At 41.4% G+C, this 144,179-nt stretch overlaps 1 protein-coding gene across 1 annotated transcript; it reads right to left on the bottom strand.

Annotated features, from left to right (window-relative positions):
* Positions 1-89,839: 89,839 nt before the first annotated feature.
* Positions 89,840-90,697, bottom strand: LOC104229281 (uncharacterized). The gene is made up of 2 exons (XM_009781901.2): positions 90,564-90,697; positions 89,840-90,392 (listed from the first exon to the last, which is right to left on the bottom strand). Exons 1-2 carry the CDS (start codon positions 90,695-90,697, stop codon positions 89,840-89,842), a joined length of 687 nt encoding a protein of 228 aa, XP_009780203.2.
* Positions 90,698-144,179: the final 53,482 nt, after the last annotated feature.

The raw sequence follows: 144,179 nt of genomic DNA, 5'->3' as shown, positions 1-144,179 counted from the left end.
GGCCGCGTAGGGCTATGGGTCTTCATTACTTGCATCTGGTACTGGGCGGCGCGGACCGCACAAAAGTGACGTGCGGCCGCATGAACTTCATCTACGCGGACCGCACTGATTAGGTGCGCGGTCGCATGGGCTTTTGTCTCGAGTGATTGCTTCTCTGATTCTCTTAGGCGCGGACCGCACAAAAAGGGACGCGGACCGCGTTGGAACTGGGCGCGGACCGCGCGAGAAGAGGCGCGGACCGCGCAGCTTATCTTAAAAATATCATGGCCTCTGAACTTTCCTGCGCGGCCGCGTGGCAAAACAGTGCGGTCCGTGCAGGTTGAACTTGGATATGCCCAGCTTCTGAACTCTCTTGCGCGGCCGCGTGACAGAACAGTGCGGACCGCGCAGGGCCTTTTGATCCCCCCTTTCAGTTGTCTCTTGACACTTGGCAGATTTCACTCCTTTTTGAGCCGATCTTCAGTATTTGTCATCTGGTCGCTCAAACCTGCAATCAAGTGTCATTTGTAAGCATTTTGGGACTATTATATGGAAATAAATGCACAAAGCTCAGGTAAGAATGGGTATAAAAAACATGCAGAAATCGCAGTTATCAAGCCACGTGGTGGCACTCATTCATTTGAAATGACTGTGATAGTAACACGCGTCGTGCCGCGACGTTAAATCAGGCGCTTCTTGGGAGGCAACCCATGTCTTTTTCTTTTTCTTTGTTTTTCTGTTGTAGAGTAGGATTTTTGAGCTGATAATTTGTGAAGTGTTGCAGGGATAATATTGAACCAGTGCAGGGCAAAAAATGGTCAGTCTCTAAATATGGCCTACGCGGCCGCGCAGCAAAATAGTGCGGTCCGCGTAGGTGTGAGCAGCTGAAAGGCTAAGACCCAGAAGACCTAGCGCGGCCGCATGACATTTCTGTGCGGTCCGCGCTGGAGGACCAAGAAGTACCAAGTCTCTGAAAAAGTCCCACGCGGCCGCGCACCAAAACAGTGCGGTCCGCGTGGATTGAACAGCTAAAGTGAAAGATGCAAAATCCAGCGCGGTCCGCGTCCATTTCTGTGCGGCCAAATTGGTAGGTGGGTACTGGTTCCCAGGGCTTTTCTATAAATAGAGGCCTTGGGCCTCATTTTAACCTTTTCGCCAATTTTACACCTGAGATATAATTTGCACTGTTCATCAACATTAAGTGTGCACATCGTTGAAATCTCATTAATCCCTGGTAACAACTCTCATTCATTTTAATCATAGTCTAATTTTTGTCTTGTTTAATTGCTCTCCACTAGTGTAACTTCTTACTTTCATCTTTTTCTTCTTAGTTTAACTGTTAGATTAGATTTTTGTGTGTTTTTGTTTAATCATGGGCATGAAATCTTGTTAAATAACTGAGTAGGGACACTTAGGACCCAAGAAGGTGAACAAAAATTGGATTTATTTGAACAAACACCCAGCTCAGTTAAATTAGCCCTACGCGGCCGCGCAACATTTGTGCGCGATCCGCGTGACTCTGGTAAAGAGATGATGAACCTCTCTGTGCGGACCGCGTACCATTTTTGTGCGGTCCGCGTGAGCCCAGCGCGGCCGCAGTCCAAAACAGTGCGGATCGCGTGTGAAGAGTTCAGAGAGGTCAACATTTGGGTACTTCACCTGCGCGGACCTTGTCGGTTTATTCAGAGAGGTATTTGTTGGTGTCAGTATACTGCACAGACCGCGTGCCTTTTGGTGCGGTCCGCGCCCCTCTGCCTGTGTAATTGTGTCTGCACTCTTTTCATTTAACTGAACTGTCTACTTCACCTTATATGCTTCTACTAACAATGTTAGACATGTATTCCTTGCAGACAATGGTTCAAAAACGAGTGGCTAAAAAACAAGCGGGCAAAGAAATACAACCCGGGAGAGGTGGTTCCTCCCGAGGAGGGAAAAGCAGGCGGATTATGAAACTCACTCCTCAAACCAGGGAACTGATAAAGAAAACCCGGAAGATAATCCGGGAAGCTGATAGAGCTGCATCTCATTTCACAGGGAGTGAGTATGCACCTTCACGGAGCATTACCTCGTAGTCTGCCCCCACCCAAATGTCCATTTCATTTCAGCTCCGTGATTCCCCTTCCCCGGATCATGATAATGTAGCCTCCTCCAAGAAGTCGGTTAATGTCATCTCGGACTCGTTTGATGAGTCCGAAGCAAGAGAAGAAGAGCAATACTCCACATCTCCCACAGCTTCATTATCAGGGGAGAGTGGAGGATATGCTGAGGGAGGTGAGCCACAGGTCAGGGGGATTGAGCGTACTAGAAAACCGGAGGCATGGGCAGACAGGTTTGTTAGTGAGGTTGCTTTCCATAGATTCTGGGAGTAGTGGCCAAAAAGGAAACTGATTCCGGAGAGGAAGTTCATAGATGCCGATCTTGTCCCTCTCAACCCTCATGTGCAAGCACAATTCCGCACTAGAGAGGGTTGAGGCTTCTTCAAAGAACGTGTTGAAATGGCGAATGAGCATATGGTGAAAGAGTTCTAGAGCAATGTTCACCATATAGTTCGGGACTCAAAAGTAACTAAAGTGAGGGACAAGATAGTGGTGTTTGATGGCAAATCGTTGAATGAATTCCTGAGGTTCGGAGAAGAGGATGAATCGCAATATTTAGAAAAGCTAGCAATGAAAGAGGAGGTTCGTCCTTGGTTGGCCGATCACTTGCCAGCCCCGGGTACGGTCCCAGTCTGGTTGAAAGCACAAGAAAAGATCTTTCGGAACACCCTGAACTTTGAAGCCAAAGGGTGGCTGACTTTTGTGTGTAGTCGACTTGACCCATCTACACATGATCACTCCATTCCCCTCCCTCGTGTTGTCTTGGTAGCATCTATCATGGCGGGCTTCCCTCTGAATGTGGGTAATATTATGTCGAGAGTGATTTCTACAGTGGGTAATGGGACCCAAACAAACTACCCCTTCCCGAATACACTCTCTTTGTACTTCAGAGAATTGAAGGTGAAGAAAAAGAAATATGAGGTCAAGGTACCTTCGGTGGCCCCGTACTCATGGTATAGTCAATTGGGTCCGGACAACCCGAAGAGGGGCAAGAAAAATGTGGCATCCACTTCCACCGCACCTGGCCAGTCTGAGGAGCCAGTGGTCATTGAGCAGTCCAGTGAGCCTTCCACCATTCCTGCTACGGATGAGGCATTGCCTCTAGGTCCGTCGTCAATAGCTGGTCCTTCTATTGCAGCTGACCCGGTAGTGCCTTCATCAAAGACTCACCGGTTCACCGCAAACCAGCTCACCCATTCCCTTGCCAGTTTGAACAACTAGATGTCAGTTGCGACATCCAAGTTATCTACATTGACCACTGTTGTACAGGCACAGGGAGCGCCAGCTACTGTTGAGATTCCTTCCTCCATTGAGGATGCATTGAAGAAGATCCTGGCCAACCAGGAAAAGATGATGGCGACGCAGGATGCCTTGACTAAGGCGGTTGGGGCACATGGCAAAGCATTGGAGAAATTGGCTCGGGAGCACAAGAAGCTGAGGAAGCAGAAGGCTTCCAAGGAGTCAGTGACACAGTTGAGAGTGGATGTGGACAAGCTCATGGCGGATCAGTTGCCACTTGATTTACTATTTGGGGACCCGGCTGTAGAGCCAGCAGCTGCACAGGTACAGGAGGAGGAGTAGAGGCCGAGGAAGAAGAGGAAACTCCCTAGCACTAAGGGAGTTGTGATTGAGGTAGCACCAGTTCAGGAGAGTCCCTCCACTGCCCCACTAGGTCATGAGTCAGTTCTTGAGCAGGCATCTGTCCCAGCAGCACAGCAGCAGCAGGCCGGAGACCAGTCTGAGGTCCCCGCCAGTACAGAGGACTTAGGAGCCACTGACCAGCACAGGGTGACGGATGAGGCTTGAGGGGCCTTTCTATATCCTTTCTTTCATTTTTGTGCTTATCTTGATAGTTAGTATTGGGGACAATGCTAGCTTTTATTCGTGGGGGTGTGGCCCTACTATTTAGATTACTGTATATATTCCTTTACTTTCTGCACATTCGTAGTTGTAGTTGGCCTGTATATAATTGTTCATTCCAGATGCTCTCAAACTCTATGTATATATTCATTCCCCTTGGTTGTAAATTCTACTCCCCTTTTGTACATACACATTCGATTTTCATTTTGGTTTTCTATTTTTCGTTAAAATTTTTCGTTTTAGTTGCAAAGTTAGGCTCGTAGCCTTTTTGTTTTGTTTTGGCGTTTGCAATAAGCCCTTGGTTTTCTTAATGCCACGGTTCTTTCCAAGGGTAGAGTGTTGTGCGAACCGGGTGGCTCTTCCCAATGATAGATGGCGTGACAACCTTCTTAAGGGTTTGAGTCCGTTTTTGATTTTTCTTTTTGATTTTCAAGTTTTTGTAGTTAAGGGTACCTCAGGCAAAGCTTCACTTGGGCCTAGCACATTTGCCTTTGATCCTATGGTCAAAGACATTATGTTGTGTGTAGGATGGTGAAAGTTGTGGCCTTGAGACTCTTGTGTTGACCAAACAATCATCATGTGGTCATTTTGGGCCATTGTGCGCTTGAATCATATCTAAGGTCGTTGTGGGCCCTCGACTCCGTCTTAGGCAATCCTTGAGTGTGTGTAGTGAGAATTCGAATCGTGAGCCCAAGTACCGAGCCGATGGTCTAGAACTTGCCCTGAATGTTTGTTGAGGCGAAATCATAGGTGGAACTTGCCTTGAGACGTGATTATAGGCTCTCCTTGATCCAAAAATGCAAAATTTGAACAATTTCCATGACCTACCAATGAAATAATCCCTAGTTCAACCCTTTTGAGCATTAAACCTTTTTCGTTCATGAACCAAGCTACAAGCCTATACCCATTCTTAACGAAACCCTCTCTTGGCACCCAAATCTTCCCTTGAGTAAATGGCAAATGTCTAAGTTTGGGGGTAGAGACAAGAAAGGCATCAATATGGTAAAAAGGCGCTAAAGCAAAAAGAAAAGGAAGGCAATGAAAAAAAAGAAGAGAAAAAGACAAAAAGAAAGAGAAAAATGAATAAGAACCAAAAAGGAAATCCAAGGCCAACAAAAAAGTGAAAAAGGTGTGGAAAAGTGATAAAAGGGAGAAAGGGTTTGAATTGCAAAAGAAAGAGTGACAATGTGTCTCTCTAACCCCTTGAAGGAAGTGAATTACTCAATTGAGTCAAGAAAGTGTGCCAAAATAAATCAAAAGAAGTGTTTGAGGGAAGATTGAACCCATTTGAACAAAAACACGTCCTACCTTTACCCAAAGCCTTCACAATAACTCCTCAAAAGCCCTATATGATCTTGAGTTGAGGGAAGCCTACATTAGTGGATACTTACATAAGGGGCAAGCATATGGTACTTAGAGCCGGACTTAGGGCCTTTTCTTTGTAAGAGATGAGAGAGAAGTCCATTCACCTCAATTTGTATGCAAATACTCTAAAAGGTGAGGTTCACTCAGGGAAAGTCGAGGATGTGTGAGTTTGGGTTCCACAATGACCAAAAAAATTGAGAAAGGTTCCTTGATGAAATGTGTCAACCCTTGATGCTCTTGTGTCGCACTTGATCCACAAGGTTTCAAAGTTTAAATGTGTTAATGATGCATTCGCATTAAGGGAAATTGTTAGTCCCACTTGATGCTTGTTGAGGTTACTTTAGGATAAACAAGAATTACTTGGGTGTTTTCCATTGAGGGGTAGGTCTCATTTTATTTGCTTGAGGACAAGCAAAGGTTTAAGTTTGGGGAGTTGATAACTGTGATTTCTACATGTTTTATACCCATTCTTACCTAAGCTTTGGGCATTAACTGCCATAAATTAGTCCCAAAATGCTTACAAGTTGCGCTTGATTGCAGGTTTGAGCGACAAGATGATAAATACTAAAGATCGGCTCAAAAAGGAGTGAAATCTGCCAAGTGTCAAAAGACAACAAAAGGGGGGAACAAAATGACCTGTGCGGTCTGCACTGTTTTGTCACGCGGCCGCACAGGAGAGTTCAGAGGCTGGGCATTTTCAAGGTCAACCTGCGCGGTCCGCACTGTTTTGCCACGCGGCCGCACAGGAAAGTTCAGAGGCCATGCCATTTTTAAGTCAAGCTGCGCGGTCCGCGCCCCTTTTCAAGCGGTCTCTGAACTGGGCGCGGACCGCGCGAGAAGAGGCGCGGACCGCGCAGCTTATCTTAAAAATATCATGGCCTCTGAACTTTCCTGCGCGGCCGCGTGGCAAAACAGTGCGGTCCGCGCAGGTTGAACTTGGATATGCCCAGCTTCTGAACTCTCCTGCGCGGCCGCGTGATAGAACAGTGCGGACCGCGCAGGGCCTTTTGATCCCCCCTTTCAGTTGTCTCTTGACACTTGGCAGATTTCACTCCTTTTTGAGCCGATCTTTAGTATTTGTCATCTTGTCGCTCAAACCTGCAATCAAGTGTCATTTGTAAGCATTTTGGGACTATTATATGGCAATAAATGCACAAAGCTCAGGTAAGAATGGGTATAAAAAACATGCAGAAATCGCAGTTATCAACTCTCCCAAACTTAAACCTTTGCTTGTCCTCAAGCAAATAAAATGAGACCTACCCCTCAATGGAAAACAACCAAGTAATTCCTATTTATCCTAAAGTAACCTCAGCAGGCATCAATTGGGACTAGCAATTGCCCTCAATGCAAGTGCATCCTCAACATATTTAAACTTGCAAACTTGTGGATCAAGTGCGACACAAGAGCATCAAGAGTTGACACATTTCATCACGGAACCTTTCTCAATTTCTTTGGTCATCATGGAACCCAAACTCACACATCCTTGACTTTCCCTGAGTGAATCTCACCTATTAGGGTATTTGCACACAAATCGAGATGAATGGATTTCTCTCTCGTCTCTCACAAAGAAGAGGCCTTGAGTCCGGCTCTAAGTACCATATGCTTGCCCCTTATGTAAGTATCCACCAATGTAGGCTTCCCTCAACTCAAGATCATATAGGGCTTTTGAGGAGTCATTGTGAAGGCTTTTGGTAAAGGTAGGACGTGTTTTTGTTCAAATGGGTTTAATCTTCCCTTAAGCCCTTCTTTTGATTTATTTTGGCACACTTTCTTGACTCAATTGAGTAGTTCACTTCTTTCAAGGGGTTAGAGGGACACATTGTCACTCTTTCTTTTGCAATTCAAATCCTTTCTCCTTTTTATCACTTTTCTACACCTTTTTCACTTCTTTTTGTCGTCCTTGGATTCCCTTTTTGGTTTTTATTCATTTTTGTCTTTCTTTTTGTCTTTTTCTCTTTTTCATTGCCTTCCTTTTCTTTTGCTTTTGCATCTTTTTAGCACATTGATGCCCTTCCTGTCTCCCCCCCCCCCAAACATAGACATTTGCCATTTACTCAAGGGAAGATTTGGGTGCCAAGAGGGGGTTTCGTTAGGAACGGGTATAGGTTTTTAGCTTGGTTCATGAACGAAAAAGATTTAAGGCTCAAAAGGGTTGAACTAGGGATTATTTCATTGGTAGGTCATGAAAAGTGTTCAAATTTTGCATTTTGGATCAAGGAGAGCCTATACTCACGTCTCAAGTCAAGTTCTACCTATGATTTCGCCTCAACAAACATTCAGGGCAAGTTCTAGACCATCGGCTCGGTACTTGGGCTCGCGATTCGAATTCTCACCACACACACTCAAGGGTTGCCTAAGACGGAGTCGAGGGCCCAAAACAACCTTAGATATGATTCAAGCGCCCCATGGTCCAAAATGACCACGTGATGATTATTTGGTCAACACAAGAGTCTCAAGGCCACAACTTTCACCATCCTAAACACAACATAATGTCTTCGACCATAGGATCAAAGGCAAATGTGTTAGGCCCAAGTGAGGCTTTGCCTGAGGTATCCTTAACTACAAAAACTTGAAAATCAAAAAAGAAAAGAAAAATAAAAAACGGACTCAAACCCTTAAGAAGGTTGTCACACTATCTATCATTGGGAAGAGCCACCCGGTTCGCACAATATCTACCCTTGGAAAGAACCGTGGCATTAAGAAAACCAAGGGCTTATGGCAAACGCCAAAACAAAACACAAAGGCTACGAGCCTAACTTTGCAACTAAAACGAAAAATAGAAAACCTAATGAATATGTACAAACGGGGAGTAGAATATGCAACCAGGGGGAAATGAATATATACATAAACTCTGAAGATCATCTGGAATGAACAGTTATACACAAACCATCTATCCACTACTAATGTATAGAAATTAAAAGAAGGTAAAATAATATATACAGTCATCCTGACAGTTAATCCAAATAGTAGGGCCACACCCCCATGAATAAGAGCTAGCATTGTCCCCAATGCTAACTACCAAATAAGACATCAAAAATCAAAAATAAGCAAAGGATATAGAGCGGCCCCTCAAGCCTCATCAAACCGGTCCCCAGCCTGCTGTTGTTGTGCTGCTGGGACAGGTGTCTGCTCATGATCCTGCTCATCAACTGGTGGAACTGAAGAGGGCTCAACATCTGCTGTACTAGATGGGGGAGCCACCTCGATCACTATTCCCTCTGTATTAGGGAGCTTCCTCTTCTTCCTCGGCCTATCCTCCTCTGTCTGTGGCTACTCTGCTGCTGGCTCTCCAGCTGGATCTCCAAATAATAAGTCGAATGGCATCTGATCCGCTAGCAGCTTGTCCACATCCCCTCTCAACTGTGCAACTGACTCCTTGGAAGCTTTCTGTTTCCTTAGCTTTTTGTGCTCCCGAGCCAATTTTTCCAAAGCTTTTCCATGTTCCCCAACCGCCTTGGTCAAGGTATCCTGTGTTGCCATCATCTTTTCCTGGTTGGCCAGGATCTTTTCCAAAACATCCTCAATGGCGGAGGGAATCTCTACAGTAGCTGGTGCTCCCTGTGCCTGCACAACAATGGTCAAAGAAGATAACTTGGACGTCGCAACTGGCATCCAATTGTTTAAACTAGCAAGGGAGTGTGCGAGCTGGTTGGCAGTGAACCGGTGAGTCTTTGATGAAGGAATCACCGGATTAGATGCAACTGATGGACCAGCTGTGGAGGAAGGACCTGGGGGAAGTGTCTCATCAATTGAATGAAAGAATTGCAGACACAGTTTCACAGACAGAGGAACGCGGACCGCACCAAAAGGCACGCGGTCCGCGCAGTTTACTGATTCACTCAATGGTTTCTCTGAATGAACCGACGCGGTCCGCACTGTTTTGTGTTGTGGCCGCGTAGCTTCAGCGCGGACCGCACAGAAATGGCCGCGGACTGCACAGGTGAACTACCAAAATGGTGACTTCTCTGAACTTTTCACACGTGATCCGCACTGTTTTGGACCGCGGCCGCGCTGGTGAACTGCCAAAATGGTGACTTCTCTGAACTTTTCACATGCGGTCCGCACTGTTTTGGACCGAGGTCGTGCTGGACTCACGAGGACCCCATAGAAATGTCACGCAGACCGCATGGAGGCGATTCATCATAGCACACAAAAAAAACCACGCGGACCGCGCAAAAATGTTGTGCGGCCGCATAGGGCAGATTTAACTGAGGCGGAAAACTTTTTTCTCTTTAAGTCCCATTTTGATCGGAATTTGACCCCTCAGTGTCCCTACTCAATTAATTACATGGATTTATGCCCCTAAGCCTCACTAAACAATAGAAATCCAAACTAACAGTAAGAAGTTATACTAGTAGAGAGTAATGAGAAGAAACAAAAAATTAGGCTATGCATGAAATGAACAAGATTTGTTACCAGGGATTAGTGAAAAATCGACTAAATGAGCAGGGAGTGCGGATGAACAATGAAAATTTAGAGCTCCAGATGAAAATTTGCGAAAAGGTTCAAATGAGGCCCAAGGCTTCTATTTATAGAAAAACCCTGGGGCTTTTAGCTTACCTACTAGCGCGACCGCACAAAAATGGCCGCGGTCCGGTTGGTTTTCTTTTAGTCACATTTTGACTACTCAGCCCACGCGGACCGCACTGCTTTGATGAGCGGCCGCGTGGGAGTTTATCAGAGACTTGGTAATTCCAGCTTCTCACATGCGGACCGCACAGAAAGGGACATGGACCGCACAGAAAGGGACGCGGTCCGCGTTGAATTTTTTTCTGAGGATAAACTCACTGCTGCTCAAGCCCACGCGGACCGCACTGCTTTGCTGCGCGGCCGCGTGGGGCAATTTCCATGGACTGATCATTTTTTTTTTTGTACTTCTTCCCTGCACTGGTTCAACATAATCCCTGCAACACTTCACAAATTATCAGCTCAAAAATCCTACTCTACAACAGAAAAACAAAGAAAAGGAAAAAGACATGGGTTGCCTCCCACGAAGCGCCTGATTTAACGTCGCGGCACGACGCATGTTACCATTACCATTACCACGCCGCTCCACTTGGACTTCAACTTGCCCGGAAATAACCTCAACCGGGAATTGAAAAGAAGAACCATATCACCCACTTTGAATTCCTTCCCTCTGGCATATTTGTCATGAAGGTACTTCATCTTGTCCTTATACAAGGACGAGCTGGAGTACGCATGAAACCTAAACTCATCAAGTTCATTCAATTGCTCCACCCGAAGATTTGCGGCTACATCCCATTCTAAGTTCAACTTTTTCAGCGCCCACATAGCTTTATGTTCCAATTCTACCGGAAGATGACAAGCCTTCCCAAACACCAACCGATACGGCGACATACCAATCGGCGTCTTGAAAGCTGTACGATAAGCCCAAAGAGCATCATCCAATTTCTTCGACCAGTCAGTCCTATTTGCATTGACAGTTTTGGATAAAATACTCTTAATCTCACAGTTGGACACCTCAACTTGGCCACTCGCTTGAGGATGATAAGGAGTGGTTACCTTGTGATTTACCCCATACTTGGCTAGCAGAGAGTCAAAAGCCCGGTTGCAAAAATGAGAACCCCCGTCACTAATTATGGCACGTGGAGTGCCAAACCTCGTGAAGATACTCTTTTTCAAAAATGCCACCACACTTCGAGCTTCATTATTTGGCAAAGCTATGGCCTCAACCCATTTCGACACATAGTCAACCGCTACCAAGATGTAAGTGTTGCCACAGGAACTTACAAATGGTCCCATAAAGTCTATCCCCCAAACATCAAAGATGTCAACCTCTAGAATTGTGTTAAGGGGCATCTCATCTTTTTTCGAAATCCCTCCGGCACGTTGGCATTCATCACATCTTTTCACCAAGTCACCGGCATCCTAGAACAACGAAGGCCAATAGAAACCACAGCTCAACACTTTAGACGCCGTCCTTGCCCCGCCATGATGGCCACCATAGGGCGAAGAGTGACAAGCTTCCACAATTCTCAGTTGCTCTTCTTCAGGAACAAACCGGCGAATTACACCATCAGTGCAGATTTTAAAAAGATACGGCTCATCGCAATAGTAATCCAAGCAATCCCGCTTGAGCTTCTTCCTTTGGTTAGAAGAGAGCTCATACGGAACCACACTGGTAACAAGGTAATTGGCAATGTCGGCAAACAATGGCTTGTCTAGCATTGAAACCGAGAGGAGTTGTTCATCCGAAAAAGCATCATTTATCTCAAGGCCGTCCAAAGGCCTCCCTTCCTCCTCCAATCGAGACAAGTGGTCCGCCACTTGGTTTTCACTACCTTTTCTATCAATGATCTCCAAATCAAATTCTTGAAGAAGAATCACCCATCTCATTAACCTCGCTTTAGAATCTTTCTTCATCATCAAATACCTAAGGGCGGCGTGATCGGTATGAATAATCACTTTGGCCCCCATAAGGTATGGGCGAAACTTCTCCATGGCAAAAACAATGGCAATCAATTCCTTTTCGGTGACCGTATAGTTCCATTGAGCTTCATTCATTGTCTTACTTGCGTAGGACACCGGATGGAACATCTTATTGATTCTTTGGCCCAAGACTGCCCCCACCGCAACATCACTAGCGCCGCACATGAGCTCAAAGGGCAAGCTCCAATTTGGTGCGGTAATAATGGGGGTAGTTGTCAACTTTTGCTTTAGAAGCTTGAAAGCCTCCATACATTTCTCATCAAACACATATTTGGCATCTTTCTCAAGCAATTTACACAATGGGTTAACTACCTTAGAGAAGTCTTTGATGAATCTTCGGTAGAAACCCGCGTGTCCAAGAAAACTCCTCACCCCTTTGACAGAAGTAGGGGGAGGGAGCTTCGACATAACCTCAATTTTCGCTTTATCAACCTCAATCCCTCTTTTTGAAATTTTGTGACCCAACACAATGCCTTCTTCTACCATAAAATGGCATTTCTCCCAATTGAGAACCAAGTTTGTGTCTTCGCATCGGGCCAATACACGATCCAAGTTTTGCAAGCAATCACCGAAAGAGTCCCCGACCACACTAAAATCATCCATGAAGACCTCCAAAATGTCTTCCACCATATCGGTGAAGATTGCCATCATACATCGTTGGAAAGTCGCCGGTGCATTACATAACCCAAATGGCATTCGAGAGAAGGCGAATGTGCCATAAGGACATGTGAAAGTTGTCTTTTCTTGGTCTTCCGGGGCAATGAGAATTTGGTTATAGCCTGAATACCCATCCAGAAAACAATAGAAAGCCCGGCCTGCAAGACGATCAAGCATTTGGTCCAAGAACGGCAATGGGAAATGATCCTTTCTAGTCACCTTGTTCAACTTCCGGTAGTCCATGCATACCCTCCAACCCGTCACAGTGCGAGTCGGAATAAGTTCATTATTGTCATTAGTCACCACAGTCATTCCTCCCTTCTTTGGCACACATTGTACTGGAGAATCCACGAACTATCAGAAATTGGATACACCACACCGGCGTCAAGCCACTTGATGACTTCCTTTTTAACCACCTCTTGCATGGCTTCATTGAGTCTCCTTTGATGTTCAAGAGATGGCCTAGCATCATCCTCCAATATTATCTTGTGCATGCAAAACGCGGGGCTAATACCCCGAATATCTGCCAAGGTCCATCCAATTGCCCGCTTGCGCTTTTGAAGAACCGCCAAAGTGGCTTCAACCTGCACATTAGTCAAGCAAGAAGAAAGTATAACCGGCAAAGTAAAATTAGGACCAAGAAATTCATACCTGAGGTGAGTAGGAAGTAGTTTCAACTCCAACACCGGTGGCTCCTCAATAGATGGCTTGGTGGGAGGAGTTTTTCGATTTTCAAGATCAATAGATAACTTCCTCGGTTCATAAGAATATGAGCCCATGCCATGTAATGCATTTAAACACTCCACCCTTCTAGCATCATCATCAACATCCATGTTCAATAGCACGGCCTCAAGTGGGTCCTCAACATTAGCCATAGCGCTTGTGTCATCCACTATCACTGCCGTGACAATGTCAACAAACGAGCACACCTCGTTGCTATTTGGTTGCCTCATTGATTTGCATACGTGGAACACCACCTTTTCATCACCAACACGGAAGGTCAATTCTCCCGCTTCCACATCAACCAAGGCCTTTCATGTAGCTAGGAAGGGCCTCCCAAGAATGATAGGCACCTCAAAATCCACTTCACTATCCAAGATCATGAAATCGGCTGGCAATATGAACTTATCAACACGAACAAGGACATCATCAATAATTCCCAAAGGCCGCTTCATTGATCGGTCCGCCATTTGAAGCCTCAAAGAGGTTGGACGAGGTTGTCCGATTCCCAAGGTCTTGAAGACCGAATATGGCATTAAATTGATACTTGCCCCCAAGTCGCAAAGGGCTTTTGCAAAGTCGGCACTTCCAATGGTACATGGGATAGTGAATGCGCCGGGATCCTCAAGTTTTGGAGCCATAGAATGCACAATTGCGCTCACTTGATGGGTCATCTTGATTGTCTCACACTCCATTGATCTCTTTTTTGTAACCAAATCTTTCATGAACTTTGCGTATCCCGGCATTTGCTCGAGTGCCTCCACCAAAGGCACATTGATAGTCAAACTCTTCATCATTTCAATAAATTTCTTAAATTGGTTGTCACCCTTTTGCTTGGCCAACCGTTGAGGGTAGGGCGGAGGAGGTCTAAGCAAGGGTGCCTTGGCTTTTGGCACCTCCGGTTCGGGCATATCAATGACGTGTTCCCTAGACGGGTTCACGACCTCTGGAGTCTCCTCCTCACCCTCATCATTTGCACTTGGTTCGACAACATCCTTAACTACCAACGGAATCTCATCATTTTGCAACTCATCTTCATCTACCGAAACTCGGTTATCTCTTGAGGCATGCACATCACCGCCTCTTCCACTTCGTGTTGGCACTGCCATCACATGATTGTTGTGCCCTCCCTTGGGGTTTACTACCGTGTCACTTGGTAGAGCACCCTTTGGGCGAATATTTAAAGATTGAGAGATTTGACCTAATTGCACTTCCAAGTTCTTGATAGATGTGTTATGCGAAGCTAATTGGGCCTCGGAATCTTGACTTTTTTTCATCATTTGTTCGAACATGCTCTCTATTCGACTCATGTCATTGCCCGACGAACTCGACCCTTGAGATTGGAACGGAGGTGGGTTATTGGGCTGTTGATACATTGGGGGCCTTTGATAGCCTTGCCCCCTATTACCTTGACCACCATTTTTGTTGTTCCAATTGTTGTTCCCGCTCCAATTTCCTTGATTCCCAGAATTATTGTTCCCCCAATTGCCTCCTTGATTGTTGTTGTAATTCCAATTGCCGCCTTGTTGATTGCCCCAATTACCTTGGGGTCTCCATTGCTGATTCCCTTGGTTGCCTCTATTCCCTTGGTAGTTGTTGACATATTGGACTTCCTCACTTTGGTCATCAAAACCTTCATTCGAATACCCACCACCATCATTGTTGTTGTCATATTGTTCACAATTACCTTGAGGTTGTTGTCCTCTTTGCCTCCTTTTCAACATAGAAACACCTTCCATTGCATTGACTTTGCGCGGGTTTTGGACTTGTTGCATTTGCGCCTTTGCTAATTGATTCATAGTTGTTGTAAGTTCGGCTATCGCTTGGCCATGATCGTGCAATTCCTTGTGCAAATGGATGACTGTGGGGTCACCTTGTGGCACGTTTGCTCGGCTTTGCCATGCCGAAGAGGTGTCGGCCATTTCATCAAGTACATCACATGCCTCTTGGTAAGAAAGTTTCATAAAATTCCCTCCGGCCAATTGGTTCACAATGCATTGATTTGTGGTGTTGATGCCCCAATAAAATGTTTGTTGAATCATAGCCTCGGTCATGTCATTATTAGGGCACTCTTTCACCATTGTTCTATATCTTTCCCATATTTCATGCAAAGGTTCTGTTGGCTCCTACTTGAAAGCTAGAATTTCATCCCGAAGAGCCGCTATATGACTTGGAGAGAAGAACTTAGCAATAAATTTGTCCGCCAATTTATCCCATGTTGTGATAGAATGATTGGGGAGCCTTTCTAACCAATCTAATGCTTTACCCCGAAGAGAGAACGGGAAAAGCCTCAATCTCAACGCGTCCTCGGACACGTTTGTCTGCTTGCTACCCCAACAAGTTTCCACGAACCCGTTCAAGTGCTTGTAGGCATTTTGATCGGAGGCACCCGTGAAATAACCTCGTTGCTCGAGCAAGGTCAGCATAACATTTGTGATTTGAAAGTTCCCCGCCCGGATTCGGGGAGGAACAATAGCACTGGCGTATCCTTGATTTGGTAGAACTCTGGGAGCCACTCTCGGTGGTTGCGGAGGAGGGTCTGGAATGTTGTTGTTCTCATTTGCATTTATATTGACATTCCGGCCTCTCCGTGGAAGTTGAGGTAAGACCTCATCTTGTTCTAGATCTTCTACCTCCTCCCCCGCTATCACATTGCCGAGAGGGTCATTTGCATTAAGAGCCATGGTACCTGATTGATCAACACACAAAATTAGTAAATATAAAGAGAAGCAAAACACAATACTAGCTACACAGATAGTCAACACCGTAAAGCTCCCCGGCAACAGCGCCAAAAAGTGATCGCAGCAGACTCAACCTAAGGATGAGTGGGCGCTAATACTTTTACCCAATAGCGATATCGGGGTCGATTTTCCACAGGGAACTTCAAATTGGAGTCGAGTATTTGTATGGTCTAGGATAGTGTTTTAGCTCATAATTGATCTTCTAACATTTTTGGTTTTCTTTTGTTTAAGAGCTACAATTTATCAACTACAGTTGTAAAACTAGGTTATGCTAAAATTATGATTCTAAATTGTATGCAAGATAGATAAAAGCACTAGGGATGCAGCATTTACCTAGGTGGTCCACTAACGGGTAGAAATTCCTAATGCAAGAATGACGAATATGGGGCTTATGCTATAACCGTTGCACCTTTTACACCCACTCTCACACCTCTCGGTAGAGAGAGTGATTTTGCCCAATTGACTCTCTCGAGACCAATTGGGTAGGCTAATTTGCCCAAGCAACTTATGGTTCAAGTTGGGTAATTACTCTCTCGAGGTTTAACCCGTTAATTGGGACTACCATTCTCATGGGTCCATCCCGATTCCTTGTTGGAGTTAATCTTGAGGTCATAGACTCTCTTTCTCAAGAAGAGTCAAGACCCACTAAGCTAGACTTAGTGTTTGCAACCACCAAATCTTAGTGAAAACTTAAGATTAATCCAAATAGCAAACACCCAACATCATTCATGCACTAAACAATCACACCCATCAATTTCCCACACTAGGGTTGAGCCACAACCCTAGCTAATGGGTTTAGCTAGACATAGTAGTAACAAAAATCAAAGAAATAATAGATGAAATTGACATAATAGTTAACTACAATGTTAATCTACTTGATTCCACTTTAAAACTAGAAGAAATGGCCCAAAATAGGCTGATAATAGGGTAACACGAGTTCAGCTGCTCTCTGCTCTCGAACCGCCTTCCAAAAAACTCCTGCTAAAAAGTAAAATGTTCTATTTATACTTCACAGGAAAAACCGGACAAAAATACCCCTGAGGGTCTAGCGCGGACCGCGCACAAATGACGCGCGGCCGCGTAGGGCTCTGGGTCTTCATTTCTTGCATCTGGTACTGGGGGCGCGGACCGCACAAAAGTGACGTGCGGCCGCTTGAACTTCATCCATGCGGACCGCACTGATTAGGTGCGCGGTCGCATGGGCTTTTGTCTCGAGTGATTGCTTCTCTGATTCTCTTAGGCGCGGACCGCACAAAAAGGGACGCGGACCGCGTTGGAACTGGGCGCGGACCGCGCGAGAAGAGGCGCAGACCGCGCAGCTTATCTTAAAAATATCATGGCCTCTGAACTTTTCCTGCGCGGCCGCGTGGCAAAATAGTGCGATCCGCGCAGGTTGAACTTGGATATGCCCAGTTTCTGAACTCTCCTGTACGGCTGCGTGACAGAACAGTGCGGACCGCGCAGGGCCTTTTGATCCCTTCTTTCAGTTGTCTCTTGACACTTGGCAGATTTCACTCCTTTTTGAGCCGATCTTTAGTATTTGTCATCTTGTCGCTCAAACCTGCAATCAAGTGTCATTTGTAAGCATTTTGGGACTATTATATGGCAATAAATGCACAAAGCTCAGGTAAGAATGGGTATAAAAAACATGCAGAAATCGCAGTTATCAACTCTCCCAAACTTAAACCTTTGCTTGTCCTCAAGCAAATAAAATGAGACCTACCCCTCAATGGACGCGCGTCATTTGTGCGCGGTCCGCGCCAGACCCTCAGGGGTATTTTTGTCTGGTTTTTCCTGTGTAGTATAAATAGAACATTTTACTTTTTAGGAGCAGTTTTTCTTTAGTTCTGTTTTTGGGCGGATAGCAGCTGAGCTCGTGAGACTCATATTTTGGCCTATCTTGGGCATTTTTAGCTTAGTTTTCATCATAGATTATTGTAGTTTAACATTAGCAATTAATTAATATGGTTGTTTCATCTTCTATTTCTTCAATTTCTGTTTCTATTATGGCTAGCTAAACCCATTAGCTAGGGTTGTGGCTCAACCCTAGTGTGGGTAATTAATGGGTGTGATTGTTTAGTGCATGAATGATGTTGGGTATTTGTTATTTGGATTAATCTTATGTTTTCATTAAGATTTGGTGGTTGCAAACACTAAGTCTAGCTTAGTGAGTCTTGACTCCTCTTGAGAAAGAGAGTCTATGACCCCAAGATTAATTCCAACAAGGAATTGGGATGGACCCATGAGAATGGTAGTCCCAATTAACGGGTTAAACCTCGAGAGAGTAATTACCCAATTTGAACCATAAGTTGCTTGGGCAAATTGGCCTACCCAATTGGTCGAGAGAGAGTCAATTGGGCAAAATCAGTCTCTCTACCGAGAGGTGTGAGAGTGGGTGCAAAAGTGCAACGGTTATAGCATAAGTCCCATATTCATCATTCTTGCATTAGGAATCTCTACCCGTTAGTTGACCACCTAGGTACATGCCACGACCCTAGTGCCTTTCTCTATATTGCATACAACTTAGAATCTATATCTTAGCCTAACTTAGCTTTAAACTTGTAGTTGATAAATTGTAGTTGATAATCAAAAGAAAACCAAAAATGTTAGAAGATCAATTAGGAGCTAAAACATAGTCCTAGACCATACAAACACTCAACTCCAAATTGAAGCTCCCTGTGGAAAATTGACCCCGATACCGCTATTGGGTAAAAGTATTAGCGCCCACTCTTCCTTAGGTTGAGTCTGTTGTGATCAGTATGCATTTTTGTTATAGACATTATGGGTATGTCAGGGCCCTGTTCCGGCTATGTTGCAGAACTTATGTTCATTTAGAGGCTCATAGACAAGTGTCGACTCATGTATAGTTTGGTATGCCTTGTCGGTTGGTTTTTGTTGTATAGTCTTTCATGGTAGCATGGTAGCTAGTACCTTATATGTAGTTTCTTGACGGTCATCCCCTGCTACATATGTTCATGCCATCATATTTTATTATTGGTTGTCCATGATCCAGGTCTACCATTTATATTGATCTCCTCAACCCTAAAAGATAATAAAAAAAAGGTTAGATAAAATGTATGTTGGTGCTCGGCAAGTAACTCGTATTTAGATAAACGAATCAAGGATGTTGTAACTCATATTTTCAGGTAAACCTAGAGGTTCTTAATACACTCAAGGTCATGTATTAAAGTGTTTGAATCATATAATATCCGTATCATAAGTCTTGAAGTCAAACGAGTTATGAAACAAAAGTCGACAAACGTTGTCGCAACTTAGGTTCATAATTTTACTTAAACATTAGGTTAAATGTTTCTAAGATTTTCTCCTAATTTACAAGGAATTACGGGGTGATCTACCCACCAAATTAAAGATCTACGAGTCTAGTTTCCAACGCATTAAACCATTTGTCAATACGATCTCGGAGTATAGAGATATTCATATTTTCGCAAGACTGCGCAGATTGGTAGATGACAAGTAGGTGCATCACCTACTTGCCAAAATGATAGGACAAAATTAAAAGACCTAAATCGGCCAAGAGAGGACTTTTAAGGGGTTATGAACTCAGTTATTTCATCCATATTTCAGACCATCAAAACCAAAGTTAACCCCTGCAACTCCTCCCCAAAATCCCACACAAACCCTAATCGATTTTCCCTCTCTTTCAAGTTCTATTTGAAGGTAACACCTAGAGTTTGAAGAATCAAGGGAAGGGCTGAGTTATCCAACAAGCAAGGTAAGTTAATACAATCTTTCATACATTTTTCTCTGCTGTGAATTCATGGTAATTCGTTCTATACATGTAAGAACTCACGGGATGGTGATCGGAAGCCGTGAGTTCGAGTTATTCACTTTTAGCGGACTGTTTTATGGACTGTTTAGTGTTGCTATTGGGCTGCGTGTTTTACTACTATTTTGTGGAGTTTTGGAGGTGGAAGGGTGTGGAGGAACACCATATATATGTAGGGTTGTGGGCTGATAGTGATTCGTAACATTTATGGGTCGTTTGACACGACTACGGTGGTCGTCGTATGTATGATGTAATTAGGTTGTGCGTGGACTGTTTTGGGAGGCTCAATATGTTTATTATTGATGTTGTTTGGGCTGTTTGGTGATTGTTTGGAATGGTGTGAAGTCATATATATAGGGGAGGTGCTGTCCGTTTCAACGTAAAATAGGTTGTGGTCGATACATAATAGTTATGACGCTTAAATGATAACGATAGTATCGTTTCTCTTATTGTAGACTAAGGAGTTGTGACAATTGCATAGCTTGTGATTGGGGCAGTATATACAAGGTATGTGAGGCTATCCCTTTTCTTCTTTTGCACGACTCCGATTGTACATAATGTAATGAACGAGCTTCCAAAGATACTCTACTCTTAGAAGCTAGCAGTACTTACATTGCTTTCCCTCTTATGGAACGATTGATGTTAATGTTGCTTCTCTTATTCTTATGTTATCAATGTTGTTGGTACTTCCTGATTCTTATAAGGTTCGTAATGAAGAGTTGGTCCTAATAACGTGTACAGAGGATACCGACCTTACGTCACTCCGAAAGGTTTAGAATGTGATTCCATGAGTCGAGCATGCATTATATATATGTATCTATTTTACTCTACCGAGCCGCGCTATAGTCGGCCGGGTACGGCACATATTGTGCAACCACTGATCAGTTGGGTTTTACCGAGCTCCACGTGGCCGGGTACGATTCTACCGAGCCTTATGATGGCCGGGTACATTTTTACCAAGCCTATTATGGCTGGGTACGATATGATGATGATGATGCCCATAGAGGCGTATGTTTTAAAAGTTTATGTATACATACATATGTATCATGCATTTCATGTCAGTAGCCCTCAGAGGTATTCAGATGTTCCAGGTTGTATATTCTCTATCCCTGCTTACATTACTGTTCATATTTATGGTTCCCTGCCTTACATACTCAGTACTTTATTCGTACTGACGTCCTTTTGTTTGTGGACGCTGCATGTCGTGTTGCAGGCCCTAATAGACAGGCAGGTGCAGCTCCCCCACCACAGTAGGTTGTCCAGTTCAGCAGTGATTGGCGAGATCCCTTCTCCGGACTTGCCATGGCATTTTTGTTATAGACATTATGGGTATTCCATTGCTGATTCCCTTGGTTGCCTCTATTCCCTTGGTAGTTGTTGACATATTGGACTTCCTCACTTTGGTCATCAAAACCTTCATTCGAATACCCACCACCATCATTATTGTTGTCATATTGTTCACAATTACCTTGAGGTTGTTGTGCTCTTTGCCTCCTTTTCAACATAGAAACACCTTCCATTGCATTGACTTGGCATGGGTTTTGGACTTGTTGCAATTGCGCCTTTGCTAATTGATTCATAGTTGTTGTAAGTTCGGCTATCGCTTGGCCATGATCGTGCAATTCCTTGTGCAAATGGATGATCGTGGGGTCACCTTGTGGCACGTTTGCTCGGCTTTGCCATGCCGAAGAGGTGTCGGCCATTTCATCAAGTACATCACATGCCTCTTGGTAAGAAAGTTTCATAAAATTCCCTCCGGCCAATTGGTTCACAATGCATTGATTTGTGGTGTTGATGCCCCGATAAAAAGTTTGTTGAATCATAGCCTCGGTCATGTTGTTATTTGGGCACTCTTTCACCATTGTTAGATCTTTCCCATATTTCATGCAAAGGTTCTGTTGGCTCCTACTTGAAAGCTAGAATTTCATCCCGAAGAGCCGCCATATGACTTGGAGAGAAGAACTTGGCAATAAATTTGTCCGCCAATTCATCCCATGTTGTGATAGAATGATTGGGGAGCCTTTCTAACCAATCCAATGCTTTACCCCAAGAGAGAACGGGAAAAGCCTCAATCTCAACGCGTCCTCGGACACGTTTGTCTGCTTGCTACCCCAACAAGTATCCACGAACCCCTTCAAGTGCTTGTAGGCATTTTGATCTGTGGCACCCGTGAAATAACCTCGTTGCTCGAGCAAGGTCAGCATAACATTTGTGATTTGAAAGTTCCCCGCCCGGATTCGGGGAGGAACAATAGCACTGGCGTATCCTTGATTTGGTAGAACTCTGGGAGCCACTCTCGGCGGTTGCGGAGGAGGGTCTGGAATGTTGTTGTTCTCATTTGCATTAATATTGACATTCCGGCCTCTCCGTGGAAGTTGAGGTAAGACCTCATCTTGTTCTAGATCTTCTACCTCCTCCCCCGCTATCACATTGCCGAGAGGGTCATTTGCATTAAGAGCCATGGTACCTGATTGATCAACACACAAAATTAGTAAATAAGAAGGAAAGAGAAGCAAAACACAATACTGGCTACACAGATAGTCAACACCGTAAAGGTCCCCGGCAACGGCACCAAAAAGTGATCGCAGCAGACTCAACCTAAGGATGAGTGGGAGCTAATACTTTTACCCAATAGCGATATCGGGGTCGATTTTCCACAGGGAACTTCAAATTGGAGTCGAGTATTTGTATGGTCTAGGATAGTGTTTTAGCTCATAATTGATCTTCTAACATTTTTGGTTTTCTTTTGTTTAAGAGCTACAATTTATCAACTACAGTTGTAAAACTAGGTTATGCTAAAATTATGATTCTAAATTGTATGCAAGATAGATAAAAGCACTAGGGATGCAACATTTACCTAGGTGGTCCACTAACGGGTAGAAATTCCTAATGCAAGAATGACAAATATGGGGCTTATGCTATAACCGTTTCACCTTTTACACCCACTCTCACACCTCTCGATAGAGAGAGTGATTTTGCTCAATTGACTCTCTCGAGACCAATTGGGTAGGCTAATTTGCCCAAGCAACTTATGGTTCAAGTTGGGTAATTACTCTCTCGAGGTTTAACCCGTTAATTGGGACTACCATTCTCATGGGTCCATCCCGATTCCTTGTTGGAGTTAATCTTGAGGTCATAGACTCTCTTTCTCAAGAAGAGTCAAGACCCACTAAGCTAGACTTAGTGTTTGCAACCACCAAATCTTAGTGAAAACTTAAGATTAATCCAAATAGCAAACACCCAACATCATTCATGCACTAAACAATCACACCCATCAATTTCCCACACTAGGGGTGAGCCACAACCCTAGCTAATGGGTTTAGCTAGGTAGTAACAAAAATCAAAGAAATAATAGATGAAATTGACATAATAGTTACTACAATGTTAATCTACTTGATTCCACTTTAAAACTAGAAGAAATGGCCCAAAATAGGCTGATAATAGGGTAACACGAGTTTAGCTGCTCTCTGCTCTCGAACCGCCTTCTCCAAAACTCTTGCTAAAAAGTAAAATGTTCTATTTATACTTCACAGGAAAAGTCGGACAAAAATACCCCTGGGAGTCTGGCGCGGACCGCGCACAAATGATGCGCGGCCGCGTAGGGCTCTGGGTCTTCATTACTTGCATCTGGTACTGGGCGGCGCGGACCGCACAAAAGTGACGTGCGGCCGCATGAACTTCATCTACGCGGACCGCACTGATTAGGTGCGCGGTCGCATGGGCTTTTGTCTCGAGTGATTGCTTCTCTGATTCTCTTAGGCGCGGACCGCACAAAAAGGGACGCGGACCGCGTTGGAACTGGGCGCGGACCGCGCGAGAAGAGGCGCGGACCGCGCAGCTTATCTTAAAAATATCATGGCCTCTGAACTTTCCTGCGCGGCCGCGTGGCAAAACAGTGCGGTCCGCGCAGGTTGAACTTGGATATGCCCAGCTTCTGAACTCTCTTGCGCGGCCGCGTGACAGAACAGTGTGGACCGTGCATGGCCTTTTGATCCCCCCTTTCAGTTGTCTCTTGACACTTGGCAGATTTCACTCCTTTTTGAGCCGATCTTTAGTATTTGTCATCTTGTCGCTCAAACCTGCAATCAAGTGTCATTTGTAAGCATTTTGGGACTATTATATGGCAATAAATGCACAAAGCTCAGGTAAGAATGGGTATAAAAAACATGCAGAAATCGCAGTTATCAAGCCACGTGGTGGCACTCATTCATTTGAAATGACTGTGATAGTAACACGCGTCGTGCCGCGACGTTAAATCAGGCGCTTCTTGGGAGGCAACCCATGTCTTTTTCTTTTTCTTTGTTTTTCTGTTGTAGAGTATAATTTTTGAGCTGATAATTTGTGAAGTGTTGCAGGGATAATGTTGAACCAGTGCAGGGCAAAAATGGTCAGTCTCTAAATATGGCCTATGCGGCCGCGCAGCAAAATAGTGCGGTCCGCGTAGGTGTGAGCAGCTGAAAGGCTAAGACCCAGAAGACCTAGCGCGGCCGCATGACATTTCTGTGCGGTCCGCGCTGGAGGACCAAGAAGTACCAAGTCTCTGAAAAAGTCCCACGCGGCCGCGCACCAAAACAGTGCGGTCCGCGTGGATTGAACAGCTAAAGTGAAAGATGCAAAATCCAGCGCGGTCTGCGTCCATTTCTGTGCGGCCAAATTGGTAGGTGGGTACTGGTTCCCAGGGCTTTTCTATAAATAGAGGCCTTGGGCCTCATTTTAACCTTTTCGCCAATTTTACACCTGAGATATAATTTGCACTGTTCATCAACATTAAGTGTGCACATCGTTGAAATCTCATTAATCCCTGGTAACAACTCTCATTCATTTTAATCATAGTCTAATTTTTGTCTTGTTTAATTGCTCTCCACTAGTGTAACTTCTTACTTTCATCTTTTTCTTCTTAGTTTAACTGTTAGATTAGATTTTTGTGTGTTTTTGTTTAATCATGGGCATGAAATCTTGTTAAATAACTGAGTAGGGACACTTAGGACCCAAGAAGGTGAACAAAAATTGGATTTATTTGAACAAACACCCAGCTCAGTTAAATTAGCCCTACGCGGCCGCGCAGCATTTGTGCGCGGTCCGCGTGACTCTGGTAAAGAGATGATGAACCTCTCTGTGCGGACCGCGTACCATTTTTGTGCGGTCCGCGTGAGCCCAGCGCGGCCGCAGTCCAAAACAGTGCGGATCGCGTGTGAAGAGTTCAGAGATTTCAACATTTGGGTACTTCACCTGCGCGGACCGCGTCGGTTTATTCAGAGAGGTATTTGTTGGTGTCAGTATACTGCACAGACCGCGTGCCTTTTGGTGCGGTCCGCGCCCCTCTGCCTGTGTAATTGTGTCTGCACTCTTTTCATTTAACTGAACTGTCTACTTCACCTTATATGCTTCTACTAACAATGTTAGACATGTATTCCTTGCAGACAATGGTTCAAAAACGAGTGGCTAAAAAACAAGCGGGCAAAGAAATACAACCCGGGAGAGGTGGTTCCTCCCTAGGAGGGAAAAACAGGCGGATTATGAAACTCACTCCTCAAACCAGGGAACTGATAAAGAAAACCCGGAAGATAATCCGGGAAGCTGATAGAGCTGCATCTCATTTCACAGGGAGTGAGTATGCACCTTCACGGAGCATTACCTCGTAGTCTGCCCCCACCCAAATGTCCATTTCATTTCAGCTCCGTGATTCCCCTTCCCCGGATCATGATAATGTAGCCTCCTCCAAGAAGTCGGTTAATGTCATCTCGGACTCGTTTGATGAGTCTGAAGCAAGAGAAGAAGAGTAATACTCCACATCTCCCACAGCTTCATTATCAGGGGAGAGTGGAGGATATGCTGAGGGAGATGAGCCACAGGTTAGGGGGATTGAGCGTACTAGAAAACCGGAGGCATGGGCAGACAGGTTTGTTAGTGAGGTTGCTTTCCATAGATTTCGGGAGTGGTGGCCAAAAAGGAAACTGATTCCGGAGAGGAAGTTCATAGATGCCGATCTTGTCCCTCTCAACCCTCATGTGCAAGCACAATTCCGCACTAGAGAGGGTTGGGGCTTCTTCAAAGAACGTGTTGAAATGGCGAATGAGCATATGGTGAAAGAGTTCTATAGCAATGTTCACCATATAGTTCGGGACTCAAAAGTAACTAAAGTGAGGGACAAGATAGTGGTGTTTGATGGCAAATCGTTGAATGAATTCCTGGGGTTCGGAGAAGAGGATGAATCGCAATATTTAGAAAAGCTAGCAATGAAAGAGGAGGTTCGTCCTTGGTTGGCCGAGCACTTGGCAGCCCCGGGTACAGTCCCAGTCTGGTTGAAAGCACAAGAAAAGATCTTTCGGAACACCCTGAACTTTGAAGCCAAAGGGTGGTTGACTTTTGTGTGTAGTCGACTTGACCCATCTACACATGATCACTCCATTCCCCTCCCTCGTGTTGTCTTGGTAGCATCTATCATGGCGGGCTTCCCTCTGAAGGTGGGTAATATTATGTCGAGAGTGATTTCTACAGTGGGTAATGGGACCCAAACAAACTACCCCTTCCCGAATACACTCTCTTTGTACTTCAGAGAATTGAAGGTGAAGAAAAAGAAATATGAGGTCAAGGTACCCTCGGTGGCCCCGTACTCATGGTATAGTCAATTGGGTCCGGACAACCCGAAGAGGGGCAAGAAAAATGTGGCATCCACTTCCACCGCACCTGGCCAGTCTGAGGAGCCAGTGGTCATTGAGCAGTCCAGTGAGCCTTCCACCATTCCTGCTACGGATGAGGCATTGCCTCTAGGTCCGTCGTCAATAGCTGGTCCTTCTATTGCAGCTGACCCGGTAGTGCCTTCATCAAAGACTCACCGGTTCACCGCAAACCAGCTCACCCATTCCCTTGCCAGTTTGAACATCTAGATGTCAGTTGCGACATCCAAGTTATCTACATTGACCACTGTTGTACAGGCACAGGGAGCGCCAGCTACTGTTGAGATTCCTTCCTCCATTGAGGATGCATTGAAGAAGATCCTGGCCAACCAGGAAAAGATGATGGCGACGCAGGATGCCTTGACTAAGGCGGTTGGGGCACATGGCAAAGCATTGGAGAAATTGGCTCGGGAGCACAAGAAGCTGAGGAAGCAGAAGGCTTCCAAGGAGTCAGTGACACAGTTGAGAGTGGATGTGGACAAGCTCATGGCGGATCAGTTGCCACTTGATTTACTATTTGGGGACCCGGCTGTAGAGCCAGCAGCTGCACAGGTACAGGAGGAGGAGTAGAGGCCGAGGAATAAGAGGAAACTCCCTAGCACTAAGGGAGTTGTGATTGAGGTAGCACCAGTTCAGGAGAGTCCCTCCACTGCCCCACTAGTTGATGAGTCAGTTCTTGAGCAGGCATCTGTCCCAGCAGCACAGCAGCAGCAGGCCGGAGACCAGTCTGAGGTCCCCGCCAGTACAGAGGACTTAGGAGCCACTGACCAGCACAGGGTGACGGATGAGGCTTGAGGGGCCTTTCTATATCCTTTCTTTCATTTTTGTGCTTATCTTGATAGTTAGTATTGGGGACAATGCTAGCTTTTATTCGTGGGGGTGTGGCCCTACTATTTAGATTACTGTATATATTCTTTTACTTTCTGCACATTCGTAGTTGTAGTTGGCCTGTATATAATTGTTCATTCCAGATGCTCTCAAACTCTATGTATATATTCATTCCCCCTGGTTGTATATTCTACTCCCCTTTTGTACATACTCATTCGATTTTCATTTTGGTTTTCTATTTTTCGTTAAAATTTTTCGTTTTAGTTGCAAAGTTAGGCTCGTAACCTTTTTGTTTTGTTTTGGCGTTTGCAATAAGCCCTTGGTTTTCTTAATGCCACGGTTCTTTCCAAGGGTAGAGTGTTGTGCGAACCGGGTGGCTCTTCCCAATGATAGATGGCGTGACAACCTTCTTAAGGGTTTGAGTCCGTTTTTGATTTTTCTTTTTGATTTTCAAGTTTTTGTAGTTAAGGGTACCTCAGGCAAAGCTTCACTTGGGCCTAGCACATTTGCCTTTGATCCTATGGTCAAAGACATTATGTTGTGTGTAGGATGGTGAAAGTTGTGGCCTTGAGACTCTTGTGTTGACCAAACAATCATCATGTGGTCATTTTGGGCCATTGTGCGCTTGAATCATATCTAAGGTCGTTGTGGGCCCTCGACTCCGTCTTAGGCAATCCTTGAGTGTGTGTAGTGAGAATTCGAATCGTGAGCCCAAGTACAGAGCCGATGGTCTAGAACTTGCCCCGAATGTTTGTTGAGGCGAAATCATAGGTGGAACTTGCCTTGAGACGTGATTATAGGCTCTCCTTGATCCAAAAATGCAAAATTTGAACAATTTCCATGACCTACCAATGAAATAATCCCTAGTTCAACCCTTTTGAGCATTAAACCTTTTTCGTTCATGAACCAAGCTACAAGCCTATACCCATTCTTAACGAAACCCTCTCTTGGCACCCAAATCTTCCCTTGAGTAAATGGCAAATGTCTAAGTTTGGGGGTAGAGACAAGAAAGGCATCAATATGGTAAAAAGGCGCTAAAGCAAAAAGAAAAGGAAGGCAATGAAAAAAAAGAAGAGAAAAAGACAAAAAGAAAGAGAAAAATGAATAAGAACCAAAAAGGAAATCCAAGGCCAACAAAAAAGTGAAAAAGGTGTGGAAAAGTGATAAAAGGGAGAAAGGGTTTGAATTGCAAAAGAAAGAGTGACAATGTGTCTCTCTAACCCCTTGAAGGAAGAGAATTACTCAATTGAGTCAAGAAAGTGTGCCAAAATAAATCAAAAGAAGTGTTTGAGGGAAGATTGAACCCATTTGAACAAAAACACGTCCTACATTTACCCAAAGCCTTCACAATAACTCCTCAAAAGCCCTATATGATCTTGAGTTGAGGGAAGCCTACATTAGTGGATACTTACATAAGGGGCAAGCATATGGTACTTAGAGCCGGACTTAGGGCCTTTTCTTTGTAAGAGATGAGAGAGAAGTCCATTCACCTCAATTTGTATGCAAATACTCTAAAAGGTGAGGTTCACTCAGGGAAAGTCGAGGATGTGTGAGTTTGGGTTCCACAATGACCAAAAAAATTGAGAAAGGTTCCTTGATGAAATGTGTCAACCCTTGATGCTCTTGTGTCGCACTTGATCCACAAGGTTTCAAAGTTTAAATGTGTTAATGATGCATTCGCATTGAGGGCAATTGTTAGTCCCAATTGATGCTTGTTGAGGTTACTTTAGGATAAACAGGAATTACTTGGGTGTTTTCCATTGAGGGGTAGGTCTCATTTTATTTGCTTGAGGACAAGCAAAGGTTTAAGTTTGGGGGAGTTGATAACTGTGATTTCTACATGTTTTATACCCATTCTTACCTAAGCTTTGGGCATTAACTGCCATAAATTAGTCCCAAAATGCTTACAAGTTGCGCTTGATTGCAGGTTTGAGCGACAAGATGATAAATACTAAAGATCGGCTCAAAAAGGAGTGAAATCTGCCAAGTGTCAAAAGACAACTAAAAGGGGGAACAAAATGACCTGTGCGGTCTGCACTGTTTTGTCACGCGGCCGCACAGGAGAGTTCAGAGGCTGGGCATTTTCAAGGTCAACCTGCGCGGTTCGCACTGTTTTGCCACGCGGCCGCATAGGAAAGTTCAGAGGCCATGCCATTTTTAAGTCAAGCTGCGCGGTCCGCGCCCCTTTTCAAGCGGTCTCTGAATTGGGCGCGGACCGCGCAGCTTATCTTAAAAATATCATGGCCTCTGAACTTTTCCTGCGCGGCCGCGTGGCAAAACAGTGCGGTCCGCGTAGGTTGAACTTGGATATGCCCAGCTTCTGAACTCTCCTGCGCGGCCGCGTGATAGAACAGTGCGGACCGCGCAGGACCTTTTGATCCCCCCTTTCAGTTGTCTCTTGACACTTGACAGATTTCACTTCTTTTTGAGCCGATCTTTAGTATTTGTCATCTTGTCGCTCAAACCTGCAATCAAGTGTCATTTGTAAGCATTTTGGGACTATTATATGGCAATAAATGCACAAAGCTCAGGTAAGAATGGGTATAAAAACATGCAGAAATCGCAGTTATCAACTCTCCCAAACTTAAACCTTTGCTTGTCCTCAAGCAAATAAAATGAGACCTACCCCTCAATGGAAAACAACCAAGTAATTCCTATTTATCCTAAAGTAACCTCAGCAGGCATCAATTGGGACTAGCAATTGCCCTCAATGCAAATGCATCCTCAACATATTTAAACTTGCAAACTTGTGGATCAAGTGCGACACAAGAGCATCAAGAGTTGACACATTTCATCACGGAACCTTTCTCAATTTCTTTGGTCATCATGGAACCCAAACTCACACATCCTTGACTTTCCCTGAGTGAATCTCACCTATTAGGGTATTTGCACACAAATCGAGATGAATGGATTTCTCTCTCGTCTCTCACAAAGAAGAGGCCTTGAGTCCGGCTCTAAGTACCATATGTTTGCCCCTTATGTAAGTATCCACTAATGTAAGCTTCCCTCAACTCAAGATCATATAGGGCTTTTGAGGAGTCATTGTGAAGGCTTTTTATAAAGGTAGGACGTGTTTTTGTTCAAATGGGTTTAATCTTCCCTCAAACACTTCTTTTGATTTATTTTGGCACACTTTCTTGACTCAATTGAGTAGTTCACTTTCAAGGGGTTAGAGGGACACATTGTCACTCTTTCTTTTTGCAATTCAAATCCTTTCTCCTTTTTATCACTTTTCTACACCTTTTTCACTTCTTTTTGTCGTCCTTGGATTCCCTTTTTGGTTTTTATTCATTTTTTTCTTTCTTTTTGTCTTTTTCTCTTTTTCATTGCCTTCCTTTTCTTTTTTGCTTTTGCATCTTTTTAGCACATTGATGCCCTTCCTGTCTCCCCCCCAAACTTAGACATTTGCCATTTACTCAAGGGAAGATTTGGGTGCCAAGAGGGGGTTTCGTTAGGAACGGGTATAGGTTTTTAGCTTGGTTCATGAACGAAAAAGATTTAAGGCTCAAAAGGGTTGAACTAGGGATTATTTCATTGGTAGGTCATGAAAAGTGTTCAAATTTTGCATTTTGGATCAAGGAGAGCCTATACTCACGTCTCAAGTCAAGTTCTACCTATGATTTCGCCTCAACAAACATTCAGGGCAAGTTCTAGACCATCGGCTCGGTACTTGGGCTCGCGATTCGAATTCTCACCACACACACTCAAGGGTTGCCTAAGATGGAGTTGAGGGCCCAAAACAACCTTAGATATGATTCAAGCGCCCTATGGCCCAAAATGACCACGTGATGATTATTTGGTCAACACAAGAGTCTCAAGGCCACAACTTTCACCATCCTAAACACAACATAATGTCTTCGACCATAGGATCAAAGGCAAATGTGTTAGGCCCAAGTGAGGCTTTGCCTGAGGTATCCTTAACTACAAAAACTTGAAAATCAAAAAAGAAAAGAAAAATAAAAAGCGGACTCAAACCCTTAAGAAGGTTGTCACACTATCTATCATTGGGAAGAGCCACCCGGTTCGCACAATATCTACCCTTGGAAAGAACCGTGGCATTAAGAAAACCAAGGGCTTATGGCAAACGCCAAAACAAAACACAAAGGCTACGAGCCTAACTTTGCAACTAAAACGAAAAATAGAAAACCTAATGGATATGTACAAACGGGGAGTAGAATATACAACAAGGGGGAAATGAATATATACATAAACTCTGAAGATCATCTGGAATGAACAGTTATACACAAACCATCTATCCACTACTAATGTATAGAAATTAAAAGAAGGTAAAATAATATATACAGTCATCCTGACAGTTAATCCAAATAGTAGGGCCACACCCCCATGAATAAGAGCTAGCATTGTCCCCAATGCTAACTACCAAATAAGACATCAAAAATCAAAAATAAGCAAAGGATATAGAGCGGCCCCTCAAGCCTCATCAAACCGGTCCCCAGCCTGCTGCTGTTGTGCTGCTGGGACAGGTGTCTGCTCATCAACTGGTGGAACTGAAGAGGGCTCAACATCTGCTGTACTAGACGGGGGAGCCACCTCGATCACTATTCCCTCTGTATTAGGGAGCTTCCTCTTCTTCCTCGGCCTATCCTCCTCTGCCTGTGGCTACTCTGCTGCTGGCTCTCCAGCTGGATCTCCAAATAATAAGTCGAATGGCATCTGATCCGCTAGCAGCTTGTCCACATCCCCTCTCAACTGTGCAACTGACTCCTTGGAAGCTTTCTGTTTCCTTAGCTTTTTGTGCTCCCGAGCAAATTTTTCCAAAGCTTTTCCATGTTCCCCAACCGCCTTGGTCAAGGTATCATGTGTTGCCATCATCTTTTCTTGGTTGGCCAGGATCTTTTTCAAAACTTCCTCAATGGCAGAGGGAATCTCTACAGTAGTTGGTGCTCCCTGTGCCTGCACAACAGTGGTCAAAGAAGATAACTTGGATGTCGCAACTGACATCCAGTTATTTAAACTGGCAAGGGAGTGTGCGAGCTGGTTGGCAGGGAACCGGTGAGTCTTTGATGAAGGAATCACCGGATCAGATGCAACTGATGGACCAGCTGTAGAGGAGGACCTGGGGGAAGTGTCTCATCAGGAGTAGGGTCAGAGGGCTGCTCTGTCGCAACTGGCTCTTCAGACTGGCCAGGTGCGGAGGAGGTAGAAGCTGGAGTTTTCTTTCCTCTCTTTGGGTTGTCCGGACCCAACTGATCATACCATGAGTAGGGGGCCACTGGAGGTACCGTAACATCATATCTTTTCTTCTTCACTTTCAACTCTCTGAAGTAAAGGGAGAGTGTGTTCGGAAAGGGGAAGTTTGTTTTTGTTTCGTTCCCGACTTGATAAATCACCCTCGACATTATGTTTCCCACATTCAGAGGGAAGCCCGCCATGATAGCTGCCACCAAGACAGCCCGAGGAAGGGGGACGGGAGTGATCGTGTGTAGACGGGTCAAGTCGACTACACACGAAGGTTAACCACCCTTTTGCTTCAAAGTTGAGGGTGTTCCGCAAAATCTTTTCCTGTGCCTTCAACCACACAGGGACTGTACCTGGAGCTGCTAAATGCTCGGCCAACCACGGACGAACCTCCTCTTTCAATGCTAGCTTCTCAAGATATTGAGACTCGTCCTCATCTGCAAACCCCAAAAAGTCATTCAACGACTTCCCATCAAAGACTACTATCTTGTCCCTCAATTTTGTTGCTTTGGAGTTCCAAACTGTGTGGTCAACATTGCAATAAAACTCCTTCACCATATGCTCGTTTGCAAATTCGACTCTCTCTTTGAAGAATCCCCAACCCTCTCTAGTGCGGAATTGTGCTTGCACGTGAGGGTTGAGTGGGACAAGATCGGCGTCTATGAACCGCCTTTCCGGAATCAACTTTCTCTTCGGCCACCATTCCCTAAATTTGTGGAAAGCGACCTCGCTGACAAACCTATCCTCCCATGCTTCTGGTTTCCTGGTTCTCTCTATACCTCCAACTTATGGTTCACCCCCTTCGGCATATCCTCCACTATCCCCTGATATTGAAGCTGTGGGAGACGTGGAGTAAGTGCTCCCCTTGTCTTTTTCTGCTCCGGACTCATCAGACGAGTCCGAGATAACATCGACTGGCTCCTTGGAAGAGGCTATATAATCATGATCCGGGGAAGGAGGGTCACGGAGTTGGAATGAAGTGGCCCCATGTGTTGGAGAAGACTCCGAGGTAATGCTCCGTGACGGAGCATACTCACTCCCCGTGGAGTGAGATGCAACTTTATCTGCTTCCCTGGTCTTAGGATTTAGCTTTACAATTCCTTTTCCCCTTCCCCCACGGGAGGAACCACCTCTCCCGGATTGTATTTGTTTCCCCGTTCGCTTTTTAGCCACATGTTTTTGAACCATTGTCTGCAAGGAAGACATGTCTAGCATTGTTAGTAAAAGCACATGATATGAAATGGACAGTTCAATTGAATGAAAGAATTGCAGACACAGTTTCATAGACAGAGGAACGCGGACCGCACCAAAAGGCACGCGGTCCGCGCTGTTTACTGATTCACTCAATGGTTTCTCTGAATGAACCGACGCGGTCCGCACTGTTTTATGTTGTGGCCGCGTAGCTTCAGCGCGGACCGCACAGAAATGGCCGCGGACCGCACAGGTGAACTACCAAAATGGTGACTTCTCTGAACTTTTCACACGTGGTCCGCACTGTTTTGGACCGCGGCCGCGCTGGTGAACTGCCAAAATGGTGACTTCTCTGAACTTTTCACACGCAGTCCGCACTGTTTTGGACCAAGGCCGTGCTGGACTCACGAGGACCCCATAGAAATGTCACGCGGACCGCATGGAGGCGATTCATCATAGCACACAAAAAACCACGCGGACCGCGCAAAAATGTTGTGCGGCCGCATAGGGCAGATTTAACTGAGGCGGAAAATTTTTTTCTCTTTAAGTCCCATTTTGATCGGAATTTGACCCCTCAGTGTCCCTACTCAATTAATTACATGGATTTATGCCCCTATGTCTCACTAAACAATAGAAATCCAAACTAACAGTAAGAAGTTATACTAGTAGAGAGTAATGAGAAGAAACAAAAAATTAGGCTATGCATGAAATGAACAAGATTTGTTACCAGGGATTAGTGAAAAATCGACTAAATGAGCAGGGAGTGCGGATGAACAATGAAAATTTAGAGCTCCAGATGAAAATTTGCGAAAAGGTTCAAATGAGGCCCAAGGCTTCTATTTATAGAAAAACCCTGGGGCTTTTAGCTTACCTACTAGCGCGGCCGCACAAAAATGGCCGCGGTCCGGTTGGTTTTCTTTTAGTCACATTTTGACTACTCAGTCCACGCGGACCGCACTGCTTTGATGAGCGGCCGCGTGGGAGTTTATCAGAGACTTGGTAATTCCAGCTTCTCCCACGTGGACCGCACAGAAAGGGACGCGGACCGCACAGAAAGGGACGTGGTCCGCGTTGAATTTTTTTCTGAGGATGAACTCACTGCTGCTCAAGCCCACGCGGACCGCACTGCTTTGATGCGCGGCCGCGTGGGGCAATTTCCATGGACTGATCATTTTTTTTTGTACTTCTTCCCTGCACTGGTTCAACATAATCCCTGCAACACTTCACAAATTATCAGCTCAAAAATCCTACTCTACAATAGAAAAACAAAGAAAAGGAAAAAGACATGGGTTGCCTCCCACGAAGCGCCTGATTTAACGTCGCGGCACGACGCATGTTACCATTACCATTACCACGCCGCTCCACTTGGACTTCAACTTGCCCGGAAATAACCTCAACCGGGAATTGAAAAGAAGAACCATATCACCCACTTTGAATTCCTTCCCTCTGGCATATTTGTCATGAAGGTACTTCATCTTGTCCTTATACAAGGACGAGCTGGAGTAAGCATGAAACCTAAACTCATCAGGTTCATTCAATTGCTCCACCCGAAGATTTGCGGCTACATCCCATTCTAAGTTCAACTTTTTCAGCGCCCACATAGCTTTATGTTCCAATTCTACCGGAAGATGACAAGCCTTCCCAAACACCAACCGATATGGCGACATACCAATCGGCGTCTTGAAAGCTGTACGATAAGCCCAAAGAGCATCATCCAATTTCTTTGACCAGTCAGTCCTATTTGCATTGACAATTTTGGATAAAATACTCTTAATCTCACAGTAGGACACCTCAACTTGGCCACTCGCTTGAGGATGATAAGGAGTGGTTACCTTGTGATTTACCCCATACTTGGCTAGCAGAGAGTCAAAAGCCCGGTTGCAAAAATGAGAACCCCCGTCACTAATTATGGCACGTGGAGTGCCAAACCTCGTGAAGATACTCTTTTTCAAAAATGCCACCACACTTCGAGCTTCATTATTTGGCAAAGCTATGGCCTCAACCCATTTCGACACATAGTCAACCGCTACCAAGATGTAAGTGTTGCCACAGGAACTTACAAATGGTCCCATAAAGTCTATCCCCCAAACATCAAAGATGTCAACCTCTAGAATTGTGTTAAGGGGCATCTCATCTTTCTTCGAAATCCCTCCGGCACGTTGGCATTCATCACATCTTTTCACCAAGTCACCGGCATCCTAGAACAACGAAGGCCAATAGAAACCACAGCTCAACACTTTAGACGCTGTCCTTGCCCCGCCATGATGGCCACCATAGGGCGAAGAGTGACAAGCTTCCACAATACTCAGTTGCTCTTCTTCAGGAACAAACCGGCGAATTACACCATCAGTGCAGATTTTAAAAAGATACGGCTCATCGCAATAGTAATCCAAGCAATCCCGCTTGAGCTTCTTCCTTTGGTTAGAAGAGAGCTCATACGGAACCACACTGGTAACAAGGTAATTGGCAATGTCGGCAAATAATGGCTTGTCTAGCATTGAAACCGAGAGGAGTTGTTCATCCGAAAAAGCATCATTTATCTCAAGGCCGTCCAAAGGCCTCCCTTCCTCCTCCAATCGAGACAAGTGGTCCGCCACTTGGTTTTCACTACCTTTTCTATCAATGATCTCCAAATCAAATTCTTGAAGAAGAATCACCCATCTCATTAACCTCGCTTTAGAATCTTTCTTCATCATCAAATACCTAAGGGCGGCGTGATCGGTATGAATAATCACTTTGGCCCCCATAAGGTATGGGCGAAACTTCTCCATGGCAAAAACAATGGCAATCAATTCCTTTTCGGTGACCGTATAGTTCCATTGAGCTTCATTCATTGTCTTACTTGCGTAGGACACCGGATGGAACATCTTATTGATTCTTTGGCCCAAGACCGCCCCCACCGCAACATCACTAGCGCCGCACATGAGCTCAAAGGGCAAGCTCCAATTTGGTGCGGTAATAATGGGGGTAGTTGTCAACTTTTGCTTTAGAAGCTTGAAAGCCTCCATACATTTCTCATCAAACACATATTTGGCATCTTTCTCAAGCAATTTACACAACGGGTTAACTACCTTAGAGAAGTCTTTGATGAATCTTCGGTAGAAACCCGCGTGTCCAAGAAAACTCCTCACCCCTTTGACAGAAGTAGGGGGAGGGAGCTTCGAGATAACCTCAATTTTCGCTTTATCAACCTCAATCCCTCTTTTTGAAATTTTGTGACCCAACACAATGCCTTCTTCTACCATAAAATGGCATTTCTCCCAATTGAGAACCAAGTTTGTGTCTTCGTATCGGGCAAATACACGATCCAAGTTTTGCAAGCAATCACCGAAAGAGTCCCCGACCACACTAAAATCATCCATGAAGACCTCCAAAATGTCTTCCACCATATCGGTGAAGATTGCCATCATACATCGTTGGAAAGTCGCCGGTGCATTACATAACCCAAATGGCATTCGAGAGAAGGCGAATGTGCCATAAGGACATGTGAAAGTTGTCTTTTCTTGGTCTTCCGGGGCAATGAGAATTTGGTTATAGCCTGAATACCCATCCAGAAAACAATAGAAAGCCCGGCCTGCAAGACGATCAAGCATTTGGTCCAAGAACGGCAATGGGAAATGATCCTTTCTAGTCACCTTGTTCAACTTCCGGTAGTCCATGCATACCCTCCAACCCGTCACAGTGCGAGTCGGAATAAGTTCATTATTGTCATTAGTCACCACAGTCATTCCTCCCTTCTTTGGCACACATTGTACTGGAGAATCCACGAACTATCAGAAATTGGATACACCACACCGGCGTCAAGCCACTTGATGACTTCCTTTTTAACCACCTCTTGCATGGCTTCATTGAGTCTTCTTTGATGTTCAAGAGATGGCCTAGCATCATCCTCCAATATTATCTTGTGCATGCAAAACGCGGGGCTAATACCCCGAATATCTGCCAAGGTCCATCCAATTGCCCGCTTGCGCTTTTGAAGAACCGCCAAAGTGGCTTCAACCGCACGTTAGTCAAGCAAGAAGAAAGTATAACCGGCAAAGTAAAATTAGGACCAAGAAATTCATACCTGAGGTGAGTAGGAAGTAGTTTCAACTCCAACACCGGTGGCTCCTCAATAGATGGCTTGGTGGGAGGAGTTTTTCGATTTTCAAGATCAATAGATAACTTCCTCGGTTCATAAGAATATGAGCCCATGCCATGTAATGCATTCAAGCACTCCACCCTTCTAGCATCATCATCAACATCCATGTTCAATAGCACGGCCTCAAGTGGGTCCTCAACATTAGCCATAGCGCTTGTGTCATCCACTATCACTGCCGTGACAATGTCAACAAACGAGCACACCTCGTTGTTATTTGGTTGCCTCATTGATTTGCATACGTGGAACACCACCTTTTCATCACCAACACGGAAGGTCAATTCTCCCGCTTCCACATCAACCAAGGCCTTTCCTGTAGCTAGGAAGGGCCTCCCAAGAATGATAGGCACCTCAAAATCCACTTCACTATCCAAGATCATGAAATCGGCTAGCAATATGAACTTATCAACACGAACAAGGACATCATCAATAATTCCCAAAGGCCGCTTCATTGATCGGTCCGCCATTTGAAGCCTCAAAGAGGTTGGACGAGGTTGTCCGATTCCCAAGGTCTTGAAGACCGAATATGGCATTAAATTGATACTTGCCCCCAAGTCGCAAAGGGCTTTTGCAAAGTCGGCACTTCCAATGGTACATGGGATAGTGAATGCGCCGGGATCCTCAAGTTTTGGAGCCATAGAATGCACAATTGCGCTCACTTGATGGGTCATCTTGATTGTCTCACACTCCATTGATCTCTTTTTTGTAACCAAATCTTTCATGAACTTTGCGTATCCCGGCATTTGCTCGAGTGCCTCCACCAAAGGCACATTGATAGTCAAACTCTTCATCATTTCAATAAATTTCTTAAATTGGTTGTCACCCTTTTGCTTGGCCAACCGTTGAGGGTAGGGCGGAGGAGGTCTAAGCAAGGGTGCCTTGGCTTTTGGCACCTCCGGTTCGGGCATATCAATGACGTGTTCCCTAGACGGGTTCACGGCCTCTGGAGTCTCCTCCTCACCCTCATCATTTGCACTTGGTTCGACAACATCCTTAACTACCAACGGAATCTCATCATTTTGCAACTCATCTTCATCTACCGAAACTCGGTTATCTCTTGAGGCATGCACATCACCGCCTCTTCCACTTCGTGTTGGCACTACCATCACATGATTGTTGTGCCCTCCCTTGGGGTTTACTACCATGTCACTTGGTAGAGCACCCTTTGGGCGAGTATTTAAAGATTGAGAGATTTGACCTAATTGCACTTCCAAGTTCCTGATAGATGTGTTATGCGAAGCTAATTGGGCCTCGGAATCTTGACTTTTTTTCATCATTTGTTCGAACATGCTCTCTATTCGACTCATGTCATTGCCCGACGAACTCGACCCTTGAGATTGGAACGGAGGCGGGTTATTGGGCTGTTGATACATTGGGGGCCTTTGATAGCCTTGCCCCCTATTACCTTGACCACCATTGTTGTTGTTCCAATTGTTGTTCCTGCTCCAATTTCCTTGATTCCCAGAATTATTGTTCCCCCAATTGCCTCCTTGATTGTTGTTGTAATTCCAATTGCCGCCTTGTTGATTGCCCCAATTACCTTGGGGTCTCCATTGCTGATTCCCTTGGTTGCCTCTATTCCCTTGGTAGTTGTTGACATATTGGACTTCCTCACTTTGGTCATCAAAACCTTCATTCGAATACCCACCACCATCATTGTTGTTGTCATATTGTTCACAATTACCTTGAGGTTGTTGTCCTCTTTGCCTCCTTTTCAACATAGAAACACCTTCCATTGCATTGACTTGGCGCGGGTTTTGGACTTGTTGCATTTGCGCCTTTGCTAATTGATTCATAGTTGTTGTAAGTTCGGCTATCGCTTGGCCATGATCGTGCAATTCCTTGTGCAAATGGATGACTGTGGGGTCACCTTGTGGCACGTTTGCTCGGCTTTGCCATGCCGAAGAGGTGTCGGCCATTTCATCAAGTACATCACATGCCTCTTGGTAAGAAAGTTTCATAAAATTCCCTCCGGCCAATTGGTTCACAATGCATTGATTTGTGGTGTTGATGCCCCAATAAAATGTTTGTTGAAGCCTCGGTCATGTCGTTATTAGGGCACTCTTTCACCATTGTTCTATATCTTTCCCATATTTCATGCAAAGGTTCTGTTGGCTCCTGCTTGAAAGCGAGAATTTCATCCCGAAGAGCCGCTATATGACTTGGAGAGAAGAACGTGGCAATAAATTTGTCCGCCAATTCATCCCATGTTGTGATAGAATGATTGGGGAGCCTTTCTAACCAATCCAATGCTTTACCCCGAAGAGAGAACGGGAAAAGCCTCAATCTCAATGCGTCCTCGGACACGTTTGTCTGCTTGCTACCCCAACAAGTTTCCACGAACCCCTTCAAGTGCTTGTAGGAATTTTGATCGGAGGCACCCGTAAAATAACCTCGTTGCTCGAGCAAGGTCAGCATAACATTTGTGATTTGAAAGTTCCCCGCCCGGATTCGGGGAGGAACAATAGCACTGGCGTATCCTTGATTTGGTAGAACTCTGGGAGCCACTCTCGGTGGTTGCGGAGGAGGGTCTGGAATGTTGTTGTTCTCATTTGCATTTATATTGACATTCCGACCTCTCCGTGGAAGTTGAGGTAAGACCTCATCTTGTTCTAGATCTTCTACCTCCTCCCCCGCTATCACATTGCCGAGAGGGTCATTTGCATTAAGAGCCATGGTACCTGATTGATCAACACGCAAAATTAGTAAATATAAAGAGAAGCAAAACACAATACTAGCTACATAGATAGTCAACACCGTAAAGCTCCCCGGCAACGGCGCCAAAAAGTGATCGCAGCAGACTCAACCTAAGGATGAGTGGGCGCTAATACTTTTACCCAATAGAGATATCAGGGTCGATTTTCCACAGGGAACTTCAAATTGGAGTCGAGTATTTGTATGGTCTAGGATAGTGTTTTAGCTCATAATTGATCTTCTAACATTTTTGGTTTTCTTTTGTTTAAGAGCTACAATTTATCAACTACAGTTGTAAAACTAGGTTATGCTAAAATTATGATTCTAAATTGTATGCAAGATAGATAAAAGCACTAGGGATGCAGCATTTACCTAGGTGGTCCACTAACGGGTAGAAATTCCTAATGCAAGAATGACGAATATGGGGCTTATGCTATAACCGTTGCACCTTTTACACCCACTCTCACACCTCTCGGTAGAGAGAGTGATTTTGCCCAATTGACTCTCTCGAGACCAATTGGGTAGGCTAATTTGCCCAAGCAACTTATGGTTCAAGTTGGGTAATTACTCTCTCGAGGTTTAACCCGTTAATTGGGACTACCATTCTCATGGGTCCATCCCGATTCCTTGTTGGAGTTAATCTTGAGGTCATAGACTCTCTTTCTCAAGAAGAGTCAAGACCCACTAAGCTAGACTTAGTGTTTGCAACCACCAAATCTTAGTGAAAACTTAAGATTAATCCAAATAGCAAACACCCAACATCATTCATGCACTAAACAATCACACCCATTAACTTCCCACACTAGGGTTGAGCAACAACCCTAGCTAATGGGTTTAGCTAGACATAGTAGTAACAAAAATCAAAGAAATAATAGATGAAGTTGACATAATAGTTAACTACAATGTTAATCTACTTGATTCCACTTTAAAACTAGAAGAAATGGCCCAAAATAGGCTGATAATAGGGTAACACGATTTCAACTGCTCTCTGCTCTCGAACCGCCTTCCAAAAAACTCCTCCTTAAAAGTAAAATGTTCTATTTATATTACACAGGAAAAACCGGACAAAAATACCCCTGAGGGTCTAGCGCGGACCGCGCACAAATGACGCGCGGCCGCGTAGGGCTCTGGGTCTTCATTACTTGCATCTGGTACTGGGGGGCGCGGACCGCACAAAAGTGACATGCGGCCGCATGAACTTCATCCACGCGGACCGCACTGATTAGGTGCGCGGTCGCATGGGCTTTTGTCTCGAGTGATTGCTTCTCTGATTCTCTTAGGCGCGAACCGCACAAAAAGGGACGGGGACCGCGTTGGAACTGGGCGCGGACCGCGCGAGAAGAGGCGCGGACCGCGCAGCTTATCTTAAAAATATCATGGCCTCTGAACTTTTCCTGCGCGGCCGCGTGGCAAAACAGTGCGATCCGCGCAGGTTGAACTTGGATATGCCCAGTTTCTGAACTCTCCTGTACGGCTGCGTGACAGAACAGTGCGGACCGCGCAGGGCCTTTTGATCCCTTCTTTCAGTTGTCTCTTGACACTTGGCAGATTTCACTCCTTTTTGAGCCGATCTTTAGTATTTGTCATCTTGTCGCTCAAACCTGCAATCAAGTGTCATTTGTAAGCATTTTGGGACTATTATATGGCAATAAATGCACAAAGCTTAGGTAAGAATGGGTATAAAAAACATGCAGAAATCGCAGTAATCATCGCGCGTCACTTTTGTGCGGTCCGCGTCCCCAGTGCCAGAAGCAAGATATGAAGACCCAAAACCTTCCGCATCCGCGCGTCATTTGTGCGCGGTCTGCGCCAGACTCTCAGGGGTATTTTTGTCTGGTTTTTCCTGTGTAGTATAAATAGAACATTTTACTTTTTAGGAGCAGTTTTTCTTTAGTTCTGTTTTTGGGCGGATAGCAGCTGAGCTCGTGAGACTCATATTTTGGCCTATCTTGGGCATTTTTAGCTTAGTTTTCATCATAGATTATTGTAGTTTAACATTAGCAATTAATTAATATGGCTGTTTCATCTTCTATTTCTTCAATTTCTGTTTCTATTATGGCTAGCTAAACCCATTAGCTAGGGTTGTGGCTCAACCCTAGTGTGGGTAATTAATGGGTGTGATTGTTTAGTGCATGAATGATGTTGGGTATTTGTTATTTGGATTAATCTTATGTTTTCATTAAGATTTGGTGGTTGCAAACACTAAGTCTAGCTTAGTGAGTCTTGACTCCTCTTGAGAAAGAGAGTCTATGACCCCAAGATTAATTCCAACAAGGAATTGGGATGGACCCATGAGAATGGTAGTCCCAATTAACGGGTTAAACCTCGAGAGAGTAATTACCCAATTTGAACCATATTGGGCAAATTGGCCAATATGGTAGTCCCAATTTGAACCATATTGGGCAAATTGGTAGTCCCAATTAGTCTTGGGCAAATTGGCCTACCCAATTGGTCGAGAGAGAGTCAATTGGGCAAAATCAGTCTCTCTACCGAGAGGTGTGAGAGTGGGTGCAAAAGTGCAACGGTTATAGCATAAGTCCCATATTCATCATTCTTGCATTAGGAATCTCTACCCGTTAGTTGACCACCTAGGTACATGCCACGACCCTAGTGCCTTTCTCTATATTGCATATAACTTAGAATTAATATCTTAGCATAACTTAGCTTTAAATTTGTAGTTGATATATTGAGTTGATAATCAAAAGAAAACCAAAAATGTTAGAAGATCAATTAGGAGCTAAAACATAGTCCTAGACCATACAAACACTCAACTCCAAATTGAAGCTCCCTGTGGAAAATTGACCCCGATACCGCTATTGGGTAAAAGTATTAGCGCCCACTCTTCCTTAGGTTGAGTCCGTTGCGATCAGTATGCATTTTTGTTATAGACATTATTGGTATGTCAGGGCCCTGTTCCGGCTATGTTGCAGAACTTATGTTCATTTAGAGGCTCATAGACAAGTGTCGACTCATGTATAGTTTGGTATGCCTTGTCGGCTGGTTTTTGTTGTATAGTCTCTCATGGTAGCATGGTAGCTCGTACCTTATATTAGTTAACATAAATTCAAGAAGGAATTACCTTTGAGATGATAAGAAGTTAATCCTATTGGTCTTAAGTGATACAAGGGTGTATAAGGGTGATTAACAAGTATTAGAAGTTAAACGAATCAAGGATGTTGTAACTCGTATTTTCAGGTAAACCTAGAGGTTCTTAATACACTCAAGGTCATGTATTAAAGTGTTTGAATCATATAATATCCGTATCATAAGTCTTGAAGTCAAACGAGTTATGAAACAAAAGTCGACAAACGTTGTCGCAACTTAGGTTCATAATTTTACTTAAACATTAGGTTAAATGTTTCTAAGCTTTTCTCCTAATTTACAAGGAATTACGGGGTGATCTACCCACCAAATTAAAGATCTACGAGTCTAGTTTCCAACGCATTAAACCATTTGTCAATACGATCTCGGAGTATAGAGATATTCATATTTTCGCAAGCCTGCGTAGATTGGTAGATGACAAGTAGGTGCATCACCTACTTGCCAAAATGATAGGACAAAATTAAAAGACCTAAATCGGCCAAGAGAGGACTTTTAAGGGGTTATGAACTCAGTTATTTCATCCATATTTCAGACCATCAAAACCAAAGTGTTACCTGCAACTCCTCCCCAAAAATCCCACACAAACCCTAATCGATTTTCCCTCTCTTTCAAGTTCTATTTGAAGGTAACACCTAGAGTTTGAAGAATCAAGGGAAGGGCTGAGTTATCCAACAAGCAAGGTAAGTTACTACAATCTTTCATACATTTTTCTCTGCTGTGAATTCATGGTAATTCGTTCTATACATGTAAGAACTCACGGGATGGTGATCGGAAGCCGTGAGTTCGAGTTATTCACTTTTAGCGGACTGTTTTATGGACTGTTTTGTGTTGCTATTGGGTTGCGTGTTTTACTACTATTTTGTGGAGTTTTGGAGGTGGAAGGGTGTGGAGGAACACCATATATATGTAGGGTTGTGGGCTGATAGTGATTCGTAACATTTCCGGGTCGTTTGACACGACTACGGTGGTCGTCGTATGTATGATGTAATTAGGTTGTGCGTGGACTGTTTTGGGAGGCTCAATATGTTTATTATTGATGTTGTTTGGGCTGTTTGGTGATTGTTTGGAATGGTGTGAAGTCATATATATAGGGGAGGTGCTGTCCGTTTCAACGTAAAATAGGTTGTGGTCGATACATAATAGTTATGACGCTTAAATGATAACGATAGTATCGTTTCTCTTATTGTAGACTAAGGAGTTGTGACAATTGCATAGCTTGTGATTGGGGCAGTATATACAAGGTATGTGAGGCTATCCCTTTTCTTCTTTTGCACGACTCCGATTGTACATAATGTAATGAACGAGCTTCCAAAGATACTCTACTCTTAGAAGCTAGCAGTACTTACATTGCTTTCCCTCTTATGGAACGATTGATGTTAATGTTGCTTCTCTTATTCTTATGTTATCAATGTTGTTGGTACTTCCTGATTCTTATAAGGTTCGTAATGAAGAGTTGGTCCTAATAACGTGTACAGAGGATACCGACCTTACGTCACTCCGAAAGGTTTAGAATGTGATTCCATGAGTCGAGCATGCATTATATATATGTATCTATTTTACTCTACCGAGCCGCGCTATAGTCGGCCGGGTACGGCACATATTGTGCAACCACTGATCAGTTGGGTTTTACCAAGCTCCACGTGGCCGGGTACGATTCTACCGAGCCTTATGATGGCCGGGTACATTTTACCAAGCCTATTATGGCTGGGTACGATATGATGATGATGATGCCCATAGAGGCGTATGTTTTAAAAGTTTATGTATACATACATATGTATCATGCATTTCATGTCAGTAGCCCTCAGAGGTATTCAGATGTTCCAGGTTGTATATTCTCTATCCCTGCTTACATTACTGTTCATATTTATGGTTCCCTGCCTTACATACTTAGTACTTTATTCGTACTGACGTCCTTTTATTTGTGGACGCTGCATGTCGTGCTGCAGGCCCTAATAGACAGGCAGGTGCAGCTCCCCCACCACAGTAGGCTGTCCAGTTCAGCGGTGATTGGCGAGATCCCTTCTCCGGACTTGCCTTGGTCTTGGTATGCATTTTTGTTATAGACATTATGGGTATGTCGGGGCCCTGTTCCGGCTATGTTGCAGCACTTATGTTCATTTAGAGGCTCATAGACAAGTGTCGACTCATGTATAGTTTGGTATGCCTTGTCGGCTGGTTTTTGTTGTATAGTCTTTCATGGTAGCGTGGTAGCTCGTACCTTATATGTAGTTTCTTGATTGTCTGGTCATCCCCTGCTATGTATGTTCATGCCATCATATTTTATTGCTGGTTGTCCATGATCCAGGTCTACCATTTATATTGATCTCGTCAACCCTAAAAGATAATAAAAAAAGGTTAGATAAAATATACGTTGGTGCTCGGCAAGTATGGTCGGGTGCTAGTCATGGCCCTCCAGTTTGGGTCGTGACAAAATACGACGTCAAGGAGAAAAAGTAAGGGTTCCTACCTGAGATGTTATTGATAATTAAGGAGCTAGTGCGAGACGTAAGTTAAGACAAAGGAAATAACCCAAGAAAGATTTCGCGGAATATTGACATGAGGATGGGTCAATGAGTAGTTAGTAGTTGAGCCAGAAAGAGCCTAGCTATGGCTAGTCAAGATGATACAGAACAAGACAGCAGATCTTGCAAGATAAAGATAGTAAAACCCAATATAGTGAATTTAGACCCACAATTATGACATTGTAACACTTGAAAAAAATATTCAAGTAGGATTTGGGGTAGTTAAAGGTACCGTATGAGTGTTACGGGGATAAAAGAAAGTGCCACTGGGAAGACAGTCAAAATATCAGTTCAGAAGAAACCATACAAGCAAAAGGACATGGAAGTAAGCAACTACAGATGATTATAGGCAAGTAAGGACATAAAAAAAAGGGGGTCCGTGATAAGCTCACAACTTTACGAGAGTCGAGGGTTCTCCCTAAATACTACAACGAAAGACTAGCTGAGAAGATAAGAAAGAAGGCTTCAACCTAAGCATAACAACCTAAAGAGGAAATGGTCGTGTAACAACAATCTCGTAACAACATTGTAAGTATTCCCAAGGGAAATGGCACCTACCGTGGCTAATGAACAGGAAGTAAGAATTAAAAGTAATATTTGAGATCATATGAGTTGTATGAATACTCTGGCAAGTGTGAGCTAAGTATGGACGCAACAAGTGGGCAGAAAGACCAGGAAAACTAATAGCTTACGATTGAAAGAAAGATAAGACGGAACGAAAGAAATATTTGATCAATGCTCCAGAGTTAGTACGTTATGGATACACTCAAGATTTTGGAACATTGTCCAGGTAGCATATTTGTTGACAATCATACAGCCATAGAAGACTCTGGTATAAGTTAAAAGAAAGAATTGAGCCTAGGGCATAGACAAAAGATTGAATTGTTAGAAGATTGTATCATGGATATTCCATAATGCCCATGAAAGGCTAAGGTAATAACTAATACCATGAGCCACAGATCGGAAGATAGCTTAAGCCTACATAAAGCCTGATCAGAAGAAAGAGGAAACTAAAGGATTACATCACCTAAGTAAATCAGGAGTCTAGTTATTGGACCTAGAAAAATTATAGAAGTTATGCCTGAGAACATGACAGAATCACTCTTAATATCAGATGTTCAAGAGAAATAACACAACAACCATAATCTATAATGGCTCTACAAGGAAGCCAATTAGAAGAAGTACTAGCCTCATAAGAAGTCAGTACGAAGCTCCCATCGAATTGTGTATGTACTAGAGGTGCGAGTACTATAATAGAGCTTCAAGTTATGGATGTGAATTACACCTAGGTGGAAGGGAGGTCAGAATAGAGATAGAAGATACGATACGAGATTTTAAGGTAAGTAAGGTAAAGGTGAATAACGTACGAGATACCTAAAGGCAGAAGATCGTGAATAGTCCATACTTTGGAAAGAAGGCTATAAGAACGGGGATCCAGTAACCGGGAATGATAGTGGCATCGTCAGAGGCATGTCTTCCAACCTATGTTTTCTAAGTACTGAGAGATCTAGTTAAGAGAATAGAGAAGAGTTGGAGACGGTGTGATGTATATCGCTTGACATTCCAGAATAATATAAGAAAATATATGGTGCAAGCAAGTTGAAGGAAAGTTGCGAGTATTATAAATGGATATTTATAGGTCGCAAGCTAAAGTATGGTAGAGCGACAAAGTTTTAAGAGAGCATGAGTAAGGATGAGGAAAGGCAAGTGAGAAGGTGACAAGAATGGATAAGTTATCGGGATTAAGTCCACAAAAATAAGAGAGATAATATTGTTTCTCTAAGTTATTGAAAGTTCAGTATAGCCTGAATGAACTCAAAGGAGTCTAAGATTAATAGCATTCACAAGGAATGAAATGCTGGCCTGGTAATAAAATGAGGGTACAATTATGACAGATAAAGGATGACGTTTGGGTCTTCGTTTGAATAATGACTTAAATAAAAGAAAATAGAAGAAGAGAATGAGAAAAGGTTTCGTTGGCGGCACGAAATTAGGATACCCCCAGGTGAATCACATTGAGACACTATGAAATATGATTATGGAAATCACTTCAAATATTCCTCAATGCAACGTAAGCCCTAGTAGTAATGTATTACGTAAGAAGTTTCAAGTCTTCAAGTAAAGGATTATAGATCAACATTAAGGCGAATCAACAATGGTCAGATATAAGTTACAAAGTATGATATGAGATTAGGCCATGATTCTTAAGACGAACGGTAATGAAGGGGTATTAAAGGACTGTGATTTATACCTAAAGGGTAGGCAACAAAAGTAACTGGGAACTTGGTAAGCATACCTAAGTAAAGATAGATTGAAGCAAAAAAAAAATATTGTATAGTATAACCCATGTAAATACAGTAAAGTCATGTGAATGGGTAACCAGATCTACGAAATAAGATATGGCCATATTCGCAAGTTATACAAAGTATTGAGTAAAGGACTTCAGTATACATATAGAGGCCCAGAGAGGCATCCTATTAAGCCTTGTATATACAAAGTAAGGCCTAGAGATGGACTAAAAGATAAAAGGAACAAGGAAAGATGAATCGCATAAGTGCAACTACAAAGCCAGGGTCATACAGGCTGCATGACAGGAGGTAACAGAAGTTACAAGATTAGGAAGATTTCGACCACAGGTCATGACATGAGCAAAAAGACTAAAGGGGGGAAATACACTAAACTTTGGATTTATTCACAGAGCAACTGCTTAAATGGTAAGAAGAGTATTAAGGTATTCACAAGAGCTATAAGTTACGAAAATGATAAGAGCATTAGTCAACATTCGAGGACGAATGTTCAAAAGGGGGGAATGATGTTACGCCCTGCAATATTACATTGATACTACGTTCGGCAGTATTATATAATGACAATGTTATGCTCTGCAATAATATATTACAAGGATGTTACCTTCTGCAGTAATAGATTACGATGGTGTTACGTCCTACAATAATATATTACGATTGATGTTGCAGTATTAAGTTATGACAGTGTTGTACCCAGCAGTATTACATTACAGTGATGTTACGCTTCGCAGTAATAAGTTACGACAATGTTGCACCCTGCAGTAATATACGTTGAATTTGTCGTAAGGTAATTAACATCAGTCCAAGAAAAAGATTATTTAGGGATTATAAGGATTATGCTATTTCACAAGTGATTAGTAAATTCATAAAGGTGAAAGGGTGAGCAAGTCTAAGAAAATAAAATTTGTCAAAGTTTGGCATTTTGGAATAAAATAAGGCCCGAGCTAAAATACCCGGTATTTATGGACTAGTGCCATACAAAACACTACATGGCCATGATAGTAAGGTGTATAAGGTATGTGGGAAGTGAGTAATATTTTAAGTAATTTGGGGTAATTTTTAAATTATGCGGGTAATTGATTAATTACTGATAACTGTGATTTCTACATGTTTTATACACATTCTTACCTAAGCTTTGTGCATTAACTGCCATAAATTAGTCCCAAAATGCTTACAAGTTGCGCTTGATTGCAGGTTTGAGCGACAAGATGACAAATACTAAAGATCGGCTCAAAAAGGAGTGAAATCTGCCAATTGTCAAAAGACAACAAAAGGGGGGAACAAAATGACCTATGCGGTCCGCACTGTTTTGTCACGCGGCTGCACAGGAGAGTTCAGAGGCTGGGCATTTTCAAGGTCAACCTGCGCGGTCCGCACTATTTTGCCACGCGACCGCACAGGAAAGTTCAGAAGCCATGCCATTTTTAAGTCAAGCTGCACGGTCCGCGCTCCTTTTCACGCGGTCCGCGCCCCTTTTCATGCGGGCCGCGCCTAAGAGTGTCAGAGACTCAATCATTCAAGGCAAAAGCCCACGCGGTCGCACACCTAATCAGTGCGGTCCGCGTGGATGAAGTTTACGCGGCCGCGCGTCAATTTTGTGTGGTCCGCGTCCCATTGCCAGAAGCAAGATATGAAGACCCAAAACCCTCCGCGGTCGCGCGTCATTTGTGCGCGGTCCGCGCTAGACCCTCAAGGGTATTTTTGTCCAGTTTTTCCTGTGTAGTATAAATAGAACTTTTACTTTTTAGGAGGAGTTTTTTTTTAGTTCTATTTTTGGGCGGATAGCAGCTGAGCTCGTGAGACTCATATTTTGGCCTATCTTGGGCATTTTTAGCTTAGTTTTCATCATAGATTATTGTAGTTTAACATTAGCAATTAATTAATATGGTTGTTTCATCTTCTATTTCTTCAATTTCTGTTTCTATTATGGCTAGCTAAACCCATTAGCTAGGGTTGTGGCTCAACCCTAGTGTGGGTAATTAATGGGTTTGATTGTTTAGTGCATGAATGATGTTGGGTATTTGTTATTTGGATTAATCTTATGTTTTCATTAAGTTTGGTGGTTGCAAACACTAAGTCTAGCTTAGTGAGTCTTGACTCCTCTTGAGAAAGAGAGTCTATGACCCCAAGATTAATTCCAACAAGGAATTGGGATGGACCCATGAGAATGGTAGTCCCAATTAACGGGTTAAACCTCGAGAGAGTAATTACCCAATTTGAACCATAAGTTGCTTGGGCAAATTGGCCTACCCAATTGGTCTCGAGAGAGTCAATTGGGCAAAATCACTCTCTCTACCGAGAGGTGTGAGAGTGGGTGCAAAAGTGCAACGGTTATAGCATAAGTCCCATATTCATCATTCTTGCATTAGGAATCTCTACCCGTTAGTTGACCACCTAGGTACATGCCACGACCCTAGTGCCTTTCTCTATATTGCATATAACTTAGAATTAATATCTTAGCATAACTTAGCTTTAAATTTGTAGTTGATATATTGAGTTGATAATCAAAAGAAAACCAAAAATGTTAGAAGATCAATTAGGAGCTAAAACATAGTCCTAGACCATATTAACACTCAACTCCAAATTGAAGCTCCCTGTGGAAAATTTACCCCGATACCGCTATTGGGTAAAAGTAATAGCGCCCACTCTTCCTTAGGTTGAGTCCGCTGCGATCACCTTTTGGTGCCGTTGCCGGGGAGCTTTACGGTGTTGACTATTTGTGTAGCTAGTATTGTGTTTTGCTTCTCTTTCCTTCTTATTTACTGACTTTGTTGTGTCGATCAATCAGGTACAATGGCTCATAATGCAAATGACCCTCTCGGCAATGTGATAGCGGGGGAGGAGGTAGAGGATCTAGAACAAGATAAATGAAAATGAGAACAACAACATTCCAGACCCTCCTCCGGCACCGCCGAGAGTGGTTCCCAGAGTTCTACCAAATCAAGGTACGCCAGTGCTATTGTTCCTCCCCGAATCCGGGCGGGGAACTTTCAAATCACAAATGTTATGCTGACCTTGCTCGAGCAAAGAGGTTATTTCACGGGTGCCTCCAATCAAAATGCCTACAAGCACTTGAAGGGGTTCGTGGATACATGTTGGGGTAGCAAGCAGACAAACGTGTCCGAGGATGCATTGAGATTGAGGCTTTTCCCGTTTTCTCTTCGGGGTAAAGCATTGGATTGGTTAGAAAGGCTCCCCAATCATTCTATTACAACATGGGATGAATTGGCGGACAAATTTATTGCCAAGTTCTTCTCTCCAAGTCATATGGCAGCTCTTCGGGATGAAATTCTAGCTTTCAAACAAGAGTCAACGGAACCTTTGCATGAGATATGGGAAAGATATAGAACAATGGTGAAAGAGTGCCCTAATAACGACATGACCGAGGCTATGATTCAACGAACCTTTTATCGAGGCATCAACACCACAAATCAATGCATTGTGAACCAATTGGTCGGAGGGAACTTTATGAAACTTTCTTACCAAGAGGCATGTGATGTACTTGATGAAATGGCCGACACCTCTTCGGCATGGCAAAGCCGAGCAAACGTGCCCCAAGGTGACCCCACGATCATCCATTTGCACAAGGAATTGCACGATCATGGCCAAGCTATAGCCGAGCTTACAACAACTATGAATCAATTGGCAAAGGCGCAATTGCAACAAGTCCAAAACCCGCGCCAAGTCAACGCAATGGAAGGTGTTTCTATGTTGAAAAGGAGGCAAAGAGGACAACAACCTCAAGGTAATTGTGAACAATATGACAACAACAATGATGGTAATGGATATTCGAATGAAGGTTTTGATGACCAAAGTGAGGAAGTCTAATATGTCAACAACTATCAAGGGAATAGAGGTAATCAAGGGAATCAACAATGGAGACCCCAAGGTAACTGGGGCAATCAACAAGGTGGCAATTGGAATTAAAACAACAATCAAGGAGGCAATTGGGGGAACAATAATTCGGGGAATCAAGGTAATTGGAACGAGAACTACAATTGGAACAACAACAATGGTGGTCAAGGTGGTTGGAACAACAATGGTGGACAAGGTAATAGGGGGCAAGGCTTTCGAAGGCCCCCAATGTATCAACAACCCAATAACCCACCTCCCTTTCCTTCTCAAGGTCCGAGTTCATCCGAAAGCGAGATGGGGAGAATTGAAAGCATGTTCGAGCAAATGATGAAAAAGAACCAAGATTCCGAGGCCCAATTAGCTTCGCATAACACATCTATCCGAAACTTGGAAGTGCAATTAGGCCAAATCTCTCAGTCTTTAAATACTCGCCCAAAGGGTGCTCTACTAAGTGATACGGTAGTAAACCCCAAGGGTGGGCACAATAATCATGTGATGGCAGTGACAACACGAAGTGGAAGAGGCGGTGATGTGCATGCCTCAAGAGGAAACCAAGTTGCGGTAGATGAAGATGAGTTACGAAATGATGAGATCCCGTTGGTAGTTGAGGATGTTGTTGAACAAAGTGCAAGTGATGATGTGAGAATTGAAATTGATGAGGGTGAGGAGGAGACTCAAGAGGCCGTGAACCCGTCTAGGGAACACGTCATTGATATGCCCGAACCGGTGGTGCCAAAAGCCAAGGCACCCTTGCCTAGACCTCCTCCGCCCTATCCTCAACGGTTGGCCAAGCAAAAGGGTGACAACCAATTTAAGAAATTCATTGAAATGATGAAGAGTTTGACTATCAACGTGCCTTTGGTGGAGGCACTCGAGCAAATGTCGGGATACGCAAAGTTCATGAAAGATTTAGTTACAAAAAAAAGATCAATGGAGTGTGAGACAATCAAGATGACCCATCAAGTAAGCGCAATTGTGCATTCTATGGCTCCGAAACTTGAGGATCCCGGTGCATTCACTATCCCATGTGCCATTGGAAGTGCCAACTTTGCAAAAGCCCTTTGTGACTTGGGGGCAAGTATCAATTTAATGCCATATTCGGTCTTCAAGACCTTGGGAATCGGACAACCTCATCCAACTTCTATGAGGCTTCAAATGGCGGACCGGTCAATGAAGCGCCCTTTGGGAATTATTGATGATGTCCTTGTTCGTGTTGATAAGTTCATATTGTCGGCCGATTTCGTGATCTTGGATTGCGAAGTGGATTTCGAGGTGCCTATCATTCTTGGAAGGCCCTTCTTAGCTACAGGGAAGGCCTTGGTTGATGTGGAAGCGGGAGAATTGACCTTCCATGTTGGTGATGAAAAAGTGGTGTTCCACGTATGCAAATCAATGAGGCAACCAAATAGCACCGAGGTGTGCTCATTTGTTGACATTGTCACGGCGGTGATAGTGGATGACACAAGCGCAATGGCAAATGTTGAGGATCCACTTGAGGCCGTGCTATTGAACATGGATGTTGATGATGATGCTGGAAGGGTGGAGTGTGTGAACGCATTACATGGCATGGGCTCGTATTCTTATGAACCGAGAAAGTTATCTCTTGGTCTTGAAAACCGCAAGACTCCACCCACCAAGCCATCTATTGAGGAGCCACCGGTGTTGGAGTTGAAACCACTCCCTCCTCACCTCAGGTATGAATTTCTTGGTCCTAATTTCACTTTGCCGGTTATTCTTTCTTCTTGCTTGACTAACGTGCAGGTTGACGCCACTTCGTAGTTCTTCAAAAGCGCAAGCGGGCGATTGGATGGACCTTGGCGGATATTCGGGGTATTAGCCCCGCGTTTTGCATGCACAAGATAATATTGGAGGAGGATGCTAGGCCGTCTCTTGAACATCAAAGGAGACTCAATGAGGCCATGCAAGAGGTGGTCAAAAAGGAAGTCATCAAGTGGCTTGACGCCGGTGTGGTGTATCCAATTTCTGACAGTTCGTGGACTTCTCCGGTACAATGTGTGCCAAAGAAGGGAGGAATGACGGTGGTTACCAATGACAACAATGAACTTATTCCGATTCATACTATGACGGGTTGGAGGGTATGCATGGACTACCGGAAGTTGAACAAGGTAACTAGAAAGGATCATTTCCCATTGTCGTTCTTGGACCAAATGCTTGATCGTCTTGCGGGCTGGGCTTTCTATTATTTTCTGGATGGGTATTCAGTCTATAACCAAATTCTCATTGCCCCGGAAGACCAAGAAAAGACAACCTTCACATGTCCTTATGGCACATTCGCCTTCTCTCGAATGCCATTTGGATTATGTAATGAACCAGCGACCTTCCAACGATGTATGATGGCAATCTTCACCGACATGGTGGAGGACATATTGGAGGTCTTCATGGATGATTTTAGTGTGGTTGGGGACTCATTTGGTGATTGCTTGCAAAACTTGGATCGTGTGTTGGCCCGATGCGAAAACACAAACTTTGTTCTCAATTGGGAGAAATGTCATTTTATGGTAGAAGAAGGAATTGTGTTGGGTCACAAAATTTCAAAAAGAGGGATTGAGGTTGATAAGGCGAAAATTGAGGTTATCTCAAGGCTCCCTCCCCCTACTTCCGTCAAAGGGGTGTGAGGAGTTTTCTTGGACACGCGGGTTTTTACCGAAGATTCATCAAAGACTTCTCTAAGATAGTTAACCTGTTGTGTAAATTGCTAGAGAAAGATGCAAAATATGTGTTCGATGAGAAATGTATGGAGGCTTTCGAGCTTCTAAAGCACAAGTTGACGACTACCCCCATCATTCCCGCACCAAATTGGAGCTTGCCCTTTGAGCTCATGTGCGATGCTAGTGATGTTGCGGTGGGGGCAGTCTTGGGCCAAAGAATCAACAAAATGTTCCATCCGGTGTACTACGCAAGTAAGACGATGAATGAAGCTCAAAGGAACTACACGGTCACCGAGAAGGAATTGCTTGCCAATTTTTTGCCATGGAGAAGTTTCGCCCATACCTTGTGGGGGCCAAAGTGATTATTCATACCGATCACGCCGCCCTTAGGTAGTGATGACGAAGAAAGTCTTGAAAGCGAGGTCAATGAGATGGGTGCTTCTTCTTTAGGAATTTGATTTGGAGATTGTTGATAGAAAGGGTAGTGAAAATCAAGTGGCGGATCACTTGTCTCGATTGGAGGAGGAAGGGAGGCCTTTGGACGGCCTTGAGATAAATGATGCTTTTCCGGATGAACAACTCCTCTCAGTCTCAATGCTAGACATGCCATGGTTTGCCGACATTGCCAATTATCTTGTTACCGGTGTGATTCCATATGAGCTCTCGTCTTAACCAAAGGAAGAAGCTCAAGCGGGATTGTTTGGACTACTATTGGGATGAGCCATATCTTTTCAAAATTTGCACTGATGGTGTAATTCGCCGGTGTGTTCCCGAAGAAGAGCAATTGAGTATTGTGGAAGCTTGTCACTCTTCACCCTATGGTGGCCATCATGGCGGGGTGAGGACGGCGTCTAAATTGTTGAGTTGTGTTTTCTATTCGCCTTCTTTGTTCAAGGATGCCGGTGGCTTTGTGAAAAGATGTGATGAATGCCAACGTGCCGGAGGGATTTCGAAGAAAGATGAGATGCCCCTTAACACGATTCTAGAGGTTGACATTTTTGATGTTTGGGGGATAGACTTTATGGGACCATTCGTAAGTTCTTGTGGAAATACCTATATCTTGGTAGCGGTTGATTATGTGTCGAAATGGGTTGAGGCCATAGCTTTTCCAAATAATGAAGCTCGAAATGTGGTGGCGTTCTTGAAAAAGAGTATCTTCACGAGGTTTGGCACTCTACGTGCTATCATCAGTGACGGGGGTTCTCATTTTTGCAACCGGGCTTTTGACTCTTTGCTAGCCAAGTATGGGGTAAATCACAAGGTGACCACTCCTTATCATCCTCAAGCGAGTGGTCAAGTTGAGGTGTCCAACCGTGAGATCAAGAGTATTTTGTCCAAGACTGTCAATGCAAATAGGACCTACTGGTCGAAGAAATTGGATGATGCTCTTTGGGCTTATCGTACAGCTTTCAAGACTCCGATTGGTATGTCTCCGTATCGGTTGATGTTTGGGAAGGCTTGTCATCTTCCGGTAGAATTGGAACATAAGGCTATGTGGGCCCTAAAAAAGTTGAACTTAGAATGGGATGTCGCGGCAAATCTCCGGGTTGAGCAATTGAATGAACTTGATGAATTTAGGTTTCATGCTTACTCCAGCTCGTCCTTGTATAAGGACAAGATGAAGTACCTTCACGATAAGTATGCTCGAGGGAAGGAATTCAAAGTTGGTGACATGGTTCTTCTTTTCAACTCCCGGTTGAGGTTATTTCCGGGCAAGCTGAAGTCTAAGTGGAGCGGCCCATTTGAAGTGGTTGGTGTAACTCCCTTTGGTGCCATTGATCTCAAAAATAAGAATGGTGAAGTTTTCCGAGTCAATGGGCATCGTGTCAAGCACTATTTAGGAAAGATTGATGACAGCCACGTGGTGGCACTCATTCATTTGAAATGACTGTGATGGTAACATGCGTCGTGCCGCGACGTTAAATCAGGCGCTTCTTGGGAGGAAACCCATGTCTTTTTCTTTTTCTTTGTTTTTCCGTTGTAGAGTAGGATTTTTGAGCTGATAATTTGTGAAGTGTTGCAGGGATAATGTTGAACCAGTGTAGGGCAAAAATGGTCAGTCTCTGAATATGGCCTACGCGGCCGCGCAGCAAAATAGTGTGGTCCGCGTAGGTGTGAGCAACTGAAAGGCTAAGACCCAAAAGACCCAGTACAGCCGCGTGACATTTCTATGCGGTCCGCGCTGGAGGACCAAGAAGTACCAAGTCTCTAAAAAAGTCCCACGCGGCCGCGCACCAAAACAGTGCAGTCCGCGTGGATTGAACAGCTAAAGTGAAAGATGCAAAATCCAGCGCAGTCCGCGTCCATTTCTGTGCGGCCGCATTGGTAGGTGGGTACTGGGTCCCAGGGCTTTTCTATAAATAGAGGCCTGGGGCCTCATTTTAACCTTTTCGCCAATTTTACACCTGAGCTCTATTTTTCACTGTTCATCAACATTAATTAGGCACATAGTTGAAATCTCATTAATCCCTGACATGTATTCCTTGCAGACAATGGTTCAAAAACGAGTGGCTAAAAAACAAGCGGGCAAAGAAATACAACCCGGGAGAGGTGGTTCCTCCCGAGGAGGGAAAAGCAGGTGGATTGTGAAACTCACTCCTCAAACCAGGGAACTGATAAAGAAAACCCGAAAGATAATCCGGGAAGCTGATAGAGCTGCATCTCATTCCACAGGGAGTAAGTATGCACCTTCACGGAGCATTACCTCGGAGTCTGCCCCCACCCACATGTCCACTTCATTTCAGCTCCGTGATTCTCCTTCCCCGGATCATGATAATGTAGCCTCCTCCAAGAAGCCGGTTAATGTCATCTCGGACTCGTCTGATGAGTCCGTAGCAAGAGAAGAAGAGCAATACTCCACATCTCCCACAGCTTCATTATCAGGAGAGAGTGGAGGATATGCTGAGGGAGGTGAGCCACAGGTCGGGGGATTGAGCGTACTAGAAAACCGGAGGCATGGGCAGACAGGTTTGTTAGTGAGGTTGCTTTCCACAGATTCCGGGAGTGGTGGCCAAAAAGGAAACTGATTCCGGAGAGAAAGTTCATAGATGCCGATCTTGTCCCTCTTAACCCTTATGTGCAAGCACAATTCCGCACTAGAGAGGGTTGGGGCTTCTTCAAAGAAAGTGTTGAAATGGCGAATGAGCATATGGTGAAAGAGTTCTACAGCAATGTTCACCATATAGTTCGGGACTCAAAAGTAACTAAAGTGAGGGACAAGATAGTGGTGTTTGATGGCAAATCATTGAATGAATTCCTGGGGTTCGGAGAAGAGGATGAATCGCAATATTTAGAAAAGCTAGCAATGAAAGAGGAGGTTCGTCCTTGGTTGGCCGAGCACTTGGCAGCCCTGGGTACAGTCCCAGTCTGGTTGAAAGCACAAGAAAAGATCTTTCGGAACACCCTGAACTTTGAAGCCAAAGGGTGGTTGACTTTCGTGTGTAGTCGACTTGACCCGTCTACACATGATCACTCCATTCCCCTCCCTCGTGCTATCTTGGTAGCATCTATCATGGCGGGCTTCCCTCTGAATGTGGGTAATATTATATCGAGAGTGATTTCTACGGTGGGTAATGAGACCCAAACAAACTACCCCTTCCCGAATACACTCTCTTTGTACTTCAGAGAATTGAAGGTGAAGAAAAAGAAATATGATGTCAAGGTACCTCCGGTGGCCCCGTACTCATGGTATAGTCAGTTGGGTTCGGACAACCCGAAGAGGGGCAAGAAAAATGTGTCATCCATTTCCACCGCACCTGGCCAGTCTGAGGAGCCAGCGGTCATTGAGCAGCCTAGTGAGCCTTCCACCATTCCTGCTACGGATGAGGCATTGCCTCCAGGTCCGTCGTCAGCAGCTGGTCCTTCTATTGCAGCTGACCCGGTAGTTCCTTCATCAAAGACTCACCGGTTCACCGCAAACCAGCTCACCCATTCCCTTGCCAGTTTGAACAACTGGATGTCAGTTGCGACCACTATTGTACATGCACAGGGACCGCCAGCTACTGTTGAGATTCCTTCCTCCATTGAGGATGCATTGAAGAAGATCCTGGCCAACCAGGAAAAGAAGATGGCGACGCAGGATTCCTTGACTAAGGCGGTTGGGGCACATGGCAAAGCATTGGAGAAATTGGCTCGGGAGCACAAGAAGCTGAGGAAGCAGAAGGCTTCCAAGGAGTCAGTGACACAGTTGAGAGTGGATGTGGACAAGCTCATGGCGGATCAGTTGCCACTTGATTTACTATTTGGGGACCGGGCTATAGAGCCAGTAGCTGCACAGGTACATGAGGAGGAGCAGAGGCCGAGGAAGAAGAGGAAACTCCCTAGCACTAAGGGAGTTGTGATTGAGGTAGCACCAGTTTAGGAGAGTCCCTCCACTGCCCCACTAGTTGATGAGTCAGTTCCTGAGCAGGCATCTGTCCCAGCAGCACAGCAGCAGCAGGCCGGAGACCAGTCTGAGGTCCCCGCCAGTACAGAGGACTTAGGAGCCACTGACCAGCACAGGGTGACGGATGAGGCTTGAAGGGCCTTTCTATATCCTTTCTTTCTTTTTTGTGCTTATCTTGATAGTTAGCATTGGGGACAATGCTAGCTTTTATTCATGGGGGTATGGCCCTACTATTTGGATTGACTGTTGGATTACTGTATATATTCTTTTACTTTCTGCACATTCGTAGTTGTAGTTGGCTTGTATATAACTGTTCATTCCAGATGCTCTCAAACTCTATGTATATATTCATTCCCCCTGGTTGTATATTCTACTCCCCTTTTGTTTATATTCATTTGGTTTTCATTTTGGTTTTCTATTTTTCGTTAAAATTTTTCGTTTTAGTTGCAAAGTTAGGCTCGTAGCCTTTTTGTTTTGTTTTGGCGTTTGCAATAAGCCCTTGGTTTTCTTAATGCCACGGTTCTTTCCAAGGGTAGAGTGTTGTGCGAACCGGGTGGCTCTTCCCAATGATAGATGGCGTGACAACCTTCTTAAGGGTTTGAGTCCGTTTCTGATTTTTCTTTTTTATTTTCAAGTTTTTGTAGTTAAGGGTACCTCAGGCAAAGCTTCACTTGGGCCTAGCACATTTGCCTTTGATCCTATACATTATGTTGTGTGTAGGATGGTGAAAGTTGTGGCCTTGAGACTCTTGTGTTGACTAAACAATCATCATGTGGTCATTTTGGGCCATTGTGCGCTTGAATCATATCTAAGGTCGTTGTGGGCCCTCGACTCTGTCTTAGGCAATCCTTAAGTGTGTGTAGTGAGAATTCGAATCGTGAGCCCAAGTACCGAACTGATGGTCTAGAACTTGCCCTGAATGTTTGTTGAGGTGAAATCATAGGTGGAACTTGCCTTGAGACGTGATTATAGGCTCTCCTTGATCAAAAAATGCAAAATTTGAACAATTTCCATGACCTACCAATGAAATAATCCCTAGTTCAACCCTTTTGAGCCTTAAACCTTTTTCGTTCATGAACCAAGCTACAAGCCTACACCCGTTCTTAACGAAACCCTCTCTTGGCACCCAAATCTTCCCTTGAGTAAATGGCAAAAAGACAAAAATGAATAAGAACCAAAAAGGGAATCCAAGGACAACAAAAAAGTGAAAAAGGTGTGGAAAAGTGATAAAAAGGAGAAAGGGTTTGAATTACAAAAGAGAGAGTGACAATGTGTCTCTCTAACCCCTTGAAGGAAGTGAATTACCCAATTGAGTCAAGAAAGTGTGCCAAAATAAATCAAAAGAAGTGTTTGAGGGAAGATTGAACCCATTTGAACAAAAACACGTCCTACCTTTACCCAAAGCCTTCACAATAACTCCTCAAAAGCCCTATATGATCTTGAGTTGAGGGAAGCCTACATTAGTGGATACTTACATAAGGGGCAAGCATATGGTACTTAGAGCCGGACTTAGGGCCTTTTCTTTGTGAGAGATGAGAGAGAAGTTCATTCACCTCGATTTGTGTGCAAATACTCTAAAAGGTGAGGTTCACTCAGGGAAAGTCGAGGATGTGTGAGTTTGGGTTCCACAATGACCAAAGAAATTGAGAAAGGTTCCTTGATGAAATGTGTCAACTCTTGATGCTCTTGTGTCGCACTTGATCCACAAGTTTTCAAAGTTTAAATGTGTTAATGATGCATTCGCATTGAGGGCAATTGTTAGTCCCAATTGATGCTTGTTGAGGTTACTTTAGGATAAACAGGAATTACTTGGGTGTTTTCCATTGAGGGGTAGGTCTCATTTTATTTGCTTGAGGACAAGCAAAGGTTTAAGTTTGGGGGAGTTGATAACTGTGATTTCTACATGTTTTATACCCATTCTTACCTAAGCTTTGTGCATTAACTGCCATAAATTAGTCCCAAAACGCTTACAAGTTGCGCTTGATTGCAGGTTTGAGCGACAAGATGACAAATACTAAAGATCGGCTAAAAAAGAAGTGAAATCTGCCAAGTGTCAAAAGACAACAAAGGGGGGGAACAAAATGACCTGTGCGGTCTGCACTGTTTTGTCACGCGGCCGCACAGGAGAGTTCAGAGGCTGGGCATTTTCAAGGTCAACCTGCGCGGTCCGCACTATTTTGCCATGCGGCCGCACAGGAAAGTTCAGAGGCCGTGCCATTTTTAAGTCAATCTGCGCGGTCCGCGCTCCTTTTCACGCGGTCCGCGCCCCTTTTCATGCGGGCCGCGCCTAAGAGTGTCAGAGACTCAATCATTCAAGGCAAAAGCCCACGCGACTGCACAACTAATTAGTGCGGTTCGCGTGGATGAAGTTCACGAGGCCTCGCGTCACTTTTGTGCGGTCCGCGTCCCCAGTGCCAGAAGCAAGATATGAAGACCCAAAACCCTCTGCAGCCGCGCGTCATTTGTGCGCGGTCCGCGCTAGACCCTCAGGGGTATTTTTGTCCGGTTTTTCCTGTGTAGTATAAATAGAACATTTTACTTTTTAGGAGGAGTTTTCTTTAGTTCTGTTTTTGGGCGGATAGCAGCTGAGCTCGTGAGACTCATATTTTGGCCTATCTTGGGCATTTTTAGCTTAGTTTTCATCATAGATTATTGTAGTTTAACATTAGCAATTAATTAATATGGTTGTTTCATCTTCTATTTCTTCAATTTCTGTTTCTATTATGGCTAGCTAAACCCATTAGCTAGGGTTGTGGCTCAACCCTAGTGTGGGTAATTAATGGGTGTGATTGTTTAGTGCATGAATGATGTTGGGTATTTGTTATTTGGATTAATCTTATGTTTTCATTAAGATTTGGTGGTTGCAAACACTAAGTCTAGCTTAGTGAGTCTTGACTCTTCTTGAGAAAGAGAGTCTATGACCCCAAGATTAATTCCAACAAGGAATTGGGATGGACCCATGAGAATGGTAGTCCCAATTAACGGGTTAAACCTCGAGAGAGTAATTACCCAACTTGAACCATAAGTTGCTTGGGCAAATTGGCCTACCCAATTGGTCTCGAGAGAGTCAATTGGGCAAAATCACTCTATCTACCGAGAGGTGTGAGAGTGGGTGCAAAAGTGCAACGGTTATAGCATAAGTCTCATATTCATCATTCTTGCATTAGGAATCTCTACCCGTTAGTTGACCACCTAGGTACATGCTACGACCCTAGTGCCTTTCTCTATATTGCATATAACTTAGAATTAATATCTTAGCATAACTTAGCTTTAAATTTGTAGTTGATATATTGAGTTGATAATCAAAAGAAAACCAAAAATGTTAGAAGATCAATTAGGAGCTAAAACATAGTCCTAGACCATACAAACACTCAACTCCAAATTGAAGCTCCCTGTGAAAAATTGACCCCGACACCGCTATTGGATAAAAGTATTAGCGCCCACTCTTCCTTAGGTTGAGTCCGTTGCGATCAATTACCGGGTAGCGGGATATTACCTAATTAAATTAATTGAGAAACTTGGATAAGGATGAAAGGGCAACATTGCAGCACCCATAAGCATCCTTGATGACTCTTTAAATCATTGTAGTATGTTGCAATTAAAGACTACAAAACTTGGGCATAATTTCTTTAAAAAAAAAGAATTCAAGACAACAAAATTCATTCTTGGTTTTGAGACCAAGAATGTTGGTCAACAAGTATTTCATCAAAATTCCAACTTCAATCCAAGTTTGATTGAATTATGTTAAGGAATAACAGAAACGTGAGGGGGAAGAGGCAAGCAAATCTTTCAATTTCAAAAGAAATTCAAGCCAAAAAAAAACGTTAGAAGCAGAAAAGTTTTGTTTCAATCCAAGTGTAATTTCGTCCATATTTCACAGAAGCGGATTCGTTCAAATAATTCAAGAAACAGGTATGTTAAGGCTATCCCTTCTTTCTTTTGGCATGATCCATACGATACAAACGAAACGTGCAAATGCACAAATTTCATGAATGACTCTATTCATAGAAGTATTAGAGATATCTATGTTCTTAAATTTTCGTGTGTCATAATATTTTATCATCTGTTCATGGGTCTCAGAAAAATATGAACTTTGAAAAGAGTTTACCTTATGATATTACTCAAAGGCAAAATGGTCTTATGAAGCTCCGAAAGGTTTTATTAACGTATTTTCATGCATTGCATTCATGTGCATTGACCCATGACCAGATGGCGTTATATACGCGTATATATGTATGTATATATGTATATGAGATATAGGAAAGGTTACGACGTTATATACGCACCACCACCTGATCAGTTGGTATATGATGATGATGTTGCCCACAGTGGCTGAAATATGACTCAAATGGCGTTATATACGTGTATATATGTATGTATGTATGTATGTATATGTATATAAATATGATTCAAACGGTGTTATATACGCGTATATATATGTATGTATATATATGTATATGGGATATGAGAAAGGTTATGGCGTTATATACGCACCACCACCTGATCAGCAGGTATACGATGACGATTTTGCCCACAGTGGCCGATATGATATGATGGGATGATTTCAGAGGCTGATGATGTTATGAAACATGTACCTATGTACGACATGACATTCATACGCATATGCATAATGCTAAAAGTAATTTATGATTCACAAAGTTGTTCACACTTACAGATTGAGTCATGTACTCTATATTTCGTCCATGTCTCTTATGTATTTATTTATGTGCCTTACATACTTAGTACATTATTCGTACTGGCATCCCTTTTACCTGGGGACGCTGCGTTTCATGCCCTGTCACGACCCTAACCCCAAACCCGGTCATGATGGCGCCTCTCGTGAAGACAAGACCAGCCAGTTAAATCCAATTCACTTTTTAAAGCAGTTAACCAACACATAAATAGTCTAATTATGATTTAAATATACTAAATATTAGAAAAATATCGATAAAATGCAGAAATACAACCAGACACAGTCCTAACTGGGGTGTCACAAGTCACGAGTGTCTATAGGCCATAATACAAGTCGGCTAAATCCATAAACTAATACAATTGTTTGAAGGAAAATAGAAATGATAAAAGAGTAGAGATACGTGGCTGCTTACGTCAACAACTACCTCGTAGTTTCCGAACGCTTGCCTGATACTGGAGGAATCAGCACTCGGGAGCAGAACTAGCTACGCCTGAATCTGCACACAAGGAGTAAAGTAAGTACTCCAACTCAGTGAGTAACAAATGTAAATAACGACTGAAAGTAAGAAAACACGTAAGGCACACGGCATTCTATAATGAAGCAATAAAATCATTTAAAAATAGAAAAACAGTGAAAAGTCAAGAAAAATCCTCTTTCAACAAGTAAAAAAGTAATTAACAGGTAGTTAAGGTAAAGTAAACAAATAGCAGTTCGCCCCTCGGGCACAATATCAACAAATCCGCCCCTCGGGCAACATCTCAGAACAATACCAGACCCTCAGGCTCAATCTCACATCACAATAGGTCCCCGCGCTCACTGGGGGTGTGCTGACTCCTGGAGGGGCCCCTTACGGCCCAAACGCAATAACAAGTCATCTCGTGGCATCAAATCTAGGCCCTCGGCCTCATATCAATCAAGCCACCCGTGGCATACATATCTCAGGCCCTCGGCCTCAAATCAGTATCAGTGTTTCCTCACAACTAGGCCCTCGACCTAACTCAGTCAAAAATACTCACAAGCCCCTCGGGCAATAGTAAAATAGTGTTTCTCAGCCCAAACATCATTTAAAATATCATTTAAGTCTTAAAACTGAGTAAACATGGCTGAGTATGAAAAACAATGGAAAACAAACATGACTGAGTTCAAGTATAAAGTCAAAACAATGAGGAAATATCAATAAAAAGCCCCGAAGGGTTCAAATAGTTGGCACTAGATCCAAATATGGCATTCAACCCAAGTAATGAGAATAGCAAATAGTTTTCATTCAAATACGTGGTAAAATCATCAATCGGAACGGACTAAGTCACAATCCCCAATAGTAGACGACCCCACGTTCGTCATCAAGCATGTGCCTCACCTCAATATAGCACTATGATGTGCAAATCCGGGGTTTCAAACCCTTAGAGCATCAGTTACAATCATTACTCACCTCGAACCGGCTAAACCTCTAGCTCGCGATGCCTTTGCCCCTCGAATCGGCCTCCACGCGCGTCGAATCTATCCAAAATCAGAACGAGTACGTCAACATATGCTAAGGGAACAAAGCATAAGCGAAAACAATCAACAAAGGGCACAAATCCCGAAATTACCAAAGCCTGACCCCCGGGCCCACATCTCAAAAATCAGAAATTTTTACATCAATAGATTCCTCATCTCCCCACGAGTCTATGCATATCAAGAATACCAAAATCGGAGTTCAAATGACCCCTCAAATCCTCATTTTAAGGCCTCTTAAACTCAAGCCCTAATCCTCCATTTTTAGCCCTTTAATTCCTTTAATTACAGCCGTAATCCATGAAATACTACCATAGAAATGTGTTTTAGGTCCAAAATCCTTACCTTAACGAAGTTCCCTTGAAATCCCTCTTCCAAATCGTCCCAAAGCTCTCAAGCTGAAGTCAAAAATAGTGAAATAATCCAAAAATTCGTGAAGGACTATTTTAATCCATCTACCCAGTTGTTCCGCATCTGCGGCAACTTTTGCCGCTTCTGTGATACCGCATATGTGGTCTATCCACCGTTTCTGTGGAAATTACTTAAAGGCCAATTCCGCATCTGCGACTACGCAGGTGCGGTCCAACTACCGCATCTGCGGTTCAAGACTTTCCTCCCGAATCCGCTTCTGTGGCTCTCCTTCCGCACGTGCGGCACCGCACCTGCGGTCCCCACACCGCAGGTGCGAAAACACCAGAAGCAGCAAAACTTCAGCAGCTGCAATGACATCTCAACTTCTTCGTTAACCACCCAAAATCATCCCGAGGCCCCCGGGACCTTAACCAAAAGCACAAACATAACCTAATACCTTATTCAAACTTGTTCTAATCATCAAAACACCTCAAACAACATCAAATCTACCAAATCACATCGGATTAAAGCCTAAGTTTCTAAAATCTTCCGAAATACGTTTTTGATCAAAAACCAATCAAACCATGTCTGAATGACCTAAAATTTTACACACAGATAAAAAATGACACAACAAAGCTATTGCAACTCTCGGAATTCCATTATGATCCCTATATCAAAATCTCGCCTATCAACCGGAAATCGTCAAAATATCAACTTCGCCAATTCAACCCTACTTCTACTCCGAACCTCCAAAACTCGTTCCGATCACACTCCTAAGTCATGAATTACCTCCCAAAGCTAACCGAACCATCGGAATTCATATCCAAGTCCTCTAACACATAAGTCAATATCCGGTTGACTTTTCCAACTCAAACTCCCTTAAAAGAGACTAAGTGTCTCAAACCTTACCAAAATCATTCTGGATTAAATCCGACCAACCCGATATCACATAATACGGATAAACAAAGTATAAACAAGCAGAAATGGAAAAAACGGAGCGGTAACTCATGAGACGACTGACTGGGTCGTCACATGCTCGCAGGTCCCGATAGACAGGTCGAGAGCCCTCCAAACGGAAGATGTTGGTGCACTCCATTTGCTTCGGAGTTGATCGTTTTGTTAGTATGATTTAGACGTGTATTGTTTGGTATGGCGGGACTCTGTCCCGACCTTTTTGACATTTATGTACTCTTAGAGGTTTGTAGACATATGTTATGTACGTGAAGGATTGTACGGCCTTGTCGGCCTATGTTTTGAGTTTATTAATAATCATGTTGGCCTATTAGGCCCATATGTCACATGTATATAATGATATAATAAGAAAGATACGTTACGTTGGGCAAACATAGTTCGTATACAGCCCCTCGGCAAAATAAAAATTCATAACCATTTCATAACTTAGAAAAACTTCAGTTTAAATGAGAGTTGTGTAAAGCATTTGTTCAACATTTTCAATAGAGGCTCGGTCTAAAGATGAGTGAAAGTAGTAATTAAATCAACATATTCGATAGAAACTCATTTTAAGGAGGAGTGAAACCAGGAAGTTCATAAACAGTCCCCTCAGGCAAAGCATCACTCATATACATGACTATATAGCCCCTCGGGCAAGCCTCTCAGTCACTCATGACTCAACTCTTATCAATCAGTGCTCACACTCAGCACTCATGCTTAATATGTACCATATAATAACCACTGCGGCCATATATCACTGCGGCGTGCAGTTAGATCCATACATATAGTCGACTGCGTTCACTGGGGCTGTGCAGACTCCGGAGGGGCTCCTACAGCCCAAGCGCTATATCGTTGCAGCGTGCAGCCCGATCTAACATATCGCTGCGGCATGCAACCCGATCCATATACATATATATACATATATATATACACACACACATACACACACACACACACACACACACACATATATATATATATATATATATATATATATATATATATATATATATATATATATATATATATATATATATATATATATATATATGAATATATATTGTTGCGGCGTGCAGCCCGATCCATAAATATATAATCCTCATGACCAGGCCCTCAGCCTCTCTCAGTCATCAACCTCACAATCAGACCCTCGGTCTATCTCAGTCATCAATCTCACAATCAGACCCTCGGACTATCAATAAAATAGGGCGTTCAGCTCAAATATCATTTATAGTGTAAAATTGAGTAAATAAGGCTGAGTTAGGAAAATTACTAAAATAGAGCATGACTGAGTACAATTATTAAGTCAAAATAGTGAGGAAAAAGTAGTAAAAGTCCCATAATGGTCCAAAACAGTTGGCACGAGGCCCAAATATGGTATTCCGCCCAAAACATAGCAATATTTTCAGAATACAATGCTATCAAACAGTTTTCAATCAAATACGTGACTTAACAGTCGCACTGGACGGACCAAGTTGCAATCCCCAACGGTGTACGACTCCACGCTCGTCATCTAGCGTGTGCGTCACCTCAAAGTAGCACAACGATGTGAGATCCGAGGTTTTATTGTGATGACCCAAAAATGTCATCTTTAATTTAAATATTTATTTCTGTATTTTATGAAAATGTCGAGAACTTACCTACTATGAGTTAAGTATCACCTAAATAATTGACGTAAATGGCGTTTCTTTTTCTAGCAACATATTGCTTATGAGGTCACTATTAGAATTATTTTCGTGTGGTGTGACGTTAATTGTATTATGTATGTGTTGTTAGGATTGGTTCTTGGGATTCTCTAACAGGTGGATAGGCCTAGTTACAAAGGAAACTCTGGTAAAATTTTTGGAAAATTTGGAAGTTAGTCAAAATTTGGGAGTTAGAGATGTGTGAGAAAAGAGATAAGTTATGTTAAGAGTTTGAGGGTCGACTCTACTTCTCATTCGAGGACTATTAATATGATGGATACCAATTGGATATGATAATAGGTGTACGAGGCATATTAGAAGAGATATGGGGTCTAAGGAAAGTCCTAAGTCTAAGCCAAGTTGGAAAATTTCATAATAGACTAAAGTTGCAAATGAGCACGCACAAGACCTCATTTTGGACGAGCATATCTACTTATATATAAGAAGTTGTGTGACGCACAACCTATCAAACTAAAGCTCTTTGAGTCTAGTTTCCAACGCATCAAGCCGTTTGTAATTTGGAGTGTATACTGAAAGTTATGACCATTTTACTGGACCTGTATCAGATGCGCGCCCAGGTGCGCGGCGGCCGTGCATATTCGAAAGTTTCTGCCTTGTGAGCGCGTCCTGAGCGCGACCGTGCTAGTAAAATATCCCTGGACAGTTCATAAACCGAAAAGTCTGAAATATTTTCCATTTTTAGTCACTCAAGCACGGATTTGGGCGATTCCAAAGATTTTTTTCACGATTTCGACTTGGGTAAGTGTTCTATATTTGGAGTGATTACATTTCATGAATCTATATCAATATTCATCGTTTATTTCAGATTTGGATGAAAGAAATTCTAGTTTTTGTAAAATTTTCCAAAAAATGAAAATTTAGGATTTGAAGGTCCATTTGACATCGGAATTCGATAATTTTTGTATGGTTGAACTCGTATCAGAATGGGTTGTCGGATTTCATGAGTTTCGTCGGATTCCGAGATGTGGGTCCCACGGGCAATTTTTGAGCTAAATTTCGGATTTTAATCCGGAAAATTTATAAATTCATATAGAATTAGTTCCTACAATTTGTATTGAGCATATTGAATTACTATGACTAGATTTGAAGCTTTCGGACACAAATTCACGAGGTAACAAGATATATGAAATGGGATCAGGTTGCACGCCTGCAACAAGATATATGAAATGGGGGCGGATTGCATGCCTGCAACAAGATGTATGAAATGGGAGCGGGTTGCACGCCTGCAACAAGAAAGAAATGAAAGTGAACACTGTATTTGTTATTTTTTTTCGTATTCTTGTTAGCATCTAAATTTTGGTTTCTTTACGCTCCTCTTTTGGTATTCTGTTGATATCTGATACCCCTCGCATCATGTTTCCCCCCTCCCCATCTTTAACTGTGAATATCTGTTTTTATTTTCTGTCGTATATGATTTAACTTCACAGGTTTATTTGGTAGTCATGTCCTAGCCTCGTCACTACTTCGCCGAGGTTAGGCTAGACACTTACCAACACATAGGGTCGGTTGTGCTGACACTACACTCTTCACTGTGTACAGATACAGATACCGGAGCATTTGGACTGTAGTGAGAGTGTTGTCTTCAGTTCACTCAGGCGACCCGAGGTAGTCCTGCAGACGTCTGCGGGCCTTGGCGTCTCCTTCTATCTTTCCTCTTCCTGTTTTTACTTATTCAGAGACAGACTTATGTATTTCCATTCAGACTTTATTTGTAGTATTCTTAGATAGTCCGTGACTTGTGACATCAAATTTTGGGTAGTATTGTACTTCATATTATGTAGCAATGTTTGGCTGATTATTAAGTTTTCATCTTCCGCATTTCTGATTATTTAATTTATTCTGCTGTTTAATTACCTATTATTTTGAACTGTTGAAAAGGCTTAATAAAAAGGGTAATGAATTTGTAATACTCGGCTTGCCTAGGTTCCACGAATAGCGCCATCACGACTCCCGAGGGTGGAAAATCCGGGTCGTGACATTCATACCCTTAGGACAGCATTTACAATCATTACTTACCTCGATCCGGTCCAAACTCTAGCCCGCGATGCCTTCGCTTCTCGGCTCGGCCTCCGAATGCTCCAAATCTAGCCAAAAGCAGATTCATACCATCAAAATAAGCTAAGGGAATGAAGCCCATTCAAAAATATCCAATTTATACCAAAAATCTCGAAATTGGCCAAACTCGACCACCGAGACCATGTCTCGAAATCTGGTAAAAATCACATCTATAAAATTCTTATCCTCTCACGAGTCTATACATACCAAAATCATCAAAATCCGACATCAATTGCCTATTCAAATCCCCAAAAGAATTCTCAAACTTTTCTTTCATTTTTCCCCAATTTCCACTATAATTTCTCAAATTAAATGATGAAATTCAAGACTAAATCACTAAATCATGGAATTAAACCAAATATGAGTGAAGAATACTTACCCCAATAGCTCCACTAAAAATCTCCTCAAAGTTCACCTTCTCCTGAGCTCTTTAATGAAATTTCGAAGTTATGTACCAAACCCTCGATTTTAAAAATATAAACTGACTGCCCAGGTATTCTTCATCGCGAACGCGGCATCACCCTCGCGTTTGCGAAGCTCAAAGATTCACTGACCAAATTCTCTCCTTCGCGAATGCGAGGGCCACACGCGAACGCGATGACCTCACCGCTCGACCCTACGCGAACGCGGAACACCAATCGCGAATGCGTAGCCTTAACTTACACACCTTCGCGAACACGGAAACTACATCGCGAACGCGAAGAACAACTTGACTGCCCCTCTCATTAACCCTTCGCGAACGCGAGAACCTCTCGCGAACGCGAAGAAGGATTACTCTGCAACAAAATACCAGAAAATCTGCCAAGTCCAAAGTCCAAAATTGATCCCTTAACCACCTGAAACACACCCGAGGCCCTCGGGACCTCAACCAAACATGCCAACATATCCCATAACATCATTAAAAGTTGTTCCAACCTTCGGAACACTCAAAACAACATCAAAACACCAAATTTACATTGGATTCAAGCCTAAGAATTCCAAAAACTTAAAATTCCGCTTTCAATCAAAAAGTTTATCAAACCTCGTCCAAATGACCTGAAATTTTGCACACACGTCACAAATGACACAACAAACCTACTCCAACTTCCGGAATTCCATTCCGATCCCTATAACAAAATCTCACCTATCAACCGGAAAATGCCAAAATTCCAATTTCGCCAATTCAAGCCTAAACCTTCCACGGGCCTCCAAAACACATTCCGATCACGCTCCTAAATCCCAAATCACCTAAAAGAGCTAACAAAATCATAAAAATTCCAATTCAAGATCATATACTAACAAGTCAAAACTTGGTCAAACCTTTCAAATTTTAAGCTTCAAACTGAGAATTGTTCTTCCAAATTCATTTCGATTACCCTGAAAACCAAACCCGACGATTTACATAAGTCATAATGCACCACACGGGGCTAGTCATGCCCGAGAACTGGCGAGCGAAGTGCGAAAGCTCAAAGCAACCGGTCGGGTCGTTATATAAATGTTGAATGTCTAAAATACCCTCAAAATATTGATCGACTTTTATACCCTTCAAAAACTAATTAAATTATTTGCTCAAAATATATATATCAACGTTGGATAAATTTGTAATATATAGGCTTTTCCTAATAGTTGAGTTTGACTTTAACTACAATTTTGACCACATAGAATATACAAGAATTTGGGTTCGTTCAATTATATCCCAATTAATATGAATATGTTAAGACTTCTAACACAAAAAGACATCACTTATAGTCTGTTTGGCCAAGCTGGAGAAATCAGCTTATTTTGAGAAGTGCTTTTGAAAAAAGTGCTTTTAAAAAAAGTACTTTTGGAGAGAATCCGTTTGTGTTTGGCTAATCAGTCTGAAAAGCACTTTTGAGAAATAATTTGTGTTTGGCCAAGCTTTTTAGAAAGTGCTTTTAAGTGTCAAATTACGAATAAGGACATGAATAGATTTACTTAATAATTAATATTATAAGTAAATAAATAATATCAAAATTTTGTTATTACATGCAATAATTAAAAAAATTCATTTTATTTAAGTAAAATATGAAAATAAAATTAAAAAGTACTTAATTCTTTTAATATAAGTTAAATATATTAAAATTCCTTCAACAAATATAAAAGCATTCACCTCTAAAGTCACTATATATTAGAAAGTTTCCTAAAAATAAAAAGAAAAATTTATAAATTAATATCCTAAGTATTAGGTTTAAGGGTTATTTTGGTATATACTATATTTTGTTAAGAGTATTTTAGATAAGAAGAAAAGCCAAAACTGCTTCTGCTTCTGCTTTTGAAAAGAAGTTATTTTTTTCTGTTTCTCTGAGACTGCTTCTGCTTCTTCCCAAAAGCACTTTTTTCCCAAATAAGCTTGGCCAAACACCTCAAATTAGGGAAAAAAGTGCTTTTGGAAAAAAAATATTTTTTTTTGTCTTGAGAAGCTTGGCCAAACAGGCTATTAGTCTCTTACATTAACTTTATTTCCCTGATGAACAAGGCAAATATCTATCCTTACCCACAAATTTACGGGCAACACTCAACAGGATACTCTCCGTGAAGCTATTTGTAAGTTATTATACTTTGACCTAATTATGGCCTTAATTAGATTCATGCGTCTGAATATTGCCTCTAAATCTACTCCAAATACGTTTTCTTCTTATGAACTACTCCTAATTTATTGATTCGACAAGTGTATTGATGGTTTATTTGGTTGCTAAAGGTAGTGTTTATGTTTTTGATATCTTTGTTGAAATTATAAGTTCAAAGTTTAAAGATAAACGTGGACTATAATCCTAGTCAGATATTTTGATTTCTTAATTGTAATAAAAATTGGATGGTTTAGTGTACTGGGAAAAACAAAGAACATAAAAATTAATACTATATTATCCTCTTTCGGTGAGGTTAAGTATAAAGCCAATACTTTGGACATTCAATAGTATATTCTAATTTTTGCAATTCGCATGCTATCTTATATTATTATAACCTATTTTAGTTGTGATCTTTTGGAGGGACATGCAATGGTCAATTACGTGTTAAATTCAAATATCGGTTTATTTACTATAGTAATTTATTATATACATTAATTAGTTATATTTTATTGCTCTAACACAAGTTATTGCTAGAAAAATATGAGATTAAAGTTTATTATCCTTTGTATCAATTATCTCATATTTGACTTGAAATATTCGTGCAACGCACGAGCAACAGAAACTAGTACTATATTAAAAGCACGAAGGCCCTTAGCGAAATGTCGTTCGCCTTTTTTACCCTTTAAAAATACGGTACACATTAGACAAAATTGTCATTTAATTATTTTTCTAATATTTAGGACTTCAAAATCACCAAAATTTTCTATATTATCTTTTTCCTTATTTAAACTACATAATACCTTTGTAAAAAAAAAAAAAACTAGCTAAATCAAAGTAGAAACTAGCGTGTACTTTGAACTCCTATAAGGTTTAGGAGAGTTGTCTTTGTATAGAATTATTGCCGGTTAATTCTTTAAAATTTTACTATTTTGGTAATATAAAAGAATATTAATTGAAAGAGAGTAAGTAGAAAGCAAATAAAGTCTTGTGCAATTAGAACTCCTTATTTGTTATAAAATATAACCCAAAATAGAACAAGCAAAAACAAACTAAGAAATATAGAGAGAAAGAGAGGAAGAGAGATTCTTATTTCTTCTTCAATTATGTGTATTTTTCTATCTATTACAAGGCCTTTATATAGGCAAAAAAGTGAAGAAAATATGTCATTGAACATACAAAATATGTCATTGAATATGTCATTAAGCATTTGAGATGAAGATCATGGAAGAAGGGTAGACATCCACCATAATGTGATATTTATCATAACACTCCCCCTTGGATGTCCAAAGATAATATGTCTCGTTAAAACCTTACTAGGAAAAAACCCTATGGGAAAAAAAATCCTAGTGAAGGAAAAAGAGCACACATGTTTAGAAATACACCTTTTAGTTGCCTCGTTAAAAACCTTGCAAGGAAAACCCAGTGGGACAAAACCTTGTAAGGAAAAAAGAGTACAACGCGTATTAACTCCCCCTGATGAGAGCACAACTCACATCCTTGAGCCTTCGCATCCCAATTTTGTACACCAGTTTCTTGAAGGTTGATGTTGGTAGAGATTTGGTGAACAAATCAGTCATATTATCACTTGAACGAATCTGTTGTACATTGATATCACCATTCTTTTGAAGATCATGTGTAAAAAATAACTTTCGTGAAATGTGTTTTGTCCTATCTTCTTTTATGAATCCTCCCTTCAATTGGGCTATGCATGCTGCATTGTCTTCATACAAAATTGTGGGTAGTTTTTCACACTTCAAACCACATTTGTCTCGGATAAGATGTATTATAGACCTCAACCAAATACATTCTCGACTTGCTTCATGAATAGCAATTATCTCCGCATGATTAGATGAAGTAGCCACGATCGATTGCTTAGTCGATCGCCAAGATATGGCAGTGCCGCCACACGTAAACACATAACCTGTTTGGGATCGAGCCTTATGCGGGTCAGATAAATACCCAGCATCGGCATAACCAACAAGATCGGGATTGCAATCATTGCCATAAAATAATCCCATATCGGTAGTCCCTTTTAGATATCGCAATATGTGTTTGATCCCATTCCAGTGTCTCCTTGTAGGAGCAGAGCTATATCTTGCTAAGACATTAACCGAAAAAGTTATGTCAGGCCTTGTAGTGTTAGCAAGATACATTAGTGCACCAATTGCACTAAGATATGGTACTTCAGGACCAAGAAGCTCTTCATTCTTTTCTTGAGGTCGAAACGGGTCCTTATTCACATCAAGTGATCGAACAATCATCGGAGTACTTAATGGATGTGCTCCATCCATGTAAAACCGTTTCAATACCTTTTTAATGTAGGCAGATTGATGAACAAAAATCCCATTTGTCAAATGTTCAATTTGCAAACCGAGACATAATTTTGTCTTTCCGAGATCTTTCATCTCGAATTCCTTCTTTAAATAATCAATTGCCTTTTGGAGTTCTGTAGGAGTTCCAATAAGGTTTATGTCATCGACATATACGGCAAGTACAACAAATTCCGGTGTTGTTTTCTTTATAAAAATACATGGACAAATGACATCATTTATATAACCCTCCTTTAATAAATACTTACTAAGACGGTTATACCACATTCTTCCTGATTGCTTTAGATCATACAAAGATCTTTGCAATTTGATTGAAAATATTTCCAGGGACTTTGAATTCTGTGTGTTAGGCATTTTAAATCCCTCGGGAATTTTCATGTATATCTCATTATCAAGTGAGCCGTAAAGGTAGGTTGTAACTACATCCATTAAATGCATGTCAAGCTTTTCATGGACAACAAAACTAATGAGATAACGGAATGTTATAACATCCATAACAGGAGAATATGTTTCTTCATAATCGACACCAGGCCTTTGTGAAAATCTTTGTGCAACAAGGCGTGCCTTATATCTTTGTACCTCATTTTTCTCATTCCTTTTGCGTACAAAGACCCATTTATAGCCAACAGGCTTAACACCATTAGGTGTTTGGACTACAAGCCCTAAAACTTCACGTTTTGCAAGTGAACTTAAACTCTAATTGGATTGTTTCTTGCCATTTTGGCCAATCAAGTCTTTATCGACATTCTCCAACAGATTGAGGTTCAAGATCCTCACTTTCTTGCATAATGCTAGATGCAACATTATATGCAAAGATGTAATCCACCACTATATCCATTCGATTCAAATTTGTCTCAATATCGATTGGATTTATTGATAGTTCCTTATTTTCTTGAGTCTCAGGCTCATTGATTTCCTCATGAATCTCAGGATTGGTTAAATCGTGAATTTCATTATGAGACTCTTTCGTAGTGTCATCTTGATCATTTGTTTTCCTTTTTCTAGGATTTCGATCTTTAGAACTTAATGGTCTGCCACGTTTTAGGCATGCTTTTGACTCATTAGCTATGACACTAGAAGATTGTCCAATAGGGACATCAATACGGATTGGAACATTCTCTGCAGGGATATGTGATTTTGTTATCCTTTTCAGATCCGTAATGCATCTGGCATTTGATTTGCTATTTTCTGCAAATGGATAATCTTTTGCACCTCTGTGTCACAAATAGAGGCACGTGGATCAAGATGAGACAATGATGTATTTTTCCACAAATTTCACGTTTGGTTTCACTAATTTCTCCCCCTAATTTTGAGAAAAATGCCTCATCAAATCGACAATCTGCAAAACGAGCAGTGAACAAATCTCCCGTTAATGTTTCAAGGTAGCGAATAATGGAGGGCGATTCAAACCCAACATATATTGTGACGACCCAAAGGGTCATCACCGTAGTTCTTCCTTGTTCCGCGCTTCCGAGGCCTTGAAAACCTCGCTTTTAGTTGCCTCGATTTGCATGCGCAGTTCGAGCGCGTAGCCAGAAAAGTTTTTATGTTAGAATATGTGAATTATGTGAAAAATTTGATGAATTTTAATATTAATATGCATAATATTGACTTCGGTCAATATTTTGGGTAAGCGGACCCGGACCTTTGATTCGACGGTCCCGGAGGATCCGTAGAAAAATATGGGACTTGGACGTGTGCCCGGAATTAAATTCCGAGGTCCCAAGCCCGAGAAATAAATTTTTGTGTGAAATTGTTTTCTGAAATTAATTAAGGAAAATGAAGAAGGAAATTGATCAGAAAACTGTGGTATCGGGCTCGTATTTTGGTTCCGATGCCCGGTACGAGTCTTAAATATGTTTTAAGCACTATCTGTAAAGTTTGGCTAAAAACGGACGTCATATGACGTGTTTCGGACTTAAAATGGGAAATTTGAGTTTTATGAAAGTTGAAAGAAAATCATGTGTTTTGAGGCTTGATTCTATGTATATGATGTTATTTTGGCGAATTGATCGCACAAATGAGACCGTAAGATGTTTTTAAGATCATATGTATGTTTGGTTTGGAGCCCCGAGGGCTCGGGTGAGTTTTGAGTGGGGCCCGGGAGGTCTTAAACTTAAAAAAAATGCAGGTTCAGGTGTTGCAGGCCCAGCGCGGCCGCGGCTGTTTCCGCCCGATCCGCGCTGGCAGCCACGCGGCCGCAGTGCTTTTCTGTGCGGTCCACGTGGTGGGGGTTCAGAGGGTCGGTAGCCAGGTCGACCAGCACGGTCGCGCACCAAATCAGTGCGGTCCGCGCTGGGTGGGTTTCAGAGAGCCCACTTCTTCTCTCTCTCGGTGCGGCCATGGTACATTTCCGCGCGGTCCGCGCTGGCAGCTACGCGGCCGCGGTGCATTTCTGCGTGGTCCGCGCCAGCCCCCAGCAAAAATATATAAATTCGGGATTTTCAGTCATTTTTCCACTTTTCAAAAACCCAAAACCTAAGAGGCGATTTTCCAAACAACTTTTCTTCTCCAAAACGATTGGTAAGTGATTTCTAACTTAATTTCTTTATTCCTTGACATCTTTTAACATGATTTCAAATTTAAATCAAAGATTTTCATGGGGGAAATTGGGTGTTTTGGGTAGAACCTAGGTTTTCTACAAATTGAGAAGTTGGACCTCAATTTGAGGTCCAATTTCAAAACAAATCATATATTTGTATTCGTGGGAGAATGGGTTACCGGGTTTTGGTCCGAACCTCGAGTTTCGACCACGTGGGTCCGGGGGTATTTTTGACCTTTTTGGGAAAAACCTTGAAAAATCTATTTTCATGCATTGGGGATGATTCATTTAGTAATTATTAATGTGATTAAGTAACTTATGACTAGATTCGAGCGGATTGGTGGTGGAATCAAGAGGTAAAGCTATACTAGAAGCGTGAGTTGAGTTTGGAGCATTCGAGGTAAGTGTTTGTTCTAACTTTGGCTTGAGGGAATAGGATTAGGATGTTATTTGCTACTTGCTAATGTGGAGTACGGTGTATAGGCATGGTGACGGTTATCTATGCACCAGAGTCTAGCATGACCGTGAGTCTTAATTGCTTTTAATTCGAATAACGTGACACAATCTCCTTGTTTATTTGATGAGTTTCATATAATGTGAACGGTTGAGGTAAAATTGTGATTGGTGTACTTTTGGAGCGTTAGCTCGAACATGAATGTGTTAGTTGAGGAAGAAGGGATTTAAAAAGAGAATGTGTTGTGATTACTCCCTTGCCGGGATGTGTAGACCGATATATACACTCTCCCTTGTCGGGATATTTTTGGGCTGTTAGTTGTACCCTTGCCGGGTTAGAGTGATATGTTGTTGATTTCCCCTAATGGGACTCTCCTTACAAAATCATATGTTTCGAATTATATTATGGGATCGTGTGGCACGTCGTCCACTTTTATCTGATATTATGGGATCGTATGGCATGCCGTCCACTTATATATGATATTATGGGATCGTGTGGCACGCCGTCCACTTTTATCTGATATTATGGGATCGTGTGGCATGCCGTCCACTTATATATGATATTATGGGATCGTGTGGCACACCGTCTACTTTTATATGGTATTATGGGATCGTGTGGCACACCGTCCACTTATATATGATATTATGGGATCGTGTGGCACGCCGTCCACTTTTATATGACATTATGGCATCGTGTGGCACGCCGTCCACTTATATATGATATTATGGGATCGTGTGGCACGCCGTCCACTTATATATGATATTATGGGATCGTGTGGCACGCCGTTCACTATATATATATATATATATATATCATGAAAATATATATATATAGGAGTTTCTTCTGTTTGTTTCCGATATTTCATTTTTCTCTGTTACTCCCCGATAGCATGTCCCCTCCTAGCTTTACTTTGTATTATCTAGTTATTGTTTTCTTGCACTTGTATATATATTTGTACAGGTTAATTGTGGTAGGTCCTGTCTAGCCTCGTCACTACTTCACCGGGGTTAGGCCAGGCATTCACCAGCACATGGGGTCGGTTGTGCTAATGCTACACTCTGTGCATTTTTGTGCACAGATCAGGGAGCAGCTTACGGAGCACAGCAGTAGGACTTCTGGGAGCTATCTTCAATCCAGGGATTCTCGAGGTAGCCTAGCTGGCATTCGCAGATCGAAGTCCCTTTCCATGTTTTTCGTTTGTTCATCCTGTATCAGACAAAGATGATGTATTTCCTTTCAGACATTGTTTGTAGTATTATGTAGTAGTCCGTGAGCTAATAACACCAGACCTTGGGTAGTGATGTGTACTAAACTTCCGCACTTTTGGTTTTCAGTTGCTTTAGATTTAAAGTCTTCCGCTTAAATTTTGTCTCGTTTATTATATTATTTGAAATAAAGCAGGAAAGGTGTTTTAAATATTTGGCTTGCCTAGCTCCGATAGTAGGCGCCATCACGACACCCGATGGTGAGAAATCCGGGTCGTGACAAGTTGGTATCAGAGCTCTGGGTTACTTAGGTCTCACAACTCACGGACAGCTCGGTAGAGTCTGAGGGACCGGTACGGAGACGTATGTATTTATCCCGCAAAGGCTACTTACTGAGTTAGGAAAACTTCACCTTGTTCATTCTTGTCGTGCGATTCTGTTTCTCAAGTACTGATTGTCTTTCCACTCTGTTCTTTCGCAGATGGCGAGGACACGTGCTTCCTTTTCTACTGCGCAGCAGCCCGAGCCCCCAGCAGCAGCTCCTATCAGGGGCAAGGGGCGAGGCCGAGGCCGGGGCAGAGCTCAGCCCCGAGCGGCAGTCCCAGAGGTGGAGCCTCATGTTGACTACGACGAAGGGGTTCCAGCTCCAGCAGCTCCGGTGGGCCCAGCTCATGTCCCAGAGGGTTTCATAGCCACTCCAGTGCTTCAGGATGCTTTGGTCCAACTGGTAGGCTTTATGGAGGGCATTTCTAGAGCGGGTTTGCTTCACGTAGCTCCAGCCACATCTCAGGATGGGGGAGGAGTTCAGACTCCCGATACTCGTACTCCAGAGCCGGTAGCTCCTCAGGCTCAGGTTCCAGCAGTTCAGCCAGTCGTGGCAGTTCAGCCAGCTGTGGCAACCCAACCAGGTATTGCGGCTCAGTCCAGCGATGGTGCGGCTATGTCTGCGGATGCTTTGTGGAGGCTTGATCGTTTCACCAAGCTCTTCACAACCACATATAGTGGCACCCCCTCAGAGGACGCTCAGGATTTTATATTCAGCTGTCATGAGGTTCTACGGACTATGGGCATTGTAGAGACCAATGGGGTCGACTTTGCCACTTTTCGCCTGGCAGGATCCACCAAGACTTGGTGGAGGGATTTCTGTTTAGCCAGGCCAGCAGGGTCGCCATCATTGTCCTGGGATCAGTTTTCAGAGTTATTTCTGGGGAAGTTTCTTCCAGTTACTCAGCGAGATGTTCTTCGCATGCAGTTTGAGCGTCTCCAACAGGGTCCTATGATGGTCACCCAGTATGAGACCCGGTTCATTAATCTTGCTCGTCATGCCATTCTGATACTCCCCACCAATAGAAAGAGGGTGCGGAGGTTTATTGATGGGTTGCCCCAGCCGGTCCGTGTTCAGATGGCCATGAGTGTCGGTAGTGAGATTTCATTTTAGGAGGCGGCAGATGGTGCCCGCCAGATAGAGATGGCACTTGCTTAGGGAGGTGGTCATGGGTCTGATAAGAGGCCCCGTTATTCTGGTAGATTCAGTGGTACCTCGTCTGGAGGTTGGGATTCTTATGGTAGAGGCCATACTTCGAGGCCCTTTCAATCAGCTCTCCAGGCTTCTCATGGTACACCCGGTGGTCGTGGTTCTCAGCCGCAGTATTCTGACCAGCAGCTCTTCAGTTCACCATCAGCACCTATCAGTGCACCACCACTTCGTTATTCTCAGCAGCCGAGGGCTTGTTATACTTGTGGCGATGTGAGTCACATTGCCAGATATTGCCCTCGAGTTTCCAGCATCTCGCAGCAGCAGGGTCCTCGCCCGATGATCCAGGCACCAATTTCCCCACAGCCTGCCCAGCCAGCTAGAGGCGGGGGTAGAGGACATAGGGGTGGAGGTAGAGGTCTTAGAGGTGGAGCTCAGACCGCTAGAGGTAGGGGTCAGCCAATAGCAGATCGTCCCAGGGATATGATTCAGGGAGGTGGGGCCCAGCCCCGTTGTTATGCCTCTCCAGCCAGGCCAGAGGCTGAGTCATCAGATGCTGTGATTACAGGTACTATTCTGGTCTATGATAGGGATGCTTCTGTGCTATTTGATCCCGGATCTACGTATTCATATGTGTCGTCCTATTTTGCACCCTATTTGGTTATGCCTAGTGAGGCCTTGAGTATTCCTGTATATGTGTCTAAGCCAGTGGGGAATTCTATAGTGGTGGACCGGGTTCATCGTTCATGTGTTGTGGTATTCAGGGGTCTTGAGACCTGTGTTGACTTGTTGCTCTTGGATATGGTGGATTTCGACGTCATATTAGGGATGGATTGGTTATCCCCGTATAATGCGATCTTGCATTATCATGCCAAGATCGTGACCTTAGCCTTACCGGATTTTCCCCGTTTAGAATGGAGAGGGACTCCTGGTCATTCTTCTCGCAGCATTATTTCTTATGTGAAGGCTCAACGTATGGTCGAGAAGGGGTGTCTAGCTTATCTGGCTTATATTCGCGACTCCAGCGCTGAGGTCCCGTCTATTGATTCTGTTCCTATTGTTCGGGAGTTTCCCGAGGTCTTCCCTTCAGACCTGGCGGGCATGCCGCCCGACATGGATATTGATTTTTGTATTGATCTGGCTCCGGGCACTCAGCCCATTTCCATTCCGCCGTATCGTATGGCGCCGCCAAAATTGAAAGAGTTAAAGGGTCAGCTTCAGGATTTGCTTGAGAAGGGTTTCATTAGACCCAGTGTTTCACCTTGGGGCGCACCGGTGCTATTTGTGAAGAAAAAGGATGGTTCGATGAGGATGTGCATTGATTACCGGCAATTGAACAAGGTGACGATTAAGAAGAAGTACCCACTGCCGAGGATCGACGATTTATTTGACCAGCTTCAGGGTGCGAGGGTGTTTTCAAAGATAGATTTGAGATCTGGCTGCCACCAGCTGAGGATTAAGGTGTCTGATGTCCCTAAGACGGCATTTCGCACTCGGTATGGGCACTATGAGTTTTTGGTCATGTCATCTGGATTGACTAATGCCCCAGCAGCGTTCATGGAATTGATGAACCGAGCGTTCAGACCTTATTTGGACTTGTTCGTGATAGTCTTCATTGACGATATTCTTATATACTCCCGCAGTCAGGAGGAGCATGAGCAGCACCTCAGAGCGGTTCTTCAGACCCTGAAGGGTAGTAAGTTGTATGTTAAGTTCTCGAAGTGCGAGTTTTGGCTGAGTTCGGTTGCATTCCTGGGTCATGTCGTGTTAGCAGCAGGTATTCAGGTAGACCCGAAGAAGATAGAGGCAGTCAAGAACTGGCCTCGACCAGCTTCAGCTACGGAGATTCGGAGTTTCCTGGGGTTAGCAGGTTACTACCGTCGGTTCGTGGAGGGGTTTTCATCCATTGCAGCCCCTATGACCAGATTGACCCATAAAGGTGCCCAGTTCGGATAGTCAGACGAGTGTGAGGCGAGCTTTCAGAGGCTCAAGGCAGCTCTGACCACGACACCTATGTTGGTTTTACCCACAGGTTCAGGGCCCTATACAGTCTATTGTGATGCATCTCGTATTGGACTTGGTGCAGTGTTGATGCAGGATGGCAAGGTTATTGCCTATGCTTCGAGGCAGTTGAAGGTTCATGAGAAGAACTATCCAGTGCATGATTTGGAGTTGGCAGCCATTATTCACGCATTGAAAATTTGGAGGCACTATCTGTATGGTGTGGCGTGTGAGGTGTTTACGGATCATAACAGTCTTCAGTATTTGTTCAAGCAAAAGGAGTTGAATTTGAGGCAGAGGAGGTGGTTGGAATTGTTGAAAGATTATGACATCACTATCTTATATCATCCGGGAAAGGCCAATGTGGTGGCCGATGATATCTTATATCATCGGCGTATGGGCAGTCTTGCTTATATTCCGGTCGGTGAGAGACCGCTTGATTTGGACGTTCAGGCTTTGGCCAATCAGTTTGTGAGGTTGGACATTTCTGAGCCTAGTCGAGTATTAGCTTGCACTGTCGCTCGTTCTTCGTTATTGGAGCGTATCCGTGATCGACAATTCGATGATCCCCATTTGTGTGTCTTGAGAGACACGGTACAGCGTGGAGGTGCCAAGAAAGTAACCTTAGATGATGATGGCGTATTGAGATTGCAGGGGCGAGTTTGTGTGCCTAATATTGATGGGATTCGAGAGTTGATCTTAGCGGAGGCCCACAGTTCTCGGTATTCTATCCACCCGGGCGCCGCGAAGATGTATCAGGATCTGAGGCAGCACTATTGGTGGCGCAAGATGAAGAAAGACATCGTTGCGCATGTGGCTCGGTGTTTGAATTGTCAGCAGGTTAAGTACGAGCATCAAAGACCTGGTGGTCTATTTCAGAGGATTGCACTTCCCGAGTGGAAGTGGGATAGGATTACGATGGATTTCGTTACTGGACTTCCGATGACTCGGAAGAAGTTTGATGCAGTTTGGGTCATTGTTGATAGGCTGACCAAGTCAGCGCATTTTGCTCCTGTTGCAGCCACCTATTCATCTGAAAGGCTAGCCGAGATTTATATCAGGGAGATTGTTCGCCTTCATGGGGTGCCGCTATCTATCATTTCGGATCGGGGTACGCAGTTTACCTCGCATTTCTGGAGAGCGGTTCAGCAAGAGTTGGGCACCCAGGTTGAGTTGAGTACAACATTTCATCCCCAGACGGATGGTCAGTCCGAGAGGACTATTCAGATTCTTGAGGACATGCTCCGAGCCCGTCTCATTGATTTTGGAGGCTCGTGGGACCAGTTTTTGCCTTTAGCAGAGTTCGCCTACAACAACAGCTACCAGTCCAGCATTCAGATGGCTCCGTATGAGGCATTGTATGGTAGGCGATGTCGGTCTCCAATTGGATGGTTTGAGCCGGGAGAGGCTCGATTATTGGGTACGGATCTGGTTCAGGAGGCCTTGGACAAGGTCAGGATTATTCAGGATAGACTTCGTACAGCTCAGTCCAGACAAAAGAGTTATGCAGACCGCAAGGTCAGAGATGTTGCTTTCATGGTTGGGGAGCAGGTATTGCTCCGTGTATCGCCTATGAAGGGCGTGATGAGATTTGGGAAGAAGGGCAAGCTTAGCCCTAGGTTCATCGGTCCATTTGAGATTCTTGATCGTGTGGGAGAGGTGGCTTATAGAATTGCCTTGCCACCTAGCTTGTCAGCTGTGCATCCCGTGGTTCATGTATCTATGCTCCGGAAGTATCGCAGAAATCCATCGCACGTGTTAGATTTCAGCACTGTCCAATTGGACAAGGATCTGTCATATTAGGAGGAGCCGGTGGCTATTCTAGACTGGCAGGTTCGACAGTTGAGGTCGAAGAGTTTTCCTTCGGTGCGTGTTCAGTGGAGAGGTCAGCCTCCTGAGGCATCGACCTGGGAGTCCGAGTCCGATATGCGGGGTCGTTATCCTCATTTATTTCCCGGCTCAAGTACTTCATTCTTTTGTCCGTTCGAGGACGAACGATTGTTTTAGAGGTGAAGAATATGACGACCCAAAGGGTCATCACCGTAGTTCTTCCTTGTTCCGTGCTTCCGAGGCCTTAAAAATCTCGCTTTTAGTTGCCTCGATTTGCGTGTGCAGTTCGAGCGCGTAGTCGGAAAAGTTTTTATGTTAGAATATGTAAATTATGTGAAAAATTTGATGAATTTTGATATTAATATGCATAATATTGACTTCGGTCAACATTTTGGGTAAGCGGACCCGGACCTGTGATTCGACGGTCCCGGAGGATCCGTAGAAAAATATGGGACTTGGGCGTGTGCCCGGAATTAAATTCCGAGGTCCCAAGCCCGAGAAATGAATTTTTGTGTGAAATTATTTTTTGAAATTAATTAAGGAAAATGAAGAAGGAAATTGATCAGAAAATTGTGGCATCGAGCTCGTATTTTGGTTCTGACGCCTGGTACGAGTCTTAAATATGTTTTAAGCACTATCTGTAAAGTTTGGCTAAAAACGGACGTCATATGACGTGTTTCGGACTTAAAATGGGGAATTTGTGTTTTATGAAAGTTGAAAGAAAATCATGTGTTTTGAGGCTTGATTCTATGTATATTGGCAAATTGATCGCACAAATGAGACCGTAAGATGTTTTTAAGATCATATGTATGTTTGGTTTGGAGCCCCGAGGGCCCGGGTGAGTTTTGAGTGGGGCCCGGGAGGTCTTAGACTTAAAAAAAATGCAGGTTCAGGTGTTGCAGGCCCAGCGCGGCCGCGGCCGTTTCCGCGCGGTCCGCGCTGGCAGCCATGCGGCCGCGGTGCTTTTCTGTGCGGTCCGCGTGGTGGGGTTCAGAGGGTCGGTAGCTAGGTTGACCAGCACAGCCGCGCACCAAATCAGTGCGGTCCGCGCTGGGTGGGTTTCAGAGAGCCCACTTCTTGCCTCTCTCGGCGCGACCGCGGTACATTTTCGCGCGGTCCGCGCTGGTAGCCACGCAGCCGCGGTGCATTTCTGCGCAGTCTGCGCCAGCCCCCAGCAAAAATATATAAATTCGGGATTTTCAGTCATTTTTCCACTTTTCAAAAACCCAAAACCTAAGAGGTTATTTTCCAAACAACTTTTCTTCTCCAAAACGATTGGTAAGTGATTTCTAACATAATTTCTTTATTCCTTGACATCTTTTAACATGATTTCAAATTTAAATCAAAGATTTTCATGGGGGAAATTGGGTGTTTTGGGTAGAACCTAGGTTTTCTACAAATTGAGAAGTTGGACCTCAATTTGAGGTTCGATTTCAAAACAAATCATATATTTGGATTCGTAGGAGAATGGGTAACCGGGTTTTGGTCCGAACCTCGAGTTTCGACCACGTGGGTCCGGGGGTGTTTTTGACCATTTTGGGAAAAACCTTGTAAAATTTATTTTTCATGCATGGGGAGTGATTCATTTAGTAATTATTAATGTGATTAAGTAACTTATGACTAGATTCGAGCGGATTGGTGGTGGAATCAAGAGGTAAAGCTATACTAGAAGCGTGAGTTGAGTTTGGAGCATTCGAGGTAAGTGTTTGTTCTAACTTTGGCTTGAGGGAATAGGATTAGGATGTTATTTGCTACTTGCTAATGTGGAGTACGGTGTATAGGCATGGTGACGGTTATCTATGCACCGGAGTCTAGCATGACCGTGAGTCTTAATTGTTTTTAATTCGAATAACGTGACACAATCTCCTTGTTTATTTGATGAGTTTCATATAATGTGAACGGTTGAGGTAAAATTGTGATTGGTGTACTTTTGGAGCGTTAGCTCGAACATGAATGTGTTATGATTACTTCCTTGCTGAGATGTGTAGACCGATATATATACTTTCCCTTGTCGGGATATTTTTGGGCTGTTAGTTGTACCCTTGCTGGGTTAGAGTGATATGTTGTTGATTTCCCCTAATGGGACTCTCCTTACAAAATCATATGTTTCGAATTATATTATGGGATCGTGTGGCACGTCGTACTTTTATCTGATATTATGGGATCGTGGCACGCCGTCCACTTTTATCTGATATTATGGGATCGTGTGGCACGCCGTCCACTTATATATGATATTATGGGATCGTGTGGCACGCCGTCCACTTTTATATGGTATTATGGGATCGTGTGGCACGCCGTCCACTTATATATGATATTATGGGATCGTGTGGCACGCCGTCCACTTTTATATGACATTATGGGATCGTGTGGCACGCCGTCCACTTATATATGATATTATGGGATCGTGTGGCACGCCGTCCACTTATATATGATATTATGAGATCGTGTGGCACGCCGTCCACTATATATATATATATATATATATATATATCATGGGAACCAGAGTTTCTTCTGTTTATTTCCGATATTTCATTTTTATCTGTTACTCCCCGATAGCATGTCCCCTCCTAGCTTTACTTTGTATTATCTTGTTATTGTTTTCTTGCACTTGTATATATATCTGTATAGGTTAATTGTGGTAGGTCATATCTAGCCTCGTCACTACTTCGTCGGGGTTAGGCCAAGCATTCACCAGCACATGGGGTCGGTTGTGCTGATGCTACACTCTGTGTATTTTTGTGCACAGATCAGGGAGCATCTTACGGACCACAACAGTAGGACCTCTGGGAGCTATCTTCAGTCCAGGGACTTTCGAGGTACCCTAGCTGGCGTTCGCAGGCCGAAGTCCCTTTCCATGTTTTTCGTTTGTTCATCCTGTATCAGACAAACATGATGTATTTCCTTTCAGACATTGTTTGTAGTATTCTGTAGTAGTCCGTGAGCTGGTGACACCAGACCTTGGGTAGTGATGTGTACTAAACTTCCGCACTTTTGGTTTTCAGTTGCTTTAGATTTATAGTCTTCCACTTAAATTTTATCTCGTTTATTATATTGTTTGAAAGAAAGCAGGAAAGGTGTTTTAAATATTTGGCTTGCCTAGCTCCAATAGTAGGCGCCATCACGACACCCGATGGTGGGAAATCCGGGTCGTGACATATATTCCTAACCTTCTTTGGGGACCCATCTTGGTGCGATATGGGGGTACTACAGGCACATATACAGCGCATCCAAAAATTCTTAGATGAGATATATTAGGTTCATGACCCAAAACTAATTGCAACGGGAAATATTTGTGATAATTTGTCGGTTTGAGACGAATTAGCATTGCTGCATGTAAAATGGCGTGACCCCAAACAGAAGTGGGCAACTTCGTTTTCATGAGTAACGGTCTTGCTATCAATTGTAGACGTTTAATTAAAGACTCTACAAGGCCATTTTGAGTGTGAACATGAGCTACATGATAGGGAAATTGTGCCCGTAATCGGATTATTTGTGCCATTAATTTTGCAAACGCGAGGTTGCGAGATGACAATAGGCATACATGAGATCATCTAGAAGATGCATCTATTAAGACCATAAAATATCTAAACGACCCACTAGATGGGTGAATAGGTCCACAAATGTCCCCTTGTATACGTTCTAAAAACGCAGGGGACTCAATCCCAACCTTTGTTGGTGATGGTCTTATAATTAACTTGCTTTGATAACAAGAAGTGCAAGAAAATTCATTATTTAAAAGAATTTTCAAATTCTTTAATGGATGCCCATTTGAGTTTTCTATGATTCGTCTCATCATAACTGATCCAGGATTGCCCAATCGATCATGCCAAAGTACAAAAGTATTGGAAGCAGTAACCTTTTGGTTTAAGGTAGAATGTACCTCAATTGCACTAATTTTTGTCCAATACAGGCCACAAGATAAAGATGGAAACTTCTCAATAATTCTTTTCTGGCCAGAGACATTCTTGGTAACAATGAGATATTCCATATTATTCTCATCTATTGTCTCAATATGAAATCCATTTATGCGGATATCTTTAAAACTCAACAAGTTCCTCTTGGACTTGGAGGAGAACATTGCATTCTCTATGATAATTATTGTTCCCATAGGCAGAGTTATAGTAGCTCTTCCAGAGCCTTCAATTAGATTACTACTACCAGAAATTGTAGTAATATCTGCCTTACACATACTTAAATGAGAGAAATATTTCTTCTCTTTGAATATTGTATGTGTCGTACATGAATCAATTAAGCAAATATTTTTACAATTGAACTTTGATCCAAGTTTGCTTTGAAAGATATCCATATTTGCTTCTCGTAGTTTGACATACAAAAGAAGTATATGAATAAATATTAGTATTTTTAGAGAAAAATGGAAAAGAAATAAAGTTAAACCAATAATTCAATATCAGCCTTTAATGCATTTTCAGGCAAATTCTAATTATTATACAAATAATTACGCAAAAAATAATACAAGTACACATATGACTAATACAACTACAATAAATTTATTTACATGTATAAATTATTTGCATTTTCCTACACATTGTATGAAAAATAATTGATCCGTGTAAGAAAAGAACATACTCATAAAAAAAATTGAGGGTGAAGTAACAAAAGTTGTTCCAGGGTGCTTGTAAATCTTTTCTTAAATAGAATTAAAGCAACGTAAAGGAAAGTTAAAATTGTTAAAAGATCACTGAGACTAGAATACTAATTAATAGGATATTACTCATTGTTTGTGAAATTTATAAAATTTTGGAAATAAAAATATTCTTAAGAACTACAAAAGAAGAATTATAAAGTTCAATAAAAATTACGAGATGTTTATTCATTACATATTACGAGTAGGAAAGCATAAAAATTAAATTGCTCAATCATCTCTAACCACAGATCCATCACCGATCAAGTGGTTTATTTTTTTTCATCAGGGAGCTCAAAAAAATCTGCCACATTCAAGTGGGTGATGTCAAATTCGTTTGTCATAGACAAGATTGACTTCATGGCCTTTATTCTTCAGAGATGCTTGATAAAGCTCAACCAAATGTTTTGGTATGCGACAAATTTTTGCCCAATGCCCTTTTCCACCGCAACGATAGCATTTAGTTTTTGAACCCTCTGCGTTTCGCTTCTCATCTTTCCCTTTCCATTTTTGGAAGTTATTTTTCGGTGGAGGATGATTAACACCAGGAAATTTTCTTCCTTGAATATGGCCACGACCACGACCACGACCATGAATATGACCACGACCTTTTCCACGATTAGCATAATGGGAATACACCTCATCCTCTTTAGGCAATGGTGTAGACCTAGTGGGTCGATTTTCGTGATTTCTCACAAGCAATTCATTGTTTCGTTCAGCCACAAGTAGAAGAGAAATCAACTGAGAGTACTTTGTGAAGCCTTTCTCTCGGTAGTGCTGTTGCAAAACCATATTGGAGGCATGAAACGTTGTAAACGTTTTTTCAAGCATATCATAGTCACTAATATTATCTCCACAGAGTTTCAATTTAGAAGTAATTCTAAACATAGCAGAATTATATTCAGAAACAGACTTAAAGTCTTGGAGCCTAAGATGAGCCCAATCATATCGTGCTTGTGGAAGAGTGACCAACTTTAAGTTGCCATATCTTTCCTTTAAACCATTCCACAAAACAAGTAGATCTTTCACTGTGAGATATTTAATTTTCAACCCTTCATCAAGGTGATGGCGCAAGAAAATCAAGGCCTTAGCACAGTCTTGGGTAGGTGCTTTATCTTTATCTTTAATGGCGTCTCCAAGACCCATTGCATTCAAATGAATTTCAGCATCCAATACCCATGTCATATAGTTCTTGCCCGAAATTTCAAGGCAACGAACTTTCTTTTCATAATATCAGACATAATTTTAAAAAATACAAATTTGAGAAAAATTATACCTTAATTTTCTCAAAAATTCAAGGTAGAGCCTTGTGCTGATAACGTGTTATAAAATATAACACAAAATAATAATATAGAACAAGCAAAAATAAACTAAGAAATATAGAGAGAAAGAGAGAAAGAGAGGAAGAGAGATTCTTATTTCTTCTTCAATTATGTGTATTTTCCTATCTATTACAAGGCCTTTATATAGGCATAAAAAGTGAAGAAAATATGTCATGGAATATGTTATTGAAAATACAAAATATGTCATTAAGCATTTGAGATGAAGATCATGGAAGAAGAGCAGACATCCACCATAATGTGATATTTATCATAACATTATTCTTCTTTTTCTTCAATGTAAGATGTTACTCTTGTAGTGTGAATGCTTCAAAGTTTATCACTATCCACTTTACAACAAATCTATCTATCTATCTATATCTATATCTATATCTATATTATTATAAAAGCACGAATAATTTATGTTAAATGTTGAATGATTAAAATATCCCTGAAACATTGATCTACTTTTATGCCCTTAAATATTTCTATAATTTAGGGATCTAATGGTAAATTATCTAATGATCGAATTCTTTTTCGATTAAACTATACATATGCCGGACCCTACTACATTGATCCTACTTGAATTAAAAAAGTGCGTCCATAATTTTCTTTCAAATAATTGTTGTTCTTAATTATACTTCTTTTATAACAAGGAACGAACTAAAATAAAACCACGTACTAAAAGAAAAATTTAGTACTACATTCTAAAAACATCAATAACATTTTACAAAGTTAAAAATTCTTATTATCCTCTAAAGTCTTAATTTTTGTTTAGTTCATATAAAGCTAAAACTAAATTTGAGTTATTTTTTAAAATATTAAATAATAAGAGAATAATTAAATGATAATTTTTTAAAATATAAAATCTAATTTTAAAGGATAAAAAATAGGGGCAAGTTTATATGAATATTTTCTTTTACATGATAATAAAGTGTTTCTAATAATACAAATGAGGTTGGCTAATTGATTTATTTACAAATTTTTCAAAGAAAATCGATTGATGTTAGATTAGGTTTCCTAGAACAAGTTCATCCAAGTCTCTTATGTATCGAAGTTTAACAAATTTTCCGTTAATTGGTTTATTTTTATTAGATGCTCATGTGCCATGAATTGCTTTCAATTCAAGATTTACATCAATTTATATTCAAATAAAAAGAAAAATACTTTAGAATAATATTATTTGTGTATTATTGTGATGACCCTTGGGTGACACTTGTTTTAAAATGACCTCGATTTGCGTGTACAGTCCAGGCACGTAGCCGGAAAGCTTAAATATGATAATCTATGAAAAACGATAAGTTTTGATTATAAAATGAGCTAATTTGACGCCGGTCAACATTTTGGGTAAACGGACCCGGACTCGTTATTTGACGGTCTCGGAGGATCGTAGGAAAATATGAGACTTGGGCGTATGCCCGGAATTGCATTCCGAGGTCCCAAGTCCGAGGAATAAATTTTTAAAGGAAATTATTTTCTGGAATTGTTTAAAGAAATTTGAAACGGAATTTGATTAGAACGTGATGGTATCAGGCCCGTATTTTGGTTCCGGCGCCCGGTACAGGTCTTATATATGATTTAAGATATTTCTGTGGAATTTGGTGAAAAACGGATGACATATGACGTGATTCGGACTTAAATTGCAAAATTTATGTTTAAAGAAGTTTTGGAGAAAATTTCATTGATCTCGAGACTTAATTTGATGTTCATGATGTTATTTTGATGATTTGATTACACGAGTAGGTCCATATGATGTTTTTGAGCTAGTATGACATTTTGTTTGGAGCCCCGAGGGTTAGGGTGAGTTTCATGATGTTTTTACACTTAGGAAAAAGTTGCAGATTTAGAGAAGTTGCAGGTCTCTGAAGTCAGGTCTCGCGGTCCGTGGTGGAAGCTTTGCGGCCGCAGTGGGGACTTCGCGACCGCGGTGGGATTTGTGCGGTCCGCGGTGAGCAAGGCCAAGCCTTCGCGGCCGCGCTCGATTTCTTGCGGTCCGCGATGGAGCTCCGCGGTCGCAGTCTTTTTTATGCGGTCCGCGGAGAGGGTCTGAGAGGAGTATAAATAGACGAGATTTTCAGTTATTTTGCACTTTTCAAAGACCCCAAAAACATAAGAGGCGATTTTTCAAACAACCTTTCTTCTCCAAATCAATTGTAAGTCGTTTTTAACTAGTTTTCTTCAATCATTAACATCTTTTAACATGATTTCAACTTCAAATCTATTATTTTCATGGGGGGAATTGGGTGTTTTGGGTAGAACCTAGGTTTTTTTCAAAAATTGGGGATTTGGACCTCGATTTGAGGTTCGATTTCAAAACAATTGCATATTTGAGCTCGTAGGGGAATGGGTAATCGGGGTTTGGTTTGAACCTCGGGTTTTTGACCACGTGGGCCCGGGGGCAATTTTTGACTTTTGGGTAAAACTTTAGAAAACTCATTTTCATGCATTCAAATTGATTCATTTAGCATTTATTGATGTAATTAAGTAACTTGTGACTAGATATGAACGAATTGGCAGTGGAATCGAGGGGTAAAGCTATAATTGAAACTTGAGTTGTGTTCGAGGCATCGAGGTAAGTGTTTGGTCTAACCTTAGCTTGAGGGATTAGGAGTTGTGTCCTATTTGCTATTTACTTCTTGTCGAGTACGACGTATAGGCATGGTGACGAGTATCTATACGTTGGTGTCAAGCATGACCGTGAGTCTTATATTGTGATTTTCATGATTTCGTTGTATTCATGCCTTGGTGAAGATTTCTAATTGTTGTATAAAGTTTGTGGAAAGAATTGTGACCTATGAACGTTGAGGAGCGTTGACTCAAGTTGTATAGCGAAATTGTAAAAGTATAAGTGACAATTGAACTTTTAGAGCATTGGCTCGCGTTGTGAAATGAATTGTGAAAGTAGTGATAATCGAACCTCTAGAACATTGGCTCGAGTTGTGAAGTGAATTGTGAAGTAAAATTGAGAAAGAGATGAGATCATTATGTTGTCACCCTTGTCGGGCTATTGTTGATTTATTTGTTGTTCCCTTGCCAGGATTTAATTGTTTAATTGTTGTTCCCTTACCGGGATCTCTATTACTATTTTGTTTATTCCTTTGCCCCTTTACTTGTGATTGTTGTTTGGGTGAGGAAGAGTGTTAAAGCACGAAGGGTGATGACGTGCATTGTTTGTTATTGTGAGGAAAGAGTATAAAGCACAAAGGGTGATGTCGTGCCGCATGACGTACCATTCCGTGCCGAATCTATTGATTATATAGTGAGGAAAGAGAGTAAAAGCACGAAGGGTGATGCCATGCAATTGTTGATTTCTGCTTCCTTGTTGATATTCTAGTTTGTTGTTTCTTTCCTTGCTTGATGCCTTTCTATTCGGAACTAATATCTCCCCCACAACATGTTTTCCCCTCCCACATTGACTGGTTATTTCTGTATTTCTTTTCCGTTGTATATATATATGAACTGCACAGGTTTATTTGGTAGTCTGGTCCTAGCCTCGTCACTACTTCGCCGAGGTTAGGCTAGACACTTACTAGCACATGGGGTCGGTTGTGCTGATACTACACTTTGCACTGTGTGCAGATCCAGGAGCAGCTTTCGGAAGTAGTTGGATTGCTTCCTTCAGTCCACCCGGAGACCCAAGGTAGACCTGCAGGCGTCCGCAGGCCCTGGCGTCTCCATCTATCTCTATTTCCTGTTTCATTTCTTTTTTTTCAGAAACAGTGTATTGTATTTCTTCAGACCTTGTATGTAGTAACTCTTAGACAGTCTGTGACAATGTGACACCGGGTTTTGGGATATTTGAGATTTTAAAAGTTGTAATATACGTAGCCTTAAGATATATAATTGTTGGCTTTCGCTTATTTATTTAAAATTCCGCTTTTATCATATTATCGACTTGTGTTTGTTAAAAGGAAACAAAAATGAAAGTGTAGCAATTAGTTAAGGTTTGGCTTACCTAGCTCCCATTAGTAGGCGCCATCACGACTCCCAAGGGTGGAAAATGCGGGTCGTGACAATTATGCATGATGATTGTTTAAAACAATTAATCATGGACTTGATTTATAAAAACATGTGTAGGATTAATATTTTATTGCTTTTAATATGATAAAGTAGTAATAATTTTCTCGGGTTGTATCCGACATAATTTCAATTCGACATAACTTTATAAATAATATATACAACCCTCATAAATACGTCAAAGTGCAGTAGTGAAAAAGTAATACTTTATGGAGGTGATTCAAATATGGACAACTATGTATTTTACTTTTGAGATGGAAAAGCCAAAGTTATAGAAGGAAACATACACCAAAAACGTCCTCTATAAAGAAATATTAGATATGATACTATCATACTGAATATTTATACACTATAAATAAGATATCATTTAACTTAACTAAATTGATCATCGTTGTAGGTTAAGACGATATCATTTTAAACCCAAGTATTCTATTAATGTAATAACATTAATCTTTAGCATGTATTTGATTGATGTATTTTTATCACGTTAGTTACTTTACAATGATCATATCATCTTGTAAATAAATTATTACTAAATTTAGTTAGTTGTTCTTTCACATAAAAGTTCTGACTAAAGATTTACATGCAATGCACGTACATAGTAACTAGTTACTATAAAAATATGAATATAATATCGGTTTACAAAAATAACCTGATATTTTTAAGCATAATAACTCATAATAAAAGGAAATAACTGGAATTCTAGATATGAGCCTTATAATCCTATTAGTTTTAGGACATAATAATAGTACACGTTAGGAATCCGACATGATTATCTTTAGGAATCCTATTAATATAATTAATTTCGGGTTGTCTAATTCATATAAAATTGAACAAGTAAATATCTTTAGTAATGTAATCCTATTACTTTTAGGATATACTTCTTAAAAGTTTTTATTACTAATTTAATTTAAAAACGTATTATAATGTCCTATTACTAATTTAATTTGAGAATGTATTATATTGTCCAAATCTATTTAGAAAAAAGGAGAGCCTATATCATTATAAAAGCATAAATACAATATTAATATATCAAAATAGCCCTAAAATATTAAACGGAAGAACTCATAGGGAAAGGACATAACTACAATAACCTATTTTTGGATTACAATATCTTCTATGCCAATTTTTAATATTTAAGATTTTAAAATTAATAAATTTGTCTATTAAATTCTTACTAAAAATATATAGGAAGGTTTAATAAAATCAATTTCATAAGAATCCTCTGTATTGGCAATACATTACCACTCCATAATGTCTAATAAAAAAATAAAAACAATATTTAATGGACTGCATAAAGAGTTAAAATTGAAAAAAATACTCCCACGATAATATATTTTTATATTATATTTGAACTATTTTTCTACTCAAATAATAATTTTTAATCAATTTTTTGTGTAATATTAAAAAAATACCCAATTATTAAAGTAACAACTAAGAAAATATTTAAGAATATAAATATGTGAGAAAGAGAAAAAAAATGGTTGGTAAGAGTCAATACTACTAATGATTCTACAAGCATAAATATCTAAAAGTGAAGTGCCATATCAATCTTTTACTCTTTGAAAATAAAATTTATGGTGGATAAAATTATAATTAAGATTAAATATTAAAAACAAGAGATGAACTAATATTAAGATCTGAATCAACATAGAACAAATTATTTTTTATGTTAAAACCAAATAATTAAATAATTTTAATTAATATTTAGCAAGAGAATCCAATTCAATTATTTTTTAAATTCATCATATGAGCAAAATTATTATTCAAGCTAAAAAATAAATCTTAGGGTACATAAATTTATTCCATAAAAGAGCGTTAGAACAAGAAGTAAAAAAGGTTAATATATTATTAACAATCAAAATGCTATACAAGTATTTAAGGAAGTACAATCAAAGAAAAATCCTAAACAAGAACAAGCTTTCAAGACTATATTATAAGGAGTCGATTCTGCTATAACAAGATTATTCTTTGTAGATGCTTCTGGCGGAATCAAAATAATATTTTTATGTCATGCATTACTTGCAAATATCATATCAAGAGGCATTACACTGTTAGCAATAATAGCAAGTGGTGTACCAACACCGATTTTATTGTGAGGCCACCCACTTTAGATTTGGTATACCTTTTCAAACAACTTAAATAACCACCACAAATATATGCCCGGAGTTCTAGAGATATATTAGATATTAATGAACCGTTTGTTGGAAAATTAATGGTTTGGGAGGTGATTTATATCAAGTACTACCAGTAGTTCCAAAATCAACAAAAACAGAGATTGTAAAAGCTAGCTTGCCAAAGTTATACTTTTGGCCTCAAATGAAATAAATTCAATTGACAAGAAATATAAAGCAAGAACATATCCAGTATTCAGTGTCTTCTTGCTTTATGTCGAAAACGAAGAAGAGCATCCAACAAAAGATGATTTGGTTCTTCCTGAACACTTGGTTATCAATCCCAATAGTAATAACAATGCATTTAATAAGATAAATATTTTTATCATTAGATTAAAACGTAATTTGTACAAATCGCATGATAGAATTAAAAAGATATCTTAACGAGCAGAAATGAATATGTTGATCAACTAAATAAAAAGTTGATTACAAAATTTTATAGTAAAAACAAAATGTTTTTCTATTTTTAACTCAGAAAAAAATGATACCAATAATTACTACCAAGAATAATACTTAAATACTTTAATACCAAATAGCCTTCTACCATACATGTTTGTTGTCAAGTTTACTATTTCTTACATATATTATTGTTACTATATATATAATAGATTAAGTTAAAATTGATCTTTCATTGTATATAGGTTGATTTTGAAGAAAAATATGTCCGTCATGCTACTGAAAAACTTAGATACGCTGAATAACTTCTGTAATAGTACACAGATGGTATATAGAAGTTTTGACAATAACGTCATACATGCAAAAATTATGATACTGGTCAATGTACTTCTAAGTATATTCTTATCCCTGAATTCAACTTTCGTCTTCCAAAATAAGGAATATCCTTTTAAATTTGCGTGAAAATAATTTTTATTATGTTTATGTTTTGTAATGATAAATAAAGCACAAGAACAAACATCCTAAACATTGGACTATATTTACCACAATAAGTTTCCTTGCACGAACAAGTATATGTTGCACTTTCGAAAGGGATATCAAAGACCGACAACAAGAGTTCTGGTTAAGGCAGAGCAACCAAAGCATTAGGATGAAACATGCACAAAAAAACATTGTCCACAAAGAAGTGTTCGTAAAGATACCATCACATTAAATACTTTTAAGCTATAACATACACAAAACAATAATTATTTAACTAACATGACAAAATCGATCATTCGTGTAAGTTTTGATGATGTTCCTTTGTTTTAAATTCATGTATTATGCTAATGTAATAATATTTTTTGGCATTTAGATGATTGTTGTATTATTATACATAAAATTTTCCTCATTAAGTAAATTTTATTGTTCCTTCATAAAAATAAATGTTTAAATCATTACGTGCAACGCACGTTCATAGATATAACAACAACAACCGACCTAGTAAAGTCCCATTAAGTGGGGTCTGAGGAGGGTAGTGCGTACGAAGACCTTACTCCTATCCCGATAGGGCAGAGAGGTTGTTTCACGTTCATAGATACTAGTATTATATTAAAAGTACGAAGGCCCTTAGCGAAATATTGTTCGCCTTTTTTACCCTTTTAAAATAAAGTTCACATTGGATAAAATAGTCATTTAATTATTTTTTAATATTTAAGAATGGTCATTTAATTATTTTTCTAATATATATGCCTTTAAAATAAAATAAATTTCATGTATTAAATTTTCCTTATTTGCACTATGTGATATACCATATTTGTAAAACAAAAGAACACCAAAAATATTCAAAGTAGGAAACCTACGCCTTAGAGTTCCTACTTCATGGAGTCTTTATTCTTTATTATAAAAAATTAATGAATAATAGCAATATTACTAACTCCACCATATTATCCCCGTAAAACTAATATGCAAGGGACGCTGTAACGACCCGACCAGTCAATTTGAGCTCTAGCGTGCCGTTCAGCAGTTTGGAGCCATGAGCAGCTTCACTTCAGGTATTATGACTTGTACACATGGTCGGAATTGAATTCTAGGGAATTTGGAGTTGATTTGGAAAGAGAATTCTCATTTCAGAAGTTTTAAGTTGAAAGAATTGACTAAGATTGGATTTTAGAGTGAACGACCTCGAAATCAGGATCTAAAGGTTCCAGTAGGTTCGTATGATAATTTCGTACTTGAGCGTATCCCCGGATCGGGTTTTGGATGACCAGGGAGTGTTTTGGCGCCTATTGTGGAAGTTAGCATTTTGGAAGAATTTCATAAGTTTGGGTTGAAGTGCATTTCAGTGTTATCGATGTTCGTTTGGTATTTCGAGTCAGGGAGTAGCTTCGTATGGTGATTCTAGTGTTGGGAGCGCGATCGGAAGTGAATTCGGAGGTCCGTGGGTCATTTTGGAGTCATTTGGCTAAAAGATAAATATTTGAAGGTTTTTGAGAAGTTTGACCGGAAGTGGACCTTTTGATATCGGGGTCGAATTCCAATTCCGGAAGTTGGAGTAGGTCTGTAATGTCAAATGTGACTTGTGTTCAAAATTTGAGGTCAATCGGACATGATTTGATATGTTTCGGCGTCGAATGTAGAAGTTTGAAATTTCAAAGTTCATAAAGTTTGGATTGGAGTATGATTCATGATTTCGACGTTGTTTAATGTGATTTGAGGCATCGAGCGAGTTCTTATCATGTTTTGGGACATGTTGGTATAATTGGTTAAGGTCCCAAGGTCCTCGGGTGGATTTCGGAAGGTTAACGGAATAAATTTCGGACCAAAGAGTTGCTGAAATTTTCTGGAGAAAGCTGTTTTGACAGCAACTAGTGCAATCGCGGAGCTGAATTTGGAAGCTTGTATCTCGAAATATAACAGAGGAATACATTTCAGTCTTTACATTTCAAGTTTTGAGGTTGGGAGCCCGCCCATATAACAGAGGAATACATTTCAGTCTTTAAATTTCAAGTTTTGAAGTTGGGAGCCCGCCCATATAATAGAGGAATACATTTCAGTCGTTACATCTCAAGTTTTGAAGTTGGGAGCCCGCCCATATAACAAAGGAATACATTTCAAGTCAGTAAAGCAGAGGAATACAGCCGAAATCCCCAGCAAGAAACAACAAGAATCCCCAACAGAGGAAGGAAGTCCAAGACTCGATGGAAAAATAATGCGAAACTCCCGAGAAGGACAGAAGCAGTTCGGGATAGGCAGTCAAGGGAGAATACAAGACAAATCAGCAGTAAAGAAATACCCGAGGAGTCACCGAGACATCAAAGCAACAAGAGACACAAGAGCACGACTGAAGATCTAGATAAGATTTTGTAATTCATAGACTATAGTTTAGTCTAGCTTCTTGTTTTCTTTCAGCATGGTGTAATAAGGAGGTCGACAAGCAGTAATAACAGCATGCAACAGCAGTAACATTTCAGTCCCATGGTAGTCCCAGCTACCAAAAATTTCCCGAATTACATTAACCTGATTCTCTTCTAGCCAGGGATATGTAGGAAACCTTTAAAGCAAATGTTCGGTTAAATCTTTTTTAAAAAAAAATTAAAAAAAAATGCTTCATGCGGAGTACTCGGATGGGCAAAAATCGCTCACTTTATCTTTGCACGAAAACTCTTCGTGTCTTCGGACAAAGAGGGGCAGCTGTAAGCACGTGATTTTTGCCCTATATGAGAATTACTCCCAAAAATTCAAAATAAAACAATTTTCCTTTGTGTGCAATTTTGAGAATTTTCGTGGTATTTTTGATAAATTATTTGTATTTGTCCATGCATGTTTATTTGTTAAATTAATAAAAAATACAAAAACATGTCACATTTGCATTTAGGATTTAATTCTACAATTAGAAGTAATTAAGTTTGTTTTACAAGAATAAAAATTACAAAAATAAGCATCGTTTGCATATTTAGCATTCAATGTCAAAATGTGCAATTTTGTTTTAATTGGTGTTTAATTATGTATGATAATTGTTGCTAGGAATTAATTAGTATTTTTGATAAGTTAATTTAGTTTATAACTTAATTTAGAATTTTAGTTTTGTTAATTAGAAAGTAAAAGAAAAGAGAGCAAAAAAATATAAAAAAAATCGGAATTGGGCCTCTTCTTCAATTTTAAACTTAGGCCCAAAACACCTCTTCAGTTTCCGTTTCCGTTCGAGTTCGTCGTTGGTCATTTCCGGTTAGTTGGTTTAAGTTTCATTTCTGTCCGTATTTTGTTTGATATTCTCGGATCTGAAATCAGTATATGTTTGATTCTTTTCTTGTTCGTTGTTTATCATTTCTTGATTATTTCTTCAGTTTGTTTTATGTTCTTGTTTAGTTTTAATATAGAAGTGTTTAGTTTAATCATGTTGTTAGATTTAATTTAAAGTTCAATTGATTATTGAGTTTAGTGATTTGAATCTACTTGTTTGTTATGTTCAATTTGTTACTGTTATTGAATCTGAAAGTATGTTTGTTGTTAAAAATATTGTTCAGTCAAAAATATTGAGTTTCTAGCCTAAATTTGTTGATGAAATTTGATTAGGAATTGGTTATAGCTGCTGTATTTTGGTTAGATTGATTAGGTGAATTGGTTATAGCTGATGGGGGTAGAACGGTAAATTGCAGTATTTTCAGGGGTAGAATGGTAAATTGCAGTATTTTCAAGGGCATTTTCGGGATTTTAAATGAGTCTTAAAAATAATTAATGAGTGCTCTGTCCACTAAGTATTAAATAATATTAAAATAATACATAAAATAATACGTAATGGGAGACAAGACATAATAGTGGGGAATTAATACATTGTTTAATATAGTGGGAGACAAAGCATGCGGTAGTGGGGCAATAATGGAATTAAATAAGGAAAAGATATGTGTTAGTGGGAATTAATTTAGGTGTTGCTAGTTTGGATATAAATTGGAGAGAGCTGGACACAAGTGAAAGGAAGGAGAAGAATTTCGGAAATATTGAAAGGGGGATTCGAATAAGAAAAAAGGTTTTTCTGAATATTAAGAGGAGAAGAATTTCGGAAATATTGAAAGGGGGATTCAAATAAGAAAAAAGGTTTTTCTGAATATTAAGAGGGGATGGAGAAATATTGAAAGAGATTGGAAGAGAAGATTCGGGAGAGAAGAGAGGAATTTTCTGAACATTAAGAGAGAATTGAGGATTTGTCGGAACAGAAAAAACATTCTGGAAATCTAAAGAGAGAGTAGTATACACCAGATATACACTCTGAATACACGGGATATACGGAGTCAGAATTTAAGGGTTAAACATTAATTAGTCTTTCAATCTAAAAAAGGTTCACTTTGTTTCTGCCCGTTGATTGTTGTTGGTGTTTCTGAATTTTCATTTGGTTTGTTCCTTGAGTTTGGTTGGTTATTTGCTACTACTTCATGAGTTATTGCTAGATTTTTGCTTGATTTTAAAATCTGTCACTGGTTTCTCGTTGCTGGTTGTTACTGGTTGCTGGGTGTTGCTGTTGTTGTATGCTACTGCATTTCTGCTGATCTTCCTCTTCTTTTGCTTCCAATATCAGGTACACAAATTGATACACTGGTTCTTGTAGAATGGAAACTGAAGCATAAATATGAAATGAAGAGTTGAAGTTCTGAATTTATCTTAGTTATATTCTGAATTTTAGTTGTATATGTACATTATTTAACTTCCTCTAATTAGAATCATGTAGTTGTTTGATATATATGATGGAACATCTGACAGTAGCTTAGTGGACGAATTATGCTAGTTAAAAAGACTAATGGTGTAGTAGCTCTGTTCAGTTAGTTCGCTATGGTTTGATGATTATCATATCTCAAAAAGCATGTTAGCTGATTTAGACTATTCTTAAACATTCAACAGTTAGCTCATTAAACAAATAGCCCGTTTCGGAACTTGTAGGAATATTGTTTAGCTAGATACTACTGGTTAATTTCAACATATAAATGGTTTAGGATTAAAATTAGATTGCTAAGTTCTTTAATTTGGCAAACTGTGAGCATGTGTAGTATGATGTAACTAGGTATTAACATGTAAATGAGATGGCCCGGGTCCAGTTTTGTACCGTACACGTTGGGCCTGGGCCCGCATTGGCAACGGACTGCCCTGCTTGCATCATTTTCAGATTTTACGAATCATATTCGGAACCCAACTATAACAACTTGTAAGCATGTAAATAAATTAGGACCTTTTCTCTTTCATTTTAGAGACAAATCTAATAGAAAAAATGTAGGCACTTTAGGATTATCCTTTTAAAATAAATGAGATGAGCCTCGCCCAATAAAACGCGCAAGTTGCGGGGCTCTCAATAATTTGTTTTAAAATACTTAGACTTCGAGATGAGCCGTTTAGCAAAATTTTACGGCCCTACCCAAAATAATGATACGCTAGTCGCTTTAGGCACATATTTAATAAGGTTATCTTCTTAAACTCGGGTGCACATTTATGTGACCCAAATCCAAATCTCAACAGAGTTGAAATGTGCCAACAACCACGGGTGCATTGATGTGACGTGGTTCGAGATGTATTTTCACGATGTTGCAATTCTCGATAAAAATAATAATAATAATAAAAGCGGTAAAGAGTTTAAAATTTGCACATATGTTCATAATTGTATAAAATCAAACAATCAAGCCGAATATGACATTTGAGCAACCGTGCTAGAACCACGGAACTCGGGAATGCCTAACACCTTCTCCCGGGTTAACAGAATTCCTTATCCGGATTTCTGGTGCGCAGACTGCTAAACAGGGTCATTCTTTTCTTCGATTCGGGATTCAACCGGTGACTTGGGACACCATAAATCTCCCAAGTGGCGACTCTGAAACAAATAAATAAATCCTGTTTCGATTGTCCTTTAATTGGAAAACTCCCTTCCGCGCCCCTTTCACGGCGGCGCAGGCGAAAAAGGAGGTGTGACAGCTCTGGTGACTCTGCTGGGGACGAACCCAGAATCTCTGGTTCAGGGTTTAGAATTCGAGCTTAGATGAGTTGTTATATTTGGCTTTATTTATTATTTGATCTTATTACATGTTTTGGCCTAAATGTGCAAAATGATGCTTTTTTACCGCTTTGATATTATTTGAACTGTACATATAAACTGTGCCGAAACCTTCTCTTCTCACCTCCGGGGATGTGCTTACTGGTTGAGACTCCCTATTCTGTTAGTGTCATACCCTGAAATAAAAGAGGCTCGGAAAGTTTCTAAGCCGGCTGGCCTTTTGGTTCCCGGAAAGGAGCTCCTTCCTCAACTCGAGTTGTCCGCTCGGGTACACTGTCTAGAACATATACCCAGGTTGAACCTAGAATAACTTGACTTCATGCCGGATCCCTAGTAGGAACGTTTATTTGCATCATGTTGCATTTGACTTAGGGGACTCAACACAGGGGTTGGGTCCGTCTAGGACAAGCAACCTGAAATGAAAAAGACCATCCTGCTGCATCCTATTTGTTTTGCACATTTATTTGCTTCAGATCTGCATGCTGATCGGCTTCTGAAATCGGGAATTTTTGGGAAAAAAAAAAAAGAAAAAGAAAAATAGCAGTGTAGGGAGATAACTACTTATTTTTAGAAAAATAAAACCAATGTCCAAGTAGTGTCAAAACCCTGCCGAAATTTTGAAAAAATGAAAAAAAAATTATCTTTTTTAGTTTGATTTATTTGAAAGGCAAAAGAAAAGAGTCTTGTTTACAAGTTTAGTTTATGTTGTCTGAACTACGCGGGTCTGATTCTCACTGGATGTGAGATACGTAGGCAAACCTCTTCGGTTCCGGCCCACCATATTCAAGAATCCAAAAAAAATATTTTCCATTATTCGCTTCTTTAGAAAGCCTTTCTTTTAGACCTCAATTTTTTTAAAAAATAATACAAAAATATTTCCTTTTAATCTCTCTCAAAATCCAAAATATTTGTTTAAAAATTCAAAGGAAAATTCAAGATTCAAAAATATTTTTCTTTTCTTTTGTTGTATTTCTTTCATAAATTCAGAGTAATAGTCCAAAAATATTTCCTTTCTTCCTTAGAAGTTTTTTCGAAATTTCCAAAAAAAAAAAAGAAGAAGTTAAAATTCAAAAAATATTTCTTTAGACGTCTTTCTTTTTAAAAAAAAACAAAAAACAAACAAACAAATCGAAATCCAAAAATATTTTCTCTCTTCTTTGTAAGTATTTTATTCGAAAAAAAGTTAGTTTATTTCCTTTATTCCTGATCGGCCCGAACTACGCCGATTTGATTCTCACAGGATGTGAGATACGTAGGCAGCCCTCATCGGGTCCAACTTTCCCTTTTGCAAAAATAGCCAAAAAATATCAGAAATTTTTCGTCATAGAGATAGGTGATGCTGTTTTTGTCAGAAATAGCCGAATGTTCCCAAAAAGGACGCCGGAAGGCTAATTTTGCATAAACGGCCACCTTTGGTCATGTTTTTAGGATTTTGGTCGGCTAGCTAAAGCAGCCTTAAAATCTTCGTCCCCGAGGTGCTGAAAGGTCGCGTTGGCAAAAACCCGGTCTTTTATATTAATTTGAAAAATTATAAGAAAAAGAGGCAGTAGTCAAGAATACCGTTTAGATTTTGGTCAAAATAAGCCGAGCCAGCTTCGGCGGTGTCTTAAAACCGTTTCTTGCCGAGATAGCCTGAGAGTAGCTTTCAGTTGTCAAAAGGCTATTTTCGTAAAAGAACGAACAAGTTTGTGAAGTGTCATAAAATAATCTTCCTGGCCTCAAAATTCATGTGAAATTGGGAAGGGGCCACGTTTGCAAAAACAGTCGTTTAGTCAAAATCGGCATATAGGGGAAGGAATCTGTCATTTTATTTTGCTTGAGTTTGTATTTCTTTTGATTAGAGAATGTGGGCCGTTGACTTTCGAGTCTGTTGCTCATCTTTAAGTGATTCCAAAAATGTTTTATTGTTGTTTACCTTTTATGTGTCAGAACTACGCACGGTCTGATTCATACGGGGACATGATACGTAGGCAATTCGCATAAGATTCGACCACCATTAAAAAAAGAGAAAAAAAGGGAGCGCAATTACAAGCCGGATATTTGCACATAACTGAAGCAAATGCATTGATAGAAAGGGTTAACTGCCTAGTTGCATTGCATCCTCAATATGTGTTTCCTATATGTTAAAAACCCTAACGCTAACAGGTTGCTTCCATTTTGTCCTCTTTCAATAATCCAGAAAGGTGGTTGGTTGTGATCCTAAAGTAACGCTTCCCTGCAACAAAGGCAAAAGACAATGGCAGAGAGCAACGGAACTGAGTGGGTTGGTACCGACGCCCGAAAGCGGTTGGTTGAACAGGACTACGGGTTGGTAGAAGAGGTAAGGATGTTGAGGCAGCATGTGGCAGGCATGTATCAGGCATGGATGACTGGGAAAGCACCACCCCCGCCTAGCTTCTTGAACTCTGTCCTTACCCAAGCACCTCACACAATAACGGATGATCCCCCATACTCTCCGTATCTACCCACTTATAACAGCTTTCCCAGCCACCTGAGTAGCTCCATCACTCGTCATCCAACTATATTCTCCCAACACTACTCCCCTCCCCAATGCTACTTCTCTCCACAGGACTCCCAAAGATATGCTTCACTTTCTAAGTATCCAGCTCCCCGAAAGGCCTACCCACGAGCACACCAGAAACCCCCTGGATCAGGTTTTAGGCCAAATCAGGCATTTAGGAACGAGAGGTTGCTGAAACAAGGAAAGACTCTCACCCCGATCGGAGAATCTTATGCAAGTCTGTTTGAAAGACTAAAGCATGCTGGACTGATTGAGCCGCTCCCCGGATATACTCCAGATCCACGTGCAAGAAGCTTTGATCCTACTGCACGATGCGCATACCACTCCAATGTCCCAGGGCATAGCACCGAGAGTTGTCGTTCGTTGAAAAGGGAAATAGAAAGAATGATTCACGAAGGAGTGATTACGATCGATGACAGTAATAAAGAGCATGTGAACCCTCTTGGGATATTGACTAAAGCTGAAGATGTGGAAGCAGATAGTGGTCTTGATGCGAAGCTCAGTGGCTAAGATGTCGTGCTTGGTAATTGGGAAGACGCTCCCTTTCTTGGTCAGTCGGAGCGGAGCTTTGGTGGTTCATTTTGTGGTCTTTTCTGTTGTCCGGGTTATTGGCAGGGTTGTAATCCGGACATTGTCTTGTGTCAAACCCTCTTATCCTTCCATTTTGTCATAGTGGTTTGTTTAAGTATTGTCTAGGATTGTTTTAGTTTTGTTCCAAGATTGTACCCCAGTTGTTTTGCTTGTTTGGTTATACGAACCATTTCACCACTTGTCTAATGCAAATTCCGGTCTTTTGTTACCTCCAGTCATCTTCTTTGTTTAGTTCTTCTTATCTTTTTGTTTTGTCCTTGTTCAAACGCCAATTCTAGTGACATGACATGCACGCAAAGTTTGGGCCTAATCTTAAGAGTTAATTATAAAGCCATTGGGGGATGATCGGGACACTTAAGGGAAATAAGAACAGCTGGAGATCATTCGAAGCCCGAGCCACGTGAAACTGGGGCAAGCAAAACATAAAGAAAAACCATAAAAGCAAGTGAGAGTATTGCCCAACGGTGCTTTAAAAAAGACAAATGAAAAGGCAACTGTATGGATATGGTTATCAAGTCCAGCACAATCAGAAGATGTAGCGAATATTTAATGGGTTTGTTTGTGCTTGGCATGTTTTAAAGATTGGAATGACGAAGGCATTTTATTCTGCTATCTAAACACTTTGTCCTTCGTTAACCCTTTTGAGCCTTATTGGTTTTCTTTCGTACCCCTCGTTCGGAATCAGTAGCAAAGACTAGAAAACACAAGCATGGAAGATAAAGAAAAAGAAAAAAGAAAAGAAAAAGAAAACAACAAAACAACAAAACGACAAAAGAGAAAGGAGAAATGAGAAAAAGAAAGAAAAGAAAAGAAAATAATAAGTAAATGAAAAAAATAAAGAGGAATTGGGAACTACGTTTGACCTGATTCCTCAAAGAGGATACGTAGGCGCTTCACGGCTCGGTCATAGTGTGCATAGTGATAGTGTAACATAGTGTAACAAAAAAAAATCAAAAAAATCAAAAAATTCCCAAGCAAGAAACTGGGGCAGAAGTTGTGTTTGATGCAAAGAAATCTGGTTTCGAAGGTTGTAAATTTTGAACCCAAATTGATTCGTTTTGAGCCGCTAATACCCTTTCTTTCTAGCCCTATCCAAAACCCCACGTTACGGTCCAAAGAAAGACCTTTTGATCAGTCTTCGAAAGATGCCAAGTGATAACAACTAGGTCGGGAATCCAAATTAGAGTAAGAATTTGAGAAGTAAATGCGGAAGCAATAACAACAAGGAATTGAACAACTAGAATTAAAGAGACGAAAATAAAGGATATGGGAAGAATTCAAGGAAAGAATTCCAAGAACTTCCAAGAACGCAAGTTCTATAGCCTTGACAAGATCAAAGTAACAACGTCTTGATTTATGGAAGAAATCAAACGCCTTTACTTAAAAAGCAAATCAAAACAATAGATTCGGATCTTGACCACTTTACGAGTAACTTGAGACAACAATTAATAACTAGTATTAATCGCCTTCTAAGAATACCACAAAGGAATCAAAGATATCATAAAAGAGAAGTAATCTTACTACCTTGAACTAAGAACTAGTAAAGGTTGAAAGATAAATCTCAAAGCACAAGTAACAAAGGTTCAAAAGAACTCTCAAAGTATGATATACTTAATCAATAAATGTTGTATCTTATGAATGAGAAGAACTCCCTATTTATAGGAGTACTAAGTCATAAAAGTCCTTAAAATTAGGTAGGGTGGTTGCTAAGGCATACAAAAAGTCATTAAAATTAGGTGAGGGCGGCCAAGACCCTTTGGGGCAGATTTGGGCCTTAAAACAACTAGTTTGGGCCATTGGTTTGGACTCCAATTGGGCTCCTTTTGAAACACCCCCTTTTGGACCTCTTTTAAACTTATTTTGAGCCCTTTTTGATGGACTTCAAGGGCTAATTTGGTGACCCAATCTTCCTCCTCTTGGACTTCAATTTGGACCACCATATAATTGTAAAATTTGGACAATTTATTTCCTTTGGTCTTGAGCTCTTCCTCTACAATTGAAAGCTTCTTTATTTGCCATTGAAGTCTAGCAACCTTAGTTTGCAACTCTTTAGCTTGAGATCTTGTATATGGCCTTGGAGCTTCCAAAACTCTATCCTTGTCCTTGATGCTATCACCTAGCCAATTCACATCCTTTATCCTTGAGCTCTTCCTCCCAATTAATAACTTCTTCATTTGCACTTGAAGTCTAATGATCTTGTTTTGTAATTCTTTAGCTTGAACTCTTATTAAAGGCCATCTTTGAGATTCAAAAGCTTCATCCATGTCCTTGAATAGAGTTGAGCTTCCTAGGATGCTATCACCAAGTCATACAAATGGAAGTCGAGAATAACACCCTGATCCCCGACAGAAAAGCAATAAAATGAGAGAATCTTATCGGTGAAAACCTTCACGGGCACCTTGAGGCGGCTATAAGTTGAGAGAGAAACCAAAATGAGAGAGACTTGATAGTGAAAACCCTTCGAGCACTAAAAGTCGAATAAAGATTGAGAATCATACAGGAAAGCACCAGACGAAGATTGTGAAAGACGATTAACGATGGAGGATAGGCCACGTGTGCATGTCATGGCCAATAGAGTTGGTATCCACATCTGATAGGTTTTACTTCGTAGTTTTCTTGTTAGGAGTCATCTTTTTCTTTTTACCTTTTATTCTTTTTCTTGTACCTTTGTCATTTCCTCTTCTTGAGTCTCTTTGGTCAGAACAAACGAGAAATGATTTCAAAATTTGCCATCAGCTTTCCAATTATGCAAGACGAGATCTGACTAGTACGTCAAAGTGGTATAAGTCAGAAAAGAACAAGCGCAATGAGCTGGTAATAGTCAACGTGCTTTGAGGTTCGCACAAAATACCCAAGATTGGTCCATATCAATTCAGGGACAGTGCAACAAAAAGAGGGCCAGGAGGATTGAACCGAGGGGATATTCGATGATGAGATTGACAAAAGGATGGACCAGCGTCAAGAAGGATATCCCCAGCAGAAATCGAGGGTTATAAGGCCAACGCCAGCGGAAAATCAAGAAAGAACAACACGGAAAGCAATGGACATAATTGGGAGATTCATAGGAGACTCAAAGGTTGGGGAAATGCCAGTTCACGGACAGTACCGCAAAAGAAGATATTGGGACTGCACCGAGAAAAGGTATTTTCAGTAACACAAATGATGGAAGGAGTGGTTAATCAATGAACGAACATGCAAGATCTTCAAGTGAAATCGGCTGTCATGAAAATACATGAGGTCAGATAAGGAGACTGGGAAAATGGTTAAGAGGTTCGTGAATAAGGAATCGTCAAGAAGGTCGGAAGGTATTAGCCTAGTTCAAGATGGTCAGACAACGCATAGATAGAAAATGGTTGATAGCATCCCTAGCGGAGTATCACAACCAACCACCACGTTTCAAACTAACCAAATTTTCTTTGATTTGAAGCAGGGACAGGGAATGCTACCGATGATGGAAAGATGCGCCACAAGAAAGATTGTCAAACTGGGGCAGAAAATTTGCGTTCATTTCGAAAACTTTCGTGAAGTCTAACACAAGTTTGGTGAACAACGGTATCCCCAACAGTTTTTCGGGAGAAGGCAAAACAAGCTTTAAAGAAAGCAATGTCAGGAGGAAGATAACACGAGTTTTAAGGGAGGTAGTCCGCGAAGGAAGAAGATAAAAAAAAATAAACAAAAATAAAGAAAGAAAATTTTTTTAAGAAAAAAAAAGAGAAAAAAAGAGGAAGACCAGTTTTGCAAAAGGAAACGGTTTGCAGAAGAATGAAACATCAGTCTTGAGGGAAGTAGTCTTTGAAGGAGTAAGATAACATCTTTTTGAAAAAATGTTATCCCCAGCAGTCCGCAGAGAAGACAGTACAAGTTTTGAGGTAAGTAGTTTTGAAGAAAGATAATTCAAGTTAGAAGGAAAATGGTTGTTGAGGCTAGGAGCCCCCCTGAAGAACAGAATGGCGATTTATTTTCGAAGTTGTTGTTGAGGTCAGGAGCCCCCCCTGAAGAACAGAATGACGTTTTATTTTCGAAGTTATTGTTGAGGTCAGGAGCCCCGCCTGAAGAAAGGAATGGCGATTTATTTTTCAAAGTTGTTGTTGAGGTCAGGAGCCCCCCTGAAGAACAGAATGGCGATTTATTTTTCGAAGTTGTTGAAATCTCGTCCGCCTGAAGAAAGGAATGGCGATTTATTTTCGAAGTTGTTATCGAGGTCAGGAGCCCCCCCTGAAGAACAGAATGGCGATTTATTTTCAAAGTTGTTGTTGAGGTCAGGAGCCCCCCCTGAAGAACAGAATGACATTTTATTTTCAAAGTTGTTGTCGAGGTCAGAAGCCCCCCTAAAGAACAGAATGGCGATTTATTTTTCGAAGTTGTTGTTGAGGTCAGGAGCCCCCCTGAAGAACAGAATGGCGATTTATTTTTCGAAGTTATTGAAATCTCGCCCGCCTGAAGAAAGGAATGACGATTTATTTTCGAAGTTGTTATTGAGGTCAGGAGTCCCCCCCCCGAAGAACAGAATGGCGATTTATTTTCAAAGTTGTTGTTGAGGTTAGGAGCCCCCCCCCCCATGAAGAACAGAATGGCGTTTTATTTTCAAAGTTGTTGTCGAGGTCAGGAGCCCCCCCTGAAGAACAGAATGGCGATTTATTTTCAAAGTTGTTGTTGAGGTCAGGAGCCCCCTGAAGAACAGAATGGCGTTTTATTTTTAAAGTTGTTGTCGAGGTCAGGAGCCCCCCTGAAGAATAGAATGGCGATTTATTTTTCGAAGTTGTTGTTGAGGTCAGGATCCCCCACTGAAGAACAGAATGGCGATTTATTTTTCGAAGTTGTTGAAATCTCGACCGCCTGAAGAAAGGAATGGCGATTTATTTTCGAAGTTGTTATTGAGGTCAGGAGCCCCCCCTGAAGATCAGAATGGCGATTTATTTTCAAAGTTGTTGTTGAGGTCAGGAGCCCCCCCTGAAGAACAGAATGGCATTTTATTTTCAAAGTTGTTGTCGAGGTCAGGAGCCCCCCCTGAAGAACAGAATGACGATTTATTTTTTGAAGTTGTTGTTGAGGTCAGGAGCCCCGCCTGAAGAACGGAATGACGATTTATTTTTCAAAGTTGTTGCTGAGGTGAGGAGCCCCCTCTGAAGAACAGTATGACGATTTATTTTTCAAAGTTGTTGAAATCTCGCCCGCCTGAAGAAAGGAATGGCGATTTATTTTCGAGGTTGTTATTGAGGTCAGGAGCCCCCCTGAAGAACAGAATGGCGATTTATTTTCAAAGTTGTTGTTGAGGTCAGGAGCCCCCCTGAAGAACAGAATGGCATTTTATTTTCAAAGTTGTTGTCGAGGTCAGGAGCCCCCTGAAGAACAGAATGACGATTTATTTTTCGAAGTTGTTGAAATCTCGCCCGCCTGAAGAAAGGAATAACGTTTTATTTTCAAAGTTGTTGTCGAGGTCAGGAGCCCCCCTGAAGAACAGAATAGCGATTTATTTTTCGAAGTTGTTGAAATCTCGCCCGCCTAAAGAAAGGAATGGCGTTTTATTTTCAAAGTTGTTGTCGAGGTCAGGAGCCCCCCTGAAGAATAGAATGACGTTTTATTTTAAAGTTGTTGTTAAGGTCAGGAGCCCCACTAAAGAACAGAATGGTGTTTTATTTTTAAAGTTGTTGTTAAGGTCAGGAGCCCCCCTGAAGAACAGAATGACGCTTTATTTTCAAAGTTGTTGGTTGAAGTTGGGAGCCCGCCTATATAACAGAGGAATACATTTCAGTCTTTAAATTTTAAGTTTTGAAGTTGGGAGCCCGCCCATATAACAGAAGAATACATTTCAGTCTTTAAATTTCAAGTTTTGAAGTTGGGAGCCCGCCCATATAACAGAGGAATACATTTCAGTCTTTAAATTTCAAGTTTTGAAGTTGGGAGCCCGCCCATATAACAGAGGAATACATTTCAGTCTTTAGATTTCAAGTTTTGAAGTTGGGAGCCCGCCCATATAACAGAGCAATACATTTCAGTCTTTAGATTTCAAGTTTTGAAGTTGGGAGCCCGCCCATATAACAGAGGAATACATTTCAGTCTTTACATTTTAAGTTTTGAGGTTGGGAGCCCGCCTATATAACAGAGGAATACATTTTAATCTTTACATTTCAAGTTTTGAGGTTGGGAGCCCGCCCATATAACAGAGGTCGACAAGCAGTAATAACAGCATGCAACAGCAGTAACATTTCAGTCCCATGGTAGTCCCAGCTACCAAAAACATCCCGAACTATATTAACCTGATTCCCTTCTAGCCAGGGATATGTAGGAAACCTTTGAAGCAAAGGTTCGGTTAAATCTTTTTCAAAAAAAAAATGCTTCACACGGAGTACTCGGATGGGCAAAAATCGCTCACTTTATCTTTGCACGAAAACTCTTCGTGTCTTCGGACAAAGAGGGGCAGCTGTAAGCACGTGATTTTTGCCCTATATGAGAATTACTCCCAAAAATTCAAAATAAAACAATTTTCCTTTGTGTGCAATTTTGAGAATTTTCGTAGTATTTTTGATAAATTATTTGTATTTGTCCATGCATGTTTATTTGTTAAATTAATAAAAAATATAAAAACATGTCGCATTTGAATTTAGGATTTAATTCTACAATTAGAAGTAATTAAGTTTGTTTTACAAGAATGAAAATTACAAAAATATGCATCGTTTGCATTTTTAGCATTCAATGTCAAAATGTGCAATTTTGTTTTAATTGGTGTTTAATTATGTATGATAATTGTTGCTAGGAATTAATTAGTATTTTTGATAAGTTAATTTAGTTTATAACTTAATTTAGAATTTTAGTTTTGTTAATTAGAAAGTAAAAGAAAGAGAGCAAAAAAATATAAAGAAAATCGGAATTGGGCCACTTCTTCAATTTTAAACTTAGGCCCAAAACACCTCTTCAGTTTTCCGTTTCCGTTCGAGTTCGTCGTTGGTCATTTCCGGTTAGTTGGTTTAAGTTTCATTTCTGTCCGTATTTTGTTTGATATTCTCGGATCTGAAATCAGTATATGTTTGATTCTTTTCTTGTTCGTTGTTTATCATTTCTTGATTATTTCTTCAGTTTGTTTTATGTTCTTGTTTAGTTTTAATATAGAAGTGTTTAGTTTAATCATGTTGTTAGATTTAATTTAAAGTTCAATTGATTATTGAGTTTAGTGATTTGAATCTACTTGTTTGTTATGTTCAATTTGTTACTGTTATTGAATCTGAAAGTATGTTTGTTGTTAAAAATATTGTTCAGTCAAAAATATTGAGTTTCTAGCCTAAATTTGTTGATGAAATTTGATTAGGAATTGGTTATAGCTACTGTATTTTGGTTATATTGATTAGGTGAATTGGTTATAGCTGATAGGGGTAGAATGGTAAATTGCAGTATTTTCAGGGGTAGAATGGTAAATTGCAGTATTTTCAAGGGCATTTTCGAAATTTTAAATGAGTCTTAAAAATAATTAATGAGTGCTCTGTCCACTAAGTATTAAATAATATTAAAATAATACATAAAATAATATATAGTGGGGGACAAGACATAATGGTGGGGAATTAATACATTGTTTAATATAGTGGGGGACAAAGCATGCGGTAGTGGGGCAATAATGGAATTAAATAAGGAAAAGATATGTGTTAGTGGGAATTAATTTAGGTGCTGCTAATTTAGATATAAATTGGAGAGAGCTGGACACAAGTGAAAGGAAGGAGAAGAATTTCGGAAATATTGAAAGGGGGATTCGAATAAGAAAAAAGGTTTTTCTGAATATTAAGAGGGGATGGAGAAATATTGAAAGAGATTGGAAGAGGAGATTCGGGAGAGAAGAGAGGAATTTTCTGAACATTAAGAGAGATTTGAGGATTTTTTGGAACAGAAAAAACATTCTGGAAATCTAAAGAGAGAGTAGTATACACCCGATATACACTCTGAATACATGGGATATACGGAGTCAGAATTTAAGGGTTAAACATTAATTGATCTTTCAATCTAAAAAAGGTTCACTTTTTTTCTGCCCGTTGATTGTTGTTGGTGTTTCTGGATTTTCATTTGGTTTGTTCCTTGAGTTTGGTTGGTTATTTGCTACTACTTCACGGGTTATTGCTGGATTTTTGCTTAATTTTAAAATCTGTCACTGGTTTCTCGTTGCTGGTTGTTACTGGTTGCTGGGTGTTGTTGTTGTTGTTGTATGCTATTGCATTTCTGCTGATCTTCCTCTTCTTTTGCTTCCAATATCAGGTACACAAATTGATACACTGGTTCTTGTAGAATGGAAACTGAAGCATAAATATGAAATGAAGAGTTGAAGTTCTGAATTTATCTTAGTTATATTCTGAATTTTAGTTGTATATGTACATTATTTAACTTCCTCTAATTAGAATCATGTAGTTGTTTGATATATATAATGGAACATCTGACAGTAGCTTAGTGGACGAATTATGCTAGTTAAAAAGACTAATGGTGTAGTAGCTCTGTTCAGTTAGTTCGCTATGGTTTGATGATTATCATATCTCAAAAAGCATGTTAGCTGATTTAGACTATTCTTAAACATTCAACAGTTAGCTCATTAAACAAATAGCCCGTTTCGGAACTTGTAGGAATATTGTTTAGCTAGATACTACTGGTTAATTTCAGCATATAAATGGTTTAGGATTAAAATTAGATTGCTAAGTTCTTTAATTTGGCAAACTGTGAGCATGTGTAGTATGATGTAACTAGGTAGTAACATGTAAATGAGATGGCCCGGGTCCAGTTTTGTACCGTACACGTTGGTCCTGGGCCCGCATTGGCAACGGACTGCCCTGCTTGCATTATTTTCAGATTTTACGAATCATATTCGGAATCCAACTATAACAACTCGTAAGCATGTAAATAAATTAGGACATTTTCTCTTTCATTTTTAGAGACAAATCTAATAGAAAAAATATAGGCACTTTAGGATTATCCTTTTAAAATAAATGAGATGAGCCTCGCCCAATAAAACGCGCAAGTTGCGGGGCTCTCAATAATTTGTTTTAAAATACTTAAACTTCGGGATGGGCCGTTTAGCAAAATTTCACGGCCCTACCCAAAATAATGATACGCTAGTCGCTTTAGGTGCGTATTTAATAAGGTTATCTTCTTAAACTCGGGTGCACATTTATGTGACCCAAATCCAAATCTCAACAGAGTTGAAATGTGCCAACAACCACGGATGCATTGATGTGACGTGGTTCGAGATGTATTTTCACGATGTTGCAATTCTCGATAAAAAAAATAATAATATAAAAGCGGTAAAGAGTTTAAAATTTGCACATATGTTCATAATTGTATAAAATCAGACAATCAAGCCGAATATGACATTTGAGCGACCGTGCTAGAACCAAGGAACTCGGTAATGCCTAACACCTTCTCCCGGGTTAACAGAATTCCTTATCCGGATTTTTGGTGCGCAGACTGCTAAACAGGGTCATTCTTTTCCTCGATTCGGGATTCAACCGGTGACTTGGGACACCATAAATCTCCCAAGTGGCGACTCTGAAACAAATAAATAAATCCCGTTTCGATTGTCCTTTAATTGAAAAAAACTCCTTTCCGCGCCCCTTTCACGGCGGCGCGGGCGAAAAAGGAGGTGTGACACTACAGATGTGGTGCCGGATGTTTCTCCTGGTATAGTTGGGTGAGCTATGTCGTCGCCTTGCGGAAGTATTTTTTTCTATCGTTTCAACTCGATAGTTGTGCTTCTAAGAGCTTGGAGGCTATGCACAGGTTGCTATGATGCTCGTGATTGGTTATCGCACAATATTGACTTGATGGTAGGAAACTTGTCTATGTGTTGGGGCGGTGAATGAGTTGAAAGGAAATCTACTCAGTGCACGATTCATAGATATGATATTTTACTTCCAGTGGAGGAAAAGCAATTGGCCTATGAATGTCCAGATTTGGGGTGAAGGAGTAACGAGACTTGGTAATTTCGAGCGTGGTGGAATTTTTATTTGCGATGTAGTGTCGTCGTCCTCGATTGTATGTGTTAAGTTCGCCGGTGTTATGATCTTCTGCAATTCGCCCTTGGGGTAGGATATTGTGAGATAATATTGTAGAAACGACTATTGGATATCGCAGGGTGTGGCGGTGCAGGATTGAATCGGTGTTTCTAATATCGATGGCTCGAGAAAGATGATCTCCGGAAAGGTTTAAAGTTAGTAGTGATTTGTGGGTTCAAGTGCTACGAAGATAGATTTTGTTAAGGCAACAACTGAGCAGCAAAGGATGAGGAAGGACATGTGGGGAGTGTCAGGCGGTGGTTAAAATTTATAGAAGGCCAGGTATAAGAAGCAAGGGTCGAGTAGTCGATTAAAGGGGTGAGTTCCGCCAAAGTGGGAGAGTGGCGGAGTTGTATATGAGCTTTGTGGTAGGAATTTTAGTGATTGGTGATTGGGGTCTACAGATTTAATCTGAAGTATGGGATATAATGCGGCAGGAGATTTGATATAACGGAAAGGAGCTGCTTGAAATGAAGAAAGATACAACATAACTTTGAATTGGAAAGATGTTGCCGCACAATTAATTGATGTCCACGAGGGGTGAAAGGACTTGTGCAGCTAGAGAGTGAGCTCGGACTCAGGTGGGTTATCTTCTGTGAGCGGATCAACGGTCGCGTGGTTGGCGAAGCTTCTGCGAAGAGCCCTACTGGCTACGCAGTAATAAATCGAACATGGGAATGTTGCGAGAGATTAAGGGTGTTCATAGAATGCTAACGGAAGGATTTCTAGGAATTTGGTGGTTGATTTCGCAAGGCTATGTCAATAAAAAGTAAAGAATCTTGGTGGGTTCCAGAGTTGCGTAGTAATAGCTCCAAGCTAAGTGGGAGAGTCCCACCGCCTATGATTGGGTTGCATGGTTAACTACTTGCGAGGATTCCGGTTATTAGCATATTGATGGGTTATTTCAGCTACGGTAAAGGAACATATGTGGTAGTTTGAGCAAAGGAATTGTTAAAGGTGTGCTATGGTTGGCCTTATTGGCTGATGTTCAGACTTGGGGGAAGGATTCAGGATTTATGCCTTGTATAGATGCGGGTTTCAAGGGAAGTGATTCTGCCGGGTGCTTCGCCGAGAAGGTATTCATGTACTAGAAGATTCATGAAGTTGATTATATTCGGGGCCAAGTCAGAACGGGTGGCTCTGTGACGACCCGCCAGTCGTCTCATGCGTTACCGCTCTGTTTTTCCCATTTCTGCTTCTTTATGCTTTGTTTTCCGTGTTATGTGGTATCGGGTTGGTCGGATCGAATCCGGAATGATTTTGGCAAGATTTGAGACACTTAGTCTCTTTTAAGAAAGTTTAAGTTGGAAAAGTCAACCATATGTTGACTTATGTGTTAGAGGGCTCGAATGTGAGTTTCGATTGTTCGGTTAACTTCGGGAGGTGATTTGTGACTTTGGAGCGTGATCGGAATGAATTTTGGAGGTTTGTAGTAGATTTAGGCTTGAATTGGCGAAGTCGATATTTTGGCGATTTCCGGTTGGTAGGAAAGATTTTGATATATGGGTCAGAATGGAATTCCAAGAGTTGTAGTAGTTCCATTGTGTCATTTGGGATATGGGTGCAAATTTTTAGGTCATTCGGACGTGGTTTGGTTGGATTTTTGATCAAAAGCGGAATTCGGAGGATTTTAGAAAGTTAGGCTTGAATCCGATGTGTTTTGGTTGATTTGATATTGTTTGAGGTGTTTTGAAGATTGGAACAAGATTGGATAAGGTATTGAGATATGTTTGTGCCTTTGGTTGAGGTCCTGGGAGCCTCGGGTGAGTTTCAGAGGGTTGAATAGATCATTTTAAGTTAAGAAAATTGCAGAAAATGGTTTCAACTGTTGCAGATATTTTGGTCTTTGCGTTCGCGAATGGGTCCTCGCATTCGCAAAGGGTCAGGAAGGGAGGCATCAAGTTTGGCCTTCGCGTTCACGAAGGGCCGGATTAGTAAGCATCGCGTTCGCGAGAGGCTTGGTCGCATTCGCGTAGGTTGGTGAAGCTGAGGCATCAAGTTTGCGATGGTGGGGTCGCGTTCGCGAAGAAGAATTTTGGTCAACGGAATTTTTGTGCTTCGCGAACACGAGGCTTTGACAGAGTTCGCGAAGGAGGAAATTTAGGCCTGGACAGAATGTTTAAGTACTCGTCTTCTCCGCGATTTTGGATTTTATTTCCTCCATTGTTGGTCATTTTTGGAGCTTTTTGAAGGGGATTAAAGATGGATTCAAGGGGAATCACTTGGAGCTAAGATTCTTGGACTCAAAATTTGATTCTAATGTGAATTCCACCTAGAAAATCATGGAAATTAAGCCAAAAAATTGAAGAACTACGGCTTGGAAATTTAAACCTTTGATTGAGGATTTGAACGGCCATTTGAGGTTGGATTTCAAAACTTTTGATATGTATGAACTCGTGGGGAGATAAGGAATCTATTTATGTAAAAATTATTGAATTCCAAGATGTGGGCCCGGGGGTCGGGTTTGGCCAATTTCGAGATTTTTGGTATTATTTGATTGTTTTTGTTTGGGCTTCGTTTCCTTAGCATATTTTGACGTCCTCGTTCTGATTTTGGATAGATTCGACGCGAGTTGAGGTCGATTCGAGGGGCAAAGGCATTGCGAGCTAGAGATTTGACCGGTTCGAGATGAGTAATGATTGTAAATGATGTTGTGAGGGTTTGAAACCCCGGATTGCACACCATAGTGCTATATTGAGGTGATACACACGCTTGATGACGAGCGTGGGGTCGTGCACTATTGGGGATTGTGACTTGTTCCGTCTCGACTAATGATTTTACCGCGTATTTAACTGAAATCTATTTGTTATCATCATTATTTCGGCTGAATGTCATATTTGGGCCCTGTGCCAACTATTTGAACCCTTCGGGGGCTTTTTACTGGTATTTCCTCACTGTTTTGACTTTATAGTTGAACTCGGTCATGTTATATTTCACTGTTTTCGTACTCAGCCATGTTTACTCTGTTTTAAATACTTACATGATCTTTTAATCAATATTTTTGTGCTGAGAAACATGTTTTACTACTGCCCGAGTAGCTTGTGAGGATTTTGATTGAGTAAGGCCAATGGCCTATGTTGTGAGGAAATATTTGATATTGATTATAAGGCTGAGGGCCTAGTGATGATGCCACGAGGTGGCTTGATATTACGCTTGGGTTGTAAGGGGCCTCTCTAGGAGTCTGTACACCCCCAGTGAGCGCGGGTACCCATTGTGATGTGAGATTGAGCCTGGGGGGCTGGTATTGTTCTATGTGATTGCCCGAGGTGCTGGTACTGTTCTGAGATGTTACCCGAGGGGCAGATTTGTTGATACTGTGCCCGAGAGGCGAGCCTTTATGTGTTTATTTTCATATTTGCCTGTCAATTACTTGCTTTATTATTGAAAAAGGCTTTTCATGAAACTACATTTGAGTTAAAGGATTTTACCTACCTTTCACTAATTTACTGATTCTAAATGGTTTTACTGCTTCTTTATAGAATGCTTTGTGCCTTACGTGATTTCTTGCTTTTAGTCTTTATTTACATTTGTTACTCACTGAGTTGGAGTACTCACTTTACTCCCTGCACCCCTATGTACAGACTCAAGCTTTAAGGATCCTGCTAGTGCGAGTTGAGAGCTCCCGACAGATATCGGAGTCCACGAGGTAGCTGCTTGACGTCCGCAGTCCCGTGTTTCTCCTCCTTTATCATTTCTATCTCATTTTAGACATTTGTACTAGCTTATGGACTTAGCAGACTTGTATTATGACTTATAGATGCTCATGACTAGTGACACCCCGGTATCGGGCTGTGTTGGGTTGTTCTTCCGTGTATTTATGACATTTTTTGCTACTTTGCATTATTTTATCATGTTTCGGTTATTTCTTAATGCTTAACTGTTAATAATTGGAAAAAGGGGAAGTGTCGGCTGGCCTTGTCTTCACGAGAGGTGCCATCATGACCGAGTTCGGGTTTGGGTCGTGACAAGTTGGTATCAGAGCCTAGGTTACATAGGTCTCACGAGTCATGAGCAGGTTTAGTAGAGTCTCACGGATCGGTACGGAGACGTCTGTATTTATCCTCGAGAGGCTGTAGAACCTTTAGGAAAAACTTCATATTCTTGGAATTCTTGTCGTGCCAATTTGTTGATCCGAGTACTAAACCTCTGTTGTTCTATTCTCTCACAGATGATGAGGACACGCGCTACCAGTCAGGATGAACGACCACTAGTACCACCGGCTATGGCCACCAGAGGCCGAGGATGCAGCCGTGGTCGTGGTAGGGGCAGAGCAGCTAGGGCAGCACCTGCAGATCCACTAGCTGCCCCAGTTCAGGATCAGGTCCCAGTTATGGATGCTCCTGCAGCACCAGCTCATGCACCAGCTGTGCCCATTGTAATTTTGGGTCTTTAAGAGGCCTTGGCTCAGATCTTATCAGTTTGCACTGGCCTAGCTCAGGCGGTTTCAGCCATTATAGCCGCAACTACTTCTTAGGCCGGGGGAGGCAATCAGACTCCCGCCGCTCGCACACCTGAGCAGGTTGTGCAGGGACTTCAGACGCCGGGGGCACATCCAGCCCAGCCGGTTGCAGCTGCTTAGGAATATGTAGTTCCTGCTATGCCAAAGGATAAGCAGCGTAGGTTGGAGAGGTTTGGTAGACTGCAGCCTCCGGCCTTCAGTGGTGCAGCGGCGAGGATGCCCAGGGTTTCTTAGATAAGTGCCAGAGGATGCTTCGTACAACGGGTATTCTGGAGACCAGCGGGGTCGCTTTCACTACCTATCAGTTTTTAGGAGCTGCCTTTACTTGGTGAGAGGCTTTTGAGAGGCGTAGGCCTATCGGTGTAGCACCCCTTACCTAGCAGCAGTTCTCCGTTCTCTTCCTGGAGAAGTATGTGCCGCAGTCCTGCAGAGAGGAGCTGCGTAGGGAGCTTGAGTGGTTGCGTCAGGGAGAGATGACTGTGACGCAGTACGAGCTGAGGTTCTCCGAGTTAGCTCATCATGTTATTTGGATGGTTCCGACAGATAGGGAGAGGATTAGGAGGTTTGTTGATGGCCTCACTTATCAGCTTCGTATTCTCATGACTAGGGAAAGGGTGATTGGTGCTACTTTCGAGGAGGTTATGGATATTGCCCGTGAGATTGAGTCTGTTCGTCGCCAGGAGCGAGAAGAGAGGGAGGCCAATAGGTCTCGAGGATCTGGTAGTTACAGTGGTACTCCTTCGAGGGGTCAGTTTCAGCACGGTAAAGGCCGCCCATTCAGGCATGCTCAGCCAGATCGCCCAGGTTATCGTGGGGCGTCATCGGGTCATGGTTCTCATAGTTCTCATCAGGGCCAGTCATCACTTAGCTCCCTTCCAGCTCAGAGTTCGTCTTGTGCTCCATCAGTTCAGGGCTCTTCTATGCCGAGTGCATCTGCTAGTCACTCTGGTGCGAGGGGTTCCCTTCAGTCCCCTTCTCCAGCACCTGGGAGTTGTTATGAGTGTGGAGAGATGGGTTACATGTGGAGGCAGTGTCCTCATCATTTTGCTAGTTCATCCCAGCAGAGGGGTTTAGTCATCGGCTTTAGTGCCAGTTGCTTCATCACTATTCGCCCATCCAGCTAGGGGTGGAGGTCAGTCAGCCAGGGGTCGCCCTAGAGGGGGAGATAGATCAGGGGGCGGTCAGGCCCATTTCTATGCACTTCCAAGTAGACCCGATGCTATTGCTTCCAATGTCGTTATTACAGGTATTGTTTCAGTCTGCCATAGAGATGACTCTGTATTATTTGATCCCGGTTCCACCTTTTCTTATGTGTCATCATACTTTGCTCGTTATTTGGGTACACCCCATGAGTTTCTTACTTCACCTGTTCATGTATCTACCCCGGTAAGTGATACTATTATTATAGACCGTGTGTAACGGTTGTGTGTGGTGACTATTGGGGGTCTGGAGACCCGTGTGGATCTTTTATTATTGTGTATGGTGGATTTCGATGTCATTTTGGGCATGGATTGGCTATCTCCGTGTCGTGCTATTCTAGACTGTCATGCTAAGACATTCACATTGGCTATACCCGGTGTGCCATAGATCAAATGGCGAGGTGTGACTGATTATGTTCCCAGTAGAGTGATCTCATTCTTGAAAGCCCAGCGTATGGTTGGGAAAGGTTGTCTTTCTTATCTAGCCTTTGTGAGGGATGTCGGTGCTGAGACTCCCAGTATTGATTCTGTTCCAATTGTGAGAGATTTTCCCGATGTGTTTCCTACAGACCTGCCGGGCATGCCATCGGATAGGGATATTAATTTTGGTATTGACCTAGTGCTGGGCACTCAGCCAAATTCTATTCTGTTGTATCGTATGGCACCAGCGGAGTTGAAGGAATTAAAAGAACAGCTTCAGGAACTCCTTGATAAAGGGTTCATTTGACCTTGGGGTGCGCCGGTTCTATTTGTGAAGAACAAGGATGACACTACGAGAATGTGCATTGATTATAGGCAATTGAACAAAGTAACAATTAAGAAAAAGTATCCTCTGCCTTTCATTGATAATTTATTCGACTAGCTTTAGGAAGCGAGAGTGTTCTCCAAGATTGATCTCCGTTCAGGTTATCACCAATTAAAAATCAGGGACTCGAATATTCTTAAGACAACTTTCAGGACCCGATATGGTCATTGTGAGTTCTTGGTGATGTCTTTTGGGCTGACTAATGCCCCAGCAGCGTTCATGCATTTGATGAACAGTGTATTTCGGCCTTATCTTAACTCGTTCGTCATAGTCTTCATTGATGATATTCTGGTGTATTCGCGCAGTCAGGAGGAGCACGTGGAGCATTTGAGAGTTGTGTTGCAAAGATAGGGAGGAGAAGCTGTATGCAAAATTCTCCAAGTGTGAGTTTTGGCTCAGTTCAGTGGCTTTATTGGGGCACGTGGTGTCCAGCGAGGGTATTCAGGCTGATCCGAAGAAGATAGAGGCGGTTCAGAGTTGGCCCAGACCATCCTTAGCCACAGAGATTTGTAGTTTTCTTGGTTTGGCGGGTTATTATTGCCGTTTTGTCCTGGGATTCTCATCTATCGCATCGCCCTTAACCAAGTTGACTCAAAAGGGTGTTCCATTTGTATGGTCGGACGAGTGTGAGGAGAGCTTTCAGAAGCTCAAGACAGCCTTGACCATAGCTCCAGTGTTAATTTTACCATTAGCTTCAGGTTCATATACCGTGTATTGTGATGATTCAAGAGTTGGTATTGGTTGTGTATTGATGCAGGAGGGTAGAGTTATTGCTTATGCTTCTCGTGAGTTCAAGAACCATGAGAATAACTACCCCGTTAATGATTTGGAGTTGGCTGCCATAGTTCACGCATTGAAAATTTGGAGGCATTACTTGTATGGTGTGTTTTGTGAGGTGTTTACTAATCATCGCAACCTCCAGCACTTGTTCAAACAAAAGGACCTTAATTTGAGGGAGCAGAGATGGTTGGAGTTGCTTAAGGATTATGATATCACTATATCGTACCATTCGGGAAAGGCCAATGTGGTGGCCGATGCCTTGAGCCGAAAGGCGGTGAGTATGGGGAGTTTGGCCTATATTCCAATTGGGGAGAGACCTCTTGCAGTTGATGTTCAGGCTTTGGCCAATTGGTTCGTGAGGTTAGATATTTTGGAGCCCAGTCAGGTACTGGCTTGTGTGGTTTCTCAGTCTTCCTTATATGATCGCATCAGAGAGCGCCAGTATGATGATCCGCATTTGCTTGTCCTTAAGGACAGAGTTCAACATGATGATGCTAGAGATGTGACCATTAGTGATGATGGGGTATTGATGATGTAGGGCCGGATTTGCGTGCCCAATGTGGATGGGCTTAGGGAGTTGATTCTGGAAGAGGCCCATAGCTCGCGGTATTCCATTTATTCGGGTGCCGCGAAGATGTATCAGGATTTGAGGCAACACTATTAGTGGAGAAGAATGAAGAAAGATATTGTGGGATTTGTAGCTCGGTGTCTCAATTGTCAGCAGGTAAAATATGAGCATCAAAGACCGGGTGGCTTGCTTCAGCGGATAGATATTCCCGTGTGGAAGTGGGAGAGGATCATTATGGACTTTGTTGTTAGACTTCCATGGACTTTGAGAAAGTTCGATGCTATTTGGGTGATTGTTGATCGGCTAACCAAGTCCGCGCACTTCATTCCTGTATGTACTACCTATTCTTCAGGGCAGTTGGTACGGATCTATATCCGGGAATTGTTTGTTTGCATGGTGTCTCAGTTTCCATCATTTCAGATAGGGGAACTCAGTTTACTTCGCAGTTTTGGAGGTTCATGTAGCGAAAGTTGGGTACTCAGGTTGAGTTGAGCACAGCTTTTCACCCTCAGACGGACAGACAGTCCGAGCACACTATTCAGATATTGGAAGACATGTTGCGTGCTTGTGTCATTAATTTTGGAGGGTCATGGGATCAGTTTCTACCGCTTGCAGAGTTTGCTTATAACAACAGCTACCAGTCGAGAATTCAGATGGCTCCATATGAGGCTTTGTATGGGAGGCGGTGTAGATCTCCAGTTGGTTGGTTTGAGCCCGGTGAGGCTAGGCTATTGGGGATAGACTTGGTACAGGATGCCTTAGAGAAGGTGAAGGTGATTTAGGAGAGGCTTCGTACAGCGTAGTCGAGGCAAAAGAGTTATGCTGACAGGAAGGTTCGAGATGTGTCCTACATGGTTGGTGAGAAGGCTTTGTTAAAGGTTTCGCCGATGAAGGGTGTTATGAGATTTGGGAAGAAAGGGAAATTGAGTCCGCGGTTTATTGGGCCTTTTGAGGTGCTTTGGAGGTTTGGGGAGGTGGCTTATGAGCTCGCTTTGCCACCAAGCTTGTCGAGTGTGCATCCGGTATTTCATGTTTCTATGCTCCGGAAGTATATTGGGGATCCGTCTCATGTTCTGGATTTCAGCACGATTCAGTTGGATGATGATTTGACCTATAATGTAGAGCCAGTAGCTATTTTGGGTCGTCAGGTTCAAAAGTTGAGGTCAAAGGATATAGTTTCAGTGAAAGAGCAGTAGAGAGGTCGGCCCATGGAGGAGGCTACCTGGGAGACCGAGCGGGAGATGCGGAGCAGATATCCTCACCTGTTTGAGGCTTCAGGTATGTTTCTTGATTCGTTCGCGGACGAACGTTTGTTTAAGTTGGGGAGGATGTGACAACCCGGCCAGTCGTCTCATGAGTTACCGCTCCATTTTCCCTATTTTTACTTCTTTATGCTTTGTTATCCGTGTTATGTGGTATCGGGTTGGTCGGATCGAATCCAGAATAATTTTGGCAAGGTTTGAGACACTTAGTCTCTTTTAAGGAAGTTTAAGGTGGAAAAGTCAACCGGATGTTGACTTATGTGTTAGAGGGATCGAATGTGAGTTCCGATTGTTCGGTTAGCTTCGGGAGGTTATTTGTGACTTAGGAGCATGATCGGAATGAATTTTGGAGGTTCGTAGTAGATTTAGGCTTGAATTGGCGAAGTCGATATTTTGGCGATTTCCGGTTGGTAGGCGAGATTTTGATATAGGGGTCGGAATGGAATTCCGAGAGTTGTAGTAGTTCTGTTGTGTCATTTGGGATGTGGGTGCAAATTTTAGGTCATTTGGACGTGGTTTGGTTGGGTTTTTGATCAAAAGCAGAATTCGGAAGATTTTGGAAAATTTGGCTTGAATCCGATGTGTTTTGGTTTGATTTGATGTTGTTTGAGGTGTTTTGAAGATTGGAACAAGATTGGATAAGGTATTGGGATATGTTTGTGCCTTTGGTTGAGGTCCCGTGGGCCTCGGGTGAGTTTCAGAGGGTTGAACGGATCATTTTAAGTTAAGAAAAATTGCAGAAAATGGTTTCAGCTGTTGCAGATATTTTGGTCTTTACGTTTGCGAGTGGGCCCTCGTGTTCGCGACGGGTCAGGAAGGGAGGCGTCATGTTTGGTCTTCGCATTCGCGAAGGGGAGTTCCACGTTCGCGAAGGGCCGGATTAGTAAGCATCGCGTTCGCGAGAGGCTTGGTCGCGTTCGCGTAGGTTGGTGAAGCTGAGGCATCGCGTTCGCGATTATGGGGTCGCGTTCGCGAAGAAGAATTTTGGTCAACGAAATTTTTATGCTTCACGAACGCGAGGCTTTGACCGCGTTCGTGAAGAAGGAAATTTAGGCCTGGACATGATTAAGTACTCGTCTTGTCCGTGATTTTGGGGTTTATTTCCTCCATTGTTGGTCGTTTTTGGAGCTTTTTGGAGGGAATTGAAGAGGGATTCAAGGGGAATCACTTTGAGGTAAGATTCTTGGACTTAAAACTCAATTCTAATGTGAATTCCACCTAGAAAATCATGGAAATTAAGCCAAAAAATTGAAGAACTACGGCTTGGAAATTTAGACCTTTGATTGAGGATTTGAAGGGTCATTTGAGGTCGGATTTCAGAACTTTTGATATGTATGAACTCGTGGGGAGATAAGGAATCCATTTATGTAAAAATTATTAAATTCCGAGACGTGGGCCCGGGGGTCGGGTTTGGCCAATTTCGAGATTTTTGGTAGTATTTGATTGTTTTCGCTTGGGCTTCATTCCCTTAGAAGAGTTTGATGTCCTCGTTCTGATTTTGGATAGATTCAACGCGAGTGGAGGCCGATTCGAGGGGCAAAGGCATCGCGAGCTAGATATTTGACCGATTCGAGGTGAGTAATGATTGTAAATGATGTTCTGAGGTTTTGAAACCCCGGATTGCACATCGTAGTGCTATATTGAGGTGAGACACACGTTTGATGACGAGCCTGGGGTCGTGCACTATTGGGGATTGTGACTTGGTCCATCCGACTGATGATTTTACCGCGTATTTGACTGAAATCTATTTGTTATCATCATTATTTGGGCTGAATGTCATATTTGGGCCTTGTGTCAACTATTTGAACCCTTCGGGGGATTTTTACCTGTATTTCCTCAATGTTTTGACTTTATACTTGAACTCAGTCATATTATATTTCACTATTTTCGTACTTAGCCATGTTTACTCTGTTTTAAACACTTACATGATCTTTTAAATGATATTTTTGGGCTGAGAAACATGTTTTACTACTGCCCGGGTGGCTTGTGAAGATTTTGACTGAGTAAGGCCGAGGGCCTATGTTATGAGGAAATATTTGATACTGATTATGAGGTCGAGGGCCTGAGATATGAATGCCACGAGGTGGCTTGATTAATATGAGGTCGAGGGCCTAGTGATGATGCCACGAGGTGGTTTGATATTGCGTTTGGGCCGTAAGGGACCCCTCCAGGAGTCTGTACACCCCCAGTAAGAGCGGGTACCCATTGTGATGTGAGATTGAGCCCGAGGGGCTAGTATTGTTCTATGTGATTGCCCGAGGAGCTGGTACTGTTCCGAGATGTTGTCCGAGGAGCGGATTTGTTGATATTGTGCCCGAGGGGCGAGCCTTTATGTATTTATTTTTCATATTTGTCTACCAATTACCTGCTTAATTATTGAAAAAGGCTTTTCATGAAACTACATTTGAGTTAAAGGATTTACCTACATTTCACTGATTTACTGATTCTAAATGTTTTTACTGCTTCTTTATAGAATGCTTTGTGCCTTACGTGATTTCTTGCTTTTAGTCTTTATTTACATTTACTAATCACTGAGTTGGAGTACTCACTTTACTCCCTGTACCCCTGTGTGCAGACTCAGGCGTTGCGGATCCTGCTAGTGCGAGTTGAGAGCTCCCGGCAGATATTGGAGTCCACGAGGTAGTTGCTTGACGTTCGCAGTCCCGTGTTTCTCCTCCTTTATCATTTCTATCTCTTTTCATACATTATTATAGACTTAGCAGACTTGTATTATGACTTATAGATGCTTATGACTAGTGACACTCCGGTATCAGACTGTGTTGGGTTGTTCTTCCGTGTATTTATGACATTTTCTGCTACTTTGGATTATTTTATCATGTTTCGACTGTTTCTTAATGCTTAACTATTAATAATTGGAAAAAGGGGAAGTGTCGGCTGGCCTTGTCTTCACGAGAGGCGCCATCACGACCGGGTCCGGGTTTGGGTCGTGACAGGCTCTCAACAACAGTCATATTGTTTGAGGTGTTTTGAAGATTGGAACAAGATTGGATAAGGTATTAAGATATGTTTGTGCCTTTGGTTGAGGTCCGGGGAGCCTCGGGTGAGTTTCAGAGGGTTGAATAGATCATTTTAAGTTAAGAAAATTGCAGAAAATGGTTTCAACTGTTGCAGATATTTTGGTCTTTGCGTTCGCGAGTGGGTCCTCGTATTCGCAAAGGGTCAGGAAGGGAGGCATCAAGTTTGGCCTTCGCGTTCACGAAGGGCCGGATTAGTAAGCATCGCGTTCGCGAGAGGCTTGGTCGCATTCGCGTAGGTTGGTGAAGCTGAGGCATCAAGTTTGCGATGGTGGGGTCGCGTTCGCGAAGAAGAATTTTGGTCAACGGAATTTTTGTGCTTCGCGAACACGAGGCTTTGACAGAGTTCGCGAAGGAGGAAATTTAGGCCTGGACAGAATGTTTAAGTACTCGTCTTCTCCGTGATTTTGGATTTTATTTCCTCCATTGTTGGTCATTTTTGGAGCTTTTTGAAGGGGATTAAAGATGGATTCAAGGGGAATCACTTGGAGCTAAGATTCTTGGACTCAAAATTTGATTCTAATGTGAATTCCACCTAGAAAATCATGGAAATTAAGCCAAAAAATTGAAGAACTACGACTTGGAAAGTTAAACCTTTGATTGAGGATTTGAACGGCCATTTGAGGTTGGATTTCAAAACTTTTGATATGTATGAACTCGTGGGGAGATAAGGAATCTATTTATGTAAAAATTATTGAATTTCGAGATGTGGGCCCGGGGGTCTGGTTTGGCCAATTTCGAGATTTTTGGTATTATTTGATTGTTTTTGCTTGGGCTTCGTTTCCTTAGCATATTTTGACGTCCTCGTTCTGATTTTGGATAGATTCGACGCGAGTTGAGGTCGATTCGAGGGGCAAAGGCATTGCGAGCTAGAGATTTGACCGGTTCGAGATGAGTAATGATTGTAAATGATGTTGTGAGGGTTTGAAACCCCGGATTGCACACCATAGTGCTATATTGAGGTGAGACACACGCTTGATGACGAGCGTGGGGTCGTGCACTATTGGGGATTGTGACTTGTTCCGTCTCGACTAATGATTTTACCGCGTATTTAACTGAAATCTATTTGTTATCATCATTATTTCGGCTGAATGTCATATTTGGGCCCTGTGCCAACTATTTGAACCCTTCGGGGGCTTTTTACTGGTATTTCCTCACTGTTTTGACTTTATAGTTGAACTCGGTCATGTTATATTTCACTGTTTTCGTACTCAGCCATGTTTACTCTGTTTTAAATACTTACATGATCTTTTAAACAATATTTTGTGCTGAGAAACATGTTTTACTACTGCCCGAGTAGCTTGTGAGGATTTTGATTGAGTAAGGCCAATGGCCTATGTTGTGAGGAAATATTTGATATTGATTATAAGGCTGAGGGCCTAGTGATGATGCCACGAGGTGGCTTGATATTACGCTTGGGTTGTAAGGGGCCTCTCTAGGAGTCTGTACACCCCCAGTGAGCGCGGGTACCCATTGTGATGTGAGATTGAGCCTGGGGGGCTGGTATTGTTCTATGTGATTGCCCGAGGTGCTGGTACTGTTCTGAGATGTTACCCGAGGGGCAGATTTGTTGATACTGTGCCCGAGAGGCGAGCCTTTATGTGTTTATTTTCATATTTGCCTGCCAATTACTTGCTTTATTATTGAAAAAGGCTTTTCATGAAACTACATTTGAGTTAAAGGATTTTACCTACCTTTCACTAATTTACTGATTCTAAATGGTTTTACTGCTTCTTTATAGAATGCTTTGTGCCTTACGTGATTTCTTGCTTTTAGTCTTTATTTACATTTGTTACTCACTGAGTTGGAGTACTCACTTTACTCCCTGCACCCCTATGTACAGACTCAAGCTTTAAGGATCCTGCTAGTGCGAGTTGAGAGCTCCCGGCAGATATCGGAGTCCACGAGGTAGCTGCTTGACGTCCGCAGTCCCGTGTTTCTCCTCCTTTATCATTTCTATCTCATTTTAGACATTTGTACTAGCTTATGGACTTAGCAGACTTGTATTATGACTTATAGATGCTCATGACTAGTGACACCCCGGTATCGGGCTGTGTTGGGTTGTTCTTCCGTGTATTTATGACATTTTTTGCTACTTTGGATTATTTTATCATGTTTCGGTTATTTCTTAATGCTTAACTATTAATAATTGGAAAAAGGGGAAGTGTCGGCTGGCCTTGTCTTCACGAGAGGCGCCATCACGACCGGGTCCGGGTTTGGATCGTGACAGGCTCTCAACAACAGTCATAGTGGATTCAAAGGGGTAAAGTGTGGTGCCTAATGATTTCGAGCCTATAGGTACGGTTAAGAATCAAGCTTTTGTAGCAGCTTATGAGAAGAGACCTAGGATGTTCTATGATGTTTTGACTTGCAGTGTAGCATTTGGGAGGAAAATGAGTAAAGACTTCGGATCCGTAGTGGGATTATCAGAATGGGCATACCAGTTGAGGATGCGAATGCGCGCACAAGAGAGGTATGAAATGGTTCGTGGGATTTGAGACAGCATGGTCTCGTGATTCAAGGTCACTCGGGGATGAGTGCGGATTGAGTTCGCTATGTGTTGAATGGGAATTTTATTATTCCTAAGGCAATTGAGGTTAAGTTAGAAGAAGTAGATTGGTTAACCATGATTGAATTGGCATGATGATGGCAGTAACTAGTTCCCTTAGTGTGATTAAGTTATGCAAGTGATTTGTGATGATGGTACGGGTGAGGCCTGTCGGCCGCCGTAATTGATGTTATTCAAAAGTATTCCACTGTTATGGCATGTTATGTGTAGGTGGATCCCGGAAAGGCTATGGTGGCTTAGACCACTACTTGAAGATTTGCATATTCTACGGTTATGAGAATTCACCTGTGTGTTAATATGGTTCTCCTGAAGTGAGTTAAGTGAAAAGTTTTATATGATGAAGTGTTAATCTGTTAGTGGTTTCGGAGTTATGATGAAAATCGTGTTCTATCGTATATTGGCATGTTGGGTGCAGTGAGTGGTATGGAATTTGAAGTGAGGATCAAAGTTGCAGTTCGGTATTGACAAGGATGTCACGAGCTCGGATGAGCAGTAAAGGAGTTTCGATGTTTAAAGTAAGTGGGTATCGTCTTCAGTGTCACCTGAGATCGGTGTTTTATGAAAAAGGCCTTGCATCCCGGTTATGGATTCTTGAACGCTTTCTTAGGTATTGGCACATTGTGGCATCATATGAGACTTTTGATCATGTCCGGGGTGGCTTATTGCCTGAGCAGTTTATACTGGGTGAGACGAGATCATTGGATTTAGGATCAGTGCAATCTGATTATATGAAGTATATTAAGGAGCTAAGACCATTATTTGGTTCAAAATGAGGTGATGGTTCTTGTCAGGAGTATAGACCCAATGATTTGCTGATTCGGCAGTCGGTTATGAATTTATACACATCTCTTCCGTCGTGGCGGTATTGTAAGAGTTAGAGCAAGACCTATGTAGGTCATGAGGTGCAATGGGAGCATCAGATTCGTGGAATTTTGATTAATTTGATCAGAGAATGTTATTGTGGTCCTATGAGAAAAGTGGTACAAGTTGTGAATTCAGTTAAGGTGTGCAGTCATGTTTTGGTGCTGCGTGTAGTTATTGATACAGTGAGCGTATGTTGGAACAGGCCTGGCAGAGAATTCCAGATGATGGAATTGGGCTCTAAGTCTTATTTGCTTAAGTGAAAAAGGATATCTTCAGATTGATCGGACTAGGGTGCCCAGCTGAGTTGTGGTAGCATAGGTAGGTGCTCGAGGTGTTAAACAGTGATTTTGGACAACCCCAACACAGTTCTTAGCACGTTCGAGGATGAACGTATGTTTAAGTGGGAGAGAATGTAACGACCTGATCGGTCGTTTTGAGCTCTAGTGCGTCGTTCAGCAGTTTGGGGCCATGAGCAGCTTCACTTCAGGTATTATGACTTGTACGCATTGTCGGAATTGAATTCCGGGGAATTCAGAGTTGATTTGGAAGGGGAATTCTCATTTTGGAAGCTTTAAGTTGAAAGAATTGACCTTATTGAATTTCAGAGTAAACGACCTCAGAGTTTCTTATGGGATCGTCCACTTTATATATGATATTATGGGATCGTGTGGCACGCCGTCCACTATATATATATATATATATATCATGGGAACCAGAGTTTCTTCTGTTTATTTCCGATATTTCATTTTTATCTGTTACTCCCCGATAGCATGTCCCCTCCTAGCTTTACTTTGTATTATCTTGTTATTGTTTTCTTGCACTTGTATATATATCTGTACAGGTTAATTGTGGTAGGTCCTGTTTAGCCTCGTCACTACTTCGCCGGGGTTAGGCCAGGTACTTACCAGCACATGGGGTCGGTTGTGCTGATGCTACACTCTGTGCATTTTTGTGCACAGATCAGGGAGCAGCTTACGGACCACAGCAGTAGGACTTCTGGGAGCTATTTTCAGTCTAGGGACTCTTGAGGTAGCCTAGCTGGCGTTCACAGGCCGAAGCCTCTTTCCATGTTTTTCGTTTGTTCATCTTGTATCAGACAAACATGATGTATTTCCTTTCAGACATTGTTTGTAGTATTCTGTAGTAGTCTGTGAGCTAGTGACACCAGACCTTGGGTAGTGATGTGTATTAAACTTCCGCACTTTTGGTTTTCGGTTGCTTTAGATTTAAAGTCTTCCGCTTAATTTTTGACTTGTTTATTATATTGTTTGAAAGAAAGCAGGAAAGTTGTTTTAAATATTTGGCTTGCCTAGCTCCGATAGTAGGTGCCATCACGACACCCGATGGTGAAAAATCCGGGTCGTGACACATCAGCGTTAAGGGTGCAAATAATTACATGTAAAATAAGTTCAGGAGGGTAATAGGATTCCCGCAAAGAAAAAGTCTGTAGTTGGGAATCCGGGATAGGTCAGGGGGTACTTATGCATATTCCCTTTTAGATGTGAAAGAGTTTACAATTATATGGAGTAATTTTTTTTCTTTTTTTCCAGAGGCAAAGTAGAATTTAAATAATTAAAACAAATAACAAAAGTTCCGAACATGATTGCATATGATCATTAACTGAATTAAGCATGATAACAAAAGATAAATTTCTTTTTATTTTTATTTTAATTCAAATTTTAAAACTTTATGTATAAAATTCAAAATTATCTTTTGATTCAAATATATATATATATATATATATATATATATATATATATATATATATAATAAAATATAGAATAAAGTTACCATACATTATTGGCATTTATTAGCTTGCCGCTTGGCTTAACTACAATGCTAATTATATTTGGTAACTTTATTACTTTAATATATACAGATATAGATTTTAATTCAAATTTTAAAACTTTACCTACAAAATTCAAAATTATCTTTTAATTCAAATATATATGACTAACATAATGAAATATAGAATAAAGTTACCATAAATTGACATTTATTAGCTTGTCACTTGGCTTATTTGGTAACTTTATTACTTTAATATATATATATATATATATATATATATATATATTTGACTAAGATAATGAAATATAGAATAAAGTCACCATAAATTGGCATTTATTACTTGGCTTATTTGGTAACTTTGTTACTTTAATATATATATATATATCTATATATATCTATATATATATTTGACTAAGATAATGAAATATAGAATAAAGTTACCATACATTATTGGCATTTATTAGCTTGCCTTAACTACAATGCTAATTATATTTGGTAACTTTATTACTTTAATATATAGATATAGATTTTAATTCAAATTTTAAAACTTTACCTACAAAATTCAAAATTATCTTTTAATTCAAATATATATATATATATATATATATATATATATATATATATATATATATATACACACACACACACACACACACTTTTATATATGACTAACATAATGAAATATAGAATAAAGTTACCATACATTATTGACATTTATTAGCTTGTCACTTGGCTTAACTACAATGCTAATTATATTTGGTAACTTTATGTACATATACATACATACATACATATATATATATATATATATATATATATATATATTTGACTAAGATAATGAAATATAAAATAATAGATAGATATCTTTTCGATGTCATTAGACCATAAATTACGTTCTAGTTATATCACTAAAAATGATAAGTCTTAGTGGTGCTTGAATGGTATTCAAATCCATTATGATTTTAGTTTGATCTAATCATTTCCTTGTAAGTAAAACATTTTCTTTTCTAAGAATAAAGAAAAAGACGGGGGAAAAGGAAAAGAAAATAATTTCTCTCCCGGTTAAGCTTTTGTATTTAGAGGAGAGAAGGGAAGCATTTGAGGACAGGTGAGGGGGATGTCTCTCACATGATTGTCAGGGTGAAATCAAAGTATACTACAACAAAGAATGTTATAATCTATATATATAAACCAACAAAGTTACCATATATAATTGACATTATGGTTAAGCCAAGTGGCAAGCTAATAAATATCAATAGTATATGATAACTTTATTCTATATTTGACTATTTTAGTTAAATACAAATATTTTATATATATATATATATATATATATATATATATAATACTATATATATGGAATTTGAATTAAAAGATAATTTTAAATTTATAGATAAAGTTCTAAAATTCGAATTTAAATTAAAAATAAAATTTATCTTTTTTTATCATACTTAATTCGGTTAATGATCATATGCAATCATGTTAGGAACTTTTGTTAATTTTTCTAATTATTTAAATACTACTTCGCCTCTAGCAAAAAAAAACTACTCCATATAACTATAAAACTCTTTCATATTTAAAATCCTATAAGTATAGTTCTGTGAAATATTGTAGCTAGATTTGAATAAAATGAAATTCTTTTAAAATAAATGTAATATATAGGCAACACGTGTATGTTTATCTAAATAACATAAAAGAGTTTACAAAACCAAATAAAAGTTTACTTACATATATAATAAAGTAAACATACATGCTGGAGAAAGAAACATCACAAAATCAGTCAATATTTAAAAAAAGTTGTTTCTTTTTTCTTCTTGAAGAATGTTTTTTTGAAGATTCAATTCGCATAAATAAACATCAAACAAATAACAAAACTTTGGCTATATAATTGCTATCATTAATTTCAATTTAGCACATTTAAGGAATTGAAGAGTATAAGTTGAAACCCCTTCATTTAGTTGTAGTCAAGCCAATATTGCAAGGGTATAATATTTTTTTCTTTGAAGAATATTAGTTTTGAATATTAGATTATGTGAAAGGTTTTTTTTCAAACTCAACAAGAGATAAATTGGTTTATAATTGATAGTTTCTATAGCGACTTTTAAGTGTAACAAAGAGTATATATAAAGAAAAAATTGGTATGGCCTACAATATTTTTTCTAAAATGTAAACAAATTATTTCGAGAAAACTCTTTACTTTTTTAAATTCAAAGATAATAAAAAGATAAGATATTTTTGAACATTAGTAGAGGGTTTTAAAATTATTATAATAGAAGTTATATAATGGATAAACTCAAAAAACCGAAATCTTATGGAATATTTACATAATATCCAGTCATATTTATTGTTTACTTTTATAGCAAATATAAATAGATGATATACCGACAACACACGATTATACACATATTATAAATGAATTATATATAAATTACACATCATTCAATTTTTTAATTTAAGTGGTCGGGTGAACACCTATTTAGGCTGATTAGATAAAGCCAAAAGAAAAATATGAAATAATTTCAACCAAAGACTAAAAATATAATTAAAGTTCATATGTAGACAATTTTTATTAAAACTCATCCTTTTACAGTGAAATAAATTAATTTTTTGTAACAAAAGAAATAATGACATAAAAATAAGAAAAAGAAAATATATATTGAAAAAAATGTTAAAAAAAATCTAAAAACGAGAAATAAAAGATGATAACAAATTTCTTCTTATGTTTCATCTTTGTCAAGTATAAAATTTTTGAAAATTAATCTCATCGATTTCAAATATATTTTTTTCAACTTAAATACATAGATTATAAGATAAGGATATCTTAGAATATTTTTTTTAATTTATATTATATGTCGTTTTTAAAAAATCACTATTACTAACAAACTGATATGATATTCGAATTTGAATTGGAATGCAATTTGAGTAGTTTTGTAATGACCTGACCAGTCGTTTTGAGCTCTAGCACGTCGTTCCGCAGTTTGAGGTCATGAGCAGCTTCACTTCAGGTATTATGACTTGTGCGCACGGTTGGAATTGAATTCCGAAAAGTTCGGAGTTGATTTGGAAAGAGGTTGAAAGAATTGACTAAGGTTGGATTTTTTAGTAAACGACCTTGGATTCGGGATTCGAAGGTTCCAGCAAGTTTGTATGACGATTTCGGACTTGGGCGTATGTCCAGGTCGGGTTTTGGAAGAACCGGGAGCGTTTCGGCACCTATTGCAGAAGTTAGCATTTTTAGAAGAATTCCATAAGTTTGGGTTGAAGTGCATTTCAGTGTTATCGATGTACGTTTGGGATTCCGAATCTGGGAGTAGCTCCGTATGGTGATTCTGGAGTTGGGAGCGTGATTGGAAGTAAATTCGAAGGTCCGTAGGTCATTTTGGAGTCATTTCGCTAAAGATAGTGTCACGACTCGGATTTCCCACCCTCGGGAGTCGTGATGGCGCCTACTAATATGATCTAGGCAAGAAAATTATTAGACAATTTACCTTTTTACCAATTTCTATTCTCTTTAACATTATATAAAACAATAACGTGTAAAGAGCGGAAATTCAGAATAAGCGGAAGAAAACAATAGAATATCTGAACATGTGTCTATTAAAACAACTTAAACCTTAATCACCCAGAATTGGTATCACAGTTTCACAGACGGTCTAAGAATATTACAAATAAAGGTTCTGAAAGAAATAAATACAACACTATCTCTAGAAATGCATGAAAGAAATAGGAATAGTAGATAGAAGGGGACGCCAAGGCCTGCGGATGCCTGCAGGACTACCTCGGGCCGTTTGATGATCAAGAATCAGTAATCTCACTATGGTCCGAAGTCCACAACACTGGGGTCTGCACAAAAGAGTGCAGAGTGTAGTATCAGCACAACCGACCCCATGTGCTGGTAGTGACGAGGCTAAGACCAGACCACCAAATAAACCTATGCAGTTATATAATATACAGCGGAAAGTAAAGCAGAAATAAACAAGTAATGATGGGAGGAGGAAACATGCTTCGGGGAATAACAGGTAAAAATAGACTATCAAGAGAATTATTAAGGAATCAAAATCCAACCACTAACATGAATAAGGAAGACAAAGGCAGATTTCACTTTTTTTTCACATCTAGTTGCAGGCGTGCAAACCCGATCTCATTTCCTGTATCTCGTGGTAGGCTTACTACTCGCTCCCATTTCACTATATCTGGTGGTAAGCATACCACCCGCTCCCATTTCATCATATCTTTGTTGCGGCGTGCAACCTGATCCACATATAATATTGTTGCGGTGTGCAACCCGATCCATATATAATATTGTTGCGGCGTGCAACCCGATCCATATATAATATTGTTGCGACGTACAACCCGATCTATATATAATATTGTTGCGGCGTGCAACCCGATCCATAAATATTATTGTCAACAACCATAACAAGAGTCCCGACAAGGGGTCAATAAGGTCTACACTATCTCGACAAGGGATTCAACAACATATTCAATCACGTCCCGGCAAGGGAGAAACAGCTATAACCAAAATTGATATCACACCTAACTACCTCAGCTATAACCAAACTCATTACAACATCTAACCACCTCGGCCATAACCAAACTCGTCACCACACCTAACTACCTCAGCTATAACCAACCTCATTCGGACACCTAACTACCTCAGTTATGCCCATAATTCCTACCCAACACAAAAAATCATTAACCTAAGCATCCATATTATCAATTAAGAACACAATGCAAGGGAACCACAATTCAACAATAGCCCGGCAAGGGGACAACATAATGATCTCTTCTCTTTCTCACTCTTACTTCACAATTCACTTCACAACTCGAGCCAATGCTCTAGAGTTTCAATCATTACTTATACTTTCACAACTCATTTTACAACTCGAGTCAATGCTCTAAAAGTTCAAATGTCACTTATACTTTCACAATTTCGCTATACAACTTGAGCCAACGCTCCTCAATGTTCATAGGTCACAATTCTTGCCACAAACTTTATACAACAATTAGAAATCTTCATCAAGGCATGAATAATACAACGAAATCAAGAAAATCACAATGTAAGACTCACGGTCATACTTGACACTAACGTATAGATACTCGTCAACATGCCTATACGTCGTACTCAACAAGAAGCAAATAGAAAATAAGACACAACTCATAATCCCTCAAACTAAGGTTAGACCAAACACTTACCTCGATGCCACGAACACAATTCACGATTCAATTATAGCTTTGCCCCTTGGTTCCACCGCCAATTCGCTCGTATCTAGTCACAAGTTACTTAATTACATCAATAAACGCTAAATGAATCAATTTGAATGCATGAAAATGAGTTTTCCAAAGTTTTACCCAAAAGGTCAAAATTGCCCCCGGGCCCACGTGGTCAAAACCCGAGGTTCGAACCAAAACCCGATTACCCATTCCCCCACGAACACAAATATATAATTTGTTTTGAAATCGGACCTCAAATCAAGGTCCAAATCCCCAATTTTTGAAAAACCTAGGTTCTACCCAAAACACCCAATTTCCCCCATGAAAATCATTGATTTGAAGTTGAAATCATGTTAAAAGATGTTAATGATTGAAGAAAACTAGTTAAAAATGACTTACAATTGATTTGGAGAAGAAAGGTTATTTGAAAAATCGCCTCTTATGTTTTTGGGGTTTTGAAAAATGAAAAATAACTAAAAATCTCGTCTATTTATACCCCTCTCAGATCCTCTATGCGGACCGCACAAAATGGACTGCGGCCGCACAGGCCTTCCTGAGGGTACTGCGGTCCAGTGCCTATGCGGGCCGCACGAAATGGACTGCGGCTGTACAGGCCTCCACCGCGCACCGCACAAAGCCGACTGCGGACCACACTGGCCCCCTTCCGCGGTCGCACACATTTTTGTGCGGACCGCACTGGCAGGTTTAGAGACCTGCAACTTCTCTGAACTTGCCACAACTGTGTTTTTAGGCCTAAGGTATCCCGGAACCTACCCGAAACTCACTCGAGCCCTTGGGGCTCCAAACCAAATATACACAAAATCCTCAAAAATATCCTACGGACTTATTCGTGCAATCAAATCGTCAAAATAACATCACGAACATCAAATTAAATCTCGATATCAACTTTGCGATTTAAACATCAACTTTGCGATTTAAGTCCGAATCACGTCATATGACATCCGTTTTTCACCAAATTCCACAGAAATGTCTTAAATCATATATAAGACTTGTACCGGGCGCCAGAACCAAAATATGGGCCCGATACCATCATGTTCTAAGCAAATTTCATTTCAAATTTCTTTAAACAATTTCAGAAAACAACTTTCTTTAAAAAATTCGTTTCTCGGGCTTAGGACCTCGGAATCTGATTTCCCATATTTTCCTACGGACCCTCCAGGACCTTCAAATCACGGTTCCGGGTCCGTTTACCCAAAATGTTGACCGAAGTCAAATTTATTCATTTTACAGTCAAAACTTATCATTTTTCACATTTAAGCTTTCCGGCTATGCGCTCGGGCTGCGCACATAAATTGAGGTGGTGCTAAGGGAGGTTTTTTAGGCCTCGGAACGTAGAATTTCATTACAACACACATTCTCCACCTCTAAAACAACCGTTCGTCCTCGAACGGACAGAAGAAGGAAGTACCGGAGTCGGGAAAAAGATGGGGATAACGGCTTCGCATATCGAACTCGGACTCCCAAGTCGATGCCTCAGGAGGCTGACCTCTCCATTGAACACGAATAAAAGGAGAACTCTTCGACCTCAACTGACAAACCTGCCGGTCTAAAATGGCTACCGGCTCTTCCTCATAAGACAAGTCCTTGTCCAACTGGACAATGCTGAAATCTAACACGTGGGATGGATCGCCGTGATACTTCCGAAGCATGGACACATGAAACACTGGATGCACGACTGATAAGCTCGGCGGCAATGCAAGTCTATAAGCCACCTTTCCCACTCGAGCAAGAATCTCAAACGGACCAATGAACCTAGGGCTAAGCTTGCCCTTCTTCCCAAATCTCATCACGCCCTTCATAGGCGACACTCGGAGCAATACCCGCTCACCGACCATGAATGCCAAATCACGAACCTTGCGGTCTGCATAACTCTTTTGCCTGGACTGAGCTGTATGAAGCCTATCCTGAATAATCCTGACCTTGTCCAAGGCCTCCTGAACCAGATCCGTACCCAACAACCGAGCCTCTCCCGGCTCAAACCATCCAACCGGAGATCGACACTGCCTACCATATAAAGCCTCATAAGGATCCATCTAAATACTCGACTGGTAGCTGTTATTGTAGGCAAACTCTGTTAAAGGTAAAATTGATCCCACAAGCCTCCAAAGTCGATGACACAAGCTCGGAGCATATCCTCCAAAATCTGAATAGTCCGCTCGGACTGCCCGTCCATCTGAGGATGAAATGCTGTACTCAACTCAACCTGAGTGCCCAACTCTCGCTGAACTACTCTCCAGAAGCATGAGGTAAACTGCGTACCTCGATCCGAAATGATAGACACCGGCACACCATGAAGACGAACAATCTCCCGGATATAGATCTCAACTAACCTCTCGGATGAATAGGAGACTGTCACAGGAATGAAATGCGCTGACTTGGTCAGCCTATCAACAATGACCCACACTACGTCGAACTTCTTCCGAGTCTACGGGAGTCCAACAACGAAATCCATAGTGATCCGCTCCCACTTCCACTCGGGAAGCTCAATCCTCTGAAATAAACCACTAGGCCTCTGATGCTCATACTTAACCTGCTGACAATTTAAACATCGAGCCACATATGCAACAATATCCTTCTTCATTCTGCTCACCAATAATGCTGCCGCAAATCCTGATACATTTTCGCGGCGCCTTGACGAATAGAGTACCGGGAGCTGTGGGCTTCCTTTAAGATTAACTCCCGAAGCCCATCAACATTAGGCACACAAACTCGGCCCTACAATCTAAAAACTCCATCATCACCTAAGGCAACCTGCTGGGCACCTCCGCGCTGCACCGTGTCTCTAAGGACACACAAATGGGGATCATCATACTGTCGATCACAGATACGCTCCAATAACGAAGAACGAGCGACTGTGCAAGCTAGCACACAACTGGGCTCATAGATATCCAACCTCACGAACTGATTAGCCAAAACCTGAACATCCAAAGCAAGCAGTCTCTCACCGACCGGAATATAAGCAAGACTGCCCATACTGGCTGACTTCCTACTCAACGCATCGGCCACCATATTGGCCTTTCCCGGGTGATATAAGATAGTGACATCATAATCCTTCAACAACTCCAACCACCTCCTTTGCCTCAAATTCAACTCCTCTTGCTTGAACAAATACTGAAGACTCTTGTGATCCGTGAACACCTCACATGCCACGCCATACAGATAATGCCTCCAAATCTTCAATTCGTGAACAATGGCTGCCAACTCCAAATCATGAACTGGATAGTTCTTCTCATGAATCTTCAACTGCCGCGAAACATAGGCAATGACACTATCTTCCTGCATCAACACTGTCCCAAGTCCAATACGTGATGCATTACAATAAATTGTATAAGGTCCTGAACCTGTGGGCAAAACCAACACCTGTGTCGTAGTCAGAGCTGTTTTGAGCTTCTGAAAGCTTGCCTCACAATCGTCCGACCATCTAAACTGGGAACCCTTCTGGGTCAACCTGGTCATCGGGGCTGCGATAGATGAAAACCCCTCCACGAACTGACGATAGTAGCCTGCCAATCCCAAGAAACTCTGATTCTCTATAGCTGATGCTGGTCTAGGCCAGTTCTTGATTGCCTCAATCTTCTTCGGATCAACTTGAATACCCTCTGCTGATACAAACATGACCCAGAAATGCAATTGAACTCAACCAGAACTTACACTTCGAGAACTTAGCATATAGTTGACTATCCCTCAGAGTCTAAAGAACCACTCTGAGATGCTGCTCGTGCTCCTCCCGGCTGTGGAAATATATCAAAATATCATCAATGAAGACTATCATGAACGAATCCAAATAAGGCTTGAACACTCGGTTCATCAAATCCATAAAAGCTGTTGGGGCATTTGTCAACCCGAATGACATAACCAAGAACTCATAATGCCCGTACCGAGTGTGGAAAGCTGTCTTAGGGACATCGAATGCCCTAATCCTCAACTGATGGTAGCCAGATCTCAAGTCAATCTTCGAAAACACCTTGGCACCCTGAAGCTGATCAAACAAATCATCAATCGCAATGGATACTTATTCTTGATTTTAACCTCGTTCAACTGCTGGTAATCAATACATATTCTCATCGATCCGTCCTTCTTCTTAACAAACAACACTGGCGCACCCCAAGGCAAAACACTCGGCCTAATGAAACCTTTCTGAAGCAAGTCTTGCAACTGTTCCTTCAACTCTTTCAACTCAGGCGGGGCCATACGATACAGCAGGATAGAAATGGGCTGAGTGTCTGGAGCAAAATCAATACAGAAATCAATATCCCTGTCGGGTGGCATACCCGGTAGGTCTGAAGGGAATACCTCAGGAAACTCACGAACAACGAGCACATAATCAATAGAAGGAACCTCAGCACTAAAATTACGAACATATGTCAAATAGGCCAAACACCCCTTCTCGACCATACACCGAGCCTTAACCTAAGAGATATAACTATGGGTAGATTGACCAGGAGTCCCTCTCCACTCTAAACGAGGCAAACCCGGTAAGGCTAAGGTCACAGTCTTGGAATGACAGTCTAAGATAGCATGGTAAGGTGATAACCAGTCCATCCCCAATATAACATCG

Source organism: Nicotiana sylvestris, chromosome 4 (assembly GCF_000393655.2).
Source record: "Nicotiana sylvestris chromosome 4, ASM39365v2, whole genome shotgun sequence".
In the NCBI taxonomy this organism is placed as follows: domain Eukaryota; kingdom Viridiplantae; phylum Streptophyta; class Magnoliopsida; order Solanales; family Solanaceae; genus Nicotiana; species Nicotiana sylvestris.
The sequence above is the reverse complement of the archived record's forward strand: the minus strand, read 5'-3'. Positions and strand labels throughout refer to the sequence as shown.

Excerpts from the sequence above, each read along its gene's own strand:
- LOC104229281 (XM_009781901.2), bottom strand. The coding sequence starts at position 90,697 with ATGACATGGGTATTGGATGCTGAAATTCATTTGAATGCAATGGGTCTT. Across the intron at positions 90,393-90,563 it reads CGCCATCACCTTGATGAAGG|AATTACTTCTAAATTGAAAC; the intron begins GTTGAAAATTAA and ends TGCTATGTTTAG.